This window comes from Meriones unguiculatus, chromosome 8 (assembly GCF_030254825.1).
Source record: "Meriones unguiculatus strain TT.TT164.6M chromosome 8, Bangor_MerUng_6.1, whole genome shotgun sequence".
In the NCBI taxonomy this organism is placed as follows: domain Eukaryota; kingdom Metazoa; phylum Chordata; class Mammalia; order Rodentia; family Muridae; genus Meriones; species Meriones unguiculatus.
The window spans coordinates 67,023,279-67,167,457 of record NC_083356.1 but is presented as its reverse complement, the minus strand read 5'-3'; the positions used below and the strand labels follow the sequence as shown (position 1 = coordinate 67,167,457).

The 144,179-nt window shown below is 40.8% G+C and overlaps 5 protein-coding genes across 15 annotated transcripts; 4 read left to right on the top strand and 1 right to left on the bottom strand.

The window, feature by feature from the left end:
• Positions 1–27,607: 27,607 nt before the first annotated feature.
• Positions 27,608–33,388, top strand: Il36g (interleukin 36 gamma). 2 transcript variants are annotated; one of them, XM_021660478.1, is made up of 5 exons: positions 27,608–27,687; positions 28,213–28,262; positions 28,730–28,837; positions 29,698–29,837; positions 32,807–33,388. In XM_021660478.1, the coding sequence occupies exons 2-5, from the start codon at positions 28,232–28,234 to the stop codon at positions 33,014–33,016; spliced, it is 489 nt and encodes a 162-aa protein (XP_021516153.1). In that variant the 5' UTR covers positions 27,608–27,687; positions 28,213–28,231; the 3' UTR covers positions 33,017–33,388. The 2 variants fall into 2 exon arrangements, with proteins under 2 accessions (XP_021516153.1, XP_021516152.1); XM_021660477.1 differs by having other exon boundaries at positions 27,638–27,687; positions 28,213–28,355.
• A 23,381-nt stretch (positions 33,389–56,769) lies between these two features.
• On the top strand, positions 56,770–60,724 carry LOC110565339 (interleukin 36 alpha). Its single transcript, XM_021662995.2, has 5 exons — positions 56,770–56,822; positions 57,074–57,132; positions 57,225–57,338; positions 57,793–57,932; positions 59,958–60,724. Exons 2-5 carry the CDS (start codon positions 57,117–57,119, stop codon positions 60,168–60,170), a joined length of 483 nt encoding a protein of 160 aa, XP_021518670.1. The 5' UTR covers positions 56,770–56,822; positions 57,074–57,116; the 3' UTR covers positions 60,171–60,724.
• A 13,215-nt stretch (positions 60,725–73,939) lies between these two features.
• On the bottom strand, positions 73,940–133,667 carry Il36b (interleukin 36 beta). Of its 8 annotated transcripts, XM_060389683.1 has the most exons (9): positions 133,174–133,667; positions 130,160–130,220; positions 128,330–128,607; positions 92,456–92,534; positions 91,827–91,934; positions 88,107–88,246; positions 83,983–87,328; positions 83,324–83,485; positions 73,940–74,107 (listed from the first exon to the last, which is right to left on the bottom strand). In XM_060389683.1, exons 4-7 carry the CDS (start codon positions 92,523–92,525, stop codon positions 87,107–87,109), a joined length of 540 nt encoding a protein of 179 aa, XP_060245666.1. In that variant the 5' UTR covers positions 92,526–92,534; positions 128,330–128,607; positions 130,160–130,220; positions 133,174–133,667; the 3' UTR covers positions 73,940–74,107; positions 83,324–83,485; positions 83,983–87,106. The 8 variants fall into 8 exon arrangements, with proteins under 8 accessions (XP_060245666.1, XP_060245665.1, XP_060245663.1 ...); XM_060389682.1 differs by lacking the exon at positions 130,160–130,220 and having other exon boundaries at positions 133,174–133,664; XM_060389680.1 differs by lacking the exons at positions 128,330–128,607; positions 130,160–130,220; positions 133,174–133,667 and adding an exon at positions 94,160–94,394 and having other exon boundaries at positions 83,983–84,552; positions 84,696–87,328.
• Positions 108,747–113,381, top strand: Il36rn (interleukin 36 receptor antagonist). 2 transcript variants are annotated; one of them, XM_021663011.2, is made up of 5 exons: positions 108,747–108,917; positions 109,233–109,285; positions 111,381–111,466; positions 112,525–112,652; positions 112,867–113,381. In XM_021663011.2, the coding sequence occupies exons 2-5, from the start codon at positions 109,257–109,259 to the stop codon at positions 113,089–113,091; spliced, it is 468 nt and encodes a 155-aa protein (XP_021518686.1). In that variant the 5' UTR covers positions 108,747–108,917; positions 109,233–109,256; the 3' UTR covers positions 113,092–113,381. The 2 variants fall into 2 exon arrangements, with proteins under 2 accessions (XP_021518686.1, XP_021518685.2); XM_021663010.2 differs by lacking the exon at positions 108,747–108,917 and adding an exon at positions 108,943–109,129.
• Il1f10 (interleukin 1 family member 10) lies at positions 118,397–125,653 on the top strand. 2 transcript variants are annotated; one of them, XM_021663013.2, is made up of 5 exons: positions 118,397–118,427; positions 122,702–122,761; positions 124,250–124,335; positions 124,633–124,760; positions 125,014–125,653. In XM_021663013.2, exons 2-5 carry the CDS (start codon positions 122,730–122,732, stop codon positions 125,224–125,226), a joined length of 459 nt encoding a protein of 152 aa, XP_021518688.1. In that variant the 5' UTR covers positions 118,397–118,427; positions 122,702–122,729; the 3' UTR covers positions 125,227–125,653. The 2 variants fall into 2 exon arrangements, with proteins under 2 accessions (XP_021518688.1, XP_021518689.1); XM_021663014.2 differs by lacking the exon at positions 118,397–118,427 and adding an exon at positions 122,132–122,314.
• Positions 133,668–144,179: the final 10,512 nt, after the last annotated feature.

Sequence of the window (144,179 nt, the reverse complement as noted above, 5' to 3'; positions counted from 1 at the left end):
TAAACTAAACCCAGCAATCTGTTGCATACAAGAAACACACCTAAGACACAAAGATATACATTACCTGAGGGTGAAGGGTTGGAAGACGACTTTCCAAGCAAATGGACCCAAGAAGCAAGCAGGAGTAGCCATTCTAATATCTGATGAAATAGACTTTCAACCAAAATTAATCAAAAGAGATGGGGAAGGACACTTCTTACTCATCAAGGGAAAATTCCACCAGGAAGACATCACAATCCTGAACATCTATGCCCCAAATACAAGGGCACCCACATTTGTGAAAGAAACATTGATAAAATTTAAAGCACATATAGATCCCCACACATTAATAGTGGGAGACTTCAACACCCCACTCTCAACAAAGGACAGGTCAACAAAACAGAAATTAAACAAAGAAACAATGTCTCTGACAGAGGTCATGAATCAAATGGACCTCACAGACATTTACAGAACTTTACACCCAAACACAAAAGAATTTACCTTCTTCTCAGCACCTCATGGAACCTTTTCCAAAATTGACCATATAGTGGGTCACAAAGCAAGCCTCAACAGATACAAGAAGATTGAAATAATCCCTTGTATCTTGTCTGATCACCATGGAATAAAGCTGGACCTCAACAATAACAGAAATAGCAAAAAGCCTACACATACATGGAAACTGAACAACTTGTTACTAAATGACAGCTGGGTCAGGGAAGAAATAAAGAAAGAAATTAAAGTCTTTCTAGAAATCAATGAAAATGAAGACACAACATACCCAAACTTGTGGGACACAATGAAAGCAGTGCTAAGAGGAAAGTTCATAGCACTAAGTGCTTTCAAGAAGAAATTCGAGACAGCTCATTCAAGCACCTTAATGGCTCACTTAAAAACCCTAGAAAAACAAGAAGCAGACACACCAAGAAGGAGTTGACGGCTGGAAATAAACAAACTCAGGGCTGAAATCAATCAATTGGAAACTAATAAAACAAGTCAAAGAATCAATGAAACCAAGAGCTGGTTCTTTGAGAAAATCAACAAGATTGACAAACCCTTAGCCAAGCTAACTAAAAGGCAGAGAGACACCACCCAAATCAACAAAATCAGATATGAAAAGGGGGATATAACTACAGACACTGAGGAAATCCAAACAATCATTAGGACTTACTTCAAAAGTCTATATGCCACAAAATTTGAAAATCTAAATGGAATGGACAATTTTCTTGATCGATTTGACTTACCAAAGCTGAACCAGGACCAGGTAAATCAAGTAAATAGACCTATATCCCCCAAAGAAATAGAAGCAGTCATCAAAAGTCTCCCATCCAAAAAAAGCCCAGGACCAGATGGCTTCAGCGCAGAATTCTACCAGACCTTCAAAGAAGAGCTAACACCAATTCTCTTCAAACTATTCCACAAAATAGAAACAGAAGGAACATTACCAAACTCATTCTATGAAGCCACAGTCACCTTGGTACCTAAACCTCACAAAGACTCAACAAAGAAAGAGAATTTCAGGCCAATCTCCCTTATGAACATTGATACAAAAATACTTAATAAAATACTTGCAAACCGAATCAAAGAACACATCAAAGATATTATCCACTATGACCAAGTAGGCTTCATCCCAGGTATGCAGGGGTGGTTCAATATATGGAAATCCATCAATGTGATCCACCATATTAACAAACTGAAAGAAAAAAACCACATGATAATCTCCCTAGATGCTGAAAAAGCATGTGAAAAAATCCAACATCCATTCATGTTTAAAGTATTGGAGAGATCAGGGATACAAGGCACATATCTAAACATAGTAAAGGCGATATACAGCAAGCCTATAGCCAACATCAAACTGAACGAAGAGAAACTTAAAACAATCCCACTAAAATCAGGGACAAGTCAAGGCTGCCCACTCTCTCCATATCTCTTCAACATAGTTCTGGAAGTCCTTGCTAGAGCAATAAGACAGTTGAAGGAGATCAAGGGGATACAAATTGGAAAGGAAGAAGTCAAATTATCACTATTTGCAGATGATATGATATTATACGTGAGTGACCCCAAAAACTCTACCAGGGAACTCCTACAGCTGATAAACACCTTCAGCAAAGTGGCCGGATACAAAATTAACTCAAAAAAATCAGTAGCCCTCCTGTATACAAAAGACAAAAGGGCTGAGAAAGAAATTAGGGAAACAACACCCTTCACAATAGCCACAAATGACATAAGGTACCTCGGAGTAACCCTAACCAAGGAAGTCAAAGACTTGTATGAAAAAAATTTCAAATCTCTGAAGAAAGAATTAGAAGAAGATATGAGAAGATGGAAAGATCTCCCATGCTCATGGCTTGGCAAGATTAACATAGTAAAAATGGCCATCTTACCAAAAGCAATCTACAGATTCAATGCAATGCCTATCAAATTACCAACACAATTCTTTTTTTTTCCTTTTCTTTTTTTTATTTATTTTTATTTTTTTTATCACTTACATTTTATTAACTCTGTATCCCAGCCGTGTCCCGATCCCTCCTTCCCTCCCAATCCCTCCCTCCCTCCCTCATCTCCACCCTGCCCCTTTCCAAGTCCACTAATAGGGGGGACCTCCTCCCCATTCATCTGATCCTGTTTTATCAGGTATCTTCAGGACTGGCTGCAAAGCCCTCCTCTGTGGCCTAACAGGACTGCTCCTCCCTTCGGGGGTGGGGAGACCAAAGAGCCAATCATTGAGTTCCTGTTAGAAATAGTCCTTGTTCCCCTCACTTTGGGAAACCAATTGGTTACTGAGCTACCACAGGCTACATCTGAGTGGAGGTTCTAGGTTATATCCATACATGGTCCTTGGTTGAATGTCAGTCTCAGAAAAGACCCTGTGCCCAGATATATTTGGTCCTTGTGGAGCTCCTATCCTTTCCCCATCATACTAACTCCCCTTCTTTCTTATGATTCCCTGTACTCTGCCAAAGGTTTGGTCATGAGTCTTTGCTTTGAAAACACGGCTAGTTAGAGTCTTTCAGATGCGCTCAGTAGACTCCTGTCATACGTTCAATGCACATCCCATCTGTCTTTCTAAACGAGGATTGATCATCTCACCCCATGTCCGCTCAATTGATTATCGTTTTTAGGTGTATAGATTTCATTATGTTTATCATCTCTTATAGGTCTATATAAATGAGTATATCCCATGTTTGTCTTTCTCCTTCTGGGATATTTCACTCAGAATGATCTTTTCTAGATCCCACCATTTGCCTGCAAATTTCATGATTTCTTCTTTTTGATTGCTGAGTAGTATTCCATTGTATAAAAATACCACAATTTCTGTACCCATTCCACCGTTGATGGACATCTGGGTTGTTTCCAGGTTCTGGCTATTACAAATAGAGCTGCTATAAACATGGTTGAGCAAGTGTCCTTTTTGTGTACTTGAACAAACTTTGGATATATACCTAGTAGTGGTATAGCAGGGTCTGGAGGAAGCACTATTCCTATTTGTCTTAGAAAGCGCCAGATAGCTTTCCAGAGTGGTTGTACCAGTTTACATTCCCACCAGCAGTGGAGGAGGGTTCCCCTTTCTCCACAACCTCTCCAGCATGTGTTGTCACTTGAGTTTTTCATCTTGACCATTCTGATGGGTGTAAGGCCAACACAATTCTTACAGACCTGAAAAGAAAACTTCTCAACTTCATATGGAATAACAAGAAACCCAGAATTGCTAAAACAATCCTCTACAATAAAAGATCTTCTGGAGGTATCTCCATCCCTGATCTTAAGCTGTACTATAGAGCAACAGTTTTAAAAACTGCATGGTACTGGCATAGAAACAGAATGGTGGATCAATGGAATCAAACAGAGGACCCAGAAATAAACCCACACTCTTACGGACACCTGATCTTTGACAAAGATGCCAAAACCATTCAATGGAAAAAAGATAGCATCTTCAACAAATGGAGCTGGTCCAACTGGATGTCTACATGTAGAAAAATGAAAATAGATCCATACTTGTCACCCTGCACAAAACTGAAGTCCAAGTGGATCAAAGACCTCAACATAAAACCAGACACATTAAATCGGCTTTAAAAAAAAGTGGGAAATACCCTAGAACTCATTGGTACAGGGGGAAACTTCCTGAACAGAACACCAACAGCACCGGCTCTAAGAGCAACAACCAATAAATGGGACCTCATGAAACTGAAAAGCATCTGTAAAGCAAAGGACACCGTCATCAAAACAAAGCGACCACCTACAGATTGGGAAAGAATCTTCACCGACCCTTTATCTGATAGAGGACTCGTATCCAGTACATATAAAGAACTAAAGAAGCTGAAAAGCAGCAAACCAAGTAATCCACTTAAAAAATGGGGAACAGAGCTAAACAGAGAATTCTCTGTAGAGGAATACCGAATGGCAGAGAAGCACTTAAAGAAATGCTCAACCTCACTAGCCATTAGGGAAATGCAAATCAAAACAACCCTGAGATTTCACCTTACACCCATGAGAATGGCCAAGATCAAAAACTCAAGTGACAACACATGCTGGAGAGGTTGGGGAGAAAGGGGAACCCTTCTCCACTGCTGGTGGGAATGTAAACTTGTACAACCACTCTGGAAATCAATCTGGTGCTTTCTCAGACAACTAGGAATAGCGCTTCCTCAAGATCCAGCCTTACCACTCCTGGGCATATATCCAAAAGAGGCTCAAGTACACAAAAGGGATAATTGCTCAACCATGTTTATAGCAGCTTATTTGTAATAGTCAGAAGCTGGAAACAGCCCAGATGCCCCTCAACTGAAGAATGGATGCAGAAATTGTGGTACATCTACACAATGAAATATTACTCAGCAATGAAAAATAAGGAAATCATGAAATTTGCAGGTAAATGGTGGGATCTGGAAAGGATCATCCTGAGTGAGTTGTCCCAGAAGCAAAAAGACACACATGGTATATACTCACTCATATAGACATAACAACATAGGACAAACCCACTAAAACCTGTGCATCTAAAGAAACTAAGCAAGAGAGAGGACCCTAACTAAAATGTCCAATCCCCATCCGGAAGGGCAAAGAGGATGGACATCAGAAGAAGAAGAAAACAGGAAACAATCTAGGAACCTATCACAGAGGGCCTCTGAAAGCCTCTGCCCTACAGACTATCAATGCAGATGCTGAGCCTGATGGGCAACTGTTGGGGAGAGTGAAGGGAATTTTAGGTAAGAACTGGGAAATAGTAAGAGCTGGAGAGGACAGGGTCTCCACAAGGAGAGCAACAGAACCAGAAAATTTGAACACAGGGAACTTCCCAGAGACTCATACTCCAACCAAGGACTATTCATAGAGATAACCCAGAACCCCTGCACAGATGTAGCCCAGGGCAGTTCAGAGTCCAATTGGGTTACATAGTAATGTGAAGAGGGACTGCCTCTGACATAATCTGATTGGCCTGCTCTTTGATCACCTCCTCCTGTGGGGGAGCAGCCTTACCAGGCCATAGTAGAGGACAATGCAGCCACTTTTGATGTGAACTGATAGACTAAGATCAGAAAGGAGAGGAGAACCTCCCCTATCCGTGGACTTGGGGAGTGGCATGCATGCAGAGGGAAGAGAGAAGTTGGGATTGGGAGGGGAGGAGGAAGGGGCTTATGGGGGGATGCAGAATGAATAAAGTGTAATTGATGAAAAAAAAGACTAATAAAGATGACATTTCAGAACACACAGGCAACCTCAAAAAAAATAATTGAGTTGGTATTTTGATGGGAATTACATTGAATCTGTAGATTGCTTTTGGCAGTATGGCCATTTTCACAATGTTAATCCTACCAATCCATGAGCAAGGGAGATCTTTCCATCTTCTGATATCTTCTTCAATTTCTTTCTTCAGAGACTTGAAGTTTTTCTCAAACAGGTCTTTCACTTGCTTGGTTAGTGTCACCCCAAGGTACTTTATGTTATTAGTGGCTATTGTGAAGGGTGTTGTTTCCCTAATTTCTTTCTCAGCCCTTTTGTCTTTGGTGTACAGGAGGGTTTCTAATTTTTTTGAGTTGATTTTGTATCCTGCCACTTTGCTAAAGGTGTTTATCAGCTGGAGGAGTTCTCTGGTTGAATTTTTGGGGTCACTCATCTATACTATCATATCATCTGCGAATAGTGACACTTTGACTTCTTCCTTTACAATTTGTATCCCCTTGATCTCCTTCAACTGTCTTATTGCTCTAGCTAGGACTTCAAGTACTATGTTGAAGAGGTATGGAGAGAGTGGGCAGCCTTGTCTTGTCCCTGATTTCAGTGGGATTGCTTTAAGTTTCTCTCCGTTCAGTTTGATGTTGGCTATAGGCTTGCTGTGTATTGCCTTTACTATGTTTAGATATGTGCCTTGTATCCCTGATCTCTCCAAGACTTTAAACATGAACGGGTGTTGGACTTTGTCAAATGCTTTTTCAGCATCTCAGGAGATGATCATGTGTTTTTTCTCCTTCAGTTTGTTTATGTGGTGGATTACATTGATGGATTTCCGTATGTTGAATCACCCTTGCATGCCTGGGATGAAGCCTACTTGGTCATGGTGGATGATATGTTTGATGTGTTCTTGGATTCTGTTTGCAAGTATTTTATTGACTATTTTTGCGTCAATGTTCATAAGAGAGATAGGTCTGAAGTTCTCTTTTTTTGTTGGGTCTTTGTGTGGTTTAGGTATCAGGGTGACTGTCGCTTCATAGAATGAGTTTGGTAATGTACCTTCTGTTTCTATTTTGTGGAATAGTTTGAGGAGAATTGGTGTTAGCACTTCTTTGAAGGTCTGGTAGAATTCCGCACTGAAACCATCTGGCCCAGGGCTTTTTTTTGGAGAGGACACTGTGAATGACTGCTTCAAATTCCTTGGGGCATATAGGCCTATTCAGTATTTCTACCTGATCTTGACTTAATGTTGGAAGATGGAATCTATCAAGAAAATTGTCCATTTCATTTAGGTTTTCAAATTTTGTGGCATATAGGCTTTTGTAGTATGACCTAATGATTGTTTGAATTTCCTCAATGTCTGTAGTTATGTCACCCTTTTCATTTCTGATTTTGCTGATTTGGATAGATTCTCTCTGCTTTTTAGTTAGTTTGGCTAAGTGTTTGTCTATCTTGTTGATTTTCTCAAAGAACCAGCTTTTTGTTTCATTGATTCTTTGAATAGTTTTATTTGTTTCTAATTGATTGATTTCAGCCCTGAGTTTTATTATTTCCAGCCGTCTGCTCCTCTTGGGTATATCTGCTTCTTTTTTTTTCTAGGGTTTTCAGTTGGCCCATTAAGGTGCTTATATGTGATGTTACAAATTTCTTCTTGAAGGCACTAAGTGCTATAAATTTTCCTCTGAACACTGCTTTTAATGTGTCCCATAAATTTGGGTATGTTGTGCCTTCATTTTCATTGAATTCTAGGAAGTCTCTAATTTCTTTCTTTATTTCTTCCTTAAACCAGCTGTCATTGAGTAACAAGTTGTTCAGTTTCCATGTGCATGTTGGCTTTTTGTTATTTCTGTTGTTGTTGAGGTCCAGCTTTAGTCCATGGTGGTCAGATAGAATACAAGGGATTATTTCAATCTTTTTGTATCTGTTGAGGCTTGCTTTATGAGCAACTGTATGTTCTATTTTGGAGAAGGTTCCATGCAGTGCTGTAAAGAAGATGTACTCTTTTGAGTTTGGATGAAAAGATCTGTAGACGTCTATTAGGTCCATTTGATTTAGGGACTCTGTAAGTGTTTTTATTTCCCTATTTGTTTTCTGTCTAGTTGATCTGTCCCTTGGTGAGAGTAGAGTGTTGAAGTCTCCCACTATTAAGGTATTAGGATCAATGTGTGATTTAATTATGCATTTAAAAAGTAAAAAAAAAAAAAGCAAGATGTTGGAATATGGTCCAGAAATGGAGTCATGTGAGGATAATTCAGTGTGCTTGTGAGAACACTTCAAGAAATTAAGACAAGAGTCTTGGGATCTCAGTTTTTTCAAAACACATAATTATTCTAGGAATGTGTTTTTGTGCTCCTCTCATGAATAACAGATAGAAGAGGCTTTGTTGTGCCCAGATCATGAGACCCCAAAAGACCACCAGCAGTAGAGTCTGTTGCAAAACACACAAGGGTTTATTTGATACAAGCTCAAGCCCAGGTCATAAGCTCCCTGTTGAAACAGGAAAAGAATATGGCCCCAAGGTCCAGGGGAACAGAGTTTTTAAAGGGCAAAACCATAAGCAGGGGCTCCAAGCTTTGGGCAGTAGGTCTACTTTAGGCCCCAAGACCATAAAATGGTTCTGGCCCTGGAGAGTATTTTATCATGAGCAATGCCTGGAATTTGCTGATTAGCTGTTGCAATTAGCACACTCTGTGGTCACAAGGTAGGGGCTATCTGGGTAGATTGCCAGGAAACAATATCTCTTAAGTGCAGGAAGGAATGTAGTGAGCCTGATTACTCTCTGCAGTGGGCCAGACATATCTCCATTAACCCAGTCTTTTTTTTTTTATCATTTTTCTTTTTTATTTTCCTTTTTATTTTTATTAATTACAATTTATTCACTTAGTATCCCCCAGGTAGCTCCCTCCCCCACCCCTCCCAATTCTCAATCCCACCTTCCTTCCCCCTTCTCTACCTGTGTCCCTCCCCAAGTCCACTGATAGAGGAGGTCCTCCTCTAATTCCTTCTGATCCTAGTCTATCAGGTCTTATCAGGAGTGGCTGTAATGTCTTCCTCTGTGGCCTGGTAAGGCTGCTCCCGACTCAGGGGAAGGTCATCAAAGAGCAGGCCAATAAGTTCCTGTCAGAGATAGTCCCTGTTAACATTACTATGGAATCCATTTAGACACTGAGATGCCATGGGCTACATCTGTGCAGGGGTTCTAGGCTGTCTCCATGCATGGTACTTGGTTGGAGTATCAGTCTCAGAAAAGACCCGTGGGCCCAGATTTTGTGGTTTTGTTGCTTTCCATGTGGAGCTACTGTACTCTCCGGTCTTACTATCTCTCCCTTCTTTCATAAGATTCCCTGCACTCTGCCCAAAGTTTGGCTATAAGTCTCAGCATCTCCTCTGACACCCTGCAAGGTAGAGCTTTTCAGAGGTCCTCTGTAGTAGGCACCTGTCCTGTTCCCTTTTTCTCTCTCTTCTGATGTCCATCCTCTTTGCCTTTCTGAATGGGGATTGAGCATCTTTTTTTTTTCAATGCAGTTTATTCAGGAACATTGAACAATCCTCGGACCCCGGGGAAAGCCAGCCCACAGCTTAAATAGCCTCTGGGTAGCCAACCCAGGCGTGCCACGGGGGCAATGCAGATAGGTCCACATACATGGAAGCAAGCCAGATCCTCAACCTTAGCCAAATGTGGAATTGTTCATGACAGAGAGCACTCACCATTGGGAAGGTGGAAGGCGGAAACCAGCTCCATCTTTAAGGCATAGCATTCCGCAGCTCTCTACAGTTCCCCCTTTTTGTTTTAGACGCATCAGGCAAGAGTAGAGGTCTGATCTCTGATATTAGAAATAAATTGGGACTTTGTACTGATGTTCATTTAGGTGTCATCCACCCAAAGAGCATCAGACCTGTCCGATACCTTTTTCTCAGAGGCGGGACCTGTAACCCAGTCTTTTGTCCAAGCTTTTATCCAAGACTTCAGTCATGCTGCCCTAAGACTCTAATTTTAAACTATGGGCCTTTCAGCTTTACTTCAGATTACTCATTATTGCTTGGTATCATTATTCAAATGTTTTATATGCCTCCTAAGAAAATATATTTATGCCACATGTGGTTTTTTTCCTTGTGATTGTATACATCTTGAAGTCATGAAAGCTTTACTCAGATAACCTATCTTAACCATCAGAGTACAAATTGTCCAAGGCAAATAGACTATTGCATGAGACTTTAGTCCATCTCACTTATCAGTCCCATTCTCCCAGGTCCCAGCACCTTTACAATGGTGTCAGAAGCACTAAATTACATTTATACCATCAATGTTTAAGGGTTTCTTTTTCTCCAAGCTACCTCGTTTATTTTTAGAGAAGCTATCTGAGCTATAAGGTGATGTAATGGCTTTAATTTGCATCTCTCTCCTTTAAAAGATTTTATGTGTATGTGTGTGTGTGTGTGTGTGTGTGTGTGTATGTGTGTGTGTGCGTGCCTGCATATGTATGTGTAGCCAGCACTTGCATGCAGCACTGTAGAGACCATAAGAGCATCTTAAGTTACAGGCAGTGTGAGCTGTCCTTGTGTGCTGGAAACTAAACCAGAGCCTGTGAGAGCCAAAGTTATGTTTTAAGTTTTAATTACTATGCTTAAGAGATCCATAAAACAAAAGTGCCTCTCAATCATGAGCCTCTTGCCCAAAGACAGATACTCCCTGAGATGCTGCAGGCTACCGTTCATATAAGATAACAAGCCACATGTTTCCGCTTCCCTAAACAAGTTTGGTTGGCCCAACTGTACCAGATGTGCTTGATCACATGTAGGTGAGAGGTACAGATGCCGAAAGTACATCAAGCTGTATGCTTGCTGCTGAGGGGACAAAGGCAGGCAGTACACAGGCTTGTGGGTGGGTTTTCTTTTATAAGCACCTAGTCAGTATAGCTAGTGATCATTTTCTGGGAGTCCAGTAATGGAGATGGCCAGAGACCATCATCCTAAACAGTATTTAATTAAAGCTCCAAATTTGGCTAAAAACTGTGGTAGTAGCCTTATTCTCTCCTGGTGAGTACAGCATGTGCTCCAAATCTCTAAGCCAGCCCCTGCCTCTCACTATTAATGATGTTAAGTATCTCTTCATGTATCTATTAATCTATTGCATGATTTCTTTTGAGAAATACCTATTCAGAGTTTTTGCAAAGTTTAAAAATTAGTTTGTTTTCCTGCTATTGAGTTGTGTGCATTTCTTATATATCTTGACATTATTAGCCCTTTGTTGGTTTTAGATGAATACACACACACACACACACACACACACACACACACATTATTTCATTTCATGGGTTGTTTCTTTACTTAGTTGATATTTCTCCTTGCTCTCTGATAAATTTTTAAGATTTTCATTACCACTTGGTTTCTATAATTTGATTATGATGTCCTTTATATAATTTCTTTGTGATTTTTCTTTAGCTGTGTTCTTGGTATGTCCCACACAGTCATTGGGTAATTGCAGGACTTGCTTCAAGTTTCCCCTTTTGCAAGCATCACTGTTTTGTGCTGTTTGTCAACAGGAGCACATTTTGTTTTATATATTTTATCTGATATCTAAGTTGGACAATGGATAAAAGCCAATTTAACCTTTTATTTTATTCAAGGATCCATAAACAGTAGCTGTGTTTAAGTGCATACATGCTCCCTTATGATTCCTCTTTCCTTTTTTTCCCTCAGCGGTGTCCAGACGCCATTTCACTGTGTACTGGAAAGGATGAAGCAAAGCCAAGAATGGCTGAGGTCTGCAGGTCTCCACTCTAGAGAGAAGTCCTTCCCAGAAGTTTTCAGTGTTATAGCTCTTATGAGCAATAGTAGCCCAGATCTATTTCCTCCCTTGTGAGTGTCCAGGCACCAGAGCATCCAGGCCCAGGAGGAAGAAACAAAGCCCAGCCAGGCTTATTCTTTTATTTGACCTATCACTCATGTTACTTTATAAACTATTCAAGCTGGAACACCTCTAAGAAAAGAAAATAATATTATTCTTACCTGTATAAGAGGCATAAACTGGGAAAGCCAAATGTACGGTAACCCTACTCTCACAAGATTCATATAAGACAGCAACCACTTATTGGATGCTTTTCTCGCTTTGCTCTACAACCTTGCTGTCCGTTTCCTCCTCTCCTGGGTGATCATTTTGAATTCCTTTCTGATTTTGTCTCACTCTCTGATCTATAAAGCTTTGCTCCTCAACCAAAGAGATTTTCCTCACCTTAAGATATTTGGCAACTATAGTTACTAGTGTTGTTACTGTCATCTAGTGGATAGAGGCCAGAGACACCAAAAAAGATTGCGTCAGTCCTTGTAACAAACAATTATTGGGCTCCAAATTTCAAGTGTGCACATTGAGAAATCCTGTCTAGAAAGCCCAGCCTTTTCACCTTCTCTTTCTTTTAACTGTACCTATTTTTTTTTCTTTTCTAGGCTTTGTGGTTTTAACACAGTAGGATCCTGCATTAGAGAATAACTTAGGTCCCAAACATCCTTTTTATAAAATGCAGGGGTATGTGTTCTTAGGAAGTTAATAAAAGTACCTGGGGAATGTCTGCAGTTAGCTGGTAAGCAGTTCTAGGGATCTTCTCTCTCCCTCTCCTTCTTTCTCTGTCACATCTGCACCGTGTGTGTGTGTGTGTGTGTGTGTGTGTGTGTGTGTGTGTGAAACACAAATTTATCTTCTCCATTGCTGTTGTTTGACACCACCTGTGGCGGTGGTTAGGTTAGTTATCTGGCTGCAATGGACTGGAACACCCATGTTTCTAGTTCCTAATGATAACTTTGGCTCTCCTGTTGATTGTCATTTGTAAATTGGGTCAGGATAATGCCTGAGTTTTAGTGAGATTCCCCCTGTTCTCAGACATGATGTGTTTTGACTATGGCTAACAAAGATGCAGTGGCTCAAAGCATGAACTGTGTGTATCTGTCATGTGTGTTGATTACTGTCAAGTCAGTGAAGGTGAACCACTCTGGCTATTGGTCTTAGTCAGTTTACTGTTATAACAAAATGCCTTAGCTGTGTAGTTTATAACTAATATACATTTCTGATAAATATAGAGACTGGGAAGTTGAAAATCAAAGCTCTATCAGAGTTGGTGCCTGGTGAGTCCTGCTTCATGTGACAAAAGGTTTGCAAAAGGAAGGATAGTTGATATTATCTAAGATGGACTTCTGAGTCTTCATTCACTAAAGACCTAGTCTTCAAATACTTGAGCCCATAGGGGACATTTCTTATTAAAATCACCATAGTAACCAATAGCAGTATCAATATCTCACTGACCAACAGTTCCAAAATGGGTAAACCATTTACTGTTCCTGGGATTTTTGTTAGCCTATGATGTCTAGGAGGGGCATTGTCCTCCTGTTAACTTCATTTAAACTCTTTTATGTGTGTGTTTAAATATATTTTAGAAAGCTTCTAGAGTAGAAGTATGTTTCAATACAGTTTTTTTTTTTTCGAAAGGTCTTTAGCATTAATCATTTTTCCCCATTCTTCCTTCTCCACCCGGAACTACTATCCCCAACCCCACTTCATGCTTTCTTGTTCCATTATTTCCTATTTCATTCTATTCATACCACTTGTGCCTTGTTTTCTCTCTCTTAAAAGATCCTCCCCAATGACTCCTTGACAGTTTCTTGAGCTCCATGTGTATTCCAATTTAAACACATATCACTAAATATTCAAAGCTGGTATCCTCATATGCTCAATGACATGTGAAGCTTGTCTTCCTGGGTCTAGGTTACCTCCCTTTGAATGATGATTTTCATTTCCCTGAAATTTTCTTAATTATATTTTCCTTAACAGATGAGTCATTTTCCATTGTGCGAATGCACGACGTTTTCATTATGCATTCATCTATTTATGGACAGGTAGGTGGCTTCTACCTTCTTGCTATTGTCAAGAGAGCAGCAATAGAGTAGGAGGTACAGTCTGCTACATCTATGCCCAGGAGTGGCATAGTTGAATCATATGGTAGATGTATTTTTATCTTTTTGAGAAACCTCCACAATGATTTTCATAGTTGCTCTACCAGCTTCCCTGCCCACTATTAGTAAGCAAGTGTCCCCCTTTCCCCCTATCCTCACTAGCATTTGTTGTCTTTTTTTTTTTGTTTGTTTGTTTTTTAATCTTCCCCAACCATTCTGACTGGGGTTAGGTGAAATCTCAAAGTAGTTTTGTTTTGTGGTTCTCTGGTGGCTAAGGATGTTGACATTTTCTAAAAAGTGTTTCTTAGCCATTTGTGTTTTGTCTTTGGAGAATTCTTCATCTAGTTCAGTTCTCTACCTTCTTAATGCTGTGCTCCTTTAGTGCAGTTCTTCATGTGTATGGACCATGAACCACACAATTACTTTCATTGCTGTTTCATAAATCCAATTTTGCTACTTTTATGTATCTAATGTAAATATCTGTTTTCTGATGGTCTTAGGCAACCCCTATGAAAAAGGGTCATTAAATACTCCCAAAGCAGTTCCTACTTCCATTCTCACTTTTTAGTTGAGTTGTTTGTTTACTTGATATTTATTTTTCAATTTCTTTGTATATTTTAGATACTAACCCTCTGTCAGCAGTATAGTTGGTAAAGATTTTTTCCTATTTGCTAGTTAAATAATGGAGTCTTTTGCTATACAGAAACTTTTTTTGTTTCATGAGGTCATATTTACTAATTGGTGGTCTTAATGTCTGTGTTAGTGAGTACTCTTCAGAAAGTCTTTTCCTGTGCCAATGAGATCACGCATCGTCCCTGCTTTCTTCTCTGTCAGAATCTGGGTATCAGGTTTCATGTTGAAGACCCTGATCCATTTACAGTTAAGTTTTGTGCAGGGTAAGAGACAAAGATAAAGTTTCACTCTTCTTCAAGTAGAAATCCAATTTGACAGGCACCATTTGTTGAAGTTTCTGTTTTTTCTACAATGTGTACTTTTTACCTTTTTATCAAAAATCAGATTACTGTGTATAGACTTGTATTTGTGTCTTCAATTCTAGCCCAATGATCAATGCATCAATATCATGGTGGTTTTATTACTATAGCTTTGTAATATAACTTGAAATCAGAGGCAGTAACATCTGCAGAATTATTTTATTATTTGATCTTAGTTTTAGAATCCTGAGTCTTTTATAGTTCCATATGGAATTCAAATTTTTTTTTCAATTTCTTTGAAGAACTACATTGAAATTTTGATGGGAATGCTTTTTGGTAGGATAGTCATTTTCACAATGTTAATACTACCAACCCCTGAACATGGGAGGTCTAAACATCTCTTGGCATTTTTTTTCTATTTCTTTCTTTGGTGTTTTTACATACTTGTTGTCAAGTCTTTAACTTCCTTGGTTAGATTTATTCCAATATATTATTTCTGCGCTATTGTGAATGCATTGTTTCTTCACTTGGAATATAAATTGTTGATCTTGAAGCAATATATTCTTTTTTAATTTATTGGGGATTTTGGTTGTTTTGTTATGTTTTTTATTCTTCTTTCATACATTATATCCCAACTACAGTTTTCCCTCACTCCACTCTTCCCAATTCCCTGTCCATACTACCCCTCTCCCTCAGATCCACTCCTCCTCCATTTTCCTCCAGAAAAAGAGCAGACCTCCCAGGGAAACAACCAAATATAGCAAAATAAGATGCAATAAAACTTGTGCACCCTCATATCATGGCTTGATGAGACAACCCATTAGAAGGAAAAGGATCCCAAGAACAGGCAAAAGATTCAGAGATACCCCTAATCCCACTGTTAGGACTACCACAAAACAATACACCACACACCATAAAATATGAAGAATCTTCTTTTTTCTGCTTGACCCATTCTATTGGTGAGGCTTTCCATTGAGTTTTTTATTTGTCTTACTCAATTTTTATTTCAAGTTTTATTTCAGTTTGGGTTTTCTTCCAAAATTCTCCCTCTTTATTAAATTTTATTTTCATGTCTTATATTTTTCTGTTATTCAATTTAAATGTGTTTCTGCAGTCTCCATTACGGCATTTATTCTTTTTTTTTCTTCAGTTTCTTGAACATCTTTGTTCTTTGTGTGCTTAGGTAGGTCAGAGGTCTTTAAGCATCTTTATCCATTACTTCTTAGTCTTATTTTTTGAGAAAAGATCTCTCTCTGAACCCAGAGTTCACCAATAAGTAGACTATATGATCAGCAAGCTTCAGAGATCCTTGTATTTTTGCCCAATGTGTGCTGGAGTTACAGATGCATACCACACTGCCTAAAGTTTTTTAATGTGGATTCTATGGATAGAAATCCACATGCTTGCACAATACTTTACCAACTGAACTACCTCCCAGTCATGCAGACAGTCATTTCCATCGTGAAATGGAACCTTCATCTCTGTTGATAAAGACTAAAACCAAAGTGACTTTATTGAGATTTGAGTTTCTGTATTTTGGAATCGTTGACAATTAGAGGTTTATGTAACTAGAAATGAGCAAGTCCTATTTAAAGCAAGTCACAGAAAAAGAAAGCAATTTCTAGAACTTTTTGTCATGCAACAGAAGAACCAGAACTGAAGTATGGGTCTCTTGTTTTCAGTCTATCTATCCTTGTTTTCTGAAGTTGAATATTGGGAAGTAATGCAGTGAAATCAGAAATGGTGTAGAGTAAGTGACAAACTCCAAGTAAGCCTTAGCTCTATCCCACAGGAAGAAGCATGACTCATTCAGCCAGGGCAGCTTCCCCTCCCAACACAGTGTCTAAACTCCCTTCATAATAACTAACAGATTTTCTGAAGTGTGAATCATGTCTTGTTAAAACCCACAAAGTTGAGCCAGGCATGGTGGGGAACATCTTTAATCCCAGCTCTCAGGAAGCAGAAGCAGGTGGATCTCTGATTCAAGGCCAGCCTGGTTTATAGAATGAGCTTCAGGACAGCCAGAGCTACACAGAGAAACTCCATCTCAAAAAAAAAAATCTACTTAAAGAAATGCCCAACATCCTTAGTCATCAGGGCAATGAAAATCAAAACGACCCTGAGATTTCACCTTACACCCATCAGAATGGCTAAGATCAAAAACTCAAGTGACAACACATGCTGGAGAGGATGTGAAGAAAGAGGAACCTTACTTAATTGCTGGTGGGAATGTGAATTTCTACAACCTCTTTGGAAATCAGTCTGGTGCTTTCTTAGATGAATAGGAACAGTGCTATGTCAAGACCGACCCAGCTATACCACTTCTAGGCATATATCCAAAAGATGCTGAAGTACACAATAAGGATATTTGCTCAACCATGTTCATAGCAGCTTTATTTGTAATAACCAGAACCTGGAAACAACCCAGATGTCCCTCAACGGAGGAATGGATACAGAAATTGTGGTACATTTACACAATGGAATACTACTCGCAATTAAAAACAAAGAAATCAAGAAATTTGCAGGCAAATTGTCAGATCTAGAAAAGATCATCCTGAGTGAGGTATCCCAGAAGCAGAGAGACACACATGGTATATACTCACTTATAAGTGGATATTAGACATATAATATAGGATAATCATACTAAAATCTGTATACCTAAGGAAGCTGCTCAAGAAGGAGGACCCTGGCTAAGATGCTCAATCTTCATTCAGAAAGGCAAATGAGATGGACATCGGAAGAGGGAGAAAAAGGAACAGGACAGGAGCCTATCACAGATGGCCTCTGAAAGACTCCACCCAGCAGAGTATCAAGGCATATGCTGAGATGCATAGCCAAACTTTGGGCAGAGTGCAAGGAATCTTATGAAAGAAGGGGAAGATAGAAAGACCTGGAGGGAACAGGAGCTCTACAAAGGGAGCAACAGAACTAAAAATTCTGGGCACAGGGGTCTTTTCAGATACTGATACCCCATCCAAGGATAATGCATGGAGATAACCTAGAACCCCTGCACAGATGTAGCCCATGGCAGCTCAGTTTCTAAGTGGGTACCCTAGTAAGGGGAACAGGGACTGTCTCTAACATGGACTCAGTAGCTGGTTCTTTAATTATCTCCTCCCAGTCCACAGAGGAAGACAAAGAATTCAGTCCTGATGAGACCTGATAGACTATGGTCAGATGGAAGGGGAGGAGGACCTCCCCTATCATTGGACTGGAGGAGGGGCATAGGTGAAGAGGGAGGGAGAGTGGGATTGGGAGGGGATGGGGCAGAGGCTACACCTGGGATACAAAGTGAACAAACTGTAACTAATAAAAAAATGAAAACAAAAAAAAATCTGCCATGTAGCTGCTTGAGGTTCTCCTCTTTGGGCTTAAGCCCGAATAAAGCTCTTTGCTCTGGCAAATAAAAAAATAAAAATAAGTAAATAAATAAAAATAAAAAACAATCTAACAACAAAATAAAACCTACAAAGAGTCTGATACAGTTTGATACATTATCCCACCATAAAATTTATTAATTTCATTTAGGTATTATACAGAGCTAAAAAAAAAAGAGTTAGTGTTTGCTATTTTTAAATTTTATTTTGTTTTCTACATTATCATTTTCCTTTTAGGTTATTTTTCTTTTTTCTGATGTTCTGAGAAAGTCTTGGTGTGGTAGGCAGCTAGTCTACAATTTAGTTACAGCTCCAGTCTAGTTAGTGAGAAGAAACATGACTTGGCTTAGCCACAGTACCATTTTTTTTAAAAAAAAAAAAAAAAAAAAAAAAAAAAGGAATTATAACATCTATAATTTGTTGGTTTAAATTGACACTGGGCCAACTCTTGTTGGATCCATGTCAGTCTCAGTCTTGAATGGAAGAAAGGTAAACGTCATTAGGAAGAAATATTTACCACCATACTATGTTCTACATTGGACAATGGTAATTCTACAGAAACAATGAATAAATTATAAAACAGAAGCTACAGTGAAAAATACTCTGAAAACTTTGATATCCAAAATAGAAGAGACCAGTCAACACTGCAGGAAAATGGAAGGACAGATTAGAATCACTTTTCCCCAAAAGCACTGGATGAGGGCAAATTTATGAATTGATCCTAACAATAAATTGTATCCAACTTATTCTAGGCAGAAAATGAAAAGGTATCCAAGTTGATGAGGATAGTTTTTTTTTTTAATTTTAAAACCAGAAAATAATGATATTATTAGTAATCAATGTGGTATCATACCATCTATGGTCGCTAATGAAAAAAATTCTAAAAACTGAAAACAAAATGAACGAAAATGAGCAAATTACCAGTATCTCTCCAAATCTAATAATGTAGTAAAATATTTGTCATATAAGGATTATACTACAAACACAAAAAAATTTCATTAGAAAGATGGCTATGTTAATTAGTACTTAAAATTATAATATTACCTCACTTGATACAGAAAAGCACTTGATAGCTTTCAACATTTATTTCCAACTTTAAAAAAATCTTTACAAATTAGAATGGTAGGAGAGTGTTTTTTTAACCTATGTGCTGATTCAGTAATAAGACAATAGAACCTATTTAGCAGGGCAGTTCTGTTCCTGGGTAATACCTTGGATACGAGTTGAGAAAGCTGGCTGTGGTGGCCCACTCTGGGCAAGCTCTCTACTACCAAGCTATGCCAAAGTTCTGGCATCTTGGCAATATTCTGGAAATTCCATTGTGGATTAAAATAAAATTGTGAACAAGTTTTGGGTTTATTAATTATTTTATTGGATTTGTGGTGATTTTTTAAAATGATAACTATTTAAGAATTAATTCTCTGAGCCAGGCACAGTGTCACAGGCCCGTCTACAAAGCAAGTCCAGGACAGCCAAGGCTATACAAAGAAACCCTGTCTCAACCCCCCCATCCCACCAAAAGAATTAATTCTCTGGAGCCCTAAATCTTTCTGTGAATTTATATGTAAATAGATTTGCTGTATTACAGATACTTAATTTATGGTTATTATCATGCATAACTTTTCATAAAAGCTGGAAAGACTCAGATTCATAAGGCAACCACTATTTACTTTCAGGTGAACCAAGAAAAAATTAAAAACCACCATATCACAGAATACCTCAGTTTTTCTCTTTTACTACTCCATTAATTATTTTATTCTTTAGCTCAAATATCTTATTTACATGAAAAAAAATATTGAAAGCATCAATAGAACTTCTGCAAGACACAAGAGGAGGTGTCTTTCTTTCTTTTTTTCTTTCTTTCTTTCTTTCTTTCTTTCTTTCTTTCTTTCTTTCTTTCTTTCTTTCTTCTTTGTACAACAGGACAGTTCCTGGCTCAGCTGTTCTTAACCCAAGGACCTAGGGAGCCAGACACTCAGTTCCCAAAGACTGACCTAGGACAGTAGTTCTAGAGTTCATCTGTTCAAGCCAATGGTGGTTCAAGACATAAATACTCCTGTGAGTAAGCAAAGCTGAAACAAATTTTATTAATAGATATTAAGATATTAAGGAAAAGCAAAACACCCAAGTGGTAGGAAGGGTACCCAACAATTAGTGAACTTCTGTGTCTAGGGATTTTGTCTATGGCTGTGGCTATGGCTATGCAATAGGACCCAGACATCACAATGGGCTTAGATGGCTGCCCAGGCCACTCATAACATCACCCAGGCAGAAGCATGGTCCATAAACATCAGGATGGCCTCAAGCAGTGGCCCAGACCAAGGACATCTGTATGGCCTGTGGTGGTAACTTGGACCAGGGACATCAAAAAGGACAATAGATATCCACACACACCTCCAGCTTCAACACGGCCTGAGGCAGTGGACCACAGACACCTTAGCGGCCTCCAGAAGCAGCACTAACCATAGAGGCCTTTAAAGGAAGTCTAATTCAGAAAATGAACCATCTTTGTCTTAGACATCCTGTCATTGCTCAGAACCAGGGCGATCTTGTAGCTGGGCAGCATGTTTGGGGAGGGGGTGCTGGGTAGGAGTGCAAGCTCAAGCCTGTGTCACACCACCCTGTCAGCATTACTTGGTAACTGCATGTTCCCTTGTCCACCACAGCCTTCTCTCACACCTAGCACTGCTATTTCAGCTCTAGCTCCACATCTCCACTGCTCACTCATAGCTCCCTTTCTCTATTTTCCCACCTCTCCATAAAATAGTCATCGCAGTAGCATTGGAAACTGTGAATGTGTAATATTCACAGTAATTATATGTAATTATATCTTATTATGTAAATATATCTAATATAATATATTGTATATATTGTATACATATAATATATATTGTGTATATATTATATATAATATAATATATTGTATATATTATATTTCTTATATAGTGGCACATGCAGTTTCCAAAATTATATTTATTATATTGTATTATTTCATTTTATATTTATTGTCCAGATAGCTTTGCATGCAAATACTCATTGCATTGAGTCATTCTGGTTCAAGGTTTCCGGTTTCTGAAGCACCACAAATACTGAATCATTGCCAAGACTTGTCTGGGCTATCCTGCTGTTGCCCAGAGTCAGAGTGGTGGTGCAGCTTGGCAGGGCTTCCGGGGTCAGGTTCTGTGCGAGTTCCTGATTACCGCATACTTCCAAGCCCTCCAGTATCTGCCACCCTGAGGCTCGCCAGACTTGACCTTTGTGCTTTGTAGCCTGTGGTCAGTGCTGCGGCCCAGCACTCTCCCAGAAGGGCAAGCAGCACAGGCCATAGCTGCAGCAGCACCAGCCGGCCTGGTGGTCCTAGGGCCATCCCTATTCAGCAATGCCCTGTTTCTGCGGGAGCTCCGGGGGTCACACATCTCCCTGTAATCAGTGCCAGCAGCTCCACAGCTCACCAGAAATGACTTTTGCACTTGTAGTGTGCTGGCTGAAACACAGCTGTGAAGGGTATAGATTTGTCGTTCTCCAATACAGCTCCTTCTTTCCTTCGATTTCATGAATTCACATTTTAAACGCATCTTCTCATTAGACTTGCCCTTTTTTTTTTTTCTTATTAGTTGTTCTGGAGCTATAGTGGGCCCTGCAGACTCCTTTTCCACTGACAGGTCACCTATTCTGTAGGAGATGGGATTGGGAACCCGAGGCAGGAACTGAAGCGGAGACCTCGAAAGAATCGCTTTGTAGACCAGGCTGGCTGTGAACTCACAGAGATCCACCTGCTTCCCTGAATGCTGGGATTACAGGCTCGCACCACTTTCTTACACAACCCGGGACTACCTGCCTAGGAGTGGCACAGGATCCAGTGGGCTGGGACTTCCGTAATCCATCATTAATTAAAAAAAAAAAAAAAGCTCCTACAGGCTTGCCCACAGGCCAGTCTGAAAGAAACAGTTCCTCAGTTGAGGCTCCCTCTTCCCAAATAACTCAGTTTACTTGGAGTTGACAAACACTAAACAGTACAAGCAACACTTTGATATTAATAAAATTTTGAAGTCTTGTGGGGGCCAGTGTACTGGTGACAGGACTGCAATAGCAGGAAGTGTGTCGTGGAATTTTCCCGTGAAAAGCAGCCGGTGTGGATATTAAGGACAGAGTCCACCCTGAAAGCATAGTTTAAACAGGTCAGAGCGCCGAGACTCCTTTTAAGCACCTATAAGGCCGTAAACATCTCTGCTGGGTTCCTTGTGTGAACATTTTTTTATTGGTGGTGGCAGTCAAGAATGTGGAGGGAGAGATCATTGCCAAAAGAGGTTGGTCAGGAATTGCTAGTAGTCATTTCAAACAAGGAGCCTGTTTTGAAATGTGCTGCAAAAGCAAGCTCCAGTTTTTTACTAAAACTTTAGGATGTTTTGATGGTGTTAGGTACTTCAGTACAGCTCTTTCAGCTCTTGGAGCTGAAAGTCACCAACGTGATGGGTTCTTGTAAGTAGAATTACCAAGTCACAGGCACACAATTTGTTTCCCAAAAAGGTTTATGCTGGTTCACACATCTCTGCCTGGAGAGAGGCAGAATTTGTTTCCACCGCATATTGTCTTTTTAGTTTGTGACTTCCTGGTGGGTAGAATGTGAACCTCATTTATTGCTTTTGCATGTTGCTAATAACTGTTTTGGTAATTATAATTACTTATTTTATTGAGTGTTTATATTTCCCATCTGGCAAAATGCTTTCAAATCTGTCTTTTTCTATCAGTATGTAGTAACCAAAAACTTTGAGTATGAATTGCTTCTTTGTTCAATATGTTGCAAATAATTTTTCCCAGGTGTCTTGTCTTTTTTATTTTCTTTCGTGGTTTCTTTGGTCCATATTTTCTCCCAAATTTGAACATTTTGATGGCACTAGTATCTCACCTTTTCTTTGGCAGTTTGTAGGATGTGGCCACTGGGAAATGACTAAGAATTCTCTGACATTGGCTCTTTATTCAGAAACTTTAAATATTAGGCACTTAACCATTTTTAGGTGGTGTTCTATGTTCTGTTCAAATTAGTCCTTTTTATTGTCTTAGCTTTCCCGTTGCACATAATTGCACGGTGATTAATAGCTGCTGTAAAGCATGAGAAATATCTTCACAGTGCTCCTATATGGTTTCATTCTTTTAATGCTGCCATTTATTTCTGCTATTTTGTTGAGTAGTTTAGGGGTTATTTTTATAAATTTGCCCTCCACTTTCATACAAGGGAAAGATGAAGTTAAATAGCATATTGGTTCACATCATACAATGTGGGTTTCATGAAGGCCAGCTTCAGAAGAATGTGATGAAGCAAATCTCAGACCACAGGGTTGGGCAGCTTGACAGAACAGAAGATTCTAAACATGTCCATCCTATTATTGTGTCTGCAGAGGCTGTCCCAGGGACTTCCTCGGCACTCCTCAAGCCTATTAAAGTATAAGTGAACCCATGGTGGTCTCTGTGACTCATGGTCTACCCTGGTGTCCTGTTAAGGCTACACGCCAGTTTCTCTCCAGCCACATCTCCCGACCAGATGCTAGTGTTTATAGATTGCACTTGGCAGGTTATAAGCAATGGTGGATTTGGTCCTCTGGTAAGCATGTAAGTGGAGAATTCTGTTTGATTTGGGGACTTTAGTGTTATAATAGCATTTCTTCATGTTGAAAAGCATTGGGGGAACATCACATGACCTTTAATTGTTGCATGGTCTCTGATGTTTTAGTTTTGATTGTCGGCCTGATTATATGAATACACATTATAAAATGGATACCTATAAACGTGTCTAGAAACTCTCATACTACTGAAGTTCTCTTACCCTACCTAGTTCCCTTTGTCCTTTCCTCAATCTAATAAGGTCCTAGGCCTGGTAAGTGAATGGATCTGTAGTACCATTACCACCCTCCTTGACTCCCTCTCTCTCCACCAACAAACAAACCAATGGATATAGCATCTTCAAATCTTAAAATTATGATCTGGACTAATAATCTTAAAATTATTTCCACATTGAAGACATTTAGCCTTAGGTGCATTTATTGGTTTTCAGCTCCAATTACACTAAATGTCCATTGTTGTCACTATTCTATATGATGCTAAAACATTAGTAGGAAGCATTGGTGACCGGATTACTTTAACGCAGCAAAGTTTTGCTCTTTGGTCTTTAGCTCTTAGAAATAATAGAGGATATTATGGCAGCTCATAGAAAGAAAGCTGAGATGAGTTATTCTTCTGGTGAGTGTTTATTAGGGGAGTTATATAATCACGGTTTGAAGTGAGAAAGTGAGCCTTCATTAGGGAAGACATCCTAATGTAGGTCCTGAAGGGGATCCTCCTCCAGTCTCCTGAATGTCTAGATACATACACCACTGTTGTCATAGGCCATGAAGAGGCTCTGAAGGGAGAAGCAGACCTTTCAATTCCTTAACACAAAGGGAATTCCTGTCTTTTAGGTTTCCAAGAATGGGAAGGAAGATTCCATGCCATGTGACCAACATGCTAGGAGTCACAGGCTGGAGAGTACTACTAGATAAAAGTTGAGTTATAATTCAAGGCTAATTTGAGTTTGCTCACAGTGGCAAAGGGGCAATGAGGAGGAAAACTGCAAGGCCACAGAAAACTTAGCTAATCCATTTACAAGGCAGGGAGGGAGGGACAGGGGAATGAGAACAGGAGAGGATATGGCTTGAATTCTAGGAAAGAGAGAACAGCTTAGTAACTAAAGGATCTGTGATCTAACATTCTAGCATAATTTAAGGCCCTTCTGCCCTAAGCTGAACAGTAGGGCTGTGCTTGCCTACAGCAGCAGAGGTGGGAGGGGGACCCATGTTATTGACATTGCTACTACCTGTAGAGGGATTCAAACCTGGGCTTCAGAGAGATATGACTAGATCTTTCCCAGGGCTGCCACATCTCCAAACGTGGCCTCATTTTAAAGCAACATATTCATGGCCTAACAATAGCTAGTATCAATATTGGTAATCATCTCAAGGAGACCTTGTACTTACAATGTTTATCCATTTCATTTTGAGATAAGAATTCTGAGGAAGAAGCAGCATTTCCAGGCCACAGAAGAAGACAACGCAGCCACTCCTGATGAGACCTAACTGACTAGGATCAGAAGGAAGGAAAAGAAGTCCTCCCCTATCAGTGGACTTGGGAAGAAGCATGCATGCAGAGAATGGAGGAAGGGAAGGATTGGGATGGGAGGAGGGAGAGAACCATAGGGGGGATACAAAGTGAATAAAGTGTTATTAATAAAGAAAAAATATCATAAACAAGAAAAACAAGCCCTTAATCATAACACTAAAAACATGTATCATACAGACATAGAAGCAGGTGTGTTGGGGTGTGATCCAATTCTAGACTGCCCTCTGCTTTCCTTTTCCAATTTAATTTGGCAAAACCTTTCAAAGCACCTGCTGCAGGCTAGGAATGGCAAGGAATACAAAGATGAGTAAGAAATGATCTCTTCTCTCAAGGAATTCTCAGTCCCAGAGGGACAATGCAGCCAGTATGCAAAGAACTTTAATAAAAGACAGGCCCTGTTGTCTACATGTATGTGTGCACACTTTACTGTGTTCAGGCCACTGTTTCACCATTGACTGAAGAAGAAAAGTCTCCTCTCTGGTCTCCAGTAGAGGACTTTGCATTCGAAATCCTTGAGTGGAGACTGGGGAAAATGCTCCAATTTCACATTTCACAGTGCACCCTGAACTTAGCCTAATAGGTGAATAATAGAGCCCCCCCCCAAAAAAAAAGAATTCTGGACAACTTCCTCAGTAGCTGAGTTCTATGTTCTTCAAAGACCAACCTGCATCTCCCTTTTATCATCTCACTCCTGCTGTGATTTGGATATGGCTTGAGTATAGCCATATTCATGTTTTGGAATACTGGTCCCCTATGTGGTCACCTTGAGAGCTAATTAGACCATATAAGATGAGCCTAGAGAAAGGGATTATGTCATTGGGCATCCCAGCCTCAGGGGAGATTAACATAGCTAATATAACATTTTCTTATATTAACATAATATTATGTTAATAAAACATAATTAACATAGATTAGGATAGTTCTTGTGGGACCCCAGTTAGTTAACCTGAGAAAAAGTTGTAAGAGTCAAATTGGCTCCTCCTTCCTTTTGGCTTCCTAGCTCACCATATGATTACTCTCACTGCTGATTTGTTCTTTTTCTACCCTTCATATCCCCAGCCTGAAATATTTTTATAACACCAGAAATACATATTTACACATTCCCATTTCCTCTATTTTCTCTAATCTTTGAGATCCACACTAAACTTTAAATTAGTGACTTGAAGATAGCAACTTTGGGAAGGGCTGCATTCTCTAAATGCTAGAAAGCTGTCAGAAACAAGGGGAGCAAAAAGCTTAAATTTAAGACATATCACCAAAGCACACAGGTTTTTACAATTTTCTTTAAGCCATGGAGAATTCAGGCTATATTTAGAGGCTTTTAAGTGCATGAAAATATTTCCCTCTGAGTTGCGCTCTTCAGGCCCTCTGAGCATTTGTGAGCTGATCCTTCTCTTCCATCTCTATGATCCATGCACCCACCAGATTGCATATTCTTTAACTTTTTTGTTTAACTTCTCTCTTCCCTTTGCTCTCTCTAAGCATCCTATATATCCCTTCCTGCTCTTCTTTAAATTCTTGGTCTCTCTCTCTCTCTCTCTTTCTCTCTCTCTCTTTTACTAATTGTTATTGTATATGCATATATATTCCTAAATATAACCTATTTAATCCATATAATGTTACGTGTATGTATGTTCTTAGGGCTGACCATTTGGCATTGGGAAACTAATTGTGTGCTTTTTGCATACCCTTCTTATGGGCCATTAGTTTAGTGCAGGATTTCTTTCTTCCTGAGGCATCAGTCCCAAGCTCCTGTGTTATTGGTTTGTTGTTGTTGTTTGTTTGTTTTCTTTTTTCATGTTCATAATTGCTACTCTCTACAATAACACAATTCTTTTTATTCTTTAACCTCCCTGAGGCTTTCTGTAGAGGTGAGCCCAATTGTCTTTGATTCCCTCCATTTAATCTTAGTAGATTCTGTTTTCCAAATTGGGCTCTGATTGAAACAGCACTAAGGGATTTGAAAGGCAGATGGTACCTTTTTGATGCTATTTTGTGGTGAGCATGCCAAAGAAGAGGACATTTTGACTGATAAATAATGGAAGGTACTCAAGAAAGGTGACAGGCACCAAACCTGATGTTAGATAAGAGTGGTTCTCAATTCATCTTTACACTTTCTCCCTTGAGAACACAGGAGCATATTTCTCCAAGGCCAGGTGGAAAGTAGGAGAGATTGACTAGGGACACTATTGAGATGCTGGAGCAGAATTTTGGATGTCCAGGGTTTCAAGAGCCATCCCTATCATTTGTGTTCACTGAATTTGCAGTCAAACCCCAAACTGGGGTCAGCTGAGCTCTGGGAAATCCCATGGTCTCTCCCTTTTGAGAAATGTAAGCTTTGTCATTAACTCTGTTTCCTGATGGCTGACGTACGGGGCTGGGCTCCCTACGTTTCTAGAGGAGGTCAGACAAGTCATGCTCATGCTGAGTCTGAGATTTCTCCACCTGAACCTCCCAGGAGCAAGGTTCTAGCAGGAGGAACTGGATTTTTTTCAAGGTTGTGCATTTGCCACACCCCACAAAAGAGGCTGGAGCCTCCTGCACTCACCTAGATAAATGACCCAGGCTGTGTTGGCATCCAGCACTGCACCTGGGAGATGCCCACGCTGTAATATGAACTTTTCTTAAAGACTCTTTCTTGCCAGGTATAATGCATACATAGAAAGCCCTCTGACTGTAGGGCTTTCTGTATTTTAGGGCTCAGTGGATAGACAAAGCCATCTTGCCATGTCTCTGAGCCCAGCTCTGTGTGTGAACCTTCTGATTTGGGATTCTGAGATTCTGGCTGAACTACCGAGCATGAAGAACCCAAGCCCTTTGCCTTAGGCAGAAAGAATTGACAGTGAAAAGGGGCCTCTGGGGAAAATATACACAAGGAATTAGAGGCTGGGGAATGGAATGTTAAAGGCTGAATGTTATTTATAGCCTTCAAACTTGTAAGGAGATAATGTTATTAGGATTTCTGGATAAAGGAGAATTCTTTCTGCCCTTCTGTCTCCAATGCCTTGAGGTTTGGTCCCAGGAACTAGCCTAGCTCTTTCAAATAGAACATCATCTGGTTATGAATTGCAGTTCTGTGTCCTAAACGAGAGCCTGAGAAACCAGGGTCTTGGAAAGTCTTGGAAGTGTTACCTGTGTTTTATCTTTCTTCCTGTGGTCTTCTCCCTCAGGTACCAGGACAAGCCAACTATGGAAAACAATGAAGAAAACATATATGAAGGTGATGTGGGCATAGGATACTAGAGAGCTTTGCTACTTGTATCCTCAGCTATGTCCTCTAAACACCCAAGTAAGAATTCTATCTCCAAATCAGGTATAGCTCTTAGCACACGGTAAGTTGCCCATATGCCACTGTGTCTTCATTTTCTGGAGGATGCAGACCACTACTCACTGCTCTAGCTATGGTTCTGAGCATCAGGCCAAGCACAGACAAGAGCAGCTGAGTCTCAGCACATATGAGCTGTGGAAATGCTTTTTACTCTGTCTTGCTGGCTTGTTCCCTTAAATCAGTAATCACTCTGGGTAGCCTTTGCTTCCCATGGATTTACTACAAAGAAAGTCTAGGTTGGTGGGTTACAAGAAAGCTGCCAGTTTGGAGATATTACAGAAAGGGCCTGAATTTAGGTAATCTTTCTCCTATTTTTGAAACTTAATCTTCATGCCTATTATTTGTTTTCATTCAAACAGCAAGAAACACTCCTCAATATGGAGAGATTTCTGACTTGGACCAGCAGGTATGGGCTATAAGTGGTCAGATCCTTGTGACAGTTCCGAGGAGCAATGCTGTAGACCCAGGTCAGTGGTCATCTGTTGCTGCTTTGCTTTCCACACTACATAGACTTTGTTAAAGAAAGGTGCCAGCAGCCTGTTGTGCAGTGGGATGGTCATAGTTAACAGTAGTTAGAAAAGAGCTTCTGGACTGTTTGACCACAAGTGAATGTTAAATACATGACATGAAGATATACTGATTACTCTGGTTTTGTCATTGTTGTGGTATGACACATACATGCATCAAATCAATACTGTGAACCCCCAAAATATGTCTAATTATGTGCAAAAATCAGGCTTAACTTTCACTGGGGGCCACCTGGAAGAGGCAGAATTTTATACCTGCCTGGGAAGTGAAGTCTGTCCCGGACTAAACTAAAGTACTCACTAGGATGGAAGACCCTTCTTAAGCGTAAAGGGCTTGTACTCATTGATCTGAAGCAGCTGATATGTACTTTGGAAGGGAAATATGTATGTTCTATATGACATCAAGACATACTAAAAGAATTAAATGAATGAATGACACAGAGAGGTAAATTTCCACATCCCATTAGGCAACCCTTCCTAATGGTCTGAGGGCTCTCCAAGGATCAAAGGAGCCATTTAGAGGAAAAGTGTCTGCCACTAGGTGTTCAAGCACAGGTGTGAAAGTCTAAATCCTACCATTGGCTTAACTCTGTGACTGCCCCAATAGCTAGGACAGTACTTGCCTATCAGGATAAATGGGTGGGTAGGCGAGTGACCACTGGGTCTGGGCAGCAGGGATGACACTCTACAGGTGTCTTCTGCACTCACTTAGCAAACAAACGCTGCTCTGCTAAGTCAGAACTAGAGAGTGTTCTGTCTTCCTGTCTTCGGAAAAAACTATTATGCTCTTACCCTTACAGTCACCGTCACTGTGCTCGCATGCAAGTACCCAGAGTCCCTTGAGCAGGGCAAAGGCATTCCCATTTATTTTGGAATCCGGAATCCAGAAAAATGCCTGTTTTGTGGGGAAGTTGATGGACAGCCCACTCTGCAGCTGAAGGTCAGTGACTCAGAAAAATAACATAAACATTTTAAACACCTGTGCTTCTTTTCTTATGCTTCTTATTTTTAAGTTAGCATATAAAGCATTAGGTTTCATGTGGCACTTTTAACATAGCATGTTTTAGTAGATTCTCAACACCCCAGCTCCCTCTTTTACTCTCACATCTAACAGTCTCCTTTCTGTTTGATGACACATATGTCCTCTTTCCTTCCACCTCTCTTGGATTCCTTTCTGGTCTTTAGAAAAAGCCATGTATCTTTACATGGATCATTGGCAGAATGTTAAATTTTAGAATTAACAAAGGAACTATTTTTCCTAAGCATGTTTATTTCTAGCTCCTTTTAAACTATGAGCATGTACTTTAGAAGTCTGCCTTAATTAAATTAATTGATATGGGAAGACCAAGCTCACTGTGGACAGTATCATTGTCCAGGCAGGTGGTCCTGAATTGTAGGACAATGAAGAAATCTAGCCACGACCAGCAAGCACATAGCGTGTTCTTGAATACGATGTTACAAATGCCTCAAGTCCCTTCCTTGACTTACCAGAGTAATAGACCAGAGCTTAGTATTATAAAAACCACTTCCTCCCCTGAAGTAAAGTAAAAAATAGACACATGAATAATTTTATCTTGCCCTTCTCTAGTGGAGAAATTTTGTCTTGCTTAAATTTTAAGATGTGCTTGGTCATTGTGTACACGTATATGTCCTCTCCCTAATGCCCTGGAATTCCCCATTTCAGAATTCCTGTTCACCAGTCAGTGGCAGGCTCAGGCCTCACCTTGCTGTTATACACTATCCTATGTAATTGTCACACTTTCACTTCCACTATCTGTCTGTCTGTTTGTTTATTGGCCTTGCATTCTAGGAGAATTTCTTGTTCCCAGTTTTAAATTATGTTTCTTTTCCTTGTCTTATCTGCTAAATGACCCATCCTTAACCTTTTCTGAAATGTTCATTTTTGCTGTTACAATTCTTAAGCTTTTAAGATAACTGTATATATGTACACGCATAGGAATGTATATACATAGATATAATTTTGTTTGTATGTAAGCATATGCACACAAACATCTTTTTTTACCCTATAAACTTTAATTATGTTAACTCAACTCAATCTAGTTTAACTCAGAAAATGTGCAGAAACTTAGTTGCACCATATGAGTACATGGCATATCTTTGAACAGAATTGCAAATAATTCTGACCTTGTAGAGCCTGGATTCTAGAGGAGAGATATGCAAATGATAAATATAATAGTGCATTTGTGATATGCCAAAAGATATGTCTTGGGAAAAGAAAGCAAAGTAAAACAAAACAAGTTTAGTAAAAAGCCAATCAGATCAGGGCAGAGCCTGGGAGTGGCAGAAACTGGGGTAGGGTAGGAGGAATTCAAAGGCAGAGCAGGAAGCAGAGAATTGAGTCAGCAGATGAGGGTGAGGCCAGGAGCCAGTGAAGACAGGTTAGCAGTGGTGACGTGAGACCAGAAAAGGACTTGCTGTCCTCTTCCAGGACTTGGCCACTCCATCCAGGTGAAAGGAGGAACCTGGGATGCTTTGAACAGGGTGACCCAAAACAACATAGGTCTAAAATGGATCACTCAGACTCTAGTTTTATCAGACATTGCAGGGGTCAAGGGTGGAAGCCCTCTGGAGGTTTTATGGTGAGCTGCATGTGAGAATTGAAGTTGGTAGGGGTAGATTCTGGAAATAGTTTAAGTGTCAGCAACAAGATTAGTTGACAGTAAATGTGATTACATTCCAAGCTCTGTCCTATGTTTGCTAAGTCACTCTTCTGTTGGACTTTTGTCCTCAGAAATTGGCCATTGATGATGTATAATTTGGGGGGAAACTTAATGAGACAGTGTTAAGAGTAAAGATTGCTTACATGGAGTTTAAAGAGAGAAATCCGACAGCAAATACTGGCAGCTATTGTAAGGGGTTTTCTGTAAAGTAAGAACTGACAAAGAATTTGGATCATTAAAATACAGTTATGTGACACATGACAATGTTTTGGCCAACGGTGGACTTCATGTACAGTGGTCTCCTCAGACCGTGTTATCCAGCCACATTGCAACTGCCTTAGACTGAGTAAGAGCATTTACAATGTTGATGCAAGAGTGAAGTTACCACTGAGTACTCTCTCAGAATGTGTCTGTCACTCAGTGCCATCCCTAAGTTTTTTTTTGTTTGTTTGTTTGTTTTTTTGTTTTTTAAGATGAAAGCAAATATACAGATAAGAATTGTTGAGAAAAGAAAGCAGAAATGGATGGTGCATACAAGAGCAGGAAGGGTGGCTAGAAGAATGTCCTTGCATGAGTGAGTGGAGGGCAGCCATTGTCTAGTCCTTCTCAGGTAGGAAGGCACTGGGAGTTGCTCAGTCAGTGGATAATTTGGAGAAGTTCTTGAAGTTAGTCACTTCAGCTTCCTCAGGGGGTTGGAAACTGAGAGTGAGGATGACTGAAGAAGTGAGGGAATTAGAAATAAGGTGGCAGATTTTCACTTTTTGAACAGTCAGCAAATCTCTTCTGAGCAGAATGTCAGGACAGTTGTGAGCAAGTTTGACAAGTATTTATGATTAGGAGTAAAAAACACTCAATTTAAAGGGTGTATACTAATGAAGGAGAAAACTGGAGCAGAAACAGCGATAGGCAGGGAGATTTTGAAGCCTGCCTTCTTTCATTCCTTCTTTCACTCCTTCTTTCCTTTCTTTTCCTTTATATTTCTTTTCTTTATGCCTTCCTTTTTTATTTTCGGGGGAAGAGGGAGGTTAGGGAACTGAGTCCAGGGACTTGCACTCGCTTGGCGTTCTCTTCCACTGAGCTGATTCCTCACCTCTGAAATGGCTTCTTCTTGTCCTGTTTTAAGATAGGCTTCCTTGAACTTAGGAATATTTAGTGGTTGTGTAAAAATAACAGCACCTATCAGAAGCAGCTTCTAGTTTTTTTCATGAGTATTCTCTCTCACATGTAGGAAGAGAAGATTTTGGATTTGTACAACCATCCTGAGCCACAGAAGCCCTTCCTGTTTTACCACGCCAGGACGGGTAGAACGTCCACCTTTGAGTCAGTGGCTTTCCCTGGCATGTTTATTGCCTCCTCCAAGAATAACGAGCCCATCTTCCTCACATCAAAACAGGGGGAATATTACAACATTAACTTCAATTTAAATGTAGGGCCTTGAACTCAGCATGGAAGTAGAGAGTTGGTTGGGAGTCTTTGTCTTAAAACTTCAAGCTTCTAATATGTTATCATTTTGATCTGTGTTGTTTTCATCCTAAGAGGTAAGCAAAACCAACAATCTGGTTCCATAGATGAAGAAGAGATAAAACACAATGTATAATACAGAGTACGTGGGATGGGGGCAGTGTAAGGCTGTCCCATGAGCTCAATAGATTGGAGAGTGTCCTTTCCAGGTACTTTTCAACTGGCCTAAAATTCAGAGGAGTTGGCAGTTCCTCTGAGGGTGACTCTCAGGTTTATTCTCAGCTTTTATTGTTTACACTGGCAGAGAGGGTTCTAGTGAATCTGGTCAGCTTCAGGAAGTTCCCGAAGCTATTTTGAATTGTTTACTTTTCTGCTTAAGGAACCTGGAGGATGGAATGTTCCAATCTTGGAGGAAACTGTTATGCATACATATGGCAAACTCAGAGCCTCCTCACACTCATCCTTGAGGGTGTCCTTATTTCACAGAGTATCAGCTGATGACTCACCCAACTACAGTACCTCTGTGCACCCTAATACAATTATGTAATGGCACAAAGTTTGAAATGTACTTAGTTCACTGCATTTCTCAAACTTGAAACAACATGAGAATTACCAGGGGCATGTGCTAAACCTTCAAAAAACTTAAACCTTGTAAGTTCGTAAGTTAAAACCCCTACCTAGACATTGCAACATGTTCCCTAGAGATTGCTTTCCTGGATCTTCTTGGTGTAATTTTCTATGTACATATACTCAAATTAATCATAGTTAAGAATATATGTGTGTGCTTCTGTAGAAATAAAAGGTTATATTAAATGTGTATTTCTTGCTGGTTTTTATATTTTGTTCTCTAAGGCCTTTGACTCTTGAGAGACTTAAAAGTGAGCTCTGCAGAATGATGTTCAAGCCCTAGAATAATATTCTTCATAATATTCTAAGCATAAAAAGAACCCAAATTTCTATCAACCAGTGAAATAGATAATATATTCAATACTATCCAGTAAAAGGAAATTACTGATATTCAGCTAAATGAATTCTGAGAATGTCCTGAGGATGACAGACACAAGGAGAATGTAATAAATAGGTTCATTTATAAGAAGTTCAAGAATAGGTGAAACTAATTTTCATGCTTGAAATCAGAGCATCAGCACTTTGGAGTAAAAGAAAGCAGTGGAAATTTTTAGAAGCTGCTACAGAATTAAAACTACTCCATTCAAAGGATGGAAGAACTACAACAGCTTTGAACTACTGCACTGTAAGAAAGTGTACCAGAGGCCATTGGAGCAATACTTTGTAGAGGAAAAATATTTCCATGGTAGAAGTCCTTACCCACATACTTTATCAGTTAAGAATAAAAGTAGAATGAGCCCATTCAAGGAAGTTTCTGTTCAGAGCTGGCAAGATGGCACAGTGTGTAAAAGCACTTGATATATAAGCCCAATGACTTGAATTCCATCTCTGGAACCCACAATGGGTCAGTGGAAATAAAGACTGACTCAGACTCACAGAAGCTGTCCCTGATCTTTATGCATATGCCAAGGCCTGCACATGTACACACACACACACACACACACACACACAGAGAGAGAGAGAGAGAGAGAGAGAGAGAGAGAGAGGCACCACGCTGTACAATAAGTAAATTTTAAAAGTTTAAAAATGATTTGTTCCCAAGTGTTTTGCCTGAAGAACTGCTAAAGAATGTGTCTTCTCAAACAAGAGAGATATGTGGCCTCCTTAGTAAAGGAAGACCCCCAGAAGATAGCCAGACAGAATGGAGCTGTTGTAGGCTCAGCAGACATAAGCAAGCCATGCAGACAGTGAGCTCAACTTACTGAATGAATTAGACAGATTTTGATGGTGGGGAAAATTTACAGGGAAGTAATGAACTTTATAGAAAAATAAGCAAGAATTCTGGGTGGTACTACTTGCTTCTAATCTCAGCATGATGAACAGAAGAAGGAAGAGAAAGAGAAAATGTGATATATATGTGTATATATATATATAAATATATATAGAGAGAGAAACAGAAAGGCTAAAGATGGGGTAAGGCAAGTTTTTTTATTTGAACAAGAATGTTATCTAGGTGTAGGTGCTGTTTCTTAAACTCTACCTTATTTGGGGTTCCTAAAGCCTCTACTCCCTTCCAACTCTCCAACCTTAGGTAGAAGAGAAAGAAGATTAGAAGGGGAAGGAGACATAGACCTCTCTAGACTTAGTTTCAGCTAGTTAGGGCCTTTGGGTTCTTTGGAAAAATACCAGTATGTCAAGTAGTTTAGCAGTGACAGCAGCAGAACAAACAAGCAGCCTTCTTCCTCCTGTCTATCTCCCCCAAGCCCCCTCTGGGATCTTGTATTTATCTCCTCTCAGAGCCTCAGAATTCCACTATCTGTAGCTAGCAAAGACCATGCCCCTCTTCAGGTCACATGAGGCAATTATTAGCTGTGGAAAAACTAAGGCAGTCCCATATCCCACACTTGGATTAAAACAAAAACCTGTTTATATAACATAACTGAATTTTTAAAGAAACCAAAACTTCCACTATATCTAGGAGGGGAAAAATATTAATAAATTACTGTATGAGACAAGTCTATTCTATTTACATCCCTTGATATAGTGATTTACCTTTTCAGTAACACTTTATTTTATTTTGATTTATATAGCTTTAACAAGGTTGTTTGAGATTTTAATGAAGAAAAAAGGTTATAGAAAACAAATAATTGTTATTGTTTTGGTGTTTCTATTGTTTCTAGAACATCCAAGAAATTGCTTCAGAATCCACTTTTTGCACCTGTGGTTCAAAATAAGTATTCAATATGTATAAAGGTTTACTTATAGCAAATATACCCGAGGTAGCTGAAGAAACAGACCATTGGAAGCCTCACTTGTCAATATTCTTTTCTCTTTCCCCAACTTCTTGAACTTCATTATAATATTACTGCATATATGACTGTCTCTAAAATATGAAGTGTTTAGCTTTATGTCTTTTAATTTTTTATGGAGATGAGATCATGAAGTATGCATTCATCTACAGCTGCACATTCTCAGGATTCACTCCTATGAGTTACAGTGTTTTGTGGAGAAGATGCCAAGAGAAATTATTCATATACACTTTCATAGTAATTTATAAAGATATTCTGTATTTCTTTGAAGCTAGTTATAATTAAATCCCCTTTTCTATTATTTATTATAAACATTGTATATAAATATTTGTTGTATATCATTTTATCTTTAATACAGATCTCATTTGCTCATGGCACATTTTTGATATCTGATCTCATTATTTCTCAATGAGAGAAATAATTGAGAATAGCCTAGGAAAAAGTAGTCAGTAAGAGAATTCTTTTTCATATTTTACATCCTGAAAGACAACGTCCCATTCTCCATTACATTCTGGAAACATAAATCTCTTTCCTCTCTGATTTCTTCAGTGACTCACTCACATTGTGCAATCAAAGTACAATGTTTAGGCTGCATAAGCATGTGTAGTCTTTATTACTCTTAACTTTATTTTTGAAGTATGATCTGATATGATACAAGGGATGATTTTAATTCTTCCATATTTAGTAAGAGCTGATTTGCTAGAGTCCCGAGTATGTGAACAAGTGGGTCTCTGGTTCTTAGGCCTTCTCTTGTGGCTCTTTTCCTTCTTTTAGTTTGCCTTGTCCATCTTCAATGTGATGATATTTGTTTTATCTTATTGTATTTTATTTTGTTATGTATTGTGATTATGTCTTGGAAGCCTCTTTTCTAAGGAGAGACAGGAAGTGGATCTGGATGGGAAGGGAGAAAAGGAGGAAGTAGGAGTAGTAGAGAAAGGGCAAACTGTAATCAAGAAATATTATATGTTAAAAAAACTATTTTCTTTTTTAAATTTTTTTAAAGATTTATTTATTTATTATGTATACAATGTGTGTTCGCATGTACACCTGCACGCCAGAAGAAGGCACCAGATTTCATTTTAGATAGTTGTGAGCCACCATGTGGTTGCTGGGAATTGAACTCATGACCTCTGCATGTTTTTAGCACCTTTATTCGTAATAGCCAGAACATGGAAACAACCCAGATGTCCATTAATGGAGGAATCGATACAGAAATTGTGGTATTTTTACACAATGGAATACTACTCAGCAATCAAAAAGGAGGAAATCATGAAATTTGCAGGCAAATGGTGGGATCTAGAAAAGATCATTCTAAGTATCCCAGAAGGAGAAAGATAAATATGGTATATAGTTGCTTACATAGACCTACAAGATATGATAAACATAATGAAGTCTATACACCTAAAGAAGATAAGCAAGAAAGCAGACACAAGATAAGATGATCAATCCTCACTTAGAAAGACAAATGAGATGTGCATTGGGCATATGACAGGAGTCTACCGAAGAAGGCATGTGAAAAACCCTACCAAGCAGCATTTCAAAACAGATACTAAGACTCATAACCAAACCTTCGGCAGAAGGGGAGTTAGTATGATGGGGAAAGGATAGGAGCCACAAGGACCAAATATATCTGGGCACAGGGGTTTTTTTCTAAAACTGTTTCTCCAACCAAGGACCATGTATGGATATAAACTAGAACCTTTACTCACACAAAGCTCGTGGTAGCTCAATAACCAATTGGTTTCCCATAGTAAGGGGAACAGGGACTATCTCTGGCAGGAACTCAATGGCTGGCTCTTTGACCTCCCCACCCCCCAAGGGTAGACCAGTCCTGCTAGGCCACAAAGGAGGACTTTGCAGCCAGCCCTGAAGATATCTGATAAAACAGGGCCAGACAAAAAGGGAGGAGGTCCTCCCCAATCTGTGGATTTAGAAAGAGGCAGGGAGAAGCTGAGGGAGGGAGGGTGGGTTTGGGAGGGAATAAGGGAGCAGGATACAGCTGGGATACAGAGTTAATAAAATGTAACTAATAATAATAAACAATAAAAAAAAGAGCAGCCAGTGCTCTTAACCTCTGAGCAATCTCTCCACCCCCCCCCAAAAAAAAAACCTATTTTCAATAAAAGGGGGCTCATTTTATGGCTTTTTATTTCTTTGAAAGTTACTATTAAGAAATACAGTGTTATTCTTATGTTTCTGTCTTTTATAGGTGAATTGGCATTTTCTGCTTGAAACTTTTAATATTGTTTCTTTTCTTTGTATTTTTTTGTTTCTCCGTTTTTATTTTTTATTATTAAATTTTTATTTTTTATATTAATTACAGTTTATTTACTTTGTATCCCAGCTATAGCCCCCTCTCTCATTTTCTCCCAATCCCACCCTTCCTCCCTCATCTCCTCCCTGCTCCTCTCTAAGTCCACTGATAGGGAAGGTCCTCCTCCCCTTCCATCTGACCCTAGCTTATCAGGTCTCACCAGGACTGGCTGCAATGTCCTCCTCTGTGGCCTAGCTAGGCAGCTCCTCCCACAGGGGGTGGGGAGGTCAAAGAGCTAGCCACAGAGTTCATGCTAGCAACAGTACCTGTTCCCCTTACTACAGGAGTCACTTGGATACTGAGCTGCCATGGGCTAGGTCTAAGCAAGGGTTCTAGGTTATATCCATGCATGGTCTCTGGTTGGAGAATCAGTCTCAGAAAAGGCCCCTGACCCCAGATATAGTTGGTTCTTGTAGAGCTCCTGTTCTCTACGGGTCTTTCTGACTCTCTCTACTTTCATATGATTCCCTGCACTTTGCCCAAAGTTTGGCCATGAGTCTCAGCCTCTGCTTTGATACACTGCTATGTAGAGGCTTTCAGAGGCCCTCAGTGGTAGGCTCCTATCCTACTTTTCATTTTCTCCTACTTCCAATGTCCATCCCATTTGTCTTTCTAAGTAAGGATTGATGTTCTTACCCTGGGTCCTCCTTCTTGTTTAGCTTCTTTAGGTGTACAGATTTTAGTATGTTTATCCTATCTTATAGGTCCAGTATCCACTTATAAATGAATATATACCGTATATGTCTTTCTGTTTGTGGTATACCTCACTCAGGATGATCTTTTCTAGGTCCCACCATTTGCCTGCAAATTTCATGATTTCCGTGTTTTTAATTGCTGAGTAGTATTCCATTGTGTAAATATATCACAATTTCTGTATCCATTCTTTCGTTGAGGGACATCTGGGTTGTATCCAGATTCTGCCTATTACAAATAAAGCTGCTACAAACATGGTTGAGCAAATGTCCTTGTTATGTACTTGAGCATTTTTGGGATATATGCCTAGGAGTGGTATAACTTGATTGTCTGAGAAAGTGCCAGATTGGTTTTGTTGTACAAGTTTGCATTCCCACCAGCAATGGAGGAGGGTTCCCCTTTCTCCACAACCTCTCCAGCATGTGTTGTCACTTGAGTTTTTGATCTTAGCCATTCTGATGGGTGTGGATGAAATCTCAGGGTCGTTTTGATTTGCATCCCGCTGATGGCTAAGGACTTTGAGCACTTCTTTAAGTGTTTCTCTGCTATTCTATATTCCTCTACAGAGAGTTCTCTGTTTAGCTCCATACCCCTTTTTTTTTTTTTTTTTTTTTTTTTGTGCAAGTATTTTTTTTTTTCAATGCAGTTTATTCAGGAACATTGAACAATCCTCGGACCCCGGGGAAAGCCAGCCCACAGCTTAAATAGCCTCTGGGTAGCCAACCCAGGCGTGCAACGGGGGCAATGCAGATAGGTCCACATACATGGAAGCAAGCCAGATCCTCGGCCTTAGCCAAATGTGGAGTTGTTCGTGACAGAGAGCACTCACCATCGGGAAGGTGGAAGGCGGAAACCAGCTCCATCTTTAAGGCATAGCATTCCGCAGCTCTCTACAGTTCCCCCTTTTTGTTTTAGACGCATCAGGCAAAAGTAGAGGTCTGATCTCTGATATTAGAAATAAATTGGGACTTTGTACAGATGTTCATTTAGGTGTCATCCACCCAAAGAGCATCAGACCCGTCCGATACCTTTTTCTCAGAGGCGGGACCTGGGGCATCAACCCGCATGCAATCAGACATGCTCTTCTCTGGGTCCAAAGCGGCTGACCCTGAGTGCAGTGCTTAGCCTCGCATCCTGAGCGTATCATTTTAGCTTTTTATGGTATCCAACCATGCTTGGGGAGACTGTCCTGCTTCACTACCATCTCATTGACGGCTGTTGGAGCTACCACCAGGGCATTAGCCATGAGTCATACTGGGCAGACTGCTCAGACCCTGAATAATCATTTAGCCAATGTAGCTCATGCCTTAGTTGTACATAAAGGAATTAATGCTCAACTAAAAGGAAGCTTGATGGTGTTCAATCAGAGGATTGACCTCTTGCAGGAGCAAATTGATACCCTATGGCAAATCGCTCAACCTGGCTGTCAATGAAAGTATGCTGGACTTTGAGTCACTAGCATACAACATGAGAATCTTTCCTGTGCTGCAAATCTGTCTAAACAATTGTCGAGCTATATTTTAGGTAATTGGACTGGAGAATTCGATACTACGATGGAGCAGCTGAGAGTGGCCATTGTCACGGTAAATTCTACCGGAGTGGACGCAGGACTAGCCACAGGATTATCAACATGGATTGCTGCAGCCATGAATCATCTGAAGGAATGGGCGGGCATGGGAGCGTTAGCAGGCCTTCTGGTGTTGGTCACCTTGGTTTGCCTGTGGTGTATATGCAAGATTAGAGTCTCACAACAGTGTGATGCAGCCATGACCATTCAGGCCTCTACAGCCATTGAAGCATACCCCATTTTTTAATTGGATTACTTGATTTGTTGCTTTTTAGCTTCTTGAGTTATTTATATATAATGGATATTAGCCCTCTGTCAGATATAGGATTGGTGAAGATCCTTTCCCAGTCTGTAGGCTGTCGTTTTGTTCTGACAACAGTATCCTTTGCTTTAAAAAAGCTTTTCAGTTTCATGAGGTCCCATTTATTGATTGTTGCTCTTAGAGCCTGTGCTGTTGGTGTTCTGTTCAGGAAGTTGTCTCCTGTGCCAATGAGTTCTAGGCTGTTCCCCACTTTTTCTTCTAACAGATTTAGAGTATCTAGTTTTATGTTGAGGTCTTTGATCCACTTGGACTTTAGTTTTGTGCAGGGTGATAAATATGGATCTATTTTTATTTTTCTGCATGTAGACATCCAGTTGGACCAGCACCATTTGTTGAAGATGCTGTCTTTTTTCCATTGAATGGTTTTGGCTTCTTTGTCAAAAATCAAGAATCCAAAGGTGTGTGGGTTTATTTCTGGGTTTTCTTCTCGGTTCCATTGATCCTCCTTTCTGTTTTTATGCCAATACCATGCAGTTTTTATTACTATTGCTCTGTAGTGCAGCTTGAGATCAGGGATGGAGATACCTCCAGATTATCTGTTGTTGTACAGGATTGTTTTGGAGATTCTGGGTTTTTTGTTTCTCCATATGAAGCTGAGAATCTTTTTTTTCAAGGTCTGTAAATAATTGAGTTGGTATTTTGATGGGAATTACATTGAATCTGTAGATTGTTTTGTCAGGATGGTCATTTTCACAATGTTAATCCTGCCAATCCATGAGCAAGGGAGATCTTTCCATCTTCTGATATCTTCTTCAGTTTCTTTCTTCAGAGACTTGAAGTTTTTCTCAAACTGGTCTTTCATTTGCTTGGTCAGTGTCACCCCAAGGTACTTTATGTTATTAGTGGCTATTGTGAAGGATGTTGTTTCCCTAATTTCTTTCTCGGCCCTTTTGTCTTTGGTATACAGGAGGGCTTCTGATTTTTTTGAGTTGATTTTGTATCCTGCCACTTTGCTGAAGGTTATAACTAATAGTTTAGAAATTCTGGGTGTTTTGTTTTTTCATATGAAGTTGATAATTTTTCTTTCAAGGTCTGTAAAGAATTGTGTTGGCATTTTGATGGGAATTGCATTGAATCTGTAGATTGATTTTGGCAGAATGGCCATTTTCACTATGTTAATACTACCAATCCATGAGCACGGGAGATCTTTCCATCTTCTGATATCTTCTTCAATTTCTTTCTTCAGAGACTTGAAGTTTTTCTCGAACAAGTCTTTCACTTCCTTGGTTAGAGTCACACCAAGTTACTTTATGTTATTAGTGGCTATTGTGAAGTGTGTTGTTTCTTTAATTTCTTTCTTGGCCCTTTAGTCTTTGGTATACAGGAGGGCTTCTGATTTTTTTTTTAGTTGATTTTATACCCAGCCACTTTGCTGAAGGTGTTTATCAGCTGGAGGAGTTCTCTGGTTGAATTTTTGGGGTCGCTCATAACATCTGCAAATAGTGATACTTTGACTTCTTTTCTGATTTGTATCCCCTTGGTCTCCTTTAGTTGTCTTATTGCTCTAGCTAGGACTTCAAGTACTATGTTGGAGAGATATGGAGAGCTTTGCCTTGTCCCTGATTTCAGTGAGATTGATTTAAGTTTCTCTCCATTGAGTTTGATGGTGGCTATAGGCTTGCTGTATATTGTCTTTACTATGTTTAGGTATGTGCCTTGTATCCTTGATCTCTCCAAGACTTTAAACATTAATGGGTATTGGATTTTGTCAAATGCTTTTTCCGAATCTAAGGAGATGATTATGTGATTTTTTCTTCTTCAGTTTGTTTATATGGTGGATTACATTGATGGATTTCTGTATATTGAACCACCCTTGCATGCCTGGGATGAAGCCTACTTGGTCATGGTGAATGATATCTTTGATGTGTTCTTGGATTCTGTTTGCAAGTATTTTATTGAGTATTTTTGCATCAATGTTCATAAGAGAGATAGGTCTGAAATTCTCTTTCTTTATTGGGTCTTTGTGTGATTTAGGTGTCAAGGTGACTGTGGCTTCATAGAATGAGTTTGGTAATGTTCCTTCTGTTTCTATTTTGTGGAATAGTTTGAAAAGAATTGGAGTTAGCTCTTCTCTGAGGTCTGGTAGAATTCTGCATTGAAAACATCTGGCCCAGGGCTTTTATTGGAAGAAAAAAATTGGTGACTGCTTCTATTTCCTTGGGGGATATAGGACTATTCAGTCTTTCTACCTGATCTTGACTTAATTTTGGTAGATGGAATCTATCAAGAAAATTGTCCATTTCCTTTAGATTTTCAAATTTTGTGGCATATAGGCTTTTGTAGTATGACCTAATGATTGCTTGGATTTCCTCACTGTCTGTAGTTATGTCCCCCTTTTCATTTCTGATTTTGCTGATTTGGGTAGTTTCTCTCTGCCTTTTAGTTAGTTTGGCTAAGGGCTTGTCTATTTTGTTGATTTTCTCAAAGAACCAGCTCTTGGTTTCATTGATTCTTTGAATTGTTTTGTTTCTAATTTATTGATTTCTGCTTTGAGCTTGAATATTTCCATCTGTCTGTTGTTCTTGGGTGTGTCTGCTTCTTTTTTTTCTAGGGCCTTCAGATGAGCTAATTAAGTTTCTTGTATGCGATGTTTCAAATTTCTTTTTGAAGGCATTTAGTGCTATGAACTTTCTTCTTAGCACTGCTTTCATTATGTCCCATAAGTTTGGGTATGTTGTGCCTTCATTTTCATTGAATTCTAGGAAGTCATTAATTTCTTTCTTTCTTTCTTCCCTAACCCAGCTGTCATTGAGTAGCAAGTTATTCGGTTTCCATGTATGTGCAGGCTTTTTGCTGTTTCTGTTTTTGTTGAGGTCCAGCTTTAGACCATGATGGTCAGATAGGATACAAGGGATTATTTCAATCTTCTTGTATCTGTGGAGGCTTGCTTTGTGACCAATTATATGGCCTATTTTGGAGAAGGTTCCATGAGGTGCTGAAAAGAAGGTATACTCTGTTGATTTTCGGTGAAAAGTTCTGTAGACATTAGGTCCATTTGATTTAGGGACTCTGTAAGTGCCCTTATTTCCCTGTTTTGCTTCTGACTGGATGATCTGCCCCTTGATGAGAGTGGAGTGTTGAAGTCTCCCACTATTAAGATGTTGGGATAAATGTGTGATTTCAGCCTTAATAATATTTCATTTACAAATGTAGGTGATCTTGTATTTGAGCATAGATGTTCAAAATTGTGATGTAATTTTTGTTGAAAGTCTATTTCATTAGATATGAGGATCACTACCCCAGCTTGTTTTCTGGGTCCATTTTCTTGAAAGACATTTTCCCAGCCCTTTACTCCGAGGTAGTGTTTATCTTTGTTGCAGAGGTGTGTTTCTTAGATGCAGCAGAATGTTAGATCCTGTTTCTGCAACCATTCTGTTAGTCTGTGTCTTTTTATTGGAGAGTTGAGTCCATTGATGTTGATAGATAATAGTGACCAATGAGTGTTATTTCCTTTTATTTTGGAGTTGGTGGTCCTACTGTGATTCATTGCTTGTTTTCTTTTAATTTTTGTTGGGAAATTATCTGTATCCTATATTTTCTTTGGTGTAGTTGTTTTCATTGGATGGGAGTTTTCCATCCAGTATCTTCTGTAGGGCTGGGTTGCTGTGTAGATATTGCTTAAGTTTTGTTTTGTCATGAAATATTTTGCTTTCTCCATCTATGTTGATTGAAAGCTTTAGTAGTCTGCGTTGGCATCTGTGGTCCCTTAAAGTCTACATGACATCTGCCCAGCACCTCTGGCTTTCATAGTCTCTGATGAAAAGTCTGGTGTGATTCTGATTGGTCTACCTTCATATGTTACTTGACATTTTTACCCTTGCTACCTTTAATATTTTTTCTTTGTTCTGTAGGTTTAGTGTTTTGACTATGATGTGACATGAAGAATTTCTTTTCTGGTCTAGTCTATTTGGTATTCTGTAGGCTTCTTGTATGTTTATGGACATCTCTTTCTTTAAGTTGGAAAAAAATTCTTCTATGATTTTCTTAACAATATTTTCCAGTCCTTGGAGCCGGGAATCTTCTTTTTCATCTATTCCTAATATTCTTAGGTTTCATCTTTTCATGGCATCCTTGATTTCTTGCATGTTTTGTGTTTGGGACTTTTCCAATTTACTTTTTCTTTGAGAGAGGTATCAATTTCAGCAAGTATATCTTCAGCACCTGAGATTCTCTCTTCCATGTCTTGTATTCTATTGGTGATGCTCACCTTTGTGGTTCCTGATCTTTTCTCTAAGTTCTCCAGCTCCAGGATTTTCTCTGTGTTTTCTTTATAGATTCTAATTCTGTTTTCATGCTTTGCATCATTTCCTTCATCTGTTTGAATGTGGGTTCTTGCCTTTCTATAATGGCTCCTATTTTTTTGTTTGTTTCCTCTATATACGCCACTAATTATTCCTCTACTTGGGCAGTTATATTTTTCTGTATTTCTTTGAGAGCTTTGTTCATTTCCTCTTTTTGTTCCTCTAATAACGGCATAAGCATAGCTTTAAAGTCATTTTCCTGTGTTTCTGCTGAATTAAAATATCCATTGATTTTGGGGGTTGCTGGTGGAGCCATGATGTCCTGATTTTTGTTGGGTGTGTTCTTACCAAACTCATTCTATGACCTCTGGCCATTTGCTTATCTGTAACCTTCACTATTTGTTCCTGGAGTCTGTACTTCAGATTGAAACCATCTTTCTCTGGTGTCTGGAATATTCTTCAGGAAGATGAGAGCGGTCCAGTGGTTTGAGTGTGTAAGTTGTTGCTTCAGCTGTACCTGAGGGAGAAAAAGCCGCTGGCTCAGAATCGCTATTGTGGGGGAGTAAGCGTGTGTGTGTGTGTGTGTGTGTGTGTGTGTGTGTAATTGTGTTGAAAGGGAGAGTGCTAGAGGGTATAGATGCTTGGGATATGGGGGATGGTAGCAAGCACAGGAGGGTATGTAGATGCTAACTCTGTTCGGTAAGCACAGATTGCGGGCACAAAGTACCTGTGCAGATTTCATGAATACCCAGTGGTCTACACTCTGTGGCGGGCTCTGCGGGCTGGACTCTGAGCTCTGTGGCTGACACTGCAAGCCGGACACGTATACTGTTGCACTCTTGTGGACTCTGTGTACCTGGCGCTGTGCTCTGTGCTAGAAGCTGTGGGCACAGCAGGATGGGCTTTGCTCTCTGAGTTGGACAGCGCTGTGTGCTTCCTACGCTGCCTCCCCCTCAGCCAAGGAGGGAGAACAGAAGTCAGTCATGGGGGAAATGCTGGGGTTTGATTGTTCTCACTCTCAAATCCCAAGAAGGGAGATCTGTGCTTGGAGCAGCCAGCACTGCTCTCTTTGCAAGTTGCTGCATGCACTGCGGGCCGCTTCCTCTGCTTCCACTGCGGGCTGTGGTACCTCTGCCACTGCTTCTGCCCTTTACAAGGAAGTGCCCGAGAATTGATTCCCCAGGAGAAGTCCACGGAGATGTCCGAGGTTGACCTGTGCCCTATTGGTTTCAGTTCAGGGTTTGTGCCTCTTCTCCCTGGAAGCCTTGGTGCCATTGTTTTGGGTTCCACTGCCCCTCCACTCACCAATTCGGAGTTTCAGCTCCTCTGTCCCTCAAATACAGTGCGCGCTGGTCACTGCCATCTTGGATCCATTCTTCTTTGTATTTTTGACGTGTTAACATAGTATGCTACGAGAAGGTTGTTCCCTGGTCATTTCTATTTGGACTTATAATTGCCTCTTACATTTGAATGTCTGCTTAGATCTCTAGTTCTGAACTTTTATTGTTATTTTGTTCAACAAAATCTTCATGACTTTGTTTATGTCAGCTCCTTCTACCATGTGGATACTGAGTATGGTATTTTGATCATATTCCAGAGTTCTTGGATATTGTGGTAATGCTTGTTTGTTTATTTCTCTTTATTGTTTTTAGAACACAGTATTTCAAAAATCTCCTTCATCCCTGATAATTTTCTGTGATTAGATGGATGTATTGGTAATGCAATCTACTATGTCCTTTGATTAGGTTCATTGAGTTATTTGCATTTTCAGCATTATTTTTCCCCTTGAATCTTGTCTAGTCCTGGAACTTATTTTGAAAAGAGGATATTTTTAATGACAGCTTCAATATCATTGCTTATAATGAGTCTGTTTAAGTTGTTCATATTTTCTTTTTTTTTTCTTTTTTTTTTTTTCAATGCAGTTTATTCAGGAACATTGAACAATCCTCGGACCCCGGGGAAAGCCAGCCCATAGCTTAAATAGCCTCTGGGTAGCCAACCCAGGTGTGCAACGGGGGCAATGCAGATAGGTCCACATACATGGAAGCAAGCCAGATCCTCGGCCTTAGCCAAATGTGGAGTTGTTCGTGACAGAGAGCACTCACCATCGGGAAGGTGGAAGGCGGAAACCAGCTCCATCTTTAAGGCATAGCATTCCGCAGCTCTCTACAGTTCCCCCTTTTTGTTTTAGACGCATCAGGCAAGAGTAGAGGTCTGATCTCTGATATTAGAAATAAATTGGGACTTTGTACAGATGTTCATTTAGGTGTCATCCACCCAAAGAGCATCAGACCCGTCCGATACCTTTTTCTCAGAGGCGGGACCTGGGGCATCAACCCGCATGCAATCAGACATGCTCTTCTCTGGGTCCAAAGCGGCTGACCCTGAGTGCAGTGCTTAGCCTCGCATCCTGAGCATATCATTTTAGCTTTTTATGGTATCCAACCATGCTTGGGGAGAATGTCCTGCTTCAATGGCTGTAAAGGCCTGAATGATCATGGCTGCATCACACTGTTGTGAGACTCTAATCTTGCATATATACCACAGGCAAACCAAGGAGACCAACACCAGAAGGCCTGCTAACACTCCCATGCCCGCCCATTCCTTCAGATGATTCATGGCTGCAGCAATCCATGTTGATAATCCTGTGGCTAGTCCTGCGTCCACTCCGGTAGAATTTACCGTGACAATGGCCACTCTCAGCTGCTCCATCGTAGTATCGAATTCTCCAGTCCAATTACCTAAAATATAGCTCGACAATTGTTTAGACAGATTTGCAGCACAGGAAAGATTCTCATGTTGTATGCTAGTGACACAAAGTCCAGCATACTTTCATTGATAGCCAGGTTGAGCGATTTGCCATAGGGTATCAATTTGCTCCTGCAAGAGGTCAATCCTCTGATTGAACACCATCAAGCTTCCTTTTAGTTGAGCATTAATTCCTTTATGTACAACTAAGGCATGAGCTACATTGGCTCAATGATTATTCAGGGTCTGAGCAGTCTGCCCAGTATGACTCATGGCTAATGCCCTGGTGGTAGCTCCAACAGCCGTCAATGAGATGGTAGTAACAATGGTGGCTGTAGTTCCAAGATCCCTTTTCTGTCTGAAGAGAGTCATAGCGTGAGGGGCATCAATGGGCATAGGCACCCAGTGAGGCATGCGAGTAACCAGGGCATACCTAACTTTACTAGCATTCCAGCATTGGGCAAAAAAGCAAGTATCATTACCACAATTACTTGGCTCTATCTGGCTAATAATGAATAAAAATGGGAGATATAGACAAACAGGTGTGGGCTTATAAGAAATATTATGAGAAGCCTTAACCCCTCTTTGGAACATCCTGCGTCAGTTCTAGAACTAGCAGTGGTGGTGTCCGAGGTCTGAGTAGGTTCAGGAGACCATTGCCCCCAGGGGCGAGACGTGCTCCATGCCAATTGACTAACTCCATGTTTTCCTCCAATTTTGAAAGTCATTTAAGGTTCTTAAATTATTTTTTTCCCTTTTTTCTTAAATTTTTCATCAATTACACTTTATTCATTCTGCATCCCCCCCATAAGCCCTTCCCTCCTTCCATCCCAATCCCACCCTCCCTCCTCCCTCTGCTTGCATGCCACTCCCCAAGTCCACTAATAGGGGAGGTTCTCCTCTCCTTTCTGATCTTAGTCTGTCAGTTCACATCAAAAGTGGCTGTATTGTCCTCTACTGTGGCCTGGTAAGGCTGCTCCCCCCCCCAGAGGGAGGTGATCAAAGAGCAGGCCAATCAGATTATGTTAGAGGCAGTCTCTCTTCACATTACTATGTAACCCAATTGGACTCTGAACTGCCCTGGGCTACATCTGTGCAGGGGTTCTAGGTTATCTCCATGAATAGTCCTTGGTTGGAGTATGAGTCTCTGGGAAGTTCCCTATGTTCAAATTTTCTTGTTCTGTTGCTCTCCTTGTGGAGACCCTGTCCTCTCCAGGCCTCTGAAAGCCTCTGCCCTTCAGACTATCAAAGCAGATGCTGAGCCTGATGGGCAACTGTTGGGCAGAGTGAACGGAATTTTAGGTAAGTTGTTCATATTTTCAGGGAGTAGTTTTGGTAGATGATGTGTACATAGAAATTCTATTTTCTCTGAATATCCAGCTTTCCAACATATAAATTTTCACAGTAATTTATAAAGATATTCTGTATTTCCTTGAAGCTATTTATAATTACATCCCCTTTTCTATTATTTATTATAAACATTGTATATAAATATTTGTTGTATATATTATCTTTAATACAGATCTCATTTGTTCATGACACACTTCTGATATCTAATTTCATTAATTTGAGTGTTACCCCTCTTTCTCTTTGATAATGTCAGGTTAGCTAGGAGTTTGTAAATCTTACTAACTTTACAAAGAACTATCTTTGGTTGATATTATGTATTGTTCTTTTTATCTCTGTTTCATTAATTTTAACGATGTCAATTTTCTTGGTAAACTTTTCCAACTTTTTTATACACATAGCTGAAGTTTTAAATTTCAATTTTCAGACTTTATAAAAAGTGATGGGTTGAATTCACCTGATTGTTTATATGCACTCTCAAGTCCTTGATCATTTTTACCAGTAAATTTTTAGAAAGCTTCTATAAAGAAAAAAACAAAACAAAACAAAACAAAAAAAAACCACTGTAGTCGGAACAAAATGACAGCCTAAAGATTGGGAAAGGATCTTCACCAACCCTATATCTGACAAAGGGCTAATATCCAGAATATTAGCAAGAAGTTAAACAACAAAAAATCAAGTAACCCAATTAAAATAATGGGGTTCAGAGCTAAACAGAGGATTCTCAATAGAGGAATATCAAATGGCAGAGAAACACCTAAAGAAATGTTCAACATCCCTCATCATCAGGGAGATGCAAATCAAAATGACAATGAGATTTCACCTTACACCCATCCTAATGGCTATTATCAAAAATTCAAGTGAGAACACATGTTGGAGAGGATGTGGATAAAGGGGAACCCTCCTCCATTGCTGGTGGGAATGTAAACTTGTACAACCACTTTGGAAATCAATATGGTGCTTTCTCAGACAATTAGGAATAGCGCTTCTCAAGATCAGTTATAGGTCTCCTAGGCATATATCCAAAACATGCTCAAGTATGCAACAAGAACAGTTACTCAACCATGTTCATAGCAGCTTTATTTGTTATAGCCAGAATCTGAAAACAATCCAGATGTTCCTCAACTGAGGAATGGAGACAGAAATTGTGATACATTTACACATTTACATTCATGGAATACTACTCAGCAATTAAAAACAAGGAAATCATGTGGTATCCCAGAAAACAAAAGGCACACATGGTATATATTCACTTATAAGTAGATATTAGATATATAATACAGGATAAACATACTAAAATCTACACACCTAAAGAAGCTAAGCAAGAAGGAAGACCCTGGGTAAGATGATCAATCCTCATTCAAAAAGGCAAATGGAATGGACATTGGAAGAGGGAGAAAACAGGCAACAGGACAGGAGCCCACCAGAGAGGGCTGTTGAAAGATTTTACCCAGCAAGGTATCTAAGGAGATGCTGAGACTCGTAACCAAACTTTGGGCAGAATGCAGGGAATCTTATGAAAGAAGGGGGAGATAGGAAAAACTGGAGGGGACCAGAGCTCCACAAGGAAAGCAACAAATCAAAAAAATCTGGGCACAGGGATCTTTTCTGAGACTGATACTCCAACCAAGGACCATCCGTACATGGAGATATTCTAGAACCCCCAGAACCCTGGCACATATTTATAAAAAAAATATGAATAAAATTTAAAAAGTGAAAAAAAATTTGAAGTCTTCATCTAGAATTTTACCTATTTTGTTTTCAATAGTTATACTCCTTTGGAGAAGTCATGTTGCTTTGCTTTTTCATGCTTCTTGCAATTCTGTGTTATAATCTGTGCATTTGTTGGTTTACCTATTTCTTTGGATGTGGAGGTCATCTTCCCATTGAGCAACTTATACTTCAAGTCTCAATACCGTCACCATTCAGTAAAGAAAGAGCAAACTCCTCTAAAAGAAACATCAAACAATACAGGATATAGAAACACACTGAAAACATAATTTAGCCCACTAGTATACTGTAAACATCATCAGTGACCACAAACACATGAGACAGTAAAAAATACTGGAAAATGTGCTATAAAATTAAGAATCATTTAAGATAACAATGGAATAGTAAATCAATGGCATAAAGGAAGGAGACAGGTGAAAAGGAGAAATAGAGAAGCTAGGCTAAATATATGAATGGAGAAAGAAGAATGTTATAGAGAGCTAAATAAAGGAGGAAAAGCCTAGAAAAAAGCAATTTAGAAGTGAAAATTTTTAAATTTGCCAATGGTTTAAAAAGTTTTAAAACAAATAAATTATTAAAAGACAAAAATCTGAATATTAAAATTAATCCTCCACTGCCTTAATAAGAAAAAAAGACCTGCAAATGTATAGATTATGAGAAAAAGGGGAAACATCAGGACTTAGAACTTGGGGAGGGGCATGCATGCAGAGGGTGAAGGAAGGGAAGGATTGGGGTGGGAGGCGGGAGGGAACCACAGGGGAGATACAAAGGGAATAATCCGTACAAGAACAGTGTAATTAATAAAGAAAAAAATGTAAAAATAAATAAATAAATAAATAATTTTTTTAAGAAATTAGGAAAAAGAAAAATATTCAGCCCAAATAGGAAGACATGCATAAGCAAAATATGAGTATGTTCAAGAGAATAACAAACCAGAAAACAGAAATACAGCAAAGTCAAAATCCTGCTAGACATAAGGGTGGGGGTAGAAAGAAGAATTACAAAAGGTAAAATGAGGAAGGTGGGGTGTTAGATTAGCTTCTTTCCAGGCTATCAAAAATTGGAAGCTACTGGGTTGTTTCCAGCTTCTGGCTATTACAAATAAAGCTGCTACAAACATGGTTGAGCAAATGTCCTTTTTGTGTACTTGAGCCTCTTTTGGATATATGCCCAGGAGTGGTATGGCTAGATCTTGAGGAAGCACTATTCCTAGTTGTCTGAGAAAGTGCCAGATTGATTTCCAGCGTGGTTGTACCAGTTTACATTCCCACCAGCAGTGGAGAAGGGTTCCCCTTTCTCCACATCCTCTCCAGCATGTGTTGTCACTTGAGTTTTTGATCTTGGCCATTCTCATGGGTGTAAGGTGAAATCTCAGGGTTGTTTTGATTTGCATTTCCCTAATGGCTAGTGAGATTGAGCATTTCTTTAAGTGCTTCTCTGCCATTCGGTATTCCTCTACAGAGAATTCTCTGTTTAGCTCTGTTCCCCATTTTTTAAGTGGATTACTTGGTTTGCTGCTTTTCAGCTTCTTTAGTTCTTTATATATTGAGTGAGTTGTCCCAGAAGCAAAAAGACACACGGTATATACTCACTCATATAGACATACAACATAGGACAAACCCACTAAAACCTGTGCATCTAAAGAAACTAAGCAAGAGAGAGGACCCTAACTAAAATGTCCAATCCCCATCCGGAAAGGCAAAGAGGATGGACATCAGAAGAAGAAGAAAACAGAAAACAACCTAGGAACCTACCACAGAGGGCCTCTGAAAGCCGCTGCCCTACAGACTATCAATGCAGATGCTGAGCCTGATGGGCAACTGTTGGGCAGAGTGAAGGGAATTTTATGTAGAACTGGGAAATAGTAAGAGCTGGAGAGGACTGGGTCTCCACAAGGAGAGCAACAGAACAAGAAAATTTGAACATAGGGAACTTCCCAGAGACTCATACTCCAACCAAGGACTATTCATAGAGATAACCCAGAACCCCTGCACAGATGTAGCCCAGGGCAGTTCAGAGTCCAATTGGGTTACATAGTAATGTGAAGAGGGACTGCCTCTGACATAATCTGATTGGCCTGCTCTTTGATCACCTCCCCCTGGGGGGGAGCAGCCTTACCAGGCCATAGTAGAGGACAATGCAGCCACTTTTGATGTGAACTGATAGACTAGGATCAGAAAGGAGAAGAGAACCTCCCCTATCAGTGGACTTGGGGAGTGGCATGCATGCAGAGGGAGGAGGGAGGGTGGGATTGGGAGGGGAGGAGGGAGGAGCTTATGCGGGGATGCAGAATGAATAAAGTGTAATTGATGAAAAATTTAAAAAAATCAAAAAAAATTGGAAGCTACTGTTTCGTCCAAGGTCAGTTGAACAGATGGATGCATATGTTTTCAGTGCTGTTGTAAAGTCTGTACTGAGCAAGTGTCTGATGTCCACTAGAGCTGTCATTACAGTGGTAGTTTTCTTTCTCCATGTACCACAGGCCTCTGTCGGCAGTGCTTATATTTGCACTGCACGGTCTGGAATATTATCTCCCCCGCCCAACACTCTCTAGGTTGTAGGGTCTGGCTAATGTCTTAGGTGAGATGTCTCCCAAGTGCATTAGGACTGTGGGAAACAAACAGAACAGAAATTGGTATGGGTAAAAATCTCTGTCTTCATACATTCAAGACATAATTGCCCTGTTGGAGAAACACAGCTGTGGATGTCCTGTTGTGGTGGTTTGAATAAAAATGAACCCCACAGAGTCATAGTGAGTGGTACTAGCAGGAGGTATTGCTTTGTTGGAGTAGGTGTGCCCATGTTGGAGGAAGGTGTGTCATAGGGGCAGACTTTGAGGTCGCAGATGCTCAAGCCAGGCCCAGTGTCTCATTCTCCTGTCTCTTGCCTCTGTTGTCTGTATGTAGAACTCTCCACTGCTTCTCTAGTACCAGGTCTGCCTGCAGCCTGCCATGCTTTACACCGTAATGACAATGAACTAAACCTCTAAACTGTAAGCCAGATCCAATTAAACTATTTCTTTCTAAGAGTTGTTGTGGCCATGGTGTCTTTCACAGCAATAGAAACCCTAACTAAGACAGTTGTCCAACCTTGGAACTTCTGAGTTCTCACTCTACAGCAGTAAACAAAGGTGGATTCAAAATTAGATCCACATACTGGCCTTGGGCTCAAAGTTACCAAACTCTTAGAGTTATTTTCAATTGATGATGTCAGTTCCTAGCCATCCAAGGTAGGTTGTGCACTTCCAGCCTGACCTGGGTCTTTTGCTACTTTCACCATTTGTCTTTCTAGTATTTGGTCCTACTTTCCTCAGCTGCCTCCATGTGCCTTTCCTCACTCAGTGGCTGTGTCAGAACAAAATGAGTCTCTGACCTGTTCCCTTATCAGTCCCCTAGAGTAGTTCAGTTTTTACCAGCAGATTCTTAGCATGCTGATGCCCTCTAAATAATATTGTTTGACATAGTAGGATTTCTCTCCACTGCTGTCTCATCTCTTACTAAAACCTGCAAACCCACTTCAATCCTGTGAGGGCTGTGGTTTGTACCAAGTATAAGATTTTTTATCTTTTGGAAACTGCTTCTATTTACCCTTCCCCAGCCAGCCAACTATATCACTGAGGCTCTACTCGGGTCACTTTTCCATGTTTTCTGTCTGTTTGCTTTCCACGAATCCTTTTATTACTTTCCTGGATTCCCAAGGCTGTTCTTCTATTTCTCTCTTCGATATAATGTCTATTATTTAGTATTCGGGCTCCTTCATACTTCACACAGAGTCAGCCTATAACTAGCCATCCTACCTAAAAATCCATCTGAACTGATCATTTTGGGATATTATTCTACTGTGTTCCAGCTCCTTTTATTGTCAGTCTTTTGTTTATGTGAAGGAAATGCATTTTTATTATTTGTTAGTTTTGCCTATTGACTTTTGTATTTAATTTATGAAATGTTATCCTAATGAAGTTATAAGTTTATTTCTTTTACATAATCCAAAATCTTTGTACTGTGTCCATGACTCTTCAAATATAGCTTCTTTTTTTATCTTTCTCTCTCTCTCCTTCTGTTTGGTGCTAATAAAGTCCATTGTATAGTTTTCAGAGGTTGGAGGAAAAAAGCATGGCTTCAGGGCTCTGAACCTGTTCCTTCCCAGCCCCAAGCATACCCAGGAAACTGACCTCTTTCTTTTTGTGTTGATTTGATTGTGTTACTGAACATGGGTGTATGCTATAAACACAGAAGGCATGGCAAAAATGTTTTGAGACAGGGTTTCTCTGCATATCTGTCTATCCCGTTACTCACCATGCAGACCAGGCTGAGTTCAAACTCAAAGAGATCCACCTGGCTCTGCCTCCAGAGGACTGGAATTAAAAGCATGCACCACCATGCCCCAATGGTATGGTATGTTCTTTTCTTTCAGGTATTGGTTCTGTAGGTTGGAGTAGAGCCCGAGTTTTTGTGTTTCTGACCAGATTCCAGATGACGCCAATACACCACCCATAGTCTACACATTAGAATCAAATGTGCGCACAATTAGCAATGTCTAAAGGTTTAGTTTGAATACATATGATTTGAGTACAAATGTCTTCCTTTTGAACACTGAACTACTGTTTTATTGGGGTTGTCCTTAAGCAGGGAACCGGTCTAGTAGATGACTCCAGGGAATTTAGTACATACTAGTTACTCTTACAGGTAACTTGCTGGCTACTAGGGTCCCTCTGAGAAGTCTGATCATTGTCCCAACAGGAGATAGGGAGGCTGGGATCTCATCCACTAGTACTTTAACTCATTTGTCCCTGAGATGGAAGCCAATGAGATATGAAGATGACATGGTATGGGATCTGTCAGAGGTAGACTGTGAACTCGGATATGGGGAAAAGCATCAAAATCATTATATCAGTTTCCTTTTGGATCTAATGAAATGCTCTCTGACAACTGATAGGCTACCTGACAGCTAGGCTTTGAAGGTCTCAGCCCAAGCATGGTAAACATGGTACCAGCAGGCCCTGCCCTCTCTGCTTCCCTCTCACTTGATAAACCATTGGATTCTCTGATTTGGCCACTTCCTTATGCCTGACTCATTCCTAAGGGCAACCACCAAAGTCCAGCTATCAAAATTGCCTACTTGGCTATACTGACTGACAAGTTCAACTAGAACCCACCAACTCATTCTAGCTCATGGACCTCCCCCTTTTTTTCTTTTAAAAATCATTCTTGCAGAGCATTTTGCTGCTGTTTCTGCCTGATTCCGAGTCAGCTACCTTGTGTCTCTGTCTTGCTTAATAGAGGATCTGCTTGTCTTAGAAAGTGCTGTTTGAATGTGTTCTGTGCTTAACTCAAGGTCAGAAAGGAGCTAAGATATGGGTGAGCAGTCCAGAGTTGGCTTTGCTTTGGGCAAAACTTGTTGGTGCAGAAAGAACATACATGTTGTCTGGGAGAAGGTGGAGCATCCACTGGAGTTAGTCCAAGGTGACTTATATGAGCTTAAAAGTTACATAGGACTTAGAACACAACTTTTCCTCATCCACCCTTGCACTTGCTGCAGGCCCCTCCTAGTAGGAACAATATTCTAGCACTTCATTTTACATCACCTAGTCCAGTCATCCACCCAGGGGAAATCCCATGATGGTTTTATCCTCAGTCAGGTCAGAATTTGTAACTGTATTTCCTGCTTACTACACTTACATGCTTAGCATGCCCTTCCTTTTCAAGGCTCTCTGATAAGTCACAAGCATGTTGTAATTGACATTTATTCCAATAAATGCTCAGCAAGCCCTCTAACACAAAGAACCAACAATTATCTAGGGTGCCAGGCAGTCCAGGACACACTGAGGCAGGACTTCCTTTATGCTGTGAATAAAAGGCCTGGACCCGGTAGAGCTTGTCAGAGAAGCTGGGCACAGCAGTGGCTGTAGCTCTGTACAGCGCAGACACAGCTCTTCTGCGATCAGGTTGGAGATGCAGCCTGTGGCTTTCACTCACTGATCAGAAGCTCTTGCTGCTTGACTCTAGCCTTAGTGCTCTCTGTCCCCTTGTACTTATATGGGAGTTAGAGTTTCTGCTTCTTTGGGGCAATAAGCTGAGTCTCAGGATGTAAGAGGAGCTTGGTGAGACTTGGATTAGTGAGTCACTGTTAGCTGGTCACCAGCTCCCCTGACTTGGGGTCAAACTGGGACTTAGGACTAACTCTGTTCCTCCTTAGGGTCAGTCTGCTAGTTTGGCAGTTCAGAAACAACAGCACCACAATGAGTATGGCTACAGGTAAAGATCAACTTCATGGAAGACCAAAAGATTGAAAAGGGGATATGTTCTGTGCCTTTGTACTTACGAATCCACATTTACCTTCTTTACAGGACAAGGCGCAGCAGTACCTTGGCGAACATACGTTCAGGATCTTAGTAGTCGTGTGTGGGTCCTTCATAACAATGTCCTCACTGCAGTCCCAAGGAAAGAACGGACCGTTCCAGGTGGGTAGCCTTGTGGCAGTCCTTGCTAATTCTGTGGGTCTGTCCGCGTCCATTCATTTCTAGCCTTATCTAGAGATGAACATTGCAAGGATAGTTTAGACTAAAGGGCAGGCATAGACTTGGACAGCCATAGGATGGATCAAGGAAAAGAAAAGAGACTCTAGGAGTAGTAGAGGGTTAGGTTGAAGAAGTGGTGGAAAAAAATTTCTGTGAAGGTTCAAAGAGTCAAATAAGAAAAGGAAAGATCTATGAGATTAATTGTTGACTCTATGAGAAGTTGATGTCTCTAATAGAAAAAGATACACAAATGAGATACATGTCTGAGCCAGGTGGTGCATGCCAGGGTGACATGAAGGTTGGTGAGAAGATTCAAGCCTCTATTTCTATTTCTCTAGTTTAGAGCTGATGCTTTTGAAGCACAAACTGAACTTCGCTTTTCGGCTTTCATTCCCAGTCACTGTTACCTTAATCCCGTGCCTATATCTGGAGACTCTTGAGAAGGACAAGGGGGATCCCATGTATCTGGGAGTGAACGAACCTCAGTGCTGCCTGTTCTGCACAAAGGATGAAGGACAGCCTGTGCTGCAACTGAAGGTGAGTTCAGAAGAGAGGAATCTGCTCTCTCCTGGCCAGGGGAGAGGAACCTATCTACTCCATACAGCACCCACTTGACAGAAATGCTGATTTTCAAATCTTTTAAAAAACAGTTCACAGATAATCCTTACACTGATCTATTGTTCACTTAAGAGTGCACGAATCACTAAAGAATACGAAAAAAATAGGGGTATTTTGAAACTAGGTTTTTAAAATAGCATTTTCTTTTATTTTACAAAAGTAAGTTTTGTCAAAGATTTTTACTGCTCAGTTACTGCTGAGTGTCCGTGTTCATAGGTACAGGCATGGGTCTGTGTGCATGTGTGTGCATGTGTGTGTGGTTCAGAGACTAACACTGGGTTTCTTCCTTCATCTCTCCCCTGTTATTTTTAAGATAGCACCTCTCACTAAATCTGGTGCTTACCAATTAGGCTAGGTGGGCTGGCTAGTGTAAAAAGCAATAGCAAGGGCACTTAAATTGTCACAAAGTGGATGAGTTTATCATAGTATCTTCTACACAAAATAACTTTTTGTGAAAAAAGATAAATATCAACAATGGGCATCTTAATAACCACGACTTGCCATTATAAAAATATACATTATAATAAAGCAATTACACTAGACCTCATGATCCTTTCAATATGTGGTCATACTCAGTTTTATAACTAAACAAAAACATTATTTTCAGCTAGGAATTATTTTGCTTTTTGACCAGTTGTCAATGTCAAGATACTTTGAGTAGTGTGGTGGTTTTATGAAAATGGCCTCCATGGACTCACAAGAAGTAGCACTGGAGTTGTGGCCTTGTTGGGATAGGCATGGCCTTGTTGGAGGAAATTTATCTCGGCTTTCCTCCTGCTGTGTGTGGATTATATGTAGCACTCTCAGGTCCTTCTCCAATGCTGTGTCTGCCTGCAGGCTGCCATGTTTTCTCACCATGACAATAATGAACTAAATTTCTAAAACTGTATGCCAGCCCCAATTCAAGTTTTCCTTTATAAGAGTTGCTATGGTCATGGTGTCTCTTTACAGCAATAAAACCGAAACAAGGACAGGTGGTTACAATCGGAGGCAAGAGTGTGTTAATTGTGTAGTAAGAGGGCAAAGACACAGCTAATCAAGCCACAACACACAAAAATGATAGCCCTGACAAATATGTCCATAGTGCTAAGATTGGAAAAATTTTGCAGAAACATTTGTATTTCACTCAAAATTTATGCTAACTATAATGAAAACATTCTTCAAACATCTTTATTTGTAGGAAACAGGAACTAAGAGGCTAAACCAACACTATATAACCTCCAAAACTTTTGTTTATTTATTCTTTCAAAACTTCACATTAAGCTGGGTGTGGTGGTACACGCCTGTAATCCCTTGTGAGGCAGGTGGATCTCTGTGAGTTCAAGGCCAGCCTGGTCTACAATGTGAGTCCAGGATAGCCAAGGCTACACAGAGAAACTCTGTAGAAAGAAAGAAGGAAAGAAAGAAAGGAAGGAAGGAAGGAAGGAAGGAAGGAAGGAAGGAAGGAAGGAAGGAAGGAAGGAAGGAAGTTCACATTAAGAGTGACTGAGCCAGGTGGTGGTGGCAGCCCACACCTTTAATCTCAAAATTTGGAAGGCAGAGGCAGACAGATCTCTGAGTTCAAGGTCTGCCTGGTCTACAGAGTGAGTTCTAGGACAGCTAAGGCTACAAAAAGACACCTTGTCTTGAAAAACCAAGAAGGAGAGGGGGCTGAAACATCTGGACACGATGCCACCTACCTCTGCTCTGAGCATTGAGGGTACCCAGAGAGAATTTGCCTCAAAACACTGAAAATACCAATCTACAGACAAACAAACAAAATTGAAATGTGTGTCCTAATGTTTCTACTCTACTCGTAACATGTATTAGGGGCATATGATTCTTAATATTTGAGTATGAAACGGAAGTGTCCAGGCCTGCTTTAAAAGTGGAGGCTGATGTTAGAGACAAGAACACAGTTCCTGTGGTGATGTTTCTTCCTGGGTTCTCCTTCTCACCCACCAGAAAGGAGACATAATGGAACTGTACCGCCAAAAGGAACCTGTAAAACCCTCTCTCTTCTATCACAACAAGAATGGCACAACCTCAACGTTCGAGTCTGCAGCCTTCCCTGGTTGGTTCATTGCTGTCTGCTCCACAGGAAGCTGTCCACTCTTTCTGACCCAAGAGCTAGGGAAAACCTCCATCACTGACTTTCAGATGAGTACAGTGCATTAAAGTCAATCTTATAATGGATGTTGCTTCCCAAGCAGAGAACCCTGTCTTTGCTTCCACCATTCTAGCTCTCAAAGCCCTTCCTTCATGCATGAACATTGTTATCCTGTCCAATACTTTAAGGAAAGACAGCTTTGCTCATGCTATGCTGGTTAGTTTGTGTCAAACTGAAACAAGATAGACTATATCTGGACACAGGGGTCTTTTCTGAGACTGATTCTCCAACCAAGGACCATGAATGGATATAACCTAGAACCCCTACTCAGACATAGCCCATGGCAGCTCAGTGTCCAAGTGGGTTTCCCTGGTAAGGGGAACAGGGACTGTCTCTGAAATGAACTCAGTGGCTGGCTCTTTGACTCCCCCTCTCCCCCAAAGGAGGAGCAGCCTTGCTAGGCCACAGAGAAGGACATTGCAGCTAGTCCTGATGAGACCTGATAAACTAGGGTCAGATGGAAGGGAAAGAGGATCTCCCCTATCAGTTGACTTAGAGAGGGGCAGGGAGGAGAATGAGAGAGGGTGAGTGGGATTGGGAGGGAATGACGGAGGGGGCTACATCTGGGATACAAGCTGAATAAACTGTAATTAATATAAAAAATAAAAATTTAATTAAAAACTATAGACTCAACTGGGAAGAAGAAATTTCATTTAAGAAAGTATCTCCATTATCTTGGCTTGTCAGCAAGTCTGAGGGGTATTTTCTTGATTAGTGATCGATGTGGGAGGGCTCAGACCACTGTGGTTGCTGCTACACCTGGGTGGGCAGTCCCAGAGTGTATAATAAAGCTGGCTGAGCAACCCATGTAGAGAAATTAGTATTCCTCTCTGGTCTCTGCTTCCAGTGCCTGTCTTGAGTTCTTGCGCTGACTTCCTTCAGTGGTATCTGAGTGTTTAAAATGAAATAAACCTTTCCTTGCCAAGCTGTTTTTGGTAAGTGATTTATCACAGCAACAAAGAAGCAAACACACACACACTTTCCAGAGACAGAAAGCAGGTTAAAGGATAATGCACAGAAAAGCTTGAGCCTAGAATAGGAAAAAAGAATCTGTTACTGGCCTTTTCACTCAAAGTGAATAGATGCTCTCCATTAGACAATGATCTAAATGCTGATGTAGGGTGTAGAGGAAATAGTAGTGATATACCAGGTACCTTTGCCATGGTCATATGGTTAAATCATGACACCATCACAAAACTAACAAGTCCTCTAGCTATAGACTTCCTGGGAATGTGTAAACTAAGAAGGAGACCATGTGCGCTCACACTTCTGGGTTTTCAGATGCATTGTTCTGTGCCACTATCACAAGACCTCTCAGATTCTGACAAGAAGCAACCATAGACAACCCCAATAAAATGGAAGACTTAAAAGAAAGCTGAGCCCTCTCTGTGACAGCTGGATCCGATGCAGAACTTCTTACCATGTTTTTGTCCAAAGCACTACCGCTGGTCTTTACAAGCAGTGAGCCTTTTGAAATAAAATTGTAAATTTCACTTGCTCTATTAAATACAATGATTTTAGTGGAATAAAATAGCCATATTATTTTTTTGCGTTTATAAGAAGTTATAGTCTATAAAGCAGGCTCACATGAAGTCTCTGTGTGTGCGATTGTAGTTTGCATGCATTTGCATGTGAAGGCCAAAAATTGATGCCAGGTATCTTCTTTAATCACCCTCCACCTTGTATATGGAGACAGAGTCTTTGATTTGGGCTCAGAAATTGTCAGTTCTGCTAGTGTAGCTAGCCAGCTTGCTCCTAGAAAATTCCCTGTATCTACCTTCAGAGGGCTGGGATTATAAATGGGACACAGGGCTCGTTAAGTGTTGGGGTTTTTTGTTTGTTTTGTTTTTGTCAATTTGATCCAAGCTAGGGTCATCTGAGAAGAGGGAACTTCAATTTCAGTTTTGGAGCATTTTCTTGATGAATGACTGATGTGGGAGGGTCCAATTTACCATGGTCTGATCCCCCTCTGTGCTGGTGATCATGCTGTATAAAAAAGCAGGCTAAAAAGTCCATGATGAGCAAGCCAGTAGGAAGCATTACACCAATGATCTCTGCTTTAGTTTCTGCCTCCAGGTTTTGACCTGCGTGAGTTCTTGCCTGGCTTTTGTGGTGGCTTGAATGAGAATGCCCCCCTCCCACAGCTCATATATGGTTTGGAAGGATTAGTAGGTCTGGTCTTGTTGGAGGAGGTTGTTGCTGGAGTGGGCTTTGAGATTTCAAATGTCCGTGTCAGGCACACTTTTGCTCTCTCTGCCTGCTGCTTGAGGATCAAGATGTAAAGCTCTCAGCTATTGCTCCAACGCCATGTCTGTCTGCTTCCCGCCATGATAATAATGGACTAACTCTCTGAAATTGTAAGCAAGAATCCAGTCAAATGCTTTTCTTTATACATGTCACCTTTCACTTGGTGTCTTTTCACAGAAATAAGAGAGTAACCAGGGCAGTGTCCCTCAGTAATAGCCTGTGTGACCAGATGTGTAAGGCAAATACATTATTTCTTCTCTAAACTGCTTTTGGTTATAATCTTTATGAAAGCAATAGAAAGCAAACTGGCACAGCTGCCTTGCCTGCCCAGGCCTTACACAGGTCCTGGGGATTTGAGCTCTGGTTCTCACACTTGAGCAGCAACTACTTTATCCTTTACTTCATTTCTTCAGTCCCAAGTCTCTTAGCTTTTAGAACTAGCAAGATTTCTAAGAAAGGTGGTCTCTTCTAAAACCAGATTCCTCAAGGGCCAAATATGGGAGGGCTAGGACAAACAGGGATCCATTAATAGAAATGTATTCTGTATTTCATATTCTATATGTATGCATAATGCAGATGTATAACTTACTGAAAATCTCCTGCCCTGCCCTGGTATGTGCTTCTCTGAGCATCTTTTGAGGTTTTGCTTTGAACTCGTCAACCATAAACTGCCTTAGCTTTCATATATGGAGGGCATATTCATTTACAAAGGCTTATCTTTTCCTATATGCTTTTAAAAAATACAGTTTCTTTAAGAATGTTTTTCATTAATTCCTTGAGAGTCTCCTACAATGTGTTTTGCTCATATTCACTCCATCCCCAGATGTCTCCCAGATCCACCCTCTTTCCCTACCCTCCCAACTTTGTGCCCTCTTTCCATGTTTGTTTTTAAACATTGAGTTAGTTTTCACTGCGTTACAGGATGCAGACATGTTCAGAATTTTCTTTTATTATGCACACACACACACATACGTGAAATTTAGTTTTTTGCAGTGTTGATAAAATAGTCTATTCAGTCCTGCTGGAAAAAGACAGGGAGTCAAGGTCTCCCTTTACCTTCAGTGAAAAGGACCATATCAGTTAATATCTTTCAACCACTTCCTGTGCTACAAAACTTTAAGAAATATATAGATAGATGCCCCGGCATGTGGGGCTTCAACGGGGTTCCTAAGGTGGAGAGATTGGAAGGAATGGGGGAAAAAGGAACAAGAGATGCAAGAAATGAAAGCCAAGTCTGTTTGTCTGATCAAGGCTTCCGTTTATTAAAAATTTTTACTCAACTTATATAGGGGGAAGGTTAATTTACTGCTGCGGGAGATAGCAAGAGTGCTTTCATGGGTTAACTATTGCACCTGCAAGATGCCGTAAGGATGTTTTCTTAAGCTACCTCACGGATGCTCTAAAACTAACAGACAGAAGTTCTCACGATCAATCACCCAGGATTTCGGGTCCTAGGTAACTCTTCAACTAAATAGCTTTAGGTCTCCACTAAATGACCTTTGCTTACTACCTGGCTTTGGCTTCAGTAAATAGCTTTGTCTCCACTAGATAGCTTTGCCTCACTGTTTGACTTTGGCTTCAGTAGATAGCTTTGGCTCCCAGCACATGGATTCATTTTTTTAACTTGAATTTTCATCAAATCCTTCTGAGGACACAGCTGGGTAAATGTTCTTCAGAAGAATTAGGTGTGATTCATCTTCAACCACAGTGACAACTCAACACTACAAGATATTGAACTCAAAACCCCTCTTACACGTTTCTTCTCAGTGGCCCTTTTATAAGTTTCTTAAACCTTTTTATTTTTGGGTCTCTTAAAAAATATCTGAAAATTTTAATATTACTCAGCAATGAAAAATAAGGAAATCATGAAATTTGCAGGTAAATGGTGGGAACTGGAAAGGATCATCCTGAGTGAGCTGTCCCAGAAGCAGAAAGTAACACATGGTATATACTCACTCATATAGATATATAATATAGGATAAACATACTAAAATCTCTACATCTAAAGAAACTAATCAACAGGGAGGGCCCTGACTAAAATGCTCAATCCCCATCCCGAAAGGAAAAGAGGATGGACATCAGAAGAAGAAGAAAACAGGAAACAAGTTAGGAACCTGCCACAGAGGGCCTTTGAAAGGCTCTGCCCTGCAGACTATCAAAGCAGATGCTGAGACTTATGGCCAACTGCTGGGCAGAGTGCATGGAATCTTATAAAAGAAGAGGAAAATAGTAAGATCTGGAGAGGACAGGAACTCCACAAGGAGAGCAACTGAACCAAAAAAATTGAACACAGGGGTCTTTCCAGAGACTCATACTCCAACCAAGTACCATGCATGGAGTTAACCTAGAACCCCTGCACAGATGTAGCCCATGGCAGTTCAGTGTCCAAGTGGGTTCCATAGTAATAGGAAGAGGGACTGCCTCTGACATAATCTGATTGGCCTGCTCTTTGATCACCTCCCCCTGAGGGGGGAGCAGCCTTACCAGGCCACAGAAGATGACAATGCAGCCACTCCTGCTGTGTTCTGATAGGCTACGATCAGAAGGAAGGAGAGGGGGACCTCCCCTATCAGTGGACTTGGGGAGGGGCATGCATGAAGAAGGGAGAGGGAAGGTGAGATTAGGAGGGGAGGAGGGGTTTATGGGGGGGATACAAAGTGAATAAAGTGTAATTAATAAAAAAAGAAAATAAAAATAAAAAAGACCTAAAAAAAGAAGAAGAGGTCACAGATTTGAGGGGGAGGGGGAAGCATGAGAAGAGTTGGAGGGGAAAAGAAATGGATGAAAATAATGTTATGTAAGTATATGTATATGAAATTTTCAAAAAAAAATAAAACATTACTACACGAAAAAAAAAATATCTGAAAATTTTCCTTGGTTCACTTTCTTAAATGATTGAAATAACAATGACCTTGGTTTTAGAAAACTACAACTGGGGATGATATCACCATGTGATTTAAAAAGAAAACAAGACCACAAGAGCTGGGCTGAAGCCGAAAGGCAAAGATTTATTCAGGGATGACTGTTGACTGTCCCCAAGAAAAAGGAATGTATCACTACTAAAAAAGAGTTTGGGGATTTTATAGGGTGTTTTTAGTTGTTGTGGTAGTGTGGCAGGAAAGCATTAAGGGAAAAGAGGATCATCTCAGGCAATGAGGATTGCAGTAAGCAAAACTTTATCAGTGTCAGAGGGTGGAAGCTGTGGTGAAGCTTTTCTGCTGAGACAAGGCTTCAGCAGATCTCTGAGAAATATACATCTTTCAGTTTTCATTCTCCTGAAGGGTCTGGATCCCACATGGATCATCTATCTTGGTGTCTTAGGTAACTCCATCTTGGCCTAAAGATCTGGGACAGACCAACAAGTATGATCTTACTAGCCAGGATTTTTCTATGACTGCTTGCTTACCTCAGTTGTCTACTGTGTTTACACCAAGTCTTCATGTTTAAAAATATTCATGATTTTGTCACTTTCACGAAATGATTATCATTCAATATAGACTATGTATAACATCCAGGTTTTACATGGAGATAGACCTCTCCATGCAAACTCTTAGAGCCTCAAATATTAACACTCCCTATAAAAAGGTGGGATTAAGTGCTCCAACCAATTTGACTTTTGTGATGGTATTGATATTTAAAATGTTAGGGTACAATAAACTTATATATGATAGGTATTCTTTCATCCATGAAATGAGCCAATTGAAGCCAAATTGGAGTATATAAATGCAGGTTTAATGGGCAGCTCTGAGGCAGGTTCACCAACCTCACAGAAGGGGGGTCAGTGAAGTTGCCATGCAGAAGGAGACAGAAAAATGGGAGGGGACAGTGGGAGAAAAGCTGTGTATGCAGACAGAGAGAGAAGAGGAGGAAGAGGAGGAAACCAAAATGTCTGGATTACATAGTGAAGAACCTCTGGGGGAGAGGAAATCCTGCCCCTGAGCTGGAAAATTCAGGGTAGAGGGCAGCATATGCCAGCCACAGACTGTAACAGGTAGGGTCCACTTTGTTTAAAAGGCACCTCAGCCACTTATACTGGGTCTGAATCACAAAAATATACACCACAGTTAATCTGTTTAGAGCTATCTACACTTCATGCCCTGATCCTGATGACCATCTGTCTTGTAAATATGGCTAGATGCCCCACAGTATGGTAACTAAACATACTTAGCAAATATAAAAACTCTAATTAATAAACTCAAATTCAAGATGTTATTTGCCAAGAATGAAAGGTTCTGGGAAGCCCTGTAGCCTTTTATCTGCCTAGGAATAACTTTGAGTCCAGTAATTCTTAAACCAAATATTTTAGATTGACTCTTATCCAAATTATGCCAAAAACCAATCAGTCTCCACTGAAAACAACATTCGTGGTGCTTTTTAAAAATCAGAGAAGTCTGGAGATCAGGTCAGTGAAAGACACAGCTAAATTCTAACATCTTCTAGGAGCAGCATCATATTTTAAAGGTTCACTGCTGCTTCACCTGAGTTCATACTCTATACCCAGTGGGAATAGCACAACTACCTTCCATTAACCTCCCTTAATTCCCAGGCAATGGAATTTGAAGAAAGGGCACTGGGAAGAGCTGGGAACCAGAGGTTGAAGAACTTTCTGGACTCTTGAAAAAGGTATCTGAGTATATCATCAGATACTAGGTTGACCTCTTCTGACCTGCTCTAGGCTCTAAGGAGGTGAGGCTTGCTAGAAGGAGCCATTTTTACCATGACTTTATTGTTCAACCCTTGAAAAATGTCTTATCTGACTGCAGGGAGCTGCCATGTTCAGAAAGAAAAATTTCTATGCACCTGGCTTGATAGAATGTGCCAAATGGCTCTACCATTTCACTTCTGATCTTCCTATTCTTGGGATTTCTTTCACCTTCTTTGCTGGAAGCATTCTGACCTGGTTTTCAGCTGTCATGTCCCCCTCCCAAAGCTTCACCAGAAAGAAGTAGGCTAGAGACAGGAAGCTGCACATGCTCCTTTGGCTAAAGACCAGAATCCCTACCTCAGCAGTCAGAGCACCAGGGTGTTTGTTGTAAAAGAAGCTACCAAGACAAAAATATATGGTCACCATATCTGGGCTCTAAGCACTATTCATACCAGGAGGCAGCTGATGCCTATTCTTACAAAGCCTACCATGAAGTCAATGGCTAGACTCTGACCATGGACAAGACTATTTGACTTCAAGGGAACTGCTACTTCTCAAATGAGCAGAGTTAGTGAGACCATTGCCATTGCTCTTCATGGCAAGGCTAAGGAAGATTGAAGATCCTATGTCTAGCAGCAAGGTAAAAATCAGCATGCTTCTAATGAGGATGAATTGACAAGGGGTAGATAAAACTAGCTTCAAAGTATCAGGAACCACATTTCTCCCTCCAAGGGTTTACTAGTAGAGAAGAGTGGTGCACCAACTGGGCAAAAACATGTTTTAATTGTTTATGTAAAATATCCTAATGAATGACTATTACTTTCTTATTCACACAGAGAGTTTATTCTTTTCCACTATGGGCAGTCAGAACTAGGGCTACTTGAATTTTTAGGAGCCCGAAGAATGAAGTATCTGTTCCAAAATTTGCTGGAGGGTAATGATCAGTTGAAAACAAAGAAGCTATGTCTAGGCTGAACCCAGAGTATCAGATAAAGACAATCTATGATTGTCTTAACTTTACTTTCAGAAGACACAGTCCCTGGATCATCTTCACATTCCTACCCGGATGCAAACCCTGTTTTTGCTTTGATATTTAAACATTGCTTCATCTAAGCTCTCCCTAAACACCACCCTTCTCCAAGTACTCTGATGACTGTCTTCCAGCAGTATGTAAACAAGTTGAAGCAGCTGGACTTCCGAGATGTTCCTGGTGGTGTTAGACCCATACAGGTTGGACAGTGTGATAACTAGGTCTGAGATCATCACAACTAGACCTTGGTGGCACACTCGAGTGTGCATCATAATATTTGAACTGAATAATTATACATTTGCCATCCTCACTAATAATCCATTCTCCTTCATCGGCACTGTCATGATGCTTATAATGAACTGGCACTCAAGGCTAAGCCCAAATTTAGGCCTATCCAGAGTGAGAAGCTTCCATTAATGCCATTTATTTGGGCAGTGGATCAAGAGTGAGACTTTTATTATATTAATTTCTAGCCTCTTGGGAAGGGGTAGTAATCCTTTGCCCCATCGTTGGGTTAAGCACCAATTAAGAATTAAGACTAAAGCTAGTTGAGCATTTCTTTAAGTGTTTCTCTGCCATTCGATATTCCTCTGTTTAGCTCTGTTCACCATTTTTTAATTGGATTACTTGGTTTGCTGCTTTTCAACTTCTTTAGTTCTTTATATATACTGGATATTAGCCCTCTGTCAGATAAAGGTTTGATGAAGATTCTTTCCCAATCTGTAGGTAGTCATTTTGTTTTGATGACGGTGTCCTTTGCTTTACAGAAGCTTTTCAGTTTCATGAGGTCCCATTTATTGACTGCTGCTCTTAGAGCCTGTGCTGTTGGTGTTCTGTTCAGGAAGTTGTCTTCTGTACCAGAAAATTTGAACACATGGGTCTTCACAGAGACTTATACTCCAACCAAGTACCATGCATGGAGATAACCTAGAACCCCTGCACAGATGTAGCCCATGGCAGTTTAGTGTCCAAGGTGGGTTACGTAGTAATGGGAAGAGGGACTGCCTCTGACATAATCTGATTGGCCTGCTCTCTGATCACCTCCCCCTGAGGTGAGAGCAGCCTTACCAGGCCACAGAAGATGACAATGTAGCCACTTTTGATGAGATCTGATAGACTAAGATCAGAAGGAAGGAGAGGAGGACTTCTCCTATCAGTGGACTTGTGGAGGGGCATGCGTGAAAAAGGGGGAGGGAGGGTGGGACTGGAAGGGGAGGAGGGAGGGGCTTATGGGGGGATACAAAGTGAATAAAGTGTAATTAATAAAAGTTTTAAAAAAAGACTAAAGCTAGTTTTGTCATTAACTAATTTATTATGGAGAATGTGGACAAAGACGGGGGGTAGTAGTCACACCCATTTGTGGACAGCTCTGTACTTCCATGTGCCCTGCCTTGTGAGGACAGGCCTCATAGCAGTGGTGTTGTGCACTCTGTATTCAGATGCTGATTTCTGTGCCAGGAGGTCTGGTTGCACTCAGGACATGGGCACTGTCATGATCACTGAAGAATCTCCTATCAATGTTGTGTAAAGAATGGTCCCCAATTATAGCTTATTGGTTAATAAAGAAGCTGGGCAGAAGAGACAGGATTCGGTGCTTATGTTCACAGCTGGGAGCAGGGAAGGGCTGGTCCTAGAAAGGGCAGTGAAAGGAAAAGGGAAGAAGAGAGAAAGCACCAGGAGGAAGCCATGAGGATTTCACCATGAGACACAGCAGAAGGCCAAGGACTGACTGAGATGACAGGTAACAAAGGGCACATGGTTGGGAGGTGGTAAGACCAGCACAATCAGGTTAGAATAGATGGATATCTGCCTAGTTATAATGCTTAAAGCTTGTTGAATAAATCTAATAGGTCTCTGTGTCAATTATATGGGAGCTGGGCCAATAATAGAAAAGGCCCTAATAATACCTTCATTCAACAAAGTAGAAATAAATGAAGGAGCAATAGAATGTGGAGGCTTTCCTCGCATCATCTGGCCCTCAATGGGAAGTAGGTAGATAACAGCCACATCATGTAATATGTTTCTCATCTCATCATACCACATAATATGTATGTTTGAGAATAAAAGGAATAGTATCAGTGATTATGAAGGACTTGTGTGCAGATAGCAACTCCATTGTTCTCTGTGACATCAAAGGTTAGGAGCAGGATGGTGGATTTAGTTTTATTAGTTTTTCATTAACATACTAAATATTTGAGACAATCAGCTTATAAAGAGGAAAGGCTTGAGGCTATAGAAAACTTGGCATGTTAAATAATTGAAAGATTGGCATAACTGTTGAAGAAAGAGATCCCCAGAGTAAGGAAGCTGTGCTTGATTATCGAGGCAAGCCTGCAATGTCAGTGTAAATGGGGATACTGGGGAAGTATAAATATTGGTAGCCATGTAGAAGATGGATTTAATGGGTGTAGTTGAGAACCAAGGGCACCATTCAGTAGCTAACCCACAGTCCAGTTGAGGTGCGGTATTTGCCTGGCATTTAGTGGTGAGTGGTAGAGATCTTGCACAAGGATGGGTGGAATGGTAGTTCAGAGGTAATCTTTGAAAATGAGCTTTCTGATGGAGTGCTGGGCTTTAGGAAAGGGAGGAATCAATGATGACGCTTTGGTTTCTGTCTTGAGAAACTGAGAAGGAAACTGGGTGTGGGGATAGGCAGGTTGTGGGGAGCATTAAACTTTCTGCTTACCACATATCTATTTGTAAGCTATGAGACAGCACACGTCAGCACAGTTCAAATATGCAGCTTAGTAGAGAGTTCTGAGCAAAGATAATTTGTTAGCTTATACCTTAAATTTAAATTCATGGGAACAAACTGTACCACCTAGTAAAATAATATGGAAGAAGGAACAATCAGGGTGACTCCAGAGCAGTCTTAACCTTTAAAAGTCACATGAGGAAGAATCAGGAAGCAGGATTAGGAACAGACACCTAGTAAGATTAGGAAAACCAAGACTTAAGCAGAATATCTGGTATATTAGTACAAGGTGTGAGGGGAGTGGAGCTGTATCTAACACTGAGGTAAAACGCCAGTGTCCTTTGTATTAGGCAACAGACAAAGGTGTTATCAATGATGCTGAACAAAAAAGTTTGGTTGGAAAAATCAGACATAGAGGTCAGACTAGAGTGTGCTGAATAGTGAGTGGCTTCTTACTAATTGATGAACAAATTACAGTAACAATGAGATAAACATAGATATCTATCATTTGTTCTGAGCTAACGAAACTCTTATACTCTAAAAGCGAATACTGAGCACGGAGTCTACCTTGGAGGTATGTACACGGAACAGTCATGGCTAAGTGCACATGGAAGTGCTCTCTTGAAAACAAAGAATGTTCCTGCTCCAGCGTCCCTCAGTTCAGCTTTCTAAAGAGAGTCTTGCTTGTATATGCCAGGTACGCAGATGTACAAGGAGGCAGGGCTTCATGAAGATGATCACTGCCACAGTTTCTGAAACAGCCTGCCTGGATAGTTCTGAAGGAATGGTTGAGCAACTGACGGTGAAGATAAGTGTGTTGGAAACTCTGCAGCAGCTATAGAGAATGAAATAAAGCTATTCATACCAGGATAGGCTTCTATTCTAACATATGGCTGAGTGGAAAGGTACATGTAGCCTACCATACCAATCAGGGAAATATATGTTAGTAAGTAACACACATGCTTATAGATATACAAAGGCACACAGAGAAAAGTACTGCATATTTTCATATTGAATGAGCCAGAATGATATCAACACATAATAATGGCTACCATTATGAGTTGAGAGAAAGAGAAATCAGTATTTGGGGGCATGGAGTTTGGATTTATTTGGTGAATATATTTTTAATAACAGTTGGCAATACTTTAGAGTTATTACATTTATTTTTGAGTGTTTATATGCCTGTGTATGTGTGTGGAGGTCAGAGGACAACTTGAAGGAGTCAGTTTTCGTCTTCCACCATGTGGGTGCTGGAGGGCAAACTCAGGTCATCAGGCTTTGCAGAAAGCACCTTTATCCTGGCCTAACAATGTTTTATTTTTTAATTAATTACACTTTATCCACTTTGTATCCTCCCATAAGCCCCTTCCTCCTCCCCTCCCAATCTCACCTTCCCCTTCACACAAGCCTTTCCCCACGTCCACCGATAGGAGAGATCTTCCTTTCCTTCCTTCTGATTTTAGTCTATCAGATCTCATCAGGGGTGGCCTGGTAAGGCTGCTCCCCCCTCAGGGGGGTGATCAAAGAGCAGGCCAATCAGATTATGTCAGAGGCAGTCCCTCTTCCCATTGCTATGTAACCCACTTGGACACTAAACTGCCATGGGCTACATCTGTGCAGGGGCTCTAGATTATCTCCATGCCTGGTAAAGACATGGGAAATAGTAAGATCTGGAGAGGACAGGAACTCCACAAGGAGAGCAACAGAACCAGAAAATTTGAACACAGGGGTCTTCCCAGAGACTCATACTCCAACCAAGTACCAGGCATGGAGATAACCTGACAACGTTTTTAAAGTGGAAAGAATGACTAAGACTAGAAAGAAATTAGCTTTCGCAGAGGTTGAGAGTTTTCGAAAACTGAAATCCTTGCCATGTGTTTTGTGCTTAAACATTTTCTAGTAAAATAAGTAACACATAGTTACCCAAGCAAGGCACTGGCTGTCATTATGTGAACAAATGTCAACAAATGATGATGAGAATGTGAGAAGGGGGAACCCTTATGCACTGCCGACAGAAATAAAAGCCAGTCCAGCCATTATGTAAATCAGTATATAGGGTCTCCAAAAAAATTAAAAGGAGATCTACTATCAGACCCAGCTTTGCCTCTCCCGAGTATTTACCCGGAGGGCTCCAAGTCAGCATAGCACAGAGATCCATGCACATTAGTATTTGCTACAGCAACATTCACAAGAGCTAAGTAAGGGAACAAGCCTAGGTGTCCATCCACGGACGAGTGGACAAAGGAAAATGTAACACACATGTGCACGCACACACTCACACACGCGCGTACATGCATGCATGAATTTTTCAGCCATCAAGAAGAATGATGTTATATTTGCAGGAAAATAGAAACAACTTAAGATAATCGTATTAAGCAAATTAAGTCTATCTCAGAAACATATTTCTCGTTTGTGGTTCCTAGATTTTTTTTATAACTACTGAAAACATGTTTCGATATATGTCATGAAAAAAGAAGTGAAACTGCCCTTTGAGACAAAGGTATAAGAGAGGGTAGTTAAAAAACAGGAAGGCAAGAGGGTAGAGGCAGCATATGACTGAAGAAATTATATTCTTGAGTGAAAATGTCCTTATGTAGGGTAGTGCTGTGAGTATAGCCAATAAGGAAGAGGAACTATCACTACTCCCTTCAGCTAGGGCTGAAAGATCTTGCCTTAAACAAACAGCTTGTTTTACCACACTTTTAAACTGACAAGTGCTAATATTCATCTTTATAGGTACACACTGTGCTATCTACATGCATTTGTACCTTGTGTAATGCCTATTTGTTTCTGGAGCTACTTCCCATCCCTAAATATGGCCCGAAGGTGGCTTTTGAGTGTTATTCTCCTAGTCAGCTTCTGCCTTCTGCTATGTGAGTGAATAATCAATTTCTTCAGTATCTCCACCTTTCCTCCTTCCTTGTTAATAGCACAAGTGTTTTCTTTGACTGTTGCTTATCATTAACAAAATCAAGATACTCTCTTTGACCCACATGAGTGACAGAAATGTTCAGTTTTAAGTTGTAGAGACTTTTTATTCTTTTGTATTCACTTTACAGCCTGATCGCAGCCCCCCTCCCACCTCTCCTCAAAGTCTCATCCTCACATTCCCTCCCCCATTCACCCATCCCCTTATCCTCAGAAAAGGGGAGACCCCCCTATGGGTACCAACCCACCCTGGTACAATAAGTTGCAGCAGGGCTGCACACATCCTCTCCCACTGAGGCCAGATAAGGCAGCCCAGCTTCCAATTGCAGTTTCTCTCTCCACTCCTTCCAGTCCCTCGCCGGTGTGCCCTGTCCCCCAGATTCACTCCTCCTTTGTTTCCCTTCAAAAAAAAAGAGCAAGCTTCTCAGAGATATACACTAAGCATGGCATAACACGTTAAGATAAGAATAGGCACAAACCTTCATATCAAGGCTGGACAAAGCAACCCAGCAGGAGGAAAGGGGTCCCAAGTACAGGCAAAAGAGTCAGAGACACCCCCTCCCACTGTTGGGAGTCCCACAGGATTACCAACCTGCACAATCATTACATATATACAGAGCACCTAGCTCAGACTCATACATGCCCCATGTCTGTCACTTCAATCTCTGTGAGCCCCTATTAGTCCTGCTCAGTTGATTCTGTGGGCCGTGTTCAACTATGGCTCCTAAAATTTTTCCTCCCTCCCTTCTACAGTAGTTCCTGGATTTGCCTAGTGTTTAGCTATGGGTCTCTGCATCTTCTCCCATCAGTTGCTGGAATACACCTCTCTGATCACAGTTGGGCTAGGTACCAATCTATGAGTATAGCAGAATATCATTAGAAATCATTTTTTATTTTAATTTTTAGTAATTACAAATTATTCACTTTGTATCCCAGCTGTAGCTCCCTCCTTCCTCCCCTCCCAATTGCACCCTCATTCCCCCTTCTCTACCCATGCCCCTCCCCCAGTCCACTGATAGGGGAGGTCTTCCTCCCCTTCCTTCTAATCCTAGTCTATAAGGTCTCATAAGGACTGGCTGCATTATCTTCCACTGTGGCCTGGTAAGGCTGCTCCCCTCTCAGGGGGAGGTGATCAAAGAGCAGGCCAATCAGTTCATGTCAGAGACAGTCCTGTTCCCATTACTATAGAACCCACTTGGACACTGAATTGCCATGGGCTACATCTGTGCAGGGGTTCAAGGCTATCTCCATGCATGGTCCTTGGTTAGAGTATCAGTCTCAGAAAAGACCCCTGGACCCAGATTTTTTGGGTTCTATTGCTCTCCTTGTGGAACTCCTGAATTTTACTGAAATTTTTCCAGTTGTGTTTGGTTCTATCCTGGTCTCTGGGTTATCCTGCCTCTGGTTCCTGGATATCCAGACAGTGTCAGGTGTGGGCTCCCTCTCATGTTATGAACCTCAAGCTTTGCCAGTCACTGGTTGGCCATTCCTACAAGTTCTGCTCCACCATTACCCCAGCACATTTTGCAGGCAGGACAGATTGTAGGTTGGAAGTGTTTGTGGCTGAAACTTTAAAATGTATTTTCCAAATGATAAAGAAAATTAGATCTGGTGAAAGGAAAAGATAGATGTAGATACTATCATAAACATAGGGGGAAAAGAATAGATGGGAGGGAATCTGAGCCTATAAAAAGGTTTTGCATTCAGTATGATGCATGGAAGAAAATCAAAGGGGAAAATGAATTATGAGGGAGAACTTCCTTTCTAGAAACTCTTAACTAGCCCATCATTCATCAGTCCTGGGCTTGAATAGGGTCCCCATACCTTCAGTTTATGAAAGCAAAATAGCATAAGCATCCTTTGCAGTTTTAGGATATTTCATAGACATGAGGAAAAAATCATAAAGACATGTGAGTCAGTGATTGGGACAGGAGAAATGATGCATCCTTTCTCCATCTGTCTTTTTCTCTTGTGCACAAGTGCTCATACCCTGATTCTCTAAAGGCTACAAACAGGCTAGGAATTTGTCTTTCTCCTGCAAATCCTAGGGCATGGCTTTATGGAATTGCTTTCAGATATTGACCATGCATAAACCCAAATCCTTGAGCAAATAGATTATTTGGACACTTCCTAAGTCTGGTATTGCTTCCTTCTTTTTCATCCCTCACTGTAGCACTACCCTGAGTTTACAATGTATGGGTTGTCTCTCTCCAACTTATGCCCAATGGCTATGGGCCTTCCCGGAAGTGTCTATAATCACATTCCAGAACTACATTGTGTTATTTAAATATCACTGGCCATTCTTTCTTTGTACCCAGGTGTTTACAGAACTCAGAATCTTTGTAGCCCACCATGCTATGTATTGACATTCATTGTTGCAAGAACCCCCTGGTCATCCTTGGATCTTGTTCTTAATCCTGGCTCTGTCATAGAAAAAATATTGTCTTAATGAATTGTTTTGACTCTTCCTACTATGTCACTCAAATGTTATATGTACTTAAAGGTATGTGATGGAGGGCTTGGACAAAGTAGAAGCCCTCAGCTGTTCCTGACCTCTACCCTCAGTTACCAAGCCTCAGGTTCATCCTGGTTAGACTCTTCCCAATCTAAGCCCCCTGTCCTGCAGGCAGCTCTGGGACCCATTTAGCTGCCCTGAGTTGTGACCTGTCCCTAACCTCCATTGTCATGTGCTTCCCACCCCAGGTCACCAAGCCAGATACCCCAGTTCCATCAAGCTTCACACAGGAGCTCTGCCCAAGGTCACCAAGTTGGACACTCCAGCATCAAACAAGAACATCCAGGAACACCCAGATGGCTAAAGGACTGCATAAGTACACAAACAAGAGTGAAGGCAATATAGCACCTGAAGAGCACAACAAGCCCTATCACAGCAAGCCCTGGATAATGTATGTAACAGAACCAAAGCACAAGAAAATGAACTCAAATTCAGTCTTATAAAGATTACAGAGACTGTTAAAGAGGAAATTAACAAATCCCAAAAAGAAATACAGAAAAATACAATCAAACACACAGAGGCCTTTGAAGAGGAAACAAATAAATCCCTTAATAAAATACCAGAAAATTCTTATTCCCCTCAGAATGGCTAAGATCAAAACCTCAAGTGACAACACATGCTGGAGAGGATGGGGAAAAAGGGAAACCCTCCTCCATTGCTGGTGGGAATGTAAACTTGTACAACCACTTTGGAAATCTGGCGCTTTCTCAGAAAACTAGGAATAGTGCTATGTCAAGATCCACCTCCTAGGCATATATCCAAATTATGCTCAAGTATACAACAAGGACATTTGTTTACAGCAGCTTTATTCATAATAGCCAGAATCTGGAAGTAACCCAGATGTCCCTCAACTGAGGGATGGAGACAGAAATTGTGGTACTTTTACACAATGGAATACTACTCAGCAATTCAAAACAAGGAAACCATGAAATTTGCAGGCAAATAGTGGGAACTAGAAAAGATCATCCTGAGTGAGGTATCCCAGAAGTAGAAAGGCACACATGGTATATACTCACTTATAAGTGGATACAGACATATAATATAATACAAACATACTAAAATCTGTACACCTAAAGAAGCTAAGCAAGAAGGAGGACCCTGGGGAAGATGATCAATCCTCACGCAGAAAGGCAAACAGGAAAGACTTTGGAAGAGGGAGAAAACAGGGAACAGGAGAGGAGCCTACCACAGAGGGCCTTTGAAAGACTCTACCAGCAAAGTATCAAAGCAGATGCTGAGACTCATAACCAAACTTTAGGCAGAGTGCAGGGAATCTTATGAAAGAAGGAGGAGATAGAAAGGCCTGGAGGGTACAGGAGCATCACAAGGAGAGCAACAGGACCAAAAAAAGTCTGAGCCCAGGGGTCTTTTCTGAGACTGATACTCCAACCAACGACCATGCATGGAGATAACCTAGAACCCCTGCACAGGTGTAGCCCATGGCAGCTCAGTGTTCAAGTGGGGACCCCAGTAAGGGGAAGAGGGACTTTCTCTGACATAAATCCAGTGGCTGGCTCTTTGATCACCTCCCCCTGAGGGGGGAGCAGGCCACAGAGGAAGACAATGCAGCCAGTCCTGATGAGACCTGATAGCTAGGGTCAGAGGGAAGGGGAGGAGGCCCTCCCCTATTAGTGGACTTGGAAGGGGGCAGGGGGGGAGATAAGGGAGGGAAGGTGAGATTGGGAGGATATGAGGGAGGGGGCTACAGCTGGAATACAAAGTGAATAAACTATAATTAATTAAAAAAAATAAATGTTATAAAAAAGAATAAACTTAAAAAAAAGAATTACCGGAAAATATGATTAAACAAGTGAAGGAAATGAATAAAATTGTGCAAGACCTGAAAATAAAAGCAGAAGCAAACACACACACACACACACACACACACACAAACTAAGGAAATCTGGAAGATGGAAAATCTAGGGAAGAGAACAGGAACAACAGACAAAAGTATCACCAACAGATTAAAAGAGATGTAAGAGAGAATCTTAGACATAGAAGATATGATAGAAGAGATTGATACATCAGTCAAAGAAAATGCTAAATAAAAAAAATTTTCTGGCACAAAACATCCAGGAAATCTGGAATACTATGAAAAGAACTAACTTAAGACTAATAGGAATCAAAGAAGTTGAAGAGTCCTAGCTCCAAGAAATATTTTCCACAAAATCATAAAAGAAAATTTCCCCAACCTAAAGAAAGAAATGCCTATAAACATATAAGAGGCTTACAGAACACTACTTGGATTGGACCAGAAATGAAAATCATCCCACCATACAATAATCAAAACACTAAATCTACAGAACAATAAAAGAATATTAAAAGCTATAAAGGAAAAAGGCCAAGTAATATACAAAGTAATATACCTATCAGAATTACACCCAAATTCTCAACAGAGACTCTAAAAGCTAGAAGGGCCTAGACAGATGTCTTACAAACCCCTAAGAAACCACAGATGCCAACCTAGGCTACTATAACCAGCAAAACTTCAATAATCATACATTGAGAGAAAACAAGATATTCCAAGACAAAACCAAATTTAAACAATATCTATCCAAAAAGCCACCTTTCAGAATATACTAAAAGGAATAATACAGCTGAAGGAGGTTAACTACACCCCCCCCCAAAAAAAAACAGGAAATAAGTAATTTCATATCAGCAAAAACAGAAGCAAAGCACACACAAACACACATACTTAACATCTCCAACATCAAATTAATCAGAATTACCAATCACTGTTAATTAATATCTCTCAATACCAATGGGCCCAACTCTCCAATAAAAACACACAGGCTAACAAAATGGATGTGTAAACAGGATCCAACATTCTGTTGCATACAGGAAACACACTTTGGCAACAAAGATAAACATTACCTCAGAGTAGAAGGCTGGGAAAAGGTTTTCCAAGCAAACAGACCCAAAAAAAGCAAGCTGGAGTAGCCATCATAATATCTAATAACATACACTTTCAACAAAAATTAATCAAAAGAGATGGAAAAAGATACTTCATTATCATCAAAGGAAAGTCCACCAAGAGGACATGTCAACCCTGAAAATCTATGCCCCAAATACATGGTACCTACCTATGTAAAAGAAACATTAAAACTTAAATCACACATTGATCCCCCACATTAATAGTGGGAGACTTCAATACCACACTCTTACCAATGAACAGATCAACACAGAAACTAAACAGAGAAATAATGAAAATAACAGATGTCATGAATTAACTGGACCTAATAAATGTCTACAGAACTTTTCACCCAAACACAAAAGAATATACTTTTTTCTTAGCACTGCATGGAACCTTCTCCAAAATCAACCATATAGTCAGTCACAGAGCAAACCTCAACCAATACAAGAAAATTGAATGAACCCACTGTACTTTTTCAGATCACCATGGATTAAAGCTGGATTTAGCAACAACAGAAATAACAAAAAACCCTACAAACTCATGGAAACTGAATAGTTCCCTTCTCAATGACCACTGGGTCAGGGAAGGATAGAGAAAGAAATTAAAGTCTTCCTAAAATTCAATGAAAATAAATGCACAACATACCCAGATTTATGGGACACAATGAAAGCAGTGCTAAGAGGAAATTCATCATACTAAGTACCTTTATGAAGAAACTAGAGAGATCTTATACTAGCAACTTAACAGCTCACTTGAAACTTTAGGGGGAAAAAAAAGCAAGAAGCAAACACACCCAAGAGGAGGAGACAGCAGGAAATAATCAAACTCAGAACTGAAATCAATAAATTAGAAACAAAGAGAACAAAACAAAGAATAAACGAAACCAAGGTCTGTTTCTTTGAGAAAAATCAACATGATGGACCAAACTAACGAAAAGTCAAAGAGGCAGTATCCAAATCAACAAAATCAGAAATGAAGAGGGAGATATCACAACAGACAATGAGGAAATCCATTAAGTCTTACTTCAAAAGCTTGTAACCCACAAAATTTGAAAATCTATATGAAACGGATAATTTTCATGTTAGATTCCACTTACCAAACATAAATCAAGATCAGGTAAACAAGTCAAATAGTCCTATACCCCTAAGGAAATAGAAGCAGCCATTAAATTCCCTAATCCAAAAAAAAACTTAGGGCCAAAGGGTCTTAGTGCAGAATTCTACCAGACTTTCAAAGAAGAGATAATCCCAAATTCCTCAAGCTACTTTACAAAATAGAAACAGAAGGAACATTACCAAACTCATTCTATGAGGTTACAGTCATCCTGATACCTAAACTACACAAAGACTCAGCAAAGAAAGAAAATTTCAGACCAATTTCCCTTTTGTACATACTCAATAAAATACTTGCAAAACAAATCCAAGAACACATCAAAAATATCATCAACCATGATCAAGTAGGATTCATCCTGGGCATTCAGGAGTGGCTCAATATAGGAAAATCTATCGAAATAATCCACCATATGAACAAACTAACAAAGAAAAAAAAACACATGATAATCTCATTAGATGGAGAAAAAGCATTTGACAAAATCCAACACCTCTTCATATTAAAAGTCTTGGAAAGACCAGAGATACAAACACGTGCCTAAACACAATAAAAGCAATATATAGCAAGTATATAACCAACATCAAATTAAATGGAGAGAAACTTAAATTAATCCCACTGAAATCAGGAACAGGACAAGGATGCCCACTCTCTCCATATCTACACAACATAATACTTGAAGTTCTAGCTAGAGCAATAAGATAACTAAGAGATCAAGAGGACACAAGTTGGAAGGGAAGAAGTCAAAGTATCCCTATTCACAGATGATATGATAGTATACATAAATGATACCCAAAATTCTGCCCAGGCACTCCCACAACTGAAAAACACCTTCAGCCAAGTGGCTGGGTAAAAAAATAACTCAAAAAATCAGTAGCCCTCCTTCATACAAACAATAATCAGGATGAGAAAGAAATTAGGGAAGCAGGATCTTTACAATAGCCACAAATTATATAGGATATGCTGGTGTAACACTAACCAAGCAAGTAAAAGACCTGTATGACAAAATCTTCAAGCCTCTGAAGAAAGAAATTGAAGACTATATCAAAAGATGGAAAGATCCCCCATTCTCATGAATTGGCAGGATTAGTACAGAAAAAAAAAAATGGCCATCTTACCTAAACCAATCTCCAAACTCAGTGCAATTCTCATCAAAACTCCAATACAATTGGAAATATAGACCTGAAAAGTGTAATTCTCAACTTCATATGGAAAAGTAAAAAACCCAAGATAACTAAAACAATCCTGTACAATAAAAGAATTTCTGGAGATATCACCATCCCTGATTCCAACTGGTATTACAAAGCAATAGTAATAAAAAAAACACATGGTATTGACATAAAAACAAATAGATGAATCAAATCAAAGACCCAGAAATAAACCTACCCACCTACTGACACTTGATTTATGACAAAGAAGCCAAAGCCATTCAATGGAAAAAGAAAACATCTTCAACAAATAGCACTGGTCTAACTGGATGTCTGCATGTGGAAGAATGCATATAGATCCAAATTTATCACCCTTCACTAGTCAAACATAAAACCAGACACAGAAAGTGGGAAATAGCCTTGAACTCATTGGCACAGGAGACAACTTTCTGAACAGAACTCCAACAGCTCAGGCACTAATATCAACAATTACTAAATGGGTTATCAACCTACGTTGGCACCTCAAGTCATAGCAGGACCTCATGAAACTCAAAAACTTCTGCAGGGCAAAGGACACTGTCAATAGAACAAAAAGGCAGCCTACAGAGTGGGGAATGATCTTCACCAACCCTACATCTAACAGGCAGCTAATACCCAAAATACATAAAGAATGCAAGAAATAAACACCAACAAACCAAATAATCCAGTTTAAAAATGGGGTACAGAGCTAAACAAGGAATTCTCAACAGAGAAAACTCTCATGGCAGAGAAGCACTTAAAGAAATGTTCAAAATTCTTATTCATCAGGGAAATGCAAGTCAAAATGACTCTGAGATTCCATCTTACACCTGTCAGAATAGCTAAGAAAAACTCAAGTGAACAGCTCATGCAGGTGAGGATGCAGAGCAAGGGAAACACTCCTCCATTGCTAGTGGAGTGCATACTTTACAACCACTTTGGAAATCAATCTAGCTCTTTCTCAGAAAATTGGGAATAGCTCTACCTCAAGACCCAGCTGTAACACTCCTGGGCATATACCTAAAAGATGTTCTACCTTACCACAAAGACACTTGCTCAATTATGTTCACCGCAGCTTTCCTCACAATAGCCAGAAACTGGAAATAACCTAGATGTCCCTCAAATGAAGAATGGTTAAAGAAAATGTGGTACATTTATACAATGAAATACTACTCAGTTGTTTCTTTTTTGGGGGGAACTCCAAAACTCCAAAAACTCCAGATAGGGTTTTTCTGTGTAGCCTTGGCTGTCCTGGACTTGCTTTGTAGACCAGGCTAGCCTCAAACTGAGTGCTGGGCTACTCAGCTACTGGAAAAGATCATCCTGAGTGAGATAAACAGACCCAGAAAGATGCACATGTATGTACTCACCTATAAGTGGATATTATCCATAAGTACAGGATAACCATAAAACAATCCATAGACCCAAGAGAAGAAGATGCTTGAATCTCACTCAGAACAGGTAATACAATAGACATTCAGAGTAGATGGAGGGAGGAAACTGAGAGGAAGAGAGGTTGGAGAGGGCAAAGGGGGTGTGGATCAGGTGGGTGGAGAGTGGAGGAGGGTGTTGAGGGAAAGGATCAGTAGAGAAAACAGAAATCAGTGGGGAGGGCATCTCTGGGACAGAGGAGGTTCCCCAGGTGTCTATTTGAGGTGACCCTAGTTGGCACTCCAAGAAGCAGGTGTTAAGGAGCATGAAGTTAACATGTCCTATAGCCAGGTGGAACTCCCAGTGGATGGAGGGGAACAACACACCCATAAAACTTTCAACACAAAATGTGTCAAGAAGTGTAGGGGTAAAGATAGAGCAGAGATTGTGGGAATGGCAAACCAATAATTAGCCCAACTTGAGACCCATCCAATGAGAAAGAGCTAAACTCTAGCAATATTAATGGTATTCTTCTATGCTTACAGACAGGAACGGATAGTATAAGTATCTTCTGAGAGGCTTCATCCAGTAGCTGATGGAAACAGAAGCAGAGACCCACAGCCAAACAATAGGCCAAGCTTTGGGTGTGCTGTGGGAGTGGGAGGAAGGATAGAGCCAGATAGGCCAAAGACACCATAAAAAGACCTACAAAAAAAAAGAAAAAAAAAAAGACCTAAATTAACCCCATGGGGGTTCACAGAGTCTGAGCCACCAACGAAAGAGTATACTTGGACTGGGCTTAGGCCCCCTACACGTGTAGCAGATATGCAGTGTGGTCATCATGTGGGTCTCCTAACAATAGGAGTAGGAGCTATGACTCTGTTGCCTGTCACTGGATCCCTTTCCCCTAGCTGGGCTGACTTCTCTGGCACAGTGCTATAACTTTTGAGGTGCCAGGGTAGGTTGATACCCCTTAGGGGCCTCCTCTTCTCTGAGAAGGAGAAGGGAGAATGGGAGGAGGAGGTCATGAGGGTGGGACTTGGAAACAGGCTGTAAAGTAATGAAATGTAAAGAATGTAATGCAAAGAAATGGGGGGGGGGTTAGAAACCTTCAGACTGTACCCAGAACACTCTGAGAGGCATGCAGTGAACACTACTTGGAAGCCCTCTATAAATACTCATCCTGTTCTATCTGAACTCACCATTTCCTGAGCAGACATCTTTACATGCCCAAAGTTTCCTGAAGTCACAAGGATCATATGGAAAAGAAGCAGAGAAAATGAGATTAAATGTTACTAAGCAGCCTTTCTGGCTTTTAGTTTCATGTTCTTTGAGGAGCTTAATTAATTAATTAATTCCTTGGAGCTGAATACTTCCTATGCCTTTGCAAGGTGACATCTTGCCAACACACTTTGGTATTGATGTAAGATGCACAGTATGCAGTGATAATTTATTTTAGCAACATTTCTTGAGGAATTGTTATACAGCACATGAGAATAGTACAAAGCCACACAAAAGAAATTTTCCATAAGAAAGTAAAATTTCTGTGATTTCAAAGAGAAGGTGTTGCCTTTGGCTGGGGAGATGGAATGTGGCCTCCAAATAGGTCAGATTTAGGGTGTTAAGAAGATACAACAGGCTAGTCAGTATTGGTGCATGTTTTTAATCCCAGCACTCAGGAGGTAGAGGCAGGCAGGTTTCTGTGGGTCTGAGACCAGCGTGGTCTACTGAGGAAGTTCCAGGACAGCCACAGCTACACAGAGAATATCTGTCTTGAAAAACCAAAAAGGAAGATATAACTGACGAGCTGTGAAGTGATAAACATGTCAGAGACACATGTGAAGGCATTAACAGAAATAAAGAGGCAAAAAAAAATCCAGTAATGGTATGGATAGTGAAAAGGAGAGATGCTTACTTTGGTAGAATCCGTTCTTCTAGGGCAGATTCTGAGATAAAGGTATCCTGCATGTGTGGCAATGAAAAATCTTGCTCCAGGGAGCAAGAGTTGGAGCTGGGAAATTGAAGAAGGAAAATGAGGGAGATCAATGCGGGGAGGAGTTCTTGAGTTCAGTGTTTATGATTTTCTTAGTCCTGCTGAAACCTTCAGAGGACCAACACAGAGAACATCACAGATCTGTGTTGATAGAAAAGAGTAGCTATCCCTGACCCACTCCCATGTACACTGGTCAAATGTTCTAATAGAACAGCTCTCTCTTTCTCACACACACACACACACATATCCACATTTGTGCATGTGTGAGTACCAAGCAAGGTCTGCAACAATCCTTTACCAGATGTCCTAGGGAATAGGAAGAGATAAGCAATGTGACTGAGATAGCAAGCTGTCATATAGTACCTTCTTGAAACTTCTTACATAAAAATGGCAGGACTAAAAGGCAAGCTATGAGATGTAAAGCAGGATTCAAGGAGTATCCCAAAAGGAATCATGGGTGATGACAGTATAGAAGATAATTCCAGGACAGGTTTTGGAACATATTTCACCTGGCCAAGAACTTTTAACTCAATGGCGGGTTTGCAGCATCATAAGTCCTAATATACTGATTTGCATATGTGAGGCCTGAAGGAAGACAACTTACCATGCTTATCTTTATATTCAGGATCCCATAGTCTATTGCAATCCATGTGACTTTTAGCTAAAGTAACCCTCTATCTCAGTCACTGTTCTTTTGCTGTGAAGAGGCACCATGACCACAGCAACTCTTATAAGATAAAGTATTTAACTGGGGACTTGATTACAGTTTCAGAAGAAAATCTATTATTAATCATGGCTGGAAGAACAGGGGTACACAGGCAGCCATGGTGCTGAAGAAGAGGCTGAGAGTCATACATCCGGATCCATAGGAAGAGAAATTTTTTTCTGGGCCTGGCTTGGGCTCTTGAAACCTCAAAGCCCACTCAGTGACACACTTCCTCCAACAAGACCATGGCTACTCCAACAAAGCCATGCCGCCTAAGTCTTGTAAACCTTTCAAATAGTTGAACTCCCTAGTAACCAAGCCTTCAAATATGAGTCTATAAGGGACATTCTTATTCAAATAACCACACCTTCACAAAATAAAAAACTGACTTAAAACTATCCCCACAAACACTGCAAAAATTTCAGAAAACACAAGGGAATATCAGAACCAATCCTTCAATTTCCAATCACTAAAGACAATATAATTTGCTTGAAATTCAAATTAATGTGAATATGTCTTTGAAGTTTGGATTCATTTTATATTCACTTTGGCTAATAGTCACCATAATACAAGTATACATTGTGTGTCATACTTTAGCTGATGATTTTCTGAATCTATTGTGATTACCAAGACATAGAAAGTATCCTTTTATAGTGCCTCATTTTTGAGATTTATTTTTAGTTATTTATCATGTTTTCAATAAACATGCATAAAGTTAAGAAGGAAGAACCTTGGATTGACTGGACTCCACATCTCTGCACCAAGGGCTGCTGGGAGAACAGGGAGGGAGCGCTGCACATAAGAACACTGTGACTTGACTGGACTGGGTAGCTGCATGGATGGTGGGACAAGATCAGAAAAGGATAAAAGGATAAAAGATTTTGGGCTTCATGCTGCATGAGAATGATGTCCAAATGAGTGATACTTCAGAAATGGATGTCTGGAGAAGAGATAGCATGGTGGGTTTTTTGTGTTTTGTTTTGTTGTTTTTTTTTTTTTTTTTTCGTTAAGATGCTTTGCTGTGTTTTCAAGTAAAAGATTCTCCAACAGTTTGGTTCTTTGTCCTGGAATCAGCCACATATGGCTCATGCTGGATCTAATCCTTGTTGTGGTATGTTAATATTTACTATTGATATATGTTTTACTTAAGCAGCAATTATTCCTAAACAGCTGTATAACCAAATCACCACACAGAGACTAGGGTTTATTTAATTAACCTAAAGCACAATGCTGGGCAATAGTTACTCCATCCTAAACCTCCAACCCTGCATAGTTTCCTACCATTCAGATTTAGCCATTATACTTGCTTTTAGTGATATCTTAGGTCCGGTTCATTTCTCCACGTGGTTCCAAGACTTCTCCAGATTCCCCTCCTCTCCTCTCCCTGCTTCTTTCCTCTTCCTCCCACTCTGGACCAGAATGTCCCACCCTATCCTCTCCATTGCTTGTGGCTGGTTGTTTTAATTGACAATTTAGAGAACAAATGGAGGCATGTTTACACAAACTTGAGACAAGTGATACCTAAAATAAGCATCACAATGCAATGTCCGGATTGAAACCAGATAGTGGGGGAGAGAAATCAGCATTTGAATGAACAAGGGTAAATCGTACACATTCCAAAAGGACATTATACCAACAAATCCTCAGGCTCTAAGTAGAAGTTAGTGTTATTAGATTCACCCCTCTGCTGAGTAAGAGTGACTGTCTGTCTTGCGGTGGAAGAGGTGGCTATGAACCAGCCAGGATAGGAGACTGACTGAAAGACAGACGTGGAGCCCTCTGTGCCATGGTAGAAGAGAAAGGCTTTCTGTGCTTTGCTCTCATTGTATACTTCAGTGATGTCTACATCCTAGGAGTAAGAAAGAGTCTTGTTAATGAGGAATACCAGAGAGAAAGTGCTACAGTAACAGAGCATTGAGTGCACATCATGGGAGTAACTGCTATTCCCAATAGGAGGGACAGGAGTTAGAGATACAGGCAGATGAAAAAATAATAATATTAACAAGCTATCAAAACAGGCACCCACTAGTTTCCAATAGCCTGCTTTCTCTCAGGATCCCATGACAGAGGGGGTTACTGATTCTTTGAGGCACTGTGTTCCCTAGAATAGAATGAGGTAAGGGTGGGTATGCAGCCTGGCATGCATCCACCTACAGGTTCATGCATTTCATGTCCAGCCTCTGAATAAATTTATGAATTACAATTTTAATCATTAGTAAGGGATTTGACTAGCAAATCTTTTTAGCACACAGATACAACATGTACTATGAAAAGTCCAGATAAGCAATCCTTTGCCTAGGTGTGGCACATTAGTGTTTCTGAGGTTGTCTAGGAGGAAGTTACTCAGGACTAAAGATGGAGATGCACTGTTCCTTCACATTTCAGAAACATTTTCATGGCTTTGATGCTTTGGTTTTTGCAAGATCTATACACTGGGGTTAAAAAACAATTTGTATCTATTCAGTGGCATTGTCACTTATTTGGGGACCAGCCATGTGAGGCTTTCTTCCTTACTCTGAACAGTACACACTCGCAAGGCTATCATTTTTATCATTTTACAACCTGGTAAGGTATCTTAGATAAGAAGTCTATCTGGTTTACTTCTCTTACCAGATGCATTCACTCACCTTAAGCTGCAAAGTGGGTTTGCTGTCAATTTCCATGCAGAAGAGACACAGTTTTTTGTTCTTGATTCCCAGAAAAACGAGATTACCCTTTTCTGTATCTTGGAATTCTGTGTCTCTACATGTCATCACGCTAAGAACAACTAGAAACATAAGGAGAAAAGGGATGATGTGAAACTCCAGGCAGTCTTTTCACCTCCCACCCTGTTATTCTCCCAAATGAGGGGTGGCAAGAATCTTTCTCCATCAAAGCTCCCCATGGTAGCCACATAACAATGATTCTTCCTTGCTTTCCTGAGGCCTTTTTCTTCTTGATATCAGAACCTCAGTTGTCACCTGCACACATTGTTTCCCATTAATAAAATAAAATATCTTATTATCAGCCAGGAGTGGTGGCACATGCCTTTAATCACAGCACTCAAGGAGCAGGCAGGCAGATCTCTGTGAGTTCAAAGCCAGCCTAGTCTACAAAGTGAGTCCAGAAGATCCAAGGCTAAAGAGAAACCCTGTCTCGAAAAAAAAAATTATTATTGTTATTATTATTCTTGCAGCAAAATGTAGTAATATAGTCATGCACTTATGTGTGGCCCATGAAATATGAGGGGAAAGAAATATGCTGTAGGGTTTCAAACTTGTTCTTTAAGAGACTAGACTCACCTGGAAATACTTTATCTGTCACATCTTGTGTAATCTTGTTACTGACATCAAAACTTAAGTGATAGCTTAGGTAAACTTAAGGTTGGTGAAGCAAGAAGATAGAATCCTTAACCTCTGGCAGCATCATAGGACCAATGTAGAGCCCAGCCTGCCCAATCTACTGGTTTATATATGTAAGAAATATACCACTATGTTATTTAAGTTCTCATTGCATGGGTTTTCTGTCACTCGGTTGAATTTAATTATCTAGTAATTTAAGATGAGATTCTCAAGAGTTTGAGCACAGTGCATCTATTTCTTGGAGAAGGACAGGAAACAAATACATTCAACAACTACTTATTAACTAACTATTCACCTGAGACAAAGCACTATGTGGGCATTGGAGATTTGGCTTAGGGTAAGACAGGCATTGTCATTTCCTATAAAATTGATAAACTGTTGAGAAAATGGGCAGTGAAGTAAAGAGAGAAATCACCAAAAAAAACAGATTTGAGGAAAGTAACCAAATCAATAAAAGAGTGGCTAGATTTAGACAAAAGATTCAATAAAGACTTTTCTGCAGAAATGGAATTCAAATCCAGATAGTGAGGTTAAGAGAGAGAACAATCATATGAACTGATGGAAACAGGACAGTGAAGGGGGTCTGAAGGGAGAAGGTAACAGATGTTCACAGATCGGAAGGCAAATGGTACACTTAGGCCACCTCATCTCCTTCTGCACTCTCTCCTGTGAACAGAGACACGCAGACACAATCTTGTTCAATCTCATATATTAAGAAGACTGTTTATGGTACTGCTCTGGAGGGAATGAACAGAACTACCCAAGCAAAATGGAAAGGAGGGCAGCAAGGGAGTTGATGATGGTGGCCCAGGTGGGAGATTGTGTCTTTGAAATGAGGGATATTGTGCACATGGAGTCATCAGTCTTTCCCAATGGGTTGAATCGTCCCTGAATCATGAAGGGTGCCTCCTGCTATTGCACTTGAGTGAACAGAGTGGGTGGTAGTATCATTAATGATGAACCTTTTCAAAAGTTTTTAATAGATTCTCAGTTCCTTTTGAGGGCACACACTACAGATAATGGAGAGGACATGAGTGAAACATTCAGAGGTCTCTGTTGGAAACATAAAAGGTAGAGTGATGAGCAAAGAAGTCATATATAGAACCAAGAGATGAACTTGCCATCCCTTCATGGGGATTACTGCAGACTGAGCTTTGAGGCATTCAACCATTCAGATATTCCTAAGAGAATATAGGACAAAGAAGGCCAAAAGACAAGACAGTAACACACACAAGAATAATTGGTCTTACAAAAAGGGATAAGGAAGGCTGTTCAAGGCCAAGTTATCCATTGTTTTATTTAGTTTAGTGCAACTGGAGGTCCAAGTGATGCAAGAACACAGGTGTGTTCTTTAGGTGCAGGTGTTAAAGATGGTCTTGGAAGATAAACTGACCAAAAACAGGAGTGAAAACTCTTAAAGTCAAATTTCTTTTAAAAATACTATACTATGAATTTTTTACTCATGCATATATTGATATCTTTGGGAAGTAATAATATGTTTCATTTATCATGAAATTAAAGAAGTAAGTTATAAAAAGTTTATTTGAAATTATTACAGTAATACTGTGTGTAGAAAATAACTATTAATACTAATTATGTCTATGGAAAGAGTCCATATGATATTATCTTTCTTTTGTTAAAAATAAATGTATAGCTTTTGTAACAAATTTAAAAGATGATTTAAACTGTATAATAAAGACAATGGAAATAACACATGCTAATTATATATTCAAAGTATATGCAGGAAGCTGCACCAAAGCAGTAAGGAACACTGGCAAACTCTATGCACTTTCCAAGAGTAAGAGTAGCTACTATTAACATTTGGTATCTTTACTTCCAAATATGAAGTTTTGTGTAGCACATATACAAACAGAATACTGTATAAATACATATAAATTACACTTTTGAGGCTAGCTATTATGATATAAAAGTGTCCAAGAATTAAAAGAGACAAGTTTTATAGACAACCTTCCATTGAAATGTCTCCATGATTGGCCCAAGAAAACAGAATGTTGTTATGCTGGAATATGAAATAATCCCCTCAAAGTCTCATATATTGAAGGTTTGAACCCCACTGGTGGCACTATTGAGATGTGATCAGATCATGAGAGTTCTAACTTCATCAATGGATTAATCCATTAATGGGTCCATAGTTGAATGAGCTATTGGACACAGGACTTAACTGGTCACTGATGATGTTTCTTTAAAGCAAGAAGGTTGGAACCTTTCCCCTAGTTTCTGTTGGCCACAAGATGAGTAGTTCTTTTCCACCATAACATCTGTGGGTGTTGACACAGACCTAAAAGAGCAATGAGCTCAGCAAAAAGCATTGAAAACTCTAAAATTATGAGCCCAAATCAGCCTTTTAGAATTTTTTAATTATTTTTGGTGGTGATGAGGATAGCCTGTCATCAAGCTAATGAAAAGCTGACTTAAAAATAAATCATAGCAGAAATAGAATGTGGGAATGAAGAGGTAGTTTTAGTATTAAGACTAGGGACATGATAAAAGAGGTCTACCTGTGGTGGACAAGGTTAAGAAAGGAATTAAATAAAACATGAAGTTAAAAGAAATGAGACAAGGCTGAGGTGAATTTCCTTTTGATGAGAAGGAGTATTGCACCATTATTAGAAGAGGAGATGCTGAGAGAGAAGAGTGTGTAAGTTTGACAGTGGAAAGTAAGAGCATTTGAATCTATGCATATGGGTAGGTTCTAGTTGGAATTTAAATTAATGTTATTCTAAAAAGAAACAGAAATTGTGGTAACACAAGCCTATCCTACTTGCAGATACTTTAGTAAGGGAAATTGGGGTCTCCTTGCACTGTCATTTCTATGTATAGGCTTTCCTTTGTAAATGGGAAACCTTTCTCTTCCTGCATTTCCTCTGAGCATCAATTAGACTGATTACAAGCTAAGGAGCAGCACAAGGCTTGTGCAGGCTCGTGTCCATTTACAGTGGAAGAGACAGCTCTTCTAGAATAACAGTGCCTTCACATGCCACTTACCAGGCTTGACATTGTTGCTGGCAGGAACTGCTATTAAAGAATTTCCAGTCAGGACCCACACCATCTGTTGAGAATCATGGACCCTGTAGGTTCTGGGAAAACTCTGAACTGCCATATAACAGAAAAACAGAAGACACAGGTTTGGATATAATTAGTTCTAAGGTTTGGGGTTCATTCTAATAATAACGAATTCTGAATTTTTGTGATAGATATTGTTTTGAGAAGACGTGGCCATAAGATCAAAGGAAAGGAAATAGGGCAAATCTGGTTTATGAATCAAGATGCAGAAAATAACTGAATACATTCCTGGTTGCAAGAAATGTTCAACGCTTGCCAGTTCTTATGGAGTTATCTCTTCCTGATGTATAAAGTCTCTACGTAGCAACAACAACCCGAACTATTTAACCCAGTCATCAGTATGTTGTTTAATCTTTCTTTACCATCTTAGTCAAAAAGAACATGCAATTCTAACTACAACAAATAAGTGCCTTGAGATTTCAATATGTATGCATATTTCAGCCAGAGCAAATAGATTTGTGGCTAAGAAAATGAAACAGGCCCCTTCAATCCTATTGTCTTTGGTGATATTAGATGGAGATGATCCAAACTAGTTTGAGATTCACACTTACATTCCTTCTTGGCGTCAGAGCTTTTTTGAGAAGGATAAAGTACAGGACCTTGTGGAGAGGAAGCCATCATTGTCTGGCCCTGAGAAACAAAGAGAAAAGAAAAACATTCTTCTCTAAGATGCTCCTAAAATCTTAGAAGAGTTCTTTAGTGAGAGCTTCCCTAAGTCCTCACCCCATAATCACATTCAAATGTTTAATGATGTTTAATATATTTATGTGCATGAGTATTTTGATTGCCTGTATGTATGTGGATGTGTGTGGTGCCTGTGAAGGTCAAGAGAGGAAGTCTGATCCTTTGGAACCAGATTCTCAGATGGTTGTAAGCTGCCCAGTGTGGGTGCTGGGAATTGAACCCTGGTCCTCTGCAAGAACAACAAGTGCTCTTAAGCACTGAGCCATCTTTCCAGCACCCGGATTACTATTTTAAAGTGTGCCTAGAAAGAACATATTTCAAGGCCAGCAAGCCCTGAGTAGAAGCTCCCATCCCTTTAGTGACTGTTGTAGACCTAGGACTCCAGGCTATGACGGCTATGAAATGCCATTCACCATCAATCTGGGTGGTGAGGAGGATCCACTAGCCTGGGAACTTCTTGTGCATCGCATCACCAGGCTCAGAGGAAAGCAGGGTGTGCAATTCCACCTCTGTTCGAGCTCTCCCCACAGCTTGTGGAGGACAGCTTTTCTGGCTTATAAGTCAAGAATTCCTGGGCAGCAAACCTACACCTCTGACTTCTGCATTCCTTTATTCTTCATCCAGAGAGTCATCGCCGCAGATTCTGCATGTGGCCATCCATGGCTATATCAGGAGTTTGTCTCTTAGAACTTTGGTTCTAGGAGACTGGTTAGTAACACCAGGTGTACTAAGTCACCAGTCTCTTAAAATGAGAACCAGTTGCTCACCTCCCTGTAGCTAGGACCCTCAGTGCCTCACTTAAGAATTGTATTTAAGCAAGGAATAAGCAAATTACAAGCAGTACATTGATTATAAGCAACTCTAATTTCTCCAGTACAAGGTAACTTGGGTCAAGGCCACAGCAGCACCTAGAGCTGGACAGAAAACAGTGAAAGGTTTCCTCTCACAAGACTCTGAACAGCAGAAATTACCTTTGTCCAAAAGTTCTTGTCTCTGAGATCAAAGTTATGACTGCAGCTGTATCTACAGGTGCTGAGAGCCAGTCTGGGACTCTGGGACTTTTAATTAGCAAGGCAGCGTCATATCTCCTGACCCTGGGTGTGCCCACGTTAGCAAGAAACCTAGGCTGGCAAGGAGGGCCTGTGAGATTTTGGAGGGGAGGCAGAGAGGCAATACAGGTGTGACTGGTCTGAGCTCCTGGGGCAATTAAAGCAGAGCAAATGCCAGAAACCAATAGTGAGGAAATTCACAGGCTAGAAGTTGAGTCACGGTTGAGAACATGGGTTCTGGACTGCCTTGAAGTACAGGTGTGGCTGTCTTGACTCAGTAAGCAGCATGACACCAAAGCCTTGACTACATTTGATCTGTGGCAAACCCCAGTCCTGCTCTCAGACATTTTACGTATTTAGTATGCCACAACTCCTGAAACCTTATTCTGTTTCTGTTAAAGTTGTAAGAGCTCTCCTTTCCTGAGTAACCTTTTAATCCTCACAATAGCCCTTAACAGTCTGTCAGCCTTTCTCACACAAGAAAACAAACCCCAAGAAAAGGAAAAGAAAAAGAAAACTCACACAACCCGTCACACTGTGCAGCCAAGGGTGAAGACAAGTATTTCTGCTCTTGGGTACCATGTGATGTGTTCACTTTGGGTCTTGATCTTCTGCGAACTGTATTAGCAGAAACACAAGGGAGGCCTTGGGCTTCACTGTGTTGAGAGGAGCAGATGAAGGTGCTAGGAAAGACTTTCAGGTGTATGATTTCCTGACTCTGCAGCACAAGTCTGACACAGCCTGGTAATAGGAGGAAATCATCACACCTGAGGTAATGTGAATCAGTGCTAAAAGAAATCCACCCATTCTGCTCCAAAATTTCTCGTAGGGCATTCCGAAGGGTGGATCATGTTCATAATTCTCTAAAATCCACCACTGAGTCTTCTCCTTGGAATCTTGCAATAGGCCCTTTCTACTGTCCCTAGCTGTACTGATTTAACTGAGAAACCTGTGCTGACACAGAGGGCCTGTGAAACTCTGGAGGGGAGGCAGGGAAGCAACACAGGTGTGACTGGTCAGACCTCCTGGAGAAACAAAAGCAGAGCAAACACCAGGAAACCGCTTTTCCTCCCCAGCTATGACCAGGATGAGCTAGAAATACGGTCATTTTGTTTCTCTGCCCAAAACTCTCGAAAGGTGTCACTTCCTGGTAGGACACCCAGAGCTCTCACCATGGTCACCTCAGCCCCCAGGACCCACCCCTGCTTTCTTTCCTTGCTGCTTCTGCTCCTACCCTAGGATTTCTGTGGCTTCAGTTCACACTGGATTGCTGCTAATTCTCTCAGATTGTTGCTATTTGAGTCCCTGATTTTGCATTTAGCTCTCATGTTTCTTTGCAAAAAAACCTCACCATTACAGGGGTTTTATTAAATAACAGATCATTGTTTTCTGTCTAGGATGATGGAGGCTACTCTTGTTGATTTCTTGCCCGAGTCTGAAATTCAACTTTTTTTTCTCAGAAGTACTGAATATTTTGTATCACTATTATTATTTGGGAGAGGAATATACAATTTATTCTGAGCTACAATTAAGGTATTTGGAAAGAACTTGATCCTTATGAACTTGCTGTTAAGATTTGAAAGGTAGACATGCAAGCATTTGGTCTAAGACTAATTGTTTTCTATTACTTAAATAATGTGCCCAATCCTTTCTGAATTATTATCTTTCCAGACAGTATGCTTCCTAATCTTTTAGAATGTTTTTATTCGCAGCCTTAGGAACAAGAGAAGTGGGAACCAGATCATTATACAAAATCCTTATAATACATTTTTTTAATGACATGAGATAATTTGAAGTTAGCCTCAATAATTAAGAACACATGAGGTCAAGGGTAACCAATAAAAGATGTAAAGATATAAATAATAAGTGGATTCATAAGTTAAATCATAAAACAATGCTAATATAAGAAAAGGCAAAAGATGGTAGGGGAAGCACAGATGGAACAAACAGAAAATAGCTATGGTGATATTAATCCAGCCACGTCAGTGTAGGTGCTATAAACTCACGATTCAAAGACTGAGTTTTCCAGATGGCATAAAAAAATGCAAGTTCTAGTTAGGCATGGTGGTTTGTGCCCATTATGCCAGCGTTTGGGAGATTGAAGCAGAGGTATGCCACAGGGTTGAGGCTAGCCTGGGATTGATTGTAAGTTGCAGGGTGGACCAGACTAGGGAACACCCTGTCTGAAAAAAAAATCATAACTGCAAGAAACCTGATTAAAAATCTAAAATATAAAGACATAGATGAAAGTGAAGTGGCTGTGATATCACATAAATGCTGAACGAAAGAAAATTTTACTGGCTGTATCAATACAAGAAAAACTAGGTTAACAAGGAATGGAGAAGAATGTTTTATGGTGCTAAAGGTATCAAATATCCTCCCAAACATAGAACAACTTTAAATGTGTATTACCACTCCTTTCTTTTAGTTACACTTTATTAACGTTGTATCCCAGCTGTATCCCGCTCCCTCATCTCCTTCCTGCCCCTTTCCAAGTCCACTGATAGGGGAGGGCCTCCTCCCCTTTCATCTGACCATGGTTTATCAGGTATATTAAGGACTGGCTGCAAAGTCCTCCTCTGTAGCCTAGCAAGGCTGCTCCTTCCTCGGGGGGAGGAGGGATGTCAAAGAACCAGCCATTGAGTTCATGTCAGAAATAGTCTCTGTTCCCCTTACTAGGGTATCCACTTGGATACTGAGCTACCATGAGCTATATCCAAGCAGGGGTTCTAGGTTATATCCATACATGGTCCTTGGTTGGAGAAACAGCCTCATAAAAGACCCCTGTGTTAGTGAGGACTGCTGAATGAGATAAGATACCTAGACCAAAGTGGCATTTGTACAGCACTCCACTTGATGGCTGCAAGAAATATCCTAGTCCTAGGAAAAGGGAGTGAGGGAAAAGGAAGGAGGATGGTTAAATAATACTAAAAATATTTGAAAAATCCACAGGAAATCATACTATTTTCTGGTTACACAAATTACATATAATATATAGATTTGTATGTTTATGTATATATGTGTGAATATACATATATAGTATATATAATTTAATTGAGGTTATATTAACTAGGGTGACAATACTCCCCTCTAAACCATAGACTATCTAACATAAACCCCAATGCAAATCATGGGAAACTTTCTTTTGAGTTGTTGGTCAAGAGAATCTAAGAGACTCACAAAACATGGGCTGTTGCCATAGCTCTTGGTGCTTTTGAGAGAGAGACGGTAAGATTCTATTGTTAAAGATAGCACACACTTCAGCCATAGGACTGGGAGAAATTTATCTACATCTGGCCTGGATGCCTTCTCCCTCAGAATCAACTCTCAGTATTGGAAGGCATCGTGGGCACTATTAAGGAAGAAAAGCAATCATTAGTCCTATCTGGCTATAATCCTATGAACCACAATGACCAGCATGGCAAAATATATCAAAGGGTGCAATACAATAGTCTTGCTTATATCCTGGTTTACCAATAGCCTTAAAAATAGACTAAAAAAAAAAAAGTTGAGGCCATGAACCCTATAATTTCTTTTTTTTTTTAATACAGCATTCTGCCTGCATGTGTACTTGCAGATCAGAAGAAAGCACCAGATTACATAATAGATGATTGTGAGCCACCATGTGGTTGCTGGGAATTGAACTCGGGACTTTTGGAAGAACTGCCAATGTTCTTAATCTCTGTGCCATCTCTCTAGCCCAAACCCTACAATTTCTAATTGCATCTAAATATCTATCCCTACATCCGCCTATAAGTACCTCACCCCTCATCAAAGAAGCTTCTTTTTGCACCAGATGGAGATCATCACAGAAAAACACAACTGGTCAAAGGGCAGAAAACAACAGATTATGGGTACCTGTCCTTGATTAACATCTTTTACAACATAACCCCTACACTTAAGGCTCAGAGAACATCACAGAAGAGAGAGGCAGAAAGACTGTAGTTACCAGAGGACCAGAACATCTGCTCAAGACAGTCTCTTCAAAAAGAAAAGTAGGCACGAAGTGGGAGGCTAAGGAGGAGGGGGGGGGAACTGAAATGAATCCAAATGAATGCATTGAATACAATCAAGATGCCTTGTATTAAATTCTCAAATAACTAATTAAAATATATTATTAAAAATAAAACTTTAAAAAATTTAAAGAGAATAAAAATTACCATAGGATCTAGCAATTTCATTTCTGGGTTTAAATTAGAAAGGATCAAGAGCAAAGGTAAATCTTCATGTTTGTTTTTTATAATTTTAATTTATTTTTATATTAATCACAGGTTATTTACTTTGTATCCCAGCCATAGCCCCCTCCCTCATTCCCTCCCAATCCCACCCTCCCTCTCTCATCTCCTCTCTGTCCCTTTCCAAGTCCACTGGTAGGGGAGGTCCCCCTCCCCTTCCATCTGACCCTAGCTTATCAGGTATCTTCAGGACTGGCTGTAATGTCCTCCTCTGTGGTCTAGCAAGGCTGCTTCTCCCTCGGGAGGGGAGGGGGAGTCAAACAGCCAGCCATTGAGTTCATGTCAGAAACAGTCCCTGTTCCCCTTACTAGGCAACCCACTTGGATACTGAGCTACCATGGGCTATATCCAAGCAGGGGTTTCAGGTTATGAAATTGAAAAGCTTCTGTAAAGCAAAGGACACTTGTTAGAACAAAACGACAGCCTACAGACTGGGAAAGGATCTTCACCGACCCTATATCTGGCAAAGGGCTGATATCCAAAATATATAAAGAACTAAAGAAGTTAAAAAGCAATAAATCAAGCAATCTAAATAAAAAATGGGGTATGGAGCTAAACAGAGAATTCTCTGTAGAAGAGTATAGAATGGCAGAGAAACACTTAAAGAGATGCTCAATGTCCTTAGCCATCAGGGAGATGCAAATCAAAACGACCCTGAGATTTCACCTTACACCCATCAGAATGGCTAAGATCAAAACCTCAAGTGACAACACATGCTGGGGAGGTTATGAGGAAAGGGGAACCCTCCTCCATTGCTGGCAGGAATGAAAACTTGTACAACCACTCTAGAAATCAATCTGGCACTTTCTCAGACAATTAGGAATAGTGCTTCCTCAAGATGCAGCTATACCACTCCCAGGCATATATCCAAAAGATGCTCAAATACACAACAAGGACATTTGCTCAACCATGTTTGTAGCAGCTTTATTCATAATAGCCAGAACCTGAAAACAACCCAGATGTCCATCAACAGAGGAATGGATACAGAAATTGTGGTAGTTTTACACAATGGAACACTACTCAGCAATTAAAAACAAGGAAATAATGAAATTTGGAGGCAAATGGTGGGATCTAGAAAAAAAATCTTAATGTTTGTAACAGGGTTATTTACAGCAGCCAGAAGGAAGCAATCCAACCACATTCCCTAACTGACAGGCGAGTGAAGAAAGTATGGTGTATACATTGAGGGACATTTAGACTTACAAAAGAATGCCATTGATATATTTGTTAGCCTTGACAACATGACAATGAGGAAACAGGCCACTTACTAAAGGACAAACTGAAAGTCTACTTGTCTGAAGCGCCCAGGTAGCCAAATTTAAAAAGTAGAGTGAAGCTTGTCAGGGAGCTGGAGGTGGGGAAGAGGAGTGTGGATGTTTGTTGAATGAGTGTCAGTTTTGTGAGAGAAAAAAAAAATTCTGAACCTAGATAATGCTGAAGTCTGCAGAACAACATGCATGAAAATGTAATGCCATTGTACTTGTAAGATTGTTTAAAACAACAACCCCGGTGTTAAGTATATTTTATTATAAATTAAAACCAATTGTGTGAATTATATATGGCAATATGGAGCATGTTTCCAACAGTGACATCTGGAAACGTGATACTGTGGTTCTTCAGAGGAACAGAATAAATATAATGTATATAATTATAGAAATTATTATTCTGAAATACATGAGGAAGTTCAGAAACCTGTATCAATTTCCAAAAGCAAAGAGCAAGTGAGAAACGGGTGAGTGTAGTCTCTTAGCCTCTGTGACCACCAGCAGATGGCTAATGAAAACGTGGACATATACTCAATGGAATTTCATTGATCTGTAAAGAAAAGTGATGTTTGTAGGAAAATGGAAGGATCCTGAAAGTGAATAGTGAGATGGTCCAAACTCAAAGACAAAAATTGCATATTCTTGCTCATACATAAACTCTTACTGGTAATAGATATAAATATGCATACATATACATGTATAATTATGTGTGTGTGTGTGTGTGTGTGTATAGTGTGTATATATGATTACTAGAAAAGAAACCAAGTGGGGGTAAAAATGGTTAAGGAAGAGCAAAAAGATACATGTGGTATGAAAGAGGAAAGTACTTGGGGAAGATTATAAAAAGGAACATGAGCTGGGGTAGGCAGACAAGGGGAAGCAGAATGTATTAAAACTCTTTGTTCAAAAATGCCATAATAATATCTAATACCTTTCGTGATAATTAAAATTTGCTTAATTAAAAAAGTCTGTCACGGAGGATCATGTGATGCTCCCATACTTCCCCCTTAGTGCCAGGCCTTGTTCACGAAGTCAGGAGCTGCTGCACCCTCAGGCTGAGTCTCTGTGGCTATGGGTGCTCCCTGTCTGGGTGGACTGTTCAGATCTTTTGCAGAAACATGGAAAAGTAGGAGGGAAGACAATCAAGTGGCTGCTGGGATGTGCGCTAAGCGCCGCCGCCTATCCAGTTTATCCCGGATGACAGCGCCCTCTCCTGTTCAGTATGAGACTGGCAGCTCAGCCTGCTTTCCTATCCAGCTCAGACCAGGGTGAATGGAGCCAAACTTTTCCTGACCCAGCAGCTTTTGTTTTCCAGTTATAGATTATTTCTATTTAATATTAGGTTCCTCTCAGCAATGGATAAATATTACAATCCGTGGGAGCGTCCTTAGTGTCTGGAGACTGCTGAGGTATTTATTACAAGGGAAGTTAGTGCCTGAACCTGCTTCATAGGTTCTTCCCTGGATCTTGGGTACCTGTGGTAGCCCTTGCTCTTGGTGACTCAGTCAGGAGAAACTACTGTAGGTGTTAGCCTACATGTCATGCCCAGTCCTCACCAGTAGAACTGGCTATTCCCTTCATCACCACCTCCACCTCTCTCTACCTACGTCCCCTACCGGGCCACGACGGTGCCAGCTGAAGCGCTGGGACCCCACCCAACAGCTACCCTCTGTCTCATGGTCACCCAGTGTTTCTCAAGTCTGTTCTCTAAAGTTGTTCCCACACACCCAACCCCATTTCCCTACAGGATGATTTTATGGTGTACCTTAATGAAGGAAGGAGTCAAGGGTTATAAGACAGCTTCTGCTCAAATCTCCATGTTCTGTGCCTCAGAACACGTCTTCTGGGCCTTCATTCATCAAAGCCACCCCAGTGAGGAGCCTCCCTACCCACAAGGTAGCATATTGCTGTGCTGAGTACAGCCTCCTTTCTTCAAATGAGCTGTGTTGTTTTGTTGTTTCTGAAGCCCCAGCCTTTTCTTAGCCCCTTGGTTCTCTGGGGAGACAGACTCTTGCCAGTCTTGTGTCTTGGGTCTTAGTTCTGCCATTTTATCTGTCTCCACTCTGCTTAATTCTATAATCTACAGAGTTTTTCTGCATTGAGGAATGTCAGCTAGTTGGCATGGAATTAAACTTCCACATCAGGTCTACATACTGTTATTTTTATGAGTGTAGGTGAGACTTTTCTACTAATAAAGATAGCTCTTGTTTCTATGACTGATGACAAGAGTTGACTGTCCTTTAACAGAGTGCTTGGCCCAGTAACTATGTAGCCAAAGCTAACCCTTCCTGTCAGAGATTTGAAAACCCAATAGCAAATCCTGCAATCATTTAGCAGTTGGGGGGTGGGGGGGACTGCCCAAGCACATGCAGGGTGGCATTTGGTCTTGAAACCTGCCTCAGATTGAAGTCAAAGTAAGGTTGGCCTCTACTATGTTCCTTTTAATACTCAGGAGGAATGAAGAAGAGGTGGGGAAACCTAGAGAATGGGAAATTTTGACCAGAATCTGTACTATGTGCTGAACCAGCTTTTTCGAGGCTCTACCTCACTCAGTCCACACATCTCGGTGAAGAGGAAATCACCTCTTTATACAAGAAACAAAAGTTGGCAGGATGATACGTTGTACCAGAGAGATGAAACAAGTCCCCAGAACTATGATGGAAATAGTGAAGACTACACTGGTGGTGATCCTACTGGTGGTGAAGCCACTGCTCTTGGCGGTGATAGTACAGCTGGCATTCAAATTCCTGCTGTGTGCCAGGTACTAAACACACAGACTAACACAATAATATTATTATCATTTTTTAAATTCTCACTTTATATATAAAAATTCTAAAATGCCTTAGGGGTTCTACAGCTGTAAAGAGACACTATGACCAAAGCAACTCTTATAAAGCTTAATTAGGGCTGGCTAACAGTTCAGAGGCTTAGTCGTTGTCATCATGGCAATCATGGCAGGACACAGGCAAACATCGTGCTGGAAAAGTACCTCAGAATTCTACATCTGAATTGTCAGGCAGCTGGAAGAGAGAGCACCACTAGGCCTGGCATGAGGATCTGAGATCTCAAAGCCTATCTCCAGTGACACACTTCCTCCAAAAAAGCCACGCTTTCCCCAGCAAGCCCACACCTTCAAACACTGCCACTCCTTATGAGTCGAGGGGGGCCATTTTCTTTCAAACCGCTACAATAAAGATTAAGTAACTTGACCAATATTCTAGAAAGTGACAGATTTAGACTGACTTGATCTGACATAGCTTATACATATGGCCATGTAGTAAATAGTTGTTTTTTTTTTTTTTGCAGATAACAGTATCAGTAACAAATTTTTATATTTGTTTTCATAACGTAAATGCAGCCATAAGCAATATTTCAACAAATAAACTTGGCTGTATCACAGTAAAACTTTATTCATAAAACAAGAAGTAGTGAGCTGATCTTGGCCCAAAAGCCAAAGTTTTCTAGCCCATGTTCTTTAAAAAAAAATTAAAAATAAAATAGAAGGAGGAGTTGTTATAAAGCCCTTAATCCTAGCACTTGGGAGGCAGTGTCGACAGATTTCTATGAATTTGAGGCCAGCCCAGTCTACAAGTGAACTTTAGGCAAGCCAGGGCTACACAGCAAAATTATTCTGTCTCAAACAAACAAAAAGGTTTTTTATTTGTATTCCTGGGTATGTGTATGTGTATAATGTGAGTGCAGGGTCCATGGGTTCTAGAACTCAGGATTAGGTTCCATGGAACTAGAATTACAAATAGTTAGAACCTGCCTGATGTAGGTGCTAGAAAGTGAATCCTGGTCTCCTGCAAGAGCTGCAAGAGTTCTCAACCACCGGCACATCTCTCCAGATCTCCAGCCCATATTCCTAACTGCTTCAAAACAAACAAACAAATAAATAGATGCTCAAAATATTCCTGGTAAATAAAATAATAAACATAAAACATTACACAACTCTTTAACCTTTATAATGTGAGAAAGGATTCATCCTGGTACAGTACCGGGGCAAAGAAACACATTCTTAAACTGAGACCATCCAAAGGGCCTAGGTTTCATTTATGCACAGAACTGACAGGAAAAACCTCCCCTAATGTGAGTTTAGCATCCAGAAGTATTAGGCAGGGGAATTCAGTAGATACTATCACATTTGGTGATTTATACAATAGGCTAAATGGTGATGAGTACCTCAGGGGGAAAAAATTAAGAACAGTGAGGAGAATGTAGGAGCACAAAATAGATGAGTCAGAGACCTAGAAGAGAAAAGAGCCACGCTAATGCATTAGTGCAGAGCTCACTGGGCAAGGAGATAAGTCAGTAAAGAGGTCCTGGCTTGGTCAAGCACAAGAAAAAGGCCCACGTTGGTGGCTCTTACTGTCTTTAATAAGGACAGGGAGGGGCTAATGAGAGCCTAACTTTGTAGAGTATTGGAGGATGTTTTTGTGCATTGTGTATACAAATGCTTTTTCTGTGCCCAGAGATCTGGTTGCAGTCTGGACTTTGGCATTGTCATTATTATGAAGCATTTCCTGTCCTGGTATATTGTGAACATTGTTCTCCATTACCTTCTGATTGGACAAATAAAGAGCTACACAGCCAATAGCTGGGCAGAAGAGAAGGGCAGGATAAGCCCAGGGAGAGGGTCTCAGGTCGAGACCAGAGGGAGGAGAAATCATCATCAGAACACAGATGAAGAAGGAGCAGGAAATGGGCCCCTTCACTGGGAAGTAGGCCAGGCCACTATTGGTGGGTTAGAATAGCTGAGTATCTACCTAACTATAGTATCTGAAGCTTTTTAAGAAACAAAAGGTCTCCCTGTCGTTATTTAGAGCAAGGGTGGGCACAGAAACAAATCTTGCATTTTACATCGAAGTCTTATAAACAAAATGAGTGTTTCTCTTATTCAAAGTGCTAAAGAGACCAGAAAAACAAGGCTCAGCTCGGGTAGTAAAAGGATTACTTTGACACTACTTGGTGTCAGAAGCATTGGACTCAGGTTTCTTAGTCTCAATGTTTACTTTATTACAATCAGGAAATGTAATGAATCTTTTTGTGTCTGATTGCACATTCATAAAACAGATGAAAGTATTATCCACACAAGTATGAGAATATGAAAGAAAAAAGTCAGGCAAACCATTAACCTAACTCCAGGGGGCCCTGAGATGTTTGCGCTTACAAGCTCATGAAGTAGACACACTTTGTTATCTTTATTTCTCTCCCTTCAAAGTTACTGCCATTCTCACAAAGGTAGTGATGAGTCACCTGGCAGACATTGCCCCCTCCCAAATGTGACATGATCTAGACATATGAAGACTATAAATAATTGAGATGTTTGCTGAGAAGGAAAGAAAAACCACTGAATATTGTGGAGAATGAAAAAACAACAGAAACACAATCTTCCAGTTATACTAGTTAATAATTATATGTAACAAATGAGCCCCAAGCAAGAAACACCTATTATTCCACATAATCCTGTGATCTTGAATCGGACAGTTCCTTCAGCAGCCTCTTGCGAGGTTGCAGACACTGAAAGGCTCAACTGTGGAGAATGATCTGCCTGTGAGCTTGGTCCTCACAGAGTGATGGCATAAGACCTCGCCTGCACTGCGTGGCGCTGCGACCTGCAGGGCTTTGGGACTGACCTGACCAGGGCAACAGGGACTGAAGAAACGATAGACACACATACAGAAAAGATGGCACTGATTGGACCATGCGTCCTGATGGAGATGAGCCAGTAGATGGGAAATTTAGTATGTTTATCACACACAGCTGAGCAAGGAAGCTGTGTGTGATAAACATACTAAATTTCATGGTACACAGCTGTAGGAGGAGACTAATCTAGCCAGGAGTCTCTGTAGGGGAGCAGTTCCAGGCTGCAGAGATGAGGAAGCTGTGGTTGATACTTTCTGAACACAGTGTTTGCAGCTAAATGTCAATTGTCTGTCAACATCCATATTTAGACCAAGGGAAGGCCTTGTTAGTTCCGTAAATCTGAGGCTTTTGATTCTTGACACGGCTGTGCTTGTGTCAACAATACACATTCACTCAGGTCATCATCTCTGCAAAGTGTGGGCCTCTCTGTGGGGTCACTTGAGTGTCTTTGTCATATAGCAGCTGACTTCCCCCAGGTGAATAATCCAGGAACAAGCAAGGAGGAAGCTGCATTGCCTCTTAGGTTCCAGTTTCAGAAGTGACACACTATTTCCCACCACAGACCGTGTTTGCTGGAAATAAGGCAAGAGATTAGCCTCTTGAGGGAAGGCGAATGAAACCATCTCTTGTGGATATATGAGAATTTTCTTTGTTAATAGGTTTCTATATGACATTTTCATGTGTGGATATTGCTATACTTTGCTCATACTCACTTTCTTATATTATCCCTACTCTATGACAAGCCCCCTCTTAAATATTCAAGAATCCATGGACATATGTTAAATTTACCCAAGCTACTTTTTTGTTGCCTGATTTTAAAGGAAAGAAGGAATATTTGACTCAACTCTAAAGCCTGGAAAGTCAAGTTTGGCATTTACATCTTGCTGGTGAAGATGCTTCAGAAACCCAGGAGAGAAAGTTAGGACACTGTGCAGTCAAAGAGGCATATGCAGGAGACAGAGCTAAACTGCCTTTTATAATGGATCCACAGGTTAGATCAACTCATGAACCTGACAATCCTTAACTAGATTACCTCATTCCTCTGCCCTCAGGGCTTTATAACTTTTCAAAGGTCCCAACTATTCCTACTTCTTAATATTCATAATAAGGATTAAATTTCAGCATGAGTTTGCATTTCATGTGTGTTCATTAGTTACATAAAGTAATAGATTACATCATAGCATTTCCATACATGCATATAATATGCTTTAATCATAAATATTCTATGACCCTTTATGATCTCTTCTTCTTTTCTGCTCCCATCCCCAACAACCCCTTTTACTTTCTTGTTCTTTTCAGCTAGCTAGATTTCACGGGTCAGAAATTATGCACTACTTGTCTTTATGAGATTGGTTTATTCTGCTTAACATGATAAGCTCCAGTTCCATCTTTTCCTTTAGGAAAATAATTTTATTATTGTTCCTGACAGAATAAGGATCCCATAGTGTGTGTACACCACATTTTCTTCATCCATTCACTCACTGAGCATTGCCTAGGCTGATTCTATAGCTTGGATATTGTGACTAGTGTAGAAATAAACACGAGCATACATTTCAATGGAGATATTGAACCCTAGACATACACTGAGATCTAACCAATAGAAATCAGCAACTCAAACTAAGAGATATGCTCTGGAGAGATCTCATCGTTAGTGAGGCCTGTTTCACGTTGTTCCAGAAGGAAATCCAAACCCCATACTGACATAATTTTCTTTTTGTATGCAGAGACTTTGTTATTAAAGGTTGTGCATCCTTCCATTCATTCATCCGTGTGGATCCTTACATTTCACAGCAACAACGCCGGTAGAATCATCCCTGCTTGCACACCCCTGCAAGCTTGCCACATCCTTGCAAACCAGCCACACATGGATGTCCTTCTGTCTCAGGAAGGAAGTGCAGACAGCTGAATTAGAGCTTCATGTCAGTGTTCACTGGACACTTGGGCCCAGTTCACCAGAGCAAAGGTGGCTTGGACAGATGAAATTATGACTATTTTGAAATTTTACTTTATATTTTTGAGATTTGATACTGGAATACTGTATTTATATCACGTCTATTCCTGTTCCTCCCTGTAACTACACCCATATGCCTTCTCTTTTCTCTCAAATTCATGACTATTTCTTCTAACACACACACAGTATACTTAGTCTGTTTAATGTTGCTTGTATGTACATGCATTTAGGACTGACCATTTGGGGCTAACATATTGGGGTGGTCTTACTTATGAAAAATTTAGTTCTCTAATTCTCAGCAGCTTTGTCTGCCTATAGTTCTTCATCTCGGAGTAGGGCCTTATGAATTTTCTCATCCACAATGGCATGTCAACTGGTATAGTCACTACGCAGGTCTTGTTTGGACAACTACATCATTGAGATTTCTTGGGTACAGTATCCCTGTCATGGATAGAAGACACTAACTCACAGCAGGTGTCCTGGCTCTCTGGCTTCTTTAGGTAAAACAATATTGTCTTGTTGGACAGATAAAACTCTACCTTGTCTATGGCTGCTTCTTCCTGGAATTCTGTTTTATTTCTGCAAATATTATAGTGTTGTTTCTACTTAGTCAATCAATAGTCCATCTGATAATTTTGCATAAGCCTCTACATTAAATGCTTCTACATTAAATGCTTGCCACAATAACACTTGGATAGTTCTCGGTAGAATTCAAACTTTTAACATTTTTGTTATGCACTGATCCTTAGCTTTACTTCTGCTACAGTTTGTGGAGGTTTTAAAACATATTAATTATTTTATAACTACATATTATTTTACTAAGCAGGTAGTTAAGACAAGCAGAGTAGAGAATCATAGAGTCTTGTCACCCTGGCATTCAATATCAAAATCAGGCAAGCAAACACACCCCGCTTCAGGAAGGACCAATGCAGTATACATAGTATATATGCACCTATACTATGGCTACACATAAAATACTATGTAGCTATTCAAACTTATGATGTCATTATCATGTTTGGTACAGAAGATAGTCTGCTATGTTCCTACATAAAGATGGAGGTTGGCAAGAAGCCAAGTAACAAGGAGGACCCTATAAAGGATGCTTAATTCTCATTCAGAAGGGCAAATAGAATAAACACTGGAAGTGGTTGACAAGAGGGAACAGGACAGGAGCTACCACAGATGTCCTCTGAAAACTCCACCCAGCAGGGGATCAAAGCAGATGCTAAGACTCACAGCCAAACCTTGGGCAGAGCACAGGGAATCACAAGAAAATGTGGGGGAATAGATGGACCCAGAGGGGGCAGGATCTCCATAAGAAGACTAACAGGCCTGCAGAGACTGATGCACCAAGCAAGGACCATGCATGGAGAGGACCTAGACCCCTGCTCAGAGGTAGCTGAGATGCAGCTCAGTCTCCATGTGAGTTCCCTAGTAAGGGAAGCAGGAGCTGTCTCTGACATGGACTCTATTGCCAACTCTTTAATCACTTTCCCCTAGTGGAGGTTCTTGCCAGGCCACAGAGGAAGAGGATGCAGCCAGTCCTGATGAGACTTGATAGGCTAGGATCAGATGGTAGGAGAGAGGGCTCCTCCTTTCTGAGGACTGGGAAGGGGACATAGGGGAGGTAGAGGGAGGAAGGGTCGGATCAGGATGAAATGAGAGAGGGGGTTACAATCAAAATGTAAAGTGAATACAAATTTAAATAAAAAACAAAATTTTTCATAAAAAAAGATGGAGGTTGAAAAAGTATAGTGTCTATGGTGTTGTCATATGGAAAGCTGCCTGTGGTTAAATGGAAAAAGCGTTGACACTGGCTTGTTTATTAATGCTTCCAAAGACAGGTAAGCACGTATAGGTTTCTTTTTTGTTGTTTTTGTTTTGGTTTGGTTTGGTTTGGTTTTTTGCTTGTCTGGATTTTCTGGTTTTTCTACAACTGTTGCCTAAACATTCCAAAGCAGATCTCCACCTCCAGCAGTTCCTTAGGTCTGGCAAAGGCAGGCAGGAGGGACTTAAGGAAGGGGAGGAGAAAGAGAGAGAAGAAAAGATTACTCTGGCTTTCTGAATCTACTACCTGAAGCAGCTGAGTGTACCTGGAGAGCTGAGAAGCCCAAAGAAAGTCCTTCAGAGTCCTTGGAAGAAGTCTGCAGACACCTCCTTCACTGAGAGATACAGTGCAACAGGTGTTTTTGGAAGTTTGGGATGGTGTGAAATCATTCTGGGAAGACCGGCTCCTCCCTAGTGAGTTTCAGGGCTCCTCCCTGAATCATTAGAGTTCTTCATGTACTTAAAGGACCAAGACATCTTAGAGGATCAAGCAGACAACCGCAGGCTCCTGCCTGGAGAAAACAGAGATCTAAGGGACCATTTTCTGTGTCTTTCCTGCTCTGCACAGGTGGCTCCCATGTCAACAGGCTCTGGAGCCTGCTTTCTATTCTGGCCTCAGATTTCCCAGCCTTTTCTTTGACTAAAATTTCCTGCTGTTTATTTCGAAATAGGGTCTACATACTGTGGTGTTCGTGATGGTCCTGAGTGGGGCACTGTGCTTCCGGTGAGTATTCGGTCATCTGATTTGGTGTTGTCCTTAGAGAAGAGAGTTCCAAGTACGGAAGGGTTGTTCTCCCATCTGGGTTATCACTGGTAGCTGGGAAGATGGGGCCAATAGTGCCATGGAGCTCTTCTGGCCTTCTTCAGACTGGGAAAGGACTGAGCAGGATTCTCACAAGTTCCTGATTCTAAGTGTGAAGGGTGGAGGATGGGGATAGGGGATGGGACAAGTAGCTCGACAGTCTAGAGCTGCAGCCTGTCATCTTTGGTGAGGAGAGTTGGGTGTGCCTGATAGAGCTCCACTATTGGCTTCCATGACTATGAATTGCCAACAGTCCAGCCACTGTACTAGTTCCTCCATGACCCTTTCTGGGGGTGGGAATAACACAAAAGCTTGCCCATCTGTCCCTCCCTAGTATGCACTGAGCTAGGTATCCTTCTACAGATTTTACAGTGCAGATGAGAATGGTCCTTGCTCTCACTGGACCCAGTTCATACCTGGTCAGCCTTTTGTATCTGTAGTTTATTCAATCACAGATTCAACAAACTGAACTGAAAATATTAGGAAAAAAATTGTATGTTGTGAACATATACAGATCTTCTAGTTACGACTCCCTTAAATAACAGCATTAACTGTTTTTATACTGTTTGCATGGTGTTAGTAATGTACAGATGATTAAAATATTTAGGAGGTTGGACATTAGTTAGAGGCGAATACTACAGCCATCTTATATAATGGCCTTAGTGCCTATGAGTGTTGGTATTTACAGGGGTCCCAGAACCAATTTCTATGCTTCCAAGGGGTTAGAAGATTTCCCAAGCATGTCCTCTGAGGGAGATGGCTTGTGTAATGTGCTCTCTGCCTACGAGCATGCAGGATGCTGCCTCTGCATCATGTTTGGGGCAAGGAAGATGGCTCCATGGCTAAAATTCATGATTGGAAAATGTGACTTCAGAGTTCATAGCCCCAGAATCCAGGTGGTTATCTGAGGACAGCTTCTAAACTCAGCACCTGGATGGAGAAACAGGAGGTTCCTAGGGTAAGCTGCCTAGACTAGTCAGATTGGCAAGCTCCAGGTTCAATAAGAGACCTTGCTTAGTAAATAGTGGTACAAGGTTAAGAAAGACACCCAGGGTGGAGCTGTGGCCTCCATGTACATGCTCATACTTGTGGGCATGCACACACATGCAGCAACCCATATGTGAACATGCATATCCACATGCATACCACACACAGATACACATGCAAAAAATGTTTGGCCAGACATCAAAACAATTTATACTGCAAAGTTTTCCCCATGCCATCTGCTACTGTAGAGTGCAAATTTTATCTTACAGAATTTCAGAAAACTAGCAATAACTTTGAAAAATAAAATAAAAACTTTAAAAAAGTCCTCGGGATGGAATATATGGCCAAGTGGAAGCAAAAGAATATTTCAAAGCACATTTGCTTAAAGCCAGCCTGATCTACATAGTGAGTTTCTGGCCAGTCAGGACTTCACAGTGAGATCTGTCTCATAAACAAAACAAAACAAAAAGCCAAGCATCAAATTTTAATTAGGAAGAGGCCTGGGTTTTGTTTAGCCCACTGTGATAGTTTAACAATGAGGAAAGTCATACTCAGAGAGGGCAAGGGTTTTGTAGCTCATCCCCAAATCTTCCTGATCTGAGTTAGGTCAGGAAAGACCCTCATCTCTCCCACAGGGGTTTAAAATGTCCAAATATCTTGAAGTTCATCAGGACAAGTTTAAGCAAAGAAGCTTGTGAATCAGGGACATCAAAGAAGGTTGGAGAAGTGGTCTCCTGGTTTTGAAGAGCCCACAGCTCCAACTCAGAGTCTCCAACAGAGCAGAGAGAGGAAATTGTCTGGGATACAAAAGGTTGAATATGGAGAAAGAATATATCTTAAACACAGATGGGAGGTAGAGGGTCAGTTATCTTGCAGAGATAGGACTGAAAGTTGTATGGCTGTGTCTGGCATGGTGGAAATAGAGGAAGATAAGATATCCGAGTCTTGGGAGACCTTCTGGAGCAAGGGCAAGGTAGAGTGGCTACCCATCCCTATCCTTATGGAATCTTGATCCTTTCTGGTATTTCAGAATGAAGGATTCAGCCCTGAAGGTACTTTATCTGCATGATAATCAGCTGCTAGCTGGAGGACTGCATGCCGGGAAGGTCATTAAAGGTTGGTATATATGAATCCTAGGTCTCTGTGCTCTCTGGGGTATGTGCTTAGAAACCCTTAAATGGCTCTGTAAACCAGTAGCAGGCCGGAAGACCACAGAACAACCATGTCAGATAGGGAGACATATAACAGGCTTCAAGCAATGTGAGGCCTCTGTGTAGAGGTGGGATATTTTCCAGGACAAATGACTTATGGTTCCATCTCAGACTTTTGAATATTCTACCTCCTTGGGATCCAGTACTGTGCAGATCTTCATTCCCACGTGGGTGGGCTCTGCTTCTCCATCCTGCTGACAATAGGTTCCACCCTCTGGCCTCTGGCTTATTGTGCCCTCACACTTTGGCAGGCCTTTCTACAATGCTGCATACATGTTTGCTTGGGCACCCTTATGGGTTACTAAAGCCACATACATCCCTTTGCTGTATTGTGTGCATGTTGTATATAGAAATACTACATGAGGGTATGGCTATATGTGAATACATAAGCTCATGTATATAAATATGGTTATATGTATAAGTATATATATGCATACTATATGCACATAAGCATTTAATGTATGTGTGCCTATGGATGTGTACATATTTCAATTATTTATGTATGAGGGTACATACATTGTGTCATTGTATCTATGTACATATGCATGTATTGATGTAATGTGTGTTTTTGTCTGTGAATGTGTATATCAAGTGATGGGTGATGTACAGGGAAGAGTGAAACCCTTTTCTGCTCAGAGAAATCCCACAGGGGCTAAAAGCATTTATATATCTCTAACAGAACAAGATAAGGTCCAGAAAAGAGGCCTTGAGTCAAGAGAGTGGTGGGAGGGGTGATCTCTTGTAATTTACAGAATTTCTCAAAGTTTGGCCATAAACAAGAGAGATTGGGTGGGGCACTGACCTGGTATTCCTGTGCTTTGGTTTCTTATCTGGGACAAGTTAGCCTTATCCATGTGTTGGAAGACATGATGCCTCACACTGGTTCTACTCCCTTTAAGCCCCTACTTGAAGACAGTGGAGAGAAGAATAACCATGCTACTGCATCTTGCCTTTTTCCTCTAGGTGAGGAGATCAGTGTTGTCCCAAATCGGGCACTGGATGCCAGTCTGTGCCCTGTCATCCTGGGTGTTCAGGGAGGAAGCCAATGCCTATCCTGTGGGACAGAGATGAAGCCAATTCTGAAACTTGAGGTGAGTCTTACTGAAGTAGCTTTGTGTTCTGGGCCTGGGCCAGGAGAGGAAGAGCACACTTGGCTGCCATGCCACAGCCTAGGTACATTTGAACGCTGGCAAAAGTGCTGTTCATCCAGAGCTGCCTCCTCTTTTGAGGACATTTCCCTTGCCCAGCGTAGCCCTCTCACTTGCCCGCTACTGTGTCTTATCCGTCATTCCCCTTTTTCTACAGCCAGTGAACATTATGGAGCTCTACCTTGGGACCAAGGAATCAAAGAGCTTTACCTTCTACAGGCGGGATTTGGGTCTCACCTCCAGCTTCGAGTCAGCTGCCTATCCAGGCTGGTTCCTCTGCACTGCCCCCGAAGCTGACCAGCCTGTCAGGCTCACCCGGATTTCTGAGGACACCACCTGCGATGCTCCCATCACTGACTTCTACTTTCAGCAGTGTGACTAGGGCTGCATAGTCCCCCAAACTCCCTAAGAAAAAGCAGAGTAGGCATGGCGGTAGAGGGTTGGTGGTGATAGAGGAGCTCCACAGTGGATAACTTACTCCTCTCTCTCCCTACAGGACTCCCTCTTCTGACTTATAAGGCTCACAGGCACTCTGTCTTCTCCTGGTTCTTAGTGCTGGTTAATCTGGTATTTGGAGATCAGTGTGTAGATTCCTTCCAATTGGATGGTACTACCATTAGTGTGGAACCTGATAGAAACCACATAGGACAAATAAAGAGCAATATAAAAAGACTCTTGGGTGAGGGAGAGGAGAGAATCTTTCAAGCATAGTGAAATTGGACACAGTACCTCAGAAGCCCTGCCATCCCTACTGTGCAGAAGGAGGTGTCACTTTGGTTGGCTGGGCGACCTACTTTAATCCTGCTGTTGACAGCTGCTGCTTCTTCCATCCCTGCCTTCATTCTCTGGCCCTGGACTGAGAGGGTGATGTCAGAATAGAGGATAGAAGATGGCCAGGCACACTGTCCTGGTTTGAAAACAGCTGTAAAGTTAAAATCCCCGATTCTGGTCTTTCTTTACATACAAAGATGCTCATGAACATTACATGGGAAGAAATTGCTACAAAGTAACATAGCTTGTAATTTCATCTTAATTAAAATATACTTATCTGTATTATATATTTTAGAAAGGAGTTGTAGCCATGTCCAGGTAGGGACAATATAAGTGACTTTTGTTTTTATTAACTTTGCCATTATGGAGGTGGCTTGTTTGCAAAATAATAAGAAAAGGAATCAAAGGGAGAGGAGAGAGGCGATTATTCTCACCCTCTGCTGCCCTGAAGTGAAATCTAGATTGAGCTCAGCTGCTCTGAGCAGCAGGAACAGGAGGCAGATCCCAGAAAACCTGGGAAGACTAGAGATTGTGCTGGACTCTCCTGGTAAGGAATTTGCAGGAGAGATTCAGGAAAGTAGAAAGCTATGAAACGAGAAAGGAAGAAGGAAGGGAAGGCAAGGGAAAACTGTCTTGTGCTTTGACCTGGGATGGTCACAACCCCTGGGATTCCAAGGAGAAACATGCAATTTCCAAGGGGGTTTCTGTGCTGGTTGGAGAGTTTCTACCCCAAACTCATGTCCCTCCCAAATCTATGTTGATCTTACCGGGGCAGGAGTGTTAAGGGTAAAGTGCTGGACTAAATCTCATTTGACTGGTGTCCTTTGAAAATGAGCACTTAGACACAGAAGAGGCCCAGGGGACAGGCCCACAGGAGGCAGAGGCAAAGGCTAGAGTGAGTCTGCTTCCGCCAGCCAGAGGCTGGACTGCGTGGCTGTCAGAAGCAAGGATGAGGGGAGGAAGGGCTCATTCCCAGAGGGAGTGCTGCCTTACTGACACTGTGATTTCAGACTGCTAGTCCCCTCCACTGTCACAGAATTTCTGCTAAGTTGCTAAGTTAAGTTCCTAAGTCTGTGGTAATTGGTCAAGCAGCTGGAAGAGAGGATGAAGCTTCTACTGGTCCCTACTTCTTGATGTTCATTCCCCCTAGTACTCCACCTGGACTAGTGGAATATGACAGAGGTGATAGCAGGCTCCTCCAGAGAGTAGGTTATAAAGGACACATTAGTGGCTTCCTTGGGGTCTGGTCTTTCTCTTCACATTGGGAGAAGCAAGCTTCCATGCTATAAGCATCCCCAGAGAGAGCGCATATGGGAAAACTAGTCTTCGTGAACAACTGAATGTGTGAGCTCAGAAGTATGATCTGCCCAGCCGCCATTGCAACCCAGCTACTCCGGATTCCTGTCCCATGGAGACCCTGTGAACTCGCCAATGTCGTTTCTAGATTCTGGAATAAGCTGATAAGCTATAGTAAATAATATTCAATGAAAGAAGAACGCATGCATTTACTTTATGATGATCAAAACTTCTACAGTATTTTCATTTTCTCTAAATGAACACCAACCCTTTATTAACCCAAATAGCCTCCTTAAACACTGACCATGCTTCACTTGTTTACTGTTGCCTGTTCCCATGAGGTCTGATTCCTCTTTGATCACTACTGGATCTCCCACCCTACACAGCAGTCTCTGGCTCTAATATTTCTACCTAAAACATTGGGGACTAAGAGTGAAAGCAAAAGAAGGGGTCCATATCAAAGCTGTAACTTACCAGTCAGGCCAGCTTGGCAGGTTAAGAGTTTGTAGAAAGAACAGCAAGGTGGCCAGAACAGAGAAGACAACCTCCATGTGCCCTAGAATCTTCAGTCCAGATACATCTAAGCTCCCTGAGCAACAAGCAGCACCATTTCTACCATAAACCCCTCAGGAATACTGAGGACATGGACCTCAGGACACAAAGCTCAGGTGCCAGGCTGCATTTTTGCATACTCCATTCACACGGCCTGTCTGAGAGACAGTCTCATGGCGCATTTTCTATTTTGGGACACTGTACCCATCCACTCCCTATAGAAATCATTTCCTTTGCAATATCTTGCTAAGATATCATCTCCTGTAAGAAGTATTTGAAAAGATGAGCTTCCTGGTCATTTGCTATGACAATACTTTTACTCTATGCTTAACTCCCTGTAAAAAGTTGGCTTGGGGTCTCTGGCACCCAGCTGACCTTAAAGTTGGATCTGCACCAATATGTTTTTGAGCACCTGGCATAATTCTTGGAAAATTTTTGGAACATGGTGAGTAAACTCACAATTCTGTAATATCCTCTTCCTTTCCTCCACCCATCTAAACCTTTATAAAAGAGAAGTTCAAATCCCACCTTGAAGGGAAATTCCATTCTTGAAAGTCAAAGTGGTTGTTTCAACCTTTGTAGGGTGACAGAACTAAAATAAAAAAAAATAATAATAATAATAACACTTTAGCCTAGGTAAGAGGACACTTCCAAGTCCAGAGGGAAAGAAGGAATAGAAGCATATTTGTTTTGTTGTTGTGATGGTAACAATAAAGAGAGGCATGTATGGTCTGAGAGAGTTTGGCATCATGACTATTCAAGTGGAAACAACCTCATGGCTTTAGATTTCTGAAATTTTGGTAGAAGACACAGGCCTGGGCCTATATTTTCAGAGAGGAAGTGCCCACAGCAGGTGGGATTTGTGTTAGCTGCCTATATTGAAGATCAGAGGTGTTTCAAGATAAGGTCATGAAGGAAGAGGTAAAGGAGCTGACAGCCTTAATCCTGAAACAAGAAAATACAGCCTACCTCATGCTTAAAGTATTCAAAGGTCTGCAAGCAGAAGAATACATTTGCTTTCTATAATTCCAGAAAACACCAACAGGACCACTGGGTATAAACTATCTGGAGCATATTTTTGCCTGAATGACCCTACCCCCTCCCCCAAATTTTAACCATAAAGATCATGAACACCATATGTCCTTCTCCCAAGGGCTATAAAGTCCCCAACCTTGGAGATGATGGGGGAAAAGCCTGACCAACTATTTCTTGAGATGACATAGTATAGATTTGGCCACTTGGAGAGAGATTCTGATGTCAGGCTTTCTCCGATGCTATTGTCTGTCACATGCCCTTGGTTATAGCTAAGTGTGACATTTTAGGTTATCCTTTGTGATTTAGCTCTTCAGCTAAGCTCTAAGGTTCCTTAGCAACAAAAGTGGTACACTATGTGTCTTTGATAGAGCAGTATAAATTTTTGGTACATATATTTTGCCTGACATGACACCTCACACTTTGGTAATTTCAACAGAGAGGTACAAACTTGTGAAAAACAATGCAGAATAAACATTAGCAACAAAAGCAAAAATTGGGTTGCACAAAGGAAGCTCTGAAATAATTTTCAGGCTTGGGAAGTCTGTAAAAACATGAAACATTGAGTTTTTGATCATGTGTTGAGAAGAGGGAAGGATGGTGGGAATGGGACGAGGGAGGGGATGCAGCTGGAATACAAAGTGAATAAATTGTAATAAATAAAAAATAAATTAAATTAAATTAAAAAAGATAAAACGGCAGCACAAGAAGGGAACAAGGACCATCTGCCTTCTCCATTCTTCGTCAGGCTGAACTCAGCTTTGCCCCATATAAATATAAAGACAAACCTCCCCATAAAAAAAAAAAGAAACATTTTATCTCCCAGAACAACATGTGTAAATGATTGTGAAACATAATTCAAGGAGAAAACGAATTTTTAAACAAGAAATAAGGATTTAGTTTCTTCGAAAATGCTTAAGATGGTGGAAAACATTCCTTGGACTCTAACATAAAAATGAAAACTTATCAAAGCTCTACAATAGCTTTCATTACCTTATACAAAATAAATATCTCTTGAAATATGTGCCATTGGAAGATTATTAATATAAGACATAACAATAAAAACAACAAAAAAGCAAAAGATAGATCTCATCCCCACCCATATTTTTTCATTTTTTATTCTGTGGTCATCCCAGTCTTGGACTGACACCTATACCCTTTTCTCAAGTCCTTTGTGGAAATTTACATATGACAATAAGGCAGTCTCCAGAGAACATTCTGTCCAATTCTTATCCCTAGTGCTGGATGAATAAAGGATGTAGAAAGATGTACAAATGGATTGATGTACAGATGAGTGAAAGAATATGTACATTGTTAGTGGAGAGATAACTAACTGAACAGATGAGTGAGTAGGTGAGAAATGGATGGACAGAGTTATAAATGGACAGACTAGAGAACTGAGTCTGACCCTGCACTGTTCACATTCTCATACTCCCTAGCAGTTCAGGGTACATGGCTCCTGTAAAGTCCCTATAAAATCTAAGGCCAATATCTTCTACAGCTGCATTTCCTTAGATACTCATCTCTAAGTTTGTATCAACTAATTAAATCTAAAAAGCAAAGGGTTTCTTCTCATTTTCCCAAATAGAGCCACACTCTTCATAATGAAGCCCTGCTTTATTATGGCTCTCTGGATGCATCTGGCTTCTTTCACCACCAGTTTTTCTATTCTTAGTCCTTCAGACCTCTCCAAGTCTCAGACAGAACCTCAGAGAGCATTAAAGATGTTTGACCCCAGCATTGTTTATCTAGCTGCAAAACCACTAATAACACAGTCAATGACAGTAGCTACCGAGACAGCAGGTCAGTGTCTGGCCTCTGTCAAGGCTTTATGGGTGACTCTCTCCCCTTCCTACAAACACTCATTAATCTCCCCACCTCCTTATTATTCGTACTCCTTATTATTGTTCTGAAGATATTATGAAATCTCTGGGCCCTTCTTCCCTGATCTAGAGCCAATTACAGGCCTGACCCACCCTGACCAGACATTATAAACACAGTGCTGATGTCCTGAAGCAATCAGTTGGAGACTCCGGTCATCAGAGTTCCAGGCACTAGGATTGACAGGTCAGTGGTAACAGTCTTTTTGTGTCTCTTACATACACACACACATACACACTTTTGTGTTAATGTCTCCAAAATGCCCAGGCTCTCTAGGGAGCAAGGAATGCCTTTTATAGAATGTAGTGTGATGTTCTATAAATCTAGGAACCCTTGGTAGAATTTAAGGAAAAGTATAGATTAGGTCAAAACAAGGTTATTACATATTTGGAACCAAATATGTAATTTTGAACAAAATAAGCTAGGCCAGTAGTATTCAAAGTGTTTTGTTTGTGACAAAACAAAGTTCTCTGGAGACATTCTGCATCTCACTTCAGACTTCAGTAGATAATAGGAATGCCACCAAGGTGGTGGTGTCTCCATCACCGCTTTTCTATCAAAATGCAACTTATTTGTTGAAAAAAAAAAACTAATTGTGAAACTTAAAAAAGTTTTAGAAAAAAATAATCTTGTTCAACCTCTAATTCCAATGGGACTAGATTGGTAGCCCAGGGATGAAAGAAAGAAAGAAAGAAAGAAAGAAAGAAAGAAAGAAAGAAAGAAAGAAAGAAACAAAGAAAGAAAGAAACAAAGAAACAAAGAAAGAAGCAAAGAAAGAAACAAAGAAAGAAACAAAGAAACAGAGAGAAAATCAATTGGTAGCCATATTACTTCTAGAATCCAGCCTTTCAGTCAAAGCCCGATCCATGTGTTTCTGTGCTCTGGTAGATTCTGTGTCTGTCAGTTTTGTGGTTGGATAGTTTCAGATAATCTATATGCACCATGCTTCATGATTTCTGGATCTTATCAACTTTTATAAGGCAAACAATTGTTTTAATGCACACACATAAGCAATATAGCAAAGCTTAATAGGAGCTCAGAGGAGTGTTACAACAGTAAAGGGGAGAAATTTGTTACTAAAGGGTAGCATCAAACTGCGAGTCATGGAACATACATAGTTTGACCTAGAAAGAACCTTGACAACCACATAATCTAATACCATGAACCTGAGGATTGATCATGAGAAGATATGACCCTGTATTTTTGCACTCCCATTCTCAGCTGTGAGTTATTGACAGACAAGAGCCCATGTGCAATGAAGCCATACCCAGTGACCTTAATAGGAGTGCTATGAATGGTCAGTGATGAAGAGGAATGGTATTGGGCAGGGAAACCAAAAGCAATGCTGAGTATGTCCTTGGACTTGAGCAGGAATGTGGTCAAAGATGTACTTAAAAATTAAATTCAAGGGCTTTACATAGGTCAGGTTGGATTGAATATACAACCAGGAGTGTTATCATGTTTACAGTGATAACAGTATGGTATATTGTCAGTGCTTCTTGGGGTTTGAAGTTCTCTGATGGGAGGAATATTATGAAAGTGAGATAAGTAAAACTGAGAAAGATAAGTAGATTGGGAGAAGTTAACTAACTTGACCCATATTTGATAGGCATGATGATAGGACACCCAAAGAGGAGGGTGTACTAAAATTCAGCCTGGGTCTGGGAGGCATTAGCCAAAGTGGTCATTGCAGCTATAGGAAGAGATGGATTGCAATTCCATAGCATATGAAAATACAAGTGCTTTAGGGTGTTTTCTCGTGACTCTCAGATTTAGAGATGACCCTAGAAAAGAACTCTACAATGTACCTGCAACACATAGATGGGGAAATGTGAAGAAATCAACCAGTGTCAAAGATTCCAAGGAGGTAGTGAGAAATAGAAAAATAAATTGTTAAATGCCTGTGTTTTTGGCTCCATGAAAGCTGTTATTGATCTTGGGGATAACAGGCTTCTTATAGAAGATGTGCAAGAAAATGAGGAGAGTGTTGAAGAACTCCAGCATTATCTGTTGGTGGCACTTGACCCAGAGTAGTCTGAGTCAGTCAGGATCCATGGCCAGGAATTAGAGAAAGAAAAGAGGGACGTAGAGCCAAATTGAGTGAACGGTTAATTTGGGATTAACAAGGAAGGGAAAACTTTCAGAATCAAGTGTGTGGAACATTGGGAAGAGCATAAGCATCCCAGGCCTTCTGTGTAACCACAAACTAACATGAACAGGTAACTTCTTCTTCTTCTATTCCTAGGTTCTAGCTAGAACCTAGAACCTAGGCAGAGAGACCCTATATGTGAATTTAGAGAAAACTGAAGTGCCGAGACGGGAGAATTCTAGATCTCCAAGGATCCAACTTGACTAGACCAACACTGAATTTCTGTTGCCTGTTTGAGCTGACACTGACCAGAGTTAAAGTCACCAACCAGGATGTGCAGCCTCACACATTTATCTACTTTACTGGCCCCTCTTGGGCCTTAGTCCAGCTTCCTGGCTGCTCCTACTTCTGCCACAACTAAAGCTGCCTCAGTGGTCTGTATCAGAAGGAACACCATCAAACTGGCTTGCCTTGAGCCTATGCTGTTATCAGTCTACCTGGGCTAGAAGAATCCACTATTCTTTTATACTCCAAATGTGGTCTTGGAACCAGCAGCATTATCAAGACTTGGTTGCATGTTTGAAATGCAGTGTTGGGCTTCACCCCAGACATAGAGAACAAGACTCATTAACTTAACAAAAATGCAGGATCTAGAAATATGCATTAGAGAGTGAGGAGTGGGGAAATGGGCATGCAAGCATGAGGATCTAAGTTTGAATCCCCAGAACCCACACAAAGCCAGACACATTATAGAATCACAGTGGACCTATGGCAAAATGAGAGGTCAATCAGGAGAATCTCTAGCACTATGGGCTAGCTAGCTTGGCAGGCACCCAGTAAATAAGAGACCCTGTCTTAAACAAGGTAAAAGCAGGGATCTATCAGCACAAATGAACGCTGAAACAGCACCGGTGGTCTTTGTTCCCGTATGTGTCTCTGAACAGTGATAAATTTAACTGGGATTATAATGTGCACATTATTCAAAACCTACAGTTTTCACTACTTATATTTGAAATTTTATGCTGAAAACATCATCTTTAACGAGCATATACTTCTTATTTTCTGGATCTGTCATTCCCTTTCAGCCAATTGCCTCGTATTGGACATTGAGAGTATTTCCAACTTTTCAACCTTTTAAAAATAACTGATTGAACTGTTTTGTAACTAAACATGTGGGAAAGTCGTTACTCTCCCTGGATCAGGGGCAACAACACATGTGAGCACAGGTTGACAGGGTGCTGGTGTCTGATTCCTAACACTGGTGTTCATGTACAATCTTTACTCTCATCAGTACCCTGTTATCCTTTACTCCCAACAGGTCTTCAGCTTTTACCTGATGACTTTCCAAGCTGTCTGAAACAGATAACCAGTAATAGAAGCCACTTGGAATACAGTCCCATTTCTTATAATACCAGACCATGAATCTCAATGACAATGAGGTGGTCTGAATTCCGGCCATCAGCATCCACCTAGTCTTCCTTACCTCAGTATCACTTCATCCAGCTCCAAGTCCCATTTCTTTCTTTCCATATTCTTTTCTATCTCATTTTCTGCTTTCTTACCTAATTATTTTCCCTTTCTTGCTTGGCAAGAATCAGATCCACTCAGGAAGCCTCAGCCCCAGGCATTTCTGCATTTGCTTTTATGAGCTGTTCTCCTGCTTTGATCTATCTCTTCTGTTTCTTGTGTGCTGTTCTAGGTGATCATTTCAGGGAGGAGCTCTGGGATAGGACACTCCTCCAGGAAGGAACTCTGTGTCCTGGGAAGCTTTGTGGCTTTAGGTTTATAGGTCACTCTTTTTGCTTCAGAGTGCTCACTTTCAAATGCACAAGTGTCTGTACCTCAATCCTGCCGATTTTTGCGAGGAGGGGGTGGACAGGCTCTTCACAGGTCTCAGCAATTCTGGTTCCCAGGAATGATGCTGCCTAACCTTCAAACCCTGCTGGTCCTCCCACCCCCAGCTAAGTTACTTACTCCCTACAAGGTAAGGAGGGCAGAGCAGGGGTCACCTTCAGGCCAGGTTGAAAACTGAAACTGGATCTGCCCTGAGGTTATCCCCAGTCTATGGAGCACCCATTCCTCAGCCTGGGATGTGAGCTGGCGAGCTATTTGGGTGAATCTGTTCTCTAGATTCTAAGAACCAGCTTCAACACACAAGGCTCACACCTCTGCTACCTAAACCTGATCTAAGGGCCAGGAATAAGAAAAAGGCAGAGCTGCCTAGAGCTGGGAGCACTGGGGAGACCTTGGTGGATTCTGTAATGCCTAGGGGTGTGAAACAGCATGTGGCTGGATAATTCTGAGCCCCAGCTTGTCTGCCCCCAAATATACTCCTCTGCTTTTCTGAAAGCCTTTTTCTTCTTTTCCCCAGTAAAGACCAGACACTCCCAACTGCAGGAATGTGTTCTCTTCCCATGGCAAGATACTACATGTAAGTAATCTTGGTGATTTCTCAATCAAGGGGCCTGGGGATCACGTGGGAAGAGAAAAAGCCGAGTCAAAGAAATGAAGCTCCCTCTGACTACAAAAATCTCAAGCATTAAATTATTACTCTTCATCTTTGTCAGTAACAATAGCCCTCTTTCCCGTTGGCAGACTGAAAAATTTGCAAGGATATTATTGTTTAGTCCAGTTTACAGATCTGAAAACTGAAGCTCAAAAAGTTGCATGATTTTCCTCATGCCATACAACTACTCAAACGCAGAGAGTGGACTCAGACTCCATGTTCCCTGAACCAACATATCTTGTTCTTAGAAAGCCCAAACAATCTTGAGTCCCAATGTATCACACAAAAAAAACAAAAAACCAAACAAAAAACTAACCTGAAAGTCTAACCTGGCTAACCTGAAATTCACTTTGTGCATTTGAATGACCTTGAACTCACAGAGATCTGCCTACCTTTGCCTCCCAAGTGCTAGGATTAAAGTATGTACCACCACATGTGCATCCGTGAGAATAACTTGCAGTGTCTAAATTAGAATGCTTCCAGCAGGGAGCACGTTAAGTCCAATTCGCACAGTCTGAGAATACCAGGTAGCAAGATCTTTGCAGACCTTTGTTCTTAATGTACTCATGAGCCTGCTTTAAAACAACAGATGAGCTGATTTTAAATAGCCATTACTAGCTGTTATGGGGACAGAAAAGGCTCTTGGAGCTGGTGGCTTTGGTCCAGACATTCTGCTCTTAAAAATATTGGAAGTTCCCTGGGCTGAGAGCAACTGATGAGCATCTCTGAAAGCAGATAGGCAAATGGGCTAATAACAGGAATTATTCTGATGTTCTGCATGCATGACAGTTTCTCCACAGCTTTCCTGGTGCATTCTTCCCCTTGCAGGCAGGTCACTAGCTCCACAGGCATCCCCAGTGAGTTAAGCAGGTCCTCATCTAGTTCTGGGTTGACCTCTGATATTTGAAACATACGGAGAATAGCTCACCATCACCAGAGTGGGGCCAGAGTCTAGTGATATTGACTTTTTATTTTCAAATTTCTAATATGTGTATTTTCTTCTACAGAAAGGTTTTTTAAGTTTACAAAGTAAATCATACTTCTTACATTCTCAGTGCCTTCATTAATGAGTGTTGCCGTTTATTTTTTAAAAATTAAAGTAGGCCCAGAAAACCTGGGATAGTACTCACAGTGCCCTTGGGATACCTGACTCTCAAAGCAACTACTCAGACATCTATGAAAACACTCTCTATCCCCGCATGAGAAGGCACTGCCTACTGTTACTTCTGGAGCCTCGGAAAACCATGAGCCTAGGAAACCTGCTCTTGCTTTGGGATGGAACTGTTTCTCCCCTTATTGGAGCAGTGCCCCTCTCCTCTGGAATCTATGGTGGTCCAGTGAGGTGGTACGGGGACTGAAGGGTACAGTGATCCCTGCAGGTATCAGGACATTAACCTTGCCATCCTATTTCAGAATCAAAGATGCACATCAAAAAGCTTTGTACACACGGAATGGCCAGCTCCTGGTGGGAGACCCTGATTCAGACAACTGTAATGCAGGTGAACTTCATGGGGGCTCTCTTCCAGGGCTTGCCAGACCTCCATCTGTCACAGGCCCTTGATTCTTTTCTTCTCTCTTGTCTCTGGAGATGTGATAATAGTGTCCCTGTGATAATGGGAAGAGGTAGGAGGCTGTTTCAGCCTGTCCTGGCGAATTCCACTTATTGTGGAGTCTCCCATGCAGAAACAGGCCAGGTGTGCCCAGGCCCAGCTGCTTCTTGTTGAGCCTTATCTTGCTAAAAGCCTGTCATCTGGGGTCTCCTCACTGCCTGAATTACATTTTGTCTTACCTCCCAGAGAAGATCTGCATCCTTCCTAACCGAGGCTTGGACCGCTCCAAGGTCCCCATCTTCCTGGGCCTCCAGGGAGGAAGTTGCTGTCTGGCATCTGTGAAGACAAGAGAGGGGCCTTCCCTGCAGGTGGAGGTGAGAAGCCCCTCCTCATTCTGGAGACACTGCAGAGTCAGCCTTGGTCCCAGGATGCCCTGGCATCTTCACACCCACATGTCCCCTCTCTTGTCCCCTATCTCTCTTTACCTCCAGTAAGGAGACTCTTGCCTTTTGGAATCTACAGAAGGAACATCCCTCAGTAAAACTATACCCTGTTGAGTCCTTTTTTGGCTAAGCCCTGAGGCACTAAGGGCTGACAGGTCACATAGCTGGCTCCCTTTCCCCACAGGATGTGAACATCGAGGACCTGTACAAGGGAGGTGAACAAACCACCCGTTTCACCTTTTTCCAGAGAAGCTTGGGTTCTGCCTTCAGGCTCGAGTCTGCTGCTTGCCCTGGCTGGTTCCTCTGTGGCCCACCTGAGCCCCAGCAGCCAGTGAAGCTCACCAAAGAGATTGAACCCTCTACCCATACCGAGTTCTACTTTGAGCAGAGCCGGTAAGGAGGCATGAGGCTGAGGTCCAGCCTAGGGCTCCCAAACTGAGCCCATCTTGCTCATAGTCTGTGGAAGACAGAATAATGGCACACCAGAGATGTCTAGGTCTTAATCCCCACTCCTATGACTATGTTACATTAAATGGCAAACGGACTCTTCCTTCACTGAGCCCAACGAAATCATATGAGGCCTCATGAGAAGGAAGGAAAGAGTCAGAGAGAGACTGGGACTTTGCTACTAAATTTGAGGATGGAGATAGGGACTGTGAGCTGATGACAGAGTGTGGTTTCTAGAAACTAGAAAAGGTAAGAGCTCTCCTGACACTGACTTTGAAATTTTCTGGCCTGCAGAAATGTAAAATAATATACTTCCATTGTTTTAAGCCACTGAGTTTGTAATCATTCATTGAAGCCACCATAATAAAACCTGTGCTTCACATGCAACTCAAGGGGTGTGGGTACCCTGGTGATTTCTTGGAAAGATACCCACATGTTCTCCAGTGGAGTCCCTGATTTGAGGGTATTTCACAACCTAGAATATCAGGTTCAACTCTTCTTTATGGTTGCAACCCTTGTCTGGCAGCCCCAGCTATTTTTCATTTCATAGAAAATCTGTCTCTGCTCATGGTAGAGCAGGGAGTCTGTGCCATCCTGGTTCAGTGAGGGGAACTGCTGGCACTTTTTTGTTCACCTGTGTTTAGAGCAATGCTGGAGCACAAAAGGTTCATGAGATGATTGACTTCTCAGACTCAGGGCATGATATAAGCAGAGCCACAGTACAAGGTAGTCTGAAGAGGAGAGCTGTCCAGGAAGACTAAGCAGGACTACACAAAAGGACAACTGAGCCTGGACTCAATGGAAAAAGAGTTTCCCTGACAGAAAGCATGGAGTCAAAGCATTCTAGGTAGAATTAACAACTCAGGAAAGTATGGCGGAGGAGAGCTCCAGGCTTGTTTGGGGTATGGTGTGTCATCCATTTGGCTGCAACCCAAGGTTTGTGGTTAAGGAGTTACTGAAAATTAAAATGGGTGGGGTCCCATTGTGAATGACTTGCAAAGAAGTTTAAGCCATACCTGGGAGGCCCAGAGGAGTCATCTGTGTATCCCAAGCAGGGCCTCTGTGATCATTGCTAGACTGACCTACATGTTACCAGAACTTACATTTAACCCCACATCCTCACCCACAGTTGGGTAGCTTCAGAGGTCAACTTCTATGCTCTGGTTCCATGGGTAGCCTGACCCTGCTCCACCTTCTCATGGTGGCATATCTCCTTCATTTATCAGCTAGAAGATAAATTTAGGCACATAAGCTTAGGCATGTTAGAGTGATTCATGAATCAGGCAGCACCAAACTACAAGGGGAAGGGGATTATTTAAGAATGGGAGGGAAGAGTTTTAGAAGGTGTTCAGGAAACAAGGGGAAGAAGAATTTGATTGCTTAATGTGGAAATTCCTAATTTAAATGTTAGTCAGTAGTTTCTAATTGTTTAAATCTCTAATTAGAGGTTAGTTGGCAGTTTCTGGTTATTTAATCTACATTTCATTTTCTTAGTCTATGACCATTCTCTGAGCTACATGTTAGTTTGATGAAGTAGGAGCTCAAAACTCATAATAGTCTTCCAGTTAATTATCTTAACTGGATCACTCATTTTTGTTGGCCTCCTCTTGCAATCTCCTCCCATGGGCCACCAAGACACCTCAGGCTTCCTCACACCGGAAGAATCACATTCCCAGCATTGACAAAATATTTTTTCAGTATCTGGTATTTGCTAAGTCTCCATTGCTTCTGGGGATAGGATACAAAGAGGATGAAGGCACAGCTCCTGTCCTTCAAGGACGCACAATGTAGACAAAGGAGACCTGACATTTTAAGCAGATCATCTTGTTTCAAATTGGGCAGGATTGGGGGTTGAGGGCTTAGATTGGTGGTATGTCGCTTGCCTGTGCTAGGAAAAAAACGAATTCTGAGGCTGGTGAGATGGCTTAGATGGAAAAGGCATTCATTTGCTAATGAGACTAATGGTCTGAGTTTCATTTTCTGAAACCCACATGGTAAAAGAGAGAACCAACTCCCAGAAGTTGTCTTCTGACCTCCACAGGAGGGCCATGGCACATTTCCTACCCCCACCCCATCACCCAAAATAAATAAGTACATAAATTAGAAAAATTAAGAAAAACTCATTCTGCAGAGCTCTGGTAGAATTAACAGCAGGCTTGTTATGGCATTTGGAGTTTGAAAATCAAAGCTACTTTTGACAGATACAGTTCAGGAACTGCCAGAATGCTTTTCTGTCATAGCCCAAGACTCATACTTAAATTTGTTCCCCTCCCTAAAAAAGCACGCTATCTGCTATCTTCTCAACCAGGCCACAGATGCTATAATTATGTAAATGTGTGAAAGAGGCACACTTTAGATCTTATCACTATTCTACATATCAGAATGGTGGGTGTGGGACAGGATGAGCAACTGGTACTCAGTGTGAAGACGGCTTGTTAGTGCTCAGGAATGTGGTGGGTGGGTAAGGAAATGCATGTGGCCATGTGTGTATGGTGTGCAGTGTCTGTGTGTGTGCATGTGTGTGCGCGAATGCATGCTGTTTATATCTGCCCTAGGATTTAATGTGTGGAGCAGTTCATTTAGTGGGCTTTGTTTCTAGAGGATCTGGAACAACCTTACCCTAGAGGGCCATATGTTCAAAGCCTCCTAGTACCTGCATGTCCCAAATCATTCAAAACAAAATTAAACTTTTACATTGACTGACATTTCTCTTTGGACCACATTTTTATCTCAAGATACTAACTTGAGCATCACAGCAGACCCAAAGAACAGCCGCAGGAAGCATCCCACACAACCCAATCCCCCAAATACATAGCACATGTTAGTTCAAGTGAAGACAATCAGGTCTATAAAAGAAGAACGGATAAAACTTTAATGGACATCATGTTTTCCAGGGTATCAGCAAAAATCAAAAAACTGATGCATGGACATTTAGATTATTTGACCACTTTTGAGACTGGATTTCACATTTGCGTAACTAAACAGTTTACTGTGACTATGTCTTAACAAAGGGTCATGCCTCCTAGAGAAGTTCCAGTAGCATCTCTACCTACCAAGGTGCAGACTCCAAGCCCCCAGTGGTATCCCTGCGGTCATTTTCTAAGATGGGGAACATGCAATGCACCATTTGGATGGAAGGTGGCGACAGAGTTCAGCTTTGCCTTTTGAGGCAGTGAGTCCTGGTGAGCAATTTCTGACTGCTTCATACCACCTGTCTGCCAGCTTCTGTGCCCCATCTCTGCCTTGCTTTCAAACAGGAAGCATAGCTCTGCATCGCTGAAGGGGCTCTTCCTGACTCTGCCATTAAGAAATTTCACCGTTCTCTAGAAGCCTAGAGAGAGAAGGAGACAGACAGACACAGACACAGAGATTAAAATACACACATTCACTCTTAGTATATTTTTTGATCACAGATGTCTTTGTACAACATGTATGCTATGTTCCCTGGTGAGTTACATGCTATCATGAATCATTCTTCCACACACTCATCCCTTCCAACTCTCTTGAAACACTCTTGCTTAGGCTTTGATCATAGAATGGGGGTGACAAAGAAAGCTTGGAACCTTGCTTTCCAGCAGAGTTTCTTCTACTTTGGAACATGTAGACAGACATTTTTTCATAGCCATAGTACAAGGAATAGTACTGTCCACATTAGAAGACTCAAGTGTCTCCTGCTATACATTTTCCAAAATGGTATTAGAGAATATTCCATTGAAGGCTCATGGAGGGAGATGGTTATCTATGATTTTTGTTGCATGCTCTTTTCTGTTCCACCCTGTTTCAACAACAGTGACTGTCTCACTGTTCCCCAACAACAACAACAGAATGTTGTTACAGGCGTGTATCTCAGTTCAGAGGATACCTGCTAAGATTCTAAGCTTTTATAACGTGTGATGAAGAGTTGGACTAGGGACACACAGATAGTAATAGAAAAAGAAGTAGTTTATTAAGGAAACACACTCCTGAGAATGGAAGTGGGCTAGAGACCTGGAACAGAACCAAGACTCAGAAGTACCTGGCCACAGCACTCTAATTCTTATGTGTCATTTAATAGTAACCAGTTTTTGCACACTCAGAACTGAAAGGAAATTTTCAACATGCTCAGTTTTGTTCCATATGGTCCATTTAGGAGAGACTCCCAGGCTTCTGCTGCCAACTGGCTTCTTTGACACATTGTCTTGTTGTCTCTCCATAGCCTACTCTCCTGACCCAACTCCACTCATGAAAGCTGTATGGAGCCAAAGTTTGCTGCTTTGTGGGTTCCTTTTTCTCTCTTCCACCCTTCTCCTCCATTATTAACCCTCTAATACTAGATAGGAGACAAAAATGGATAGAAGGGAAAGGGGGTGAAGTCAGACTACTTCCTGCTGGTTAGGCGGCATAGTTCCTTGGGGCAAGTTTGATCTTCACTATCAAGATAGTGAAGACCACTATCTTCTTCTCCTTTCTTTGCTATGCATGACTACTTGACAAACAGCAACAAAGAGCATCTAACCACAGCAACCCCACCTCTTGGGGCCCTAGCATTCATATATCCCCTGAAAAGTTCCCAAAATTTCAAACATTACACATTCACAGAAACTATTTGCCACTGGAAAAACCACATACCTACCAGAGCATAAGGCAAATCATAGTCAGCTGCTGCAAAGCAGCCCCATACCCCACATCTTTGATTAAAACAAAAACATTCTTATAATATTTCTGTGTCTTTTAAAGAGGCCAAAATTCTATATTACTATAGCTATAACCCCAGGAGTCTTTTGGAATGATGAGAATCAATCTTCTATAATTTCTTCTATGCTGTTGAGGGAGATAGTCTCTGCCTAAGAGCATCAATATAACTCATACTTTATCTCTTGACAGGAGAGGAGGGTTTAGACTACCTGTAGTAGAAGTTGGCAGGATGTTCTGCATCACAGAGAATTAGTCTGACTCTATCATATCCTAGAACACACAAATTTTACAAGATTAATGGTATAAGGCCTAAGTAAGAGTAACATAGTTATACGAATTGGTGTCCCCAGAAAGAACAAGATACAGGAAGTCATGCCTGTTCCAGAAGAGCTATCTTTGGTTAGGTTATTTCTAAGGGCATTATCCCTTCAACTATTGATAAAATATACTGGTGATTAATAAGATAGAAAAATCCAAAACTACAGTTTTTAAAAGGAATCTATTGGTAGAATAGATCAAAAAGAGGTTGTAACAGTGAGTACCAACATTATCAAAATATAAAAACATAAATAAAGCTAAAACACAAGTTTATAGTTAGTTGTTTAGAAAAAGATCACATTTAAGAAGCTAAGATATCCTTTTTGTTTGAAGAGACTTGTTAACCTTGATTTTTTTTTAACAAACCTACTTAAGAGTTATTAAATGCTCCTACCTTCCTTTCAACCCCCACCTCCACCCCAACACTGGGAGGAGGAAAAGAAGATTAGTGGAGACAGGGGGCGAAGTTCTCTCTGCTATTTCCTGCGGGGTAGGGTCATAGGATTCAGTTGGAGGAAATACCAGTATCAGTCATCCAGAAATCAGAAGTCCAGGTAATCAGCAAATCAACAAACAGCAAACGCAGCAGCAGGATGAACCAACAGCAAGCAGTCCTCCTCTAAGGAGCTGCACCTTCTTCCTCTGGGCTGTCATATTTATACCTCTCAAAGCCTCAGACTTCAACTAATTCCACCTGGCATAGACCACTCTCCGCATGACACACTTAACAGGTGTGGACAAACTAAAACCCCCAACTACTTGGAATTTTAACAGAAACATGTTTCCATATCATAAACCAAGACGTCCACAACAGAGACTCTTTAAGTTTTTATCCTTTTAGCTGTATGTACAAGTGGCCTTGTCTTTAAAGTGTTCATGAGACTATAGGAACCCAAAAAGGTAAAGAATTCAGAGAGTAACTGTTGAGTTCTTTTAGTCTGACTAAGGTGAGTCTTTATCCACCCTGAGAAGATGTCAATAAAGATCAGAAGACATATTTTTGAAGAGTCATCTGTCAGATTTTCTTTAGCTACTATACTTTTTAAGCATCTTAGATATTCATTTGCTGCAAATTTTAGGTGATGAAATAAGCTATAGATCTAAGAGTACTGACATTCCCAATGAGGTGAGCCCCCTACTGTTATGCTTTGTTATTGTACCATGTGTGGGGCAATTCCCAAGGCTGGGACCAACAGCATTAGCTTCTTTTGCTTCAGGGCATTTACACTATACAATCCTTGAGTCACCAATTAAATTAGAGAACAAAGCCCTGATATTAGGGAAGAAATCACACGGGGGGGGGGTCCTACTAGGGAACCATGACTATATTGATCTTTGAAGGAAGCTTAACTTCCTTTCAGACAATAGGACATCTTCCCTTACAGAAGGTAAAAAGAGGTTTCCTTGTTTCCTACTACCGGTAGCTCCTTCCCTGGACCTTGCTTCCCCATAACTGTGGCAATTGCCCCTGTGTAAGCTTTCCCTCAAAGGGCTTCCTTAGGGTAGCAAGTGCTTATCTGTCTATGGAAATATTTTATTCCCTGGGGCAAAGCTATCAGTTGAGCCTGTAACTTACTTTCTCTAGGCCTTGACTGTTGTTTTATTTTATTTCTGTTGTTGGAAGTGCCAAATGGCAAATTTATTTATTTCAGATTTATCTTCAAGTGTGTGTGTGTGTGTGTGTGTGTGTGTGTGTGTGTGTGTCTGTCTGTCTGTCCGTCTGTCTGTGGGCATGAATACTTTTGTTCAGGTACCTGCAGAGGCCAGAAGAGGGCCTCAGATTCCCCTGAGACATAGTTACCAGCAGCTATGAACTACCCATTGTGGGTCATAAAACTGAACCCAACTTCTCTGCAAGAGCAGTTGCATTTTTAGCCTCCTAGTCATCTCTTTAGCACACCAAAAAAGAAGCTGAAAAGTTAACTTGGATTATCTGGGTCTTATTATCTCTTTCTGTAAATTCTCCCAAGTAACAGACTTCTTCACATTGCTTGAGGACATAGGTCTGAGAAAATGATCAACCAGATAATATCTTGACTGAGATTGCTCAGTTACATATACTTTTGTCCTCTGCTCTAAATTTTCAGTTACACTGTGAAATAAGAAAGAGATTAAAAGAAATTTGTGCTAATATGTAGAGAAAGCATATAAACATTAGGTGCACATAAAGGTGGATTTTAAAAAAATAAGTTTTTATGATTTTCATGTAGATATATCATTTTTTAAGTTAGGATATTGATTTGATCATTTCCAAAATAGCATTAAACAATCTTTAATGCCAAGTCTGGACTTACAAAGACAGAGCTCTTAACATAAAGTAAAAGACTTTATATCTCAGAGACAAGATTCTAAGCAGCTGTGTTGGTACCAACAGCTGTGTTCTTCTTAATCTTTTCACTACATCTATTTACTTCATGCTCATATGCATGTGTGTACATGCCTGTGCGCCACACTGTCTCTCTGTGTGTCTGTGTGACTATCTGTGTGTTTTTTTGTATGTGAGTCTCTGTGTATCTGTGTGTGTTTGTGTGTCTGTGTGTCTCTATGTGTAGGTCAGAGGAAAACTAGTGAGCCTTGGCTCTCTTCTTCCACAGTGTAGATCTGAGGACTCAAACTCAGGTTGTCAAACTCAGCTGGGCTGCCTCATTAGTCCCAACAGCTTGGTTTTTAAATGACCAGACTATTTTAATTTTAAATTGGACGAGAACTTTGCAAACCTATTTGTTCGGTTTTGTTGTTTTTGGAAGGGGCAAGCACAGGTGGACAGGCAACAATTTTTATATATAGGTTTAGATTTTTCACCTAACCTACTTTATTTAGAGTTCTTAAACACTTACATCTCCTTTCCACCCACTGTCTAGAGGTAGAGGAGAAAGAAGGTTATTAGGTAAAGGGGGTTATAGACCTTTTTAGAAGTAGCTCCTTAGGATGAGGCCACCCTTTGTTGTCTGGATACCAGCAGTCCAGTCCAAAGGCCAACACTAAACACAGTACAAATCATCACAACAAATCACCAAAAGCCGCAAGACTCAGTTGGATTGCTCCAAGAAGTTCTCTGGAACGTTTCTCTCTTTTTAGAAGTAGTTCCTTGGGGTGTGTCCACCTTTTGTTGTCCAGATACCAGCAGTCCAGTCCAAAGGCCAACACTAAACAGCAACACAAATCAGTACAATTCAGCAAACCGGGACAAGTCAATGAAAGCCGCAAGACTCAGTTGGATGCCCCAAGAAGTTCTCCGGAATGTTTCTCTCTGTGAAATCAAGTGTCGAAGCACGAAGATCAGGGCAACGATCTCAATCAAGTGCTGCCTTACTGCTCATGAGCTTCTAAACATCTCCTCTCCTCAGAGTCCACCAATGGCCGTTCTCAGCTGACCAAAGTCATGCCCCTCGAGTGAGACAGCTCACAGCAAAGCATCACATGCCCTCTCCACAAGACAAACAGCACATGACTCAACTGAATCTTCTAAGAAACCAAAAACTTCCACTTTATTTACATCTCAATGTCACAAATGTAAATTAAATTTTACCTTAAAATATAAGATATTAGTTATTATTGTTTTCTCAAAGACTTAGTAACTTTCATTTTTATTGAATATAGAGTAAACTTACCTGGATTCTGAATTTTATTGCTTAGTGTGACTATACCACCTAAATTTTGATTAGTCAAAGGAAATTTAACAAAAAGATCTTTGATAAATATGTATGTATAACCATCATCTTAAATATATTATGGCTTCATTTAAAAATCTTATATTTATCACTTAAGAATATTCCTGAAACAGAAATCCATGAGAACTAGTCTAATAGGATGATTTTTAATGTACATCATTTGAAGGCATTTTTATTAACATAAAGTATTTTATGGCTTTTTATTTTTGTTACTTTTTTTTTTTTCAAGGCAGTATTTCTCTGTATAACATTGGCTGTCCTGGACTTGCTTTGTAGACCAGGCTGGCCTGAATCTTGCAGGCCTGTCTCTGCCTCCTTGAGTGCTGGGATTAAAGGTGTGTACCACCATTCCTGGCTTTTTTGTTACTTTTGACGATTATCCTTAAACATTTTTTCAGAACCTGGTTTGAAAGGAAATCCTTATTAAAAAAAAATCTATATTCAATATTAAATTTCATACCTTAATAATTCCATAAACAAATAGCATTTTAAGGTTCAATAAACATATAATAGATCCAAAAGTACCATTTCAGTAGACTAGAGAAGTGCTGAAGTTTATAAGACAGCATGTATTCTTAACGCCTCTTAAGTTAGCCCCAATACGCACACACACATACATACACTTTTTAAAAATTAAGCATGCCAAAATATTTTTAAATCTGCAATAAAAACTAAATTTTCAAAAATGAAGTTCCATGTGTTTTGTTACTCAATTATTTCAGGGAATTCTAGGAGCAGATTGGTCTTTGCCCCACATTGTTTTAACACAAAATTACTTACAAGCAATGGCATGAATACTTGGGACACAATTACATTAAGGAAGTGAGAGGTTTTTCTATTTGGAGGAAAGGAGATTGGGTGGGGGAATCTGCCAAAGCTCTCCAGTCTGAAAGACTGTTTCCCTGGGTGCCTTTACTGTGTTGGTGTTCCTGCCAGGAGCTAGTCTTTTCTTTTTCTGGGAGCAGAGTCAATCACCTGGATACTTATATGATGGCTATGGCCTTGGGCTTGGGTACATTTGATATATCCATGTGCCTGGTAGCCTGGGCTTCACATTTGAAACAGACCTGGCTTTTGCTCTTTGAGGCTTTTTCAGGGGCCACTTGATAGCTGGGCCTGGTGAACGGCACCTATAAGGACAAGCACAATCATTTGGACTCCTTCCTCTGTTTCTTCCTGCCTTCCTTCGGTCTCAGTTGAAGACAGAGAAATCAGTGTTTATTTGAATCTGTCTTGTCAGATGCCATATCTGTGATTTCTGAAGTTTTCCATAGCTGTCAGGGGCTGGTTGGCTGATAATATGGTAGCCCAGAAGAACTTTTCCTTTGGGGTATGAGGGGCCCAGGTTGATGGAGTTCCTTAAATCTTCAATTAGCCTGTTGATAATGGAGCAAGTTTTACTGCCTTGAGTGGCCTCTCTGATCTTGTCATAGTTAACATGTTTGTCAACATAGTTTTTCATTCCTGCACTAACACTTTGTCACCCTCTTTTGTCTCCAGGTGTCCACTAGGAGGTAATAACCCCAAGCAATGGGGTTTCTTTTTTAAGTCCAGTCGATGCACAGTCCTTAGTTGATGATTCAGTCTCTGCAAGCCTCCTTGAGCCCAGGTTAGTGAGTTCTGTTGGTCTTCTTGTGGAGTTCCTGTCCCCCTCCAGGTCCTTCTATCCTCCCCCGATTCTTTCACAAGGCTCTCTACACACCACCCAATGTTTGGCTCTGAGTCTCAGCATCTGTTTCAATTGATTGCTGGGTGGAGCCTCTCAGAGTACAACCATGCCAGGCTCCCATCTACAAATATAACAGAGTGTTGTTAATAGAGTCAGGGGTTGGCTCTCTCCCTTGGGGTCTCAGGTTGAGCCAGACACTGGTTGGATATTCCCCCAATCTCTACTCTTATCTTTATCCCTGCACATCTTATAGGAAGGGTAAATTTTGGAGTGAAGATGTTGCAGGGGGGTGCAATGAAGTTTCTAATGGAGAACATGCACACTGGACAGACAGTCATTAGGACTTTGAGCAAATAATTCATCTGCATGCTGGTTTTAAGAATCTTTCTCCCAGATCCTGTTTTCCGCAGCAATATAGCAAGTAGTTAGAACTCAGTAGTAGATTCGGTATCCCTAGTCCAAGGGCAGGAGTGAGTCTCTGGAAAATTATCTTGGGTGGAAGATACAAGGAAGAGCTGCTTCAGTATCTGAACCAGAACCCTGTGGGCGTCTGTGTTTCCTGTCATCCCAGTGAGCCTTCATGGAGATGATAGGAAGAAAGAAATGAGAAAAGAAGAGAGGAAGTGAGTCAGTGTTATCGACACAGAAAGTCTCAGGATCAGTGGCAGTCACATGTTTCTGTGGTGGTATGCTGTGTGAATGTCATTGCTTTATTAGCACCACCAAGGCCACCCTCAAGTGTGGCCACCATTTTGGTTGCCCTTACAGTTGCCATCTTGATTGGCGATGTAACTGTTGTCTTATTTGAATGATCAGATGGCTGCCTGTGACCAGTGGTCAGCTCTGTGCATGGAGTCCCCAGGAGCATCACAGCTCTGTTCATTTCAGGCATGGTCAGAGTCAGTGTGGCTTTCTGGAGCTCCCAGTTCAACTGTGGATCTTTCTGGGCAGCTGCCTCTTAGTCTTAAGTGTAAAATTGGCAGCTGCTGGCCAATCCACATACTTCTTTGCCTGGCCTAAGTTCTGCCAACATCCCAAAGGTCTGTTAGGAAGATCACTCCCTAGGCTCCCAGCTTTGGGGCTCCATTAGACAAAGAAAATAAGGCAGAGAGAAGGAAGGCTTGAATCTTGTCCTCCCAGGGGCAGTACAGAGATTCAAAAGCCCATGAATGTCCTGGTCCTTCATAGATCATTTCTGTTGCTTCCATCCTCTTCCTATTCAGAGATCTCAAGGCTTTTCTTGGCATGTCCTTTGTTTGATTATATGGTGTTGGGAGGACTTTTCAGTCTTCCTCTGCCAAATACTTTCTTTTCTTTATAAATCTTGATTCTTCTTTCTCCCCTCATGCTACCTATCCACCCGCCTTGATGCTACACCCAGGGCCTTTCCATCAGTCTTCAGTTTAGAAGAATGCATTATTCCCTGATTATCTTCATGCCTAACTTCTTTGATGAAGGCCATGCTAGTTACTTCACTGAAAATTATAAGGTTCCCAGTGCTGAACTCGCAACACTTCCAAATCACCTACATTATAATAGCAAATCACCTTCTATTACATTCCAACACATTCTGATTTCTTTTTTATTTATTATCCATCTTTTACCTTTTATCCTTCCCCTTAATTCAAGATCCACCAGGCAGAGATTTGATTCTACTTTGTTTACATATCACTAGCATGTACATGTGTTTCTGACATGTGTCACATACATTTTTGAACAGGCAATTTGGGAGAATACTTGGCTAGTCAAGACACCAATCCCAGCAGAACAAGAAAGTCCAACTAGAGGGTCTAGCTCTATAGAGAACTGAACTGGGATGCCTGTTCAAAATCATCAGAAAGGACTGTGTCAGCAGGTAGGAGTAGTGGAGAAAGCATCTAGATGCAGAAAGATGGGTACAGAGAGTTTGTCTAAAAAAACTGATATACACCACAACTCAAATACGTAGTTATGTAACAAAACAGCCCAGAACTTATCAAGTTAACACAACAGTTTACCACTTGTTCTTACCTGTGGGATGTATTGCACACTCACAATACTGAATACTTCCACCTTCAGAACATTTATACTCTTGGCAAAGTGATTGGCTAGGCCTGGAGAGGACTGTCTATAAGGGACACAAGCTGTGGCAAAAAAAAAATACAGTAAAGAGAAGGTTACTTTCTGGAGGGTTAATTGGGTTAAAAGCTTCAAGGTAGCTTCAACCACATGATTAACAGCTAGTGTGACTGCTGTTTGAGGGCCTAGGGTCCCCACCTTGGGTGTCCTTAGATACTGAAATGTGGCCATCTGACTCATGTGACCACCTGAGTGCTACTTGTCTAAGGGAGAAAGTGGTTGTTATGGCTCCCCTGAGGTCTGAGCTCCAGAGTTTACATAGCCATGCCTGTCACATCCTGCTGTTCAAGCAAGTCACAGGGCCAGACTCAAGAGGAGTGGGTGGAGAAGTGAATTCTACCCCCTGAAGGGAAGAGCTGCAAGGAATTTGTTTTCAAAGTTACTGTGAGCAAATGGGAGAGGAGAGGGCTAAGCCCAGACTACCCCTGAAACTATACTCCTGAGCACCTTGTTATATAATGCTTGTACAAGAAGCTCCCAAGGCCATGGATTGTGCAGCAGGAAACCCTTTGTCTTTTTCATGAGCAAAGGCACAAGTCAGCCCCCACACAAATCAAATCCTAATCAGACTATATGACGCAGTGTGTGTACGTTTCCATGACAAAATGGGATAATTAAATAGGAAGTTGACAATCAAAGCATAACTGCCCTCTATAGAACCATGTGCCATAGTTATGGGCCAACATGATATGCTCTGCTCAGCTCATTAGTCACAGAAGCTCATGGAAAATCATCTTCATTTTGAGAAGCTGTACATTGGTCATTACTTCCCCACACACTTCCTCAAGAGAGACAAACAGATGACCTGATAAAGAAATTCACATTCCTTCCCAACATGATAGTCAGGAAACCAAGAATTTGAGATTCACTTGGAGAAGGAGGTGTTGTTCCCAGGCTGGCTAAAATAGAAACAGGATTATGGGGCCCGGAGGTGGTGGTGGTGGTAATGGTTCCAGGCTATGCTGCCTTCTTCTCTGTTTTGGAGTTCAGGCCCTTCTCTTTACTGTATTTTTTTTTTGCCACAGCTTGTGTCCCTTATAGACAGTCCTCTCCAGGCCTAGCCAATCACTTTGCCAAGAGTATAAATGTTCTGAAGGTGGAAGTATTCAGTGTGCAGTAACATATACATATTTGGAGAGAAATTTGGAATGAATATAAAGATTTAGGAGTTTCCAGATGATAACTGAGCTTATAGAGCATATGAAATTTGGAGAGATATTGAATTAAGAAAGAAGAAAAAGGGGGAGAAGAGTAGTCGATGATAAGACTGAAAGGACAGTCAGAAAAGTATTCTCAGTTGTAAGAGGTGGGAGCAAAGAAAGTCAAGAGAAATGCCTCCTGGAAGTCCAAATGGAGTAGGTTTTATCAGAGCAAGAGCCATCAGTATATAACACTGGCATAGATCAAATCTGGTTAAGTGTAAAGCATTCAAAGGCCCTTGGAGCTAAGACTGGAATGACTCCAGGAGTAAAGAAGGAGGTGAAGATCTTCAAAGGGAGTTACAGTGGCAGCATGAACACTGTGGCAATGAATCTTTATAAATTCGCCTGAAAAGGGGGAAAGAGAAAGGGTGAATCTCAAGGCAGATATGGAGCTTAAGCAAGGTGTTTTCAAGGTGCAACAATTAAAACATGTGCTTCTGAAAGGGAAATCAGAGAAATAGGTGGCACTGTGGTCTTTCTTGGTCAACAGTTAAGTGTGTGAGCTTAAGCACCCAACTGAGTTAACAATCCTTCACATCTTTGCTGAGTAGAAATTGTACAAAGTAGAAATACTCGGTGACTTTGGAAATAATATTGCAGAAGCACATGTTTTTATTGTTCCCTAACGCATCTGAGAAAAATGCTAATAGCCTTCTTCAGAGTTAATAAGAAATCTTTGCAGTATTTATATAGCCCATATAGACTTAAAAAGTATCTTTTCAGTACTATTTCCAAGAAAACCATTTCATTTATCAATTGCTATAGAAGAAACTATCCCAAATCCTAGAGGCTCAAAACAAAAAGAAGACAACATTAATTTTGTTTATAAATGTGAACATAGCCAGAGCTCATGGGAACCTCCTGCCTTCGCTCTGTTGAGCATATGCTGAGTGGGCTCAAAGAGTGGGCCTGAAAGGAATCTGAGAATTTCCAACACAAAGGTCTAGAAGTTGATGGTGGCTGTCTACAGGATCCTCAGTGAGATAGCCAAAATACCTCTAGGTGGCCTTTTCAGGCCAATTAATCTTCCCCACAATATGGTGACTGGCTTTCAGAAGTAAATGTCTGGAGAAAGGGCAGGCAACTATTGTATATCATTTGATGACCTCACTTCGAAAGTTATTCAGTATAATTTCCCCTTCCTCCTATTTGCTAATGCCAGCTGACTTTCGGGGAGGGGGTGGAATTAGATCCTACCTCTTATTAAGAAAATTCTCAGTAAGATTTGTGGGTGTGTTTTAAAACCTCAAGAACACAATTTCAATTAAGACAACAGACTAAAAATGACAGGTTTGGGGGGTGATAACTTCTATGTGATATAATATCTATTTCTTTAGCCACTAGTTATAATAAAACCCCTTTGTTCTTATACTTGCAGGACATATTTCTTTTAACCAAGATCAGAATGGTGCTGGTAATGTGCATTCATTACACTCTTCATAATGTGCAGAGAGAAAGTGCTAGCTTGTAGCTGTTCTCAGCTCAGTGGCTCTCAAATGGAGTCTTTCAACAAGTTTATGTTGCAGAACCTCATCTCTCCTACTGAAGCCATGAGGGAGAAGGGATACTCCCCACGCTGCTGAGACCTTTTCTTTCTTTGTTAGTTATAAGCAGCATTATTCGTATAGCAATAAACAAGCAGGCCTTTGGAGTTAGGACAAAATAGGATCTTGCTTAGTGATAGTGGGACAAATGACATAGATCAGTTTTCTTCTACCTTGAATAAATTTGAGCAATGGAAGCAAAAACACTACGTGCTTTAGGAAGAGGCTAAGTAATCTTGCAAATATCCCGTGATGCCTACTAAATAATTATGATGTTGAGCACTTCAGGGAAGTTATACAGGACACAAGACCAAAGGGGAGAAGATTTGCCTTGAAAAATACTAGCTTCCTGGTCCCATTGAATGAGAAAAAGAAAAGGGCAAAAAAAAAAAAAAAAAAAAAAAAAGTCCATCAGATTTGATAGAGATAGATGGAAGACTAAGAATATCTTAAGTCTTTGCTATTTTATGTCATTTTCCTCTAAAGAAAGATGAAGTAAGATCAGATATCAAAGAGATGATTTTAAGTGTTTTCTGTGGAGATGGAAGCACCAACCAGTTACAGAACTGTGAAAACATTTTTGTTAAAGCAACCACAAAGACAAGTGAGTTTAAATTTCACCAGTGTACACGATACTTCTCAAATTCCCCTGTGGTACTCAGAGGCTTCATTACAAAATCCAAGAGGGTAGACCTTAGGCATTAAACCTCTGCCTATTGTACGGTGTGAGGGCAGAGGAGCCAAGCCCTGGGTCTATGGACAGAAGAATGATCCAAGTAATAGCTGGGAGAAAGTGAAGACCTCGAAGGAGGAGGTGGGTGGGTCAAAGGACAACAGGTCTCTAGATGGTTGAAATGCATGGGCAGCAGTGCTAATTGGGGGGAGGGGTGAAGGAAAGCAGGGAAGCATGCCATAAAGATTCTTAGAGTTTATTGTAGTCAGAGGACAAGATACTTTCATATCCTTGGTATAGAGGGAAGAGTAAATAATGATAATGAGCCACAAGCATGGTAATGAGCAATTCACAATGGCCTGTCATTCCAGTGAATGTCAGACAGGAGTGAAGGTGGAAGTCCCTGAAGGTGAGAAAATCAAGGGGCCTGGAAGTCTCAGTGACTTAAATGAGCATCAGGGACTTGTTGATTCAAGGTGCCAAGTTTTTGATTAACAGAGGGGGACCAGATGCTACAGTGAGACTTTCAGGAGAGTACCAGCTTCATGGGACTGGAGCTTTCATTTGCTTGGGTTGGCTCAGCTTTTTTTTTTTTTTTTAATTTCCTGAAAGTAATTAATGGGGTTTTTATTTTTTATTATCATTTTTTATAATTTATTAAATTTGTATCCCAGCTGTTGACCCCTTCCTTGTCTCCTCCCAATCCCACCCTCACTGCCTCTTCTCCCCCTATGTCCCTCCCATAGTCCACTGATAGGAGAGGTCCTCCTCCCCGTGCAGGAAATCTTATGAAAGAAGGGGGAGATAAAAAAGACTTTGAGGGGACAGGAGCTCCAAAAGGAGCCCAACAGAGAAAAAAAAAAACAAAAACAAAAACTGAGCCCTGGGGGCCCTGAAGAGAATGATACCCCAACCAAGGACAACACATGGAGAGGACCTGAAAACCCTGCTCAGATGTAGCCCATAGACTCAGTATCCAAGTGGGGTCCCAGTAGCAGGGGCTTTCTCTGGCGTAAACTCAGAGGCAGATTCTCTGATCACCTCCCCCTAGGAGGTACACCTTTGCCAGGCCACAGAGGAAGACAATGCAACTAGTCCTGATGAGACCTGATAGGCTAGTGTTTGGCATTTTATAAACATCAGAGAAGTTGTAATCTTCTAATGTTAGCAGAGAGATGACTTCATGCTCTCCCATCTTCCTGGGCCTGTAATACCTAGAAGGCAGGGGTACCAGATCTTTCCTCCCTTTCTTGAGAAAGCTACAAAGGACAAACAGTCCTGAAGCAAAGGCAGATTTCAGCTAATACAAGAATTGAAGAAACATTCAGAAAAGAAAATGTAGAGTGATAGTCCCTTACTTAAAATTACTGTGCAATGAATTTCAGACACTAAGACACATCTGTTAATATGATGTACATTCCATTGCTCAGAACAGGCAAAACACACACACACACACACACACACACACACACAGACACACACATACCTGAACAAATACATACTCAGTATAATTTCAGAAAGTGATGCAGTGGGTGAAGAAACAAATAAGGCCATTAAATGGAGGCTAAAGAACATATTCAGGAAGTGAAACTTTTTTGTCACAAATTATGTTCTCCAAAGGAAATGGAGGGTGTCCTGGGAATTGTGCAAATAGTAAGCCCAGAGAGATCTCATTGGATTAATGCTGGCTAGAGTAAATAGCTTTGCTGAGTAGCAGATGGAGAAAAACACATTAAAGTTTACTAAGCATTGCTGTGGGACTGATGGTTTTGTAGAGTCATTACCAGGATTCTCAGAACCCTTTCTCCATTGTGGTTCCCTGAGAGAAGCTGTGGTCAGCTATGTCTGCCCTAGTTGTGGAGCCCAAAGACCGAATGTCAGACAATTGCAATACCTGCCCACAGGCCCCATAGTTCACAGAAACTTTGGAGACCAGAGCAGACATACACAGTGTGGGGGCGGGAGACAGCATGCAAGGCAGTTTGCACGCAGCTCAGGAAGTAATGGTGCTCTTGGGGGTTGAGCAAAGGGAAGTGGCTTGTTCTTCAGACGTGACACTGAGTGAAGCTTGGAGGAGACCTTTTTAGGGCAAAAGAAAAGGAAGTTTTGCTTCACCAGGCACTAAGCAACATAAGAAACTTACTTTCTTTTTTTTCCACTTTATTTATTTATTTATTTATTTATTATAATTTATTTACTTTGTATCAAAGCTGTAGGCTCCTCCCTCATCACCTCCCAATCCCACCCTCCCTCCCATGCCCCTTCCCCAGTCCACTGATAGAGGAGGTCCTCCTCCCCTTCCATCTGACCCTAGCCTATCAGGTCTCATCAGGACTGGCTGCATTGTCTTCCTCTGTGGCCTGGTAAGGCTGCCCACCCCACTCAGGGAGAGGTGATCAAAGAGCCAGCTACTTGAGTTCATGTCATTAACAGGTCCTGTTCCCCTTACTAGAAAGCCCATTTGAAGACTGCCATGGGCTACATCTGTGCATGGGTTCTAGGTTATCTCCATGCATAGTCCTTGGTTGGAGTATGAGTCTCAGAAAAGACCCCTGGGCTCAGATTTTTTGGTTCCATTGCTCTCCTTGTGGAGCTCTTGTCCCCTCCAGGTCTTCCTATCACCACCTTCTTCCATAAGATTCCCTGCACTCTGCCCAAAGTTTGCTATGAGTCTCAGCATCTGCTTTAATACCCTGCTGGGTAGAGTCTTTCAGAGGCCCTCTGTGGTAGGCTCCACTCCTAGGCATATATCCAAAATATGCCCAAGTATACAACAAGGACATCTGCTCAACCATGTTCATAGTAGCTTTATTCATAATAGCCAGAATCTGGAAACAACCCAGATGTCCCTCAAAGGAGGAATGGATACAGAAATTATGGTACACTTACACAATGGAAAATACTCAGCAAAAACAAGGAAATCATGAAACTTGCAGGCAAATGGTGGGAAATAAAAAAGATCAACCTGAGTGAGGTATCCCAGAAGCAGAAGGACACACATAGTATATACTCACTCATAAGTGGATATTAGACA

Bases quoted from the DNA above. Each gene is read 5' to 3' on its own strand.
- Il36g (XM_021660477.1), top strand. From the start codon at position 28,313: ATGTCCTCTAAACACCCAAGTAAGAATTCTATCTCCAAATCAG. The intron at 28,356-28,729 runs GTATAGCTCTTA...TCATTCAAACAG, and splicing joins GAATTCTATCTCCAAATCAG to CAAGAAACACTCCTCAATAT. The intron at 28,838-29,697 runs GTCAGTGGTCAT...TTACCCTTACAG, and splicing joins GAGCAATGCTGTAGACCCAG to TCACCGTCACTGTGCTCGCA.
- LOC110565339 (XM_021662995.2), top strand. The intron at 57,339-57,792 runs GTGGGTAGCCTT...TTTCATTCCCAG, and splicing joins GAAAGAACGGACCGTTCCAG to TCACTGTTACCTTAATCCCG. The intron at 57,933-59,957 runs GTGAGTTCAGAA...CTCACCCACCAG, and splicing joins AGCCTGTGCTGCAACTGAAG to AAAGGAGACATAATGGAACT.
- Il36b (XM_060389678.1), bottom strand. From the start codon at position 94,219: ATGGTACCCAAGAGCAGAAATACTTGTCTTCACCCTTGGCTGCACAGT. The intron at 91,935-92,455 runs GTAAGTGTGAAT...GTTATATGGCAG, and splicing joins CTCTGACGCCAAGAAGGAAT to TTCAGAGTTTTCCCAGAACC. The intron at 88,247-91,826 runs GTAAGTGGCATG...TTATGTTTCTAG, and splicing joins CAGCAACAATGTCAAGCCTG to TTGTTCTTAGCGTGATGACA.
- Il36rn (XM_021663010.2), top strand. From the start codon at position 109,016: ATGTACTTAAAGGACCAAGACATCTTAGAGGATCAAGCAGACAACCGC. The intron at 109,286-111,380 runs GTGAGTATTCGG...CTGGTATTTCAG, and splicing joins AGTGGGGCACTGTGCTTCCG to AATGAAGGATTCAGCCCTGA. The intron at 112,653-112,866 runs GTGAGTCTTACT...CTTTTTCTACAG, and splicing joins AGCCAATTCTGAAACTTGAG to CCAGTGAACATTATGGAGCT.
- Il1f10 (XM_021663013.2), top strand. From the start codon at position 122,730: ATGTGTTCTCTTCCCATGGCAAGATACTACAT. The intron at 122,762-124,249 runs GTAAGTAATCTT...ATCCTATTTCAG, and splicing joins CCCATGGCAAGATACTACAT to AATCAAAGATGCACATCAAA. The intron at 124,761-125,013 runs GTGAGAAGCCCC...CTTTCCCCACAG, and splicing joins GGCCTTCCCTGCAGGTGGAG to GATGTGAACATCGAGGACCT.